Here is a 134,529-nt window from a genome sequence, read left to right as displayed (position 1 = left end):
AGAAAATTTAACATATGAGGTCAATATCAAAGACCAATTTCAAGGTACTCAACATGGACATATTGTTTAAACATGGATTTGTTTTTTTTTTTTTTTTTTTACATGGGAAATGTATACTATATATTTAAGATTCACATCAAAAGCTCAAAAGAAAGATTGGCAGAGTTAAAGCAAAGATATGTTATGCAAATGAGATTCAGAGGAAAAATAAACAGAGACATTAGAGGAAGAAGGAAACTTGTAATTCTGAAAACCTACTCATATCAGGAATGAGTTTAATAAGCAACATTACATAGGTATCATATATTGCACTCTTCAAAATCTATTAAAAAAAATAAGGGGAGAGGGATGGGTGGATGGGGAAGCAAAAGAAGAGGGAAGAAGACAAGGGAGGGATCCATGAGGGGGAGGATTAAGTAATAACAAGGCTAGTTATGAAGCAGAATTAAAGCAAAGAGTCAGCAGGGATAGGAAACATGACTGTGTTTGTAAGATTGTGTATCATATGTATAAATAAATATATTTTTTCTTAACTATAGCTTACTTGATGGTAATGGGGGGGTGAAAAGGGAGAAAAGAATAAAGAAAATAAGGTACACAGAAGAAAACTAAAGAACAATTTACAAGGAAATAAAGAAAAATTGACATTCATGAATATAATTTCTTCTACTTATATACATGTATGAGTATATACATATACATATATTTTTTTTCTTGATCTGGTAATTTGTTGTTATATATTTTGAATCCTCCTTGATGTTCTGCTGGGCACATGACAATATTCTCTTTTGTTTTGTTTTATTTTGTTTTGTTTTGTTTTTCTTTTTTTATGCTTTTTTTTTTTCAAATAAAATAAATTTTTAAGAATAGATTGGAAGGACTTCAAGGTCATTCTTAGAGTAAAAGAGATGTTCAACCCAGCTCAGATGATGCTCAGGAAAATAAGTAAAAGGGTTTTAATCACAGCAGATAAGCAACTGAGACTCTCAGTCCTCGCTCAGTAGCAGAGCAAATCAGGGGGCAGCCTCCAGTCTCAGCTCAGCAAATTGCCAGCCTAGGAAACTAGACTGTTGACTGGAAAGACCAGATAGAGCTACCTTTGTGTGAGAAAAATACCAAACATAAGGGGCCTCTATGCTCAAAGTCAAGGGTCAAAGTTGCACAAGAAGCTTGGGACAGGACCCCCTGTGTCCAGGAGCAGAGCTCAACCTTAAAAATCACAAACTAGGAAAAAGAAAGAAAATGATCAAAAAATAGAAAAGAATTCTAAGCAGAGAAAGCTACTATGGTGATCAGAGAAGACCAAAACATCAATTTAGAAAAGGACAAAATGCCCACATGGAAAATCTCAAAGAGTATATGAATTGGTCTCAAGCCCAAAAATGCTCCTTGGAAGTGTTTCTAAAGGATTTCAAAAAAGGATAGAAGGAAAATTGGGCAAAGAATCAAAAGACATGCATGAGAGAATCAACAGCTTGGAAAAGGAACCAAAAAAACGAAGAAAATAATTCCATACAAAATATAATTGGTCAAATGCAAAAAAAAAAAAAATTCACTGAAAAAAATACAACCTTAAAAAGTAGAATTAATCAATTGGAAAAAGAGATATAAAACTACCAAGAAAAGCATAAAAACTATTGAGCAAATAGAAGCTAATGTCTCCATAAGGCATCAAGAATCAGTCAAACAAACTAAAAAGAGTGAAAAAAAATAAAAGAAAATGTACAATATCTTATTGAAAATGACTTCCTAAGAGAGTCCAAGAGAGACAATTTAAAAATTATTGATCTACCTGAAAGCCATGACCAAAAAAAGAGCCTGGATAGCATTCTCTTCAGAGATCATCAAAGAAAACTACCCTTATATACAAGAACCAGAGGGCAAAATAATCATTTAAAGAATCAATTGATCATCTCTAAAAAGAGATTCCACAAGGAAAATCCCAAGAAACACTGTTACAAAACTCTAGAACTATAATCTCAAGGGAAAAAAAATGCTGCAAGCTGCCAGAAAAACAAAAACAAACAATTCAAGTATCAAGGAGCCACAGGATTTGGCAGTTTCTACAATAAAGGATAAGAGGGCCTGGAATATCATATTCTGAAAGGCAAAGGACCTGGAATTACAAGTCAAGAATCAAGTACATAGTGAGACTGAGCATCATCTTTCAGGGGAGGAATTGGATCTTTAGTGAAGTAAGGGAATTTCAATCATTTCCATTGAAAACCCCAGAATTAAACAGATAATTTGATCTTCAAACACAGGACTCAAGAAAAGCATAAAAAGATGAACATTACTTAAAATTCTAAACTGTTTACGTTCCTAGACGGGAAAATTATACTTGTAACTCTTGAGAACTTTATCTTTTATTAGGGCAGTTAGAGGGCATAGACAGAGGGTATAGTTCTAAACTGACTCTGCTAAGATGATATAAAGAAAAAAAGGAAAGGGAAGGTAAAATGGTATAAATGAGATCACATGAAGACCTATTACAATAGAGGGAAAGAAGAGAGAGAATGAGGACTGTTTGAAACTTAATCACTTTTGGCTCAAAGAGAGAATAGCATATTCACTCAGTTGGGTACAGAAATTTATCTTAGCTTATAAAAAAGTAGGAGGAAAAAGGGGGGAAAAAAGAGAAGAAATGGATAGAAGGAAGAACAGGAACACTAGAAGAAAGGGGTAAGAGAAGAGAGAAGAGGTGATAGAAGGGAGGGCAGATTGAGGACAGGGCCAGAAACAAAACACTATTAAGGAGGGACAGAGTGCAAAGAGACAAAGCTATATACAAGGGAAAAAAATAGCATAGAGGGAGGTGGTAGACATAATTGTGAATGTGAATGGGATGAACTCCCCCATAAAATGAAAACAGATAGCAGAGTGAATTAAAAACAGAATCCTACAATATGTTGTTTACAAAAAACACTTTTGAAACACAGAGATAGATACAGAGTAATTTATTATGCTTTAGCTGAAGCAAAAAAAAAAAAAAAAAGTAGGAATAGCAATTCTGATCTCAGACAAAACTAAAGTAAAAACAGATCTTATTAAAAGAAATAAGGAGGTAAAGGCAAGGAAAGATAGACTAAAAACCAATTGGAAATTAAATAATCTAATTCTAAAGAAAGAGTGGCTCAAACAACAAATCACAGAAACAATCCAAGAAAATGACAATAGTGAGACAACATATTAAAACCTATGGGATGCAGCGAAAGAGATTCTTAGGAATAATTTCATATCTCTAAATAGTTACATGAATAAGATAAAGAGATCAATGAATTGGGCATGCAACTAAAAAAGCTAGAAAAAAACAACAAATTAAAAATCCCCAGATGGATAGCAAATCTGAAATTCTGAAAATCAAAGGAGAGATATAAAAAATTGAAACTAAAAAAACTCTTAACTAATTATTAAAACTGAGTTAGTTTTATGAAAAAAATCAATAAAATAGATAAACATCTGATTAATTTTATTAGAAAAGAAAAAGTATATCAACATCAAAAATTAAAAGGATCAACTTATCAACAATGAAGAAGAAATTAAAACAATAATTAGGAAATTTTGCCCAACTATATGCCAACAAATCTGAGAATCTAATTGAAATGGATGAATATTTACAAAAATATAACTTGCCCAGATTAACAAAAGAGGAAATAAATTACTTAAATACCCTCATTTTAGAAAAAGAAATTGAACAAGCCTTTAAAGAACTAAAGAAAAAAATTCTTGGATTTACAAGTGAATTCTACCAAACATTTAAAGAACAATTAATACCAATACTATAGAAACTATTTAGAAAAATAGGGGAAGGAGTCTACCAAATTTCTTTTATGACACAGATATTGTGATAATATATAAACCAGAAAGGGCCAAAACATAAAGAAAATTATAGACCAATTTCCCTAATGAATATTGATGCATATATCTTTTTTTTTTTATATGCATGGGTAATTTTATAGCATTGACAATTGCCAAACCTTTTGTTCCAATTTTTCCCCTTCTTCCCCCCACTCCCTCCCGCAGATGGCAGGTTGACCAATACATGTTAAATATGTTAAAGTATAAATTAAATACAAAATAAGTATACATGTCCAAACAATTATTTTGCTGTACAAAAAGAATCAGACTCTGAAATAGTATATAATTAGCCTGTGAAGGAAATCAAAAATGCAGGCAGACAAAAATAGAGGGATTGGGAAGTCTATGTAATGGTTCTTAGTCATCTCCCAGAGTTCTTTCACTGGGTGTAGCTGGTTCATTTCATTCCTGCTCCATTGGAACTGATTTAGTTCATTTCATTGCTGAAGATGGCCAGGTCCATTAGAATTAATCATCATATAGTATTGTTGTTGAAGTGTTGAAGTGTTGTTGAATGATCTGCTGGTCCTGCTCTTGATGCATATATCTTGAATAAAATATTAATAAAGAGATTACAGCAATTTATGATCAAGATAATATACTATGACCTATGACCAGGAATACAGGGCTTTTTAAATATCAGCAAAACTTTAATTGGCCATATCAATAAGATCAGGGGTCAAATAAGTTGCTGTTATCACCACTATTATTCAAAATTACATTAGAAATGTTGGCTTTGGCAATAAGAAAAAAAAAAGAAATTAAAGGAATTCGAGTAGGCAATAAGGAGATAAAATTATCACTCTTTGCAGATGATATAATGGTATATACTTCAAGAATCCCAGACAATCATCCAAAAATCTCATTGAAACAATTAAAAGCTTAAAAAGTTGCAAGATATAAAATAAACCCACACAAATCATCAACATTTCTATATGTTACCAGTGAAGCCCAGCAGCAAGAGATAGAAAGAGAAATTCCATTTAAAATAATTGTAGACAAAATAAACTATTTGGGTGTCTATCTACCAAGACAAATCCAAGAACTATATGAATACAATTACAAAACACTTTTCACACAAATAGTCAGATATAAACAATGGAGAAAAAATTAATTGCTCATGGGTAGGCAGAGCATATAATAAAAATGACAATTCTACTTAAATTAATCTACTTATTCAGTGCCATGTCAATAAAACTGCCAAATACATTTTAAAGAGTTAGAAAAAAAAATAACAAAATTCATCTGGAAGAATAAAAAGGCAAGAATATCAAGGTAATTAATGGGAAAAATACAAAATTTGTTGACCTAGCATTATCAGATAGATCTGGTACTCTATTATAGTACTCTATAATACTCTATTATAAAGCAGCAGTCATCAAAATCATATGGTAACTATTTAAGGAATAGAATGGTAAATCAGTGGAATAGGTTAGCTATACATGACAAAAATCAATGACTACAGTAAACCCCAAAACTCCAGCTTCTGGAAAAAGAACTCACTATTTGAAAAAAAAATTGTGAGAAAACTAGAAAATAATATGTCAGAAACTCAGTATAGACCTACATCTTACATCCCATACCAAAATAAGGTCAAAATGGGTACATGAATAAGGTATAAAGGGTGATACTATAAGGAAATTAGGAGAGCAAGGAATATTTTACTATCAGATCTTTGGAGAAGGGAAGAATTTATGGCCAAAGAAGAACTAGTGAACATTATGAAATGCAAAATCAAAAACTTTGATTATATTAAATTAAAAAGGTTTTGTAAACAAAATCAATGCAGCTAAGAGTAGAAAGGAAGCAGAAAACCAGGAAACAATTTTTACAGCCAATGTTTCTGCTAAAGGCTTAAATTTTAAAATATATACAGAATTGAGTCTCCGTGTTTTTCTCTGGGGAGCCAGAAGGGCCCTGCCATAGGCTAGGATCGAGGAGGTAGGACTCAGGAAGAAAAGTGAAAGCAGGAGTCCTAGTCTACTTTATTGATCAACTCCAAGCCCTTATATACCAGAGGGTTACATAAGCAGAAGTATACACAGAGCATGTGTTAACTTTCAGGAATTTCTTTGTTCTAGGGAATGCAACATGTGGTAATCTATACCTTAAGTCTCTGGTTTATGTCAGGATTTTGTCATATTTATGATTCCATGTAAGGGTCAGGGGAGGAGCCATGCACAGTGCAATCAGGAAGTACTAAGGTCTTGAAGCCTGAGATCCCTAGATGTGGTTTTCTGTCATCAGCACAGATTGCCTTGTGGGTGAGAACTCTGGTTGCTCCCATCATCTATGGGATATGTCTCCTTCTCTAATTGGCTGTGCATGTGACCTCACAGATCCAATATAAGCATGGGGACCAAGAAGTGGAAGGAGTTTTAAATAGAAGTTCTACCAGAAGTTTTACTAGAAGTTGACTAAGAGTGAGCAGGAGGTCAGAAGGGTAGGATGTGAACCCATGAAATAAAATGCGCTCTTTTTTTATGTGGCTTGCATGTGGCTGTTCTCAGGTGCTCTGTCGTACATAAAACCACCACTTGATGAAGTGGTGGCCAGAGATCTCTGAAGATCCCTGATTGAAGTAAGATTGATAGAACCACTGTACTAGACAGTGACCAGAGATTTTTCTGAGGGCCTGGGAATTAGGAGTGACTGGTAATAGTGGTTTCTGGGTGGGGAACCACAATTCCAAGGATATCCTGTAACTGCAGATGGTCAGACATCATGGTGCCAACTTTCAAGCTTATTCTGTCATTCTATATGCCTATACTGACCTTAGGAGTTATCTAATACTATAGAAAAGCATTTTCTCTTTTCCAAGGCACTACTGGTACTTATATGTGGTATTTCTTGTTCTTCTTTAAAATAATAAGATAATGATTTTCTCTGGGAGAAGGTAGGTTTCTCGGAGAGGTTTTGTGGAGGCAGCTTTAGTTTCAGTTAAGAGTAAATAATCACCCAAAATGCAGCCAGGTGATAAATGTTCAGATCTTTTATTGTCTCCAACATATCCTGGTTAGCTTAGAGGCCTATCTCTCTACTTGGTTCCAAGAGCTCCCTCCGAATGTCTCCAAATCCAAAGGTTTTGTCCTTCAGCCTCTGCCTCTGCTTTCTTCAGCCTCCAGCCAGCACAAAGATGGAATGAATCTCTTGTCTCCTTCACTTGGGGCTCGGCAGCTTTCTGGCAGGTCTTTCAGACCAGTTGGTCTCAGTGGGGGAAGTGCAGGAGCCCAGCCACCACAGTGGTGTGAGATGAAGATGAATCTGGTTGTGCCTCTGAGAGAGCCTTCTCAATCTTCCACTGAACTCTTGACTCGTAGCTTCTTCCTTCGAAAACTCTTCTCTCCATGTAATTTGGCTGAATTCTGTCTGAGAGCCTCTGTCTGTATCTTATATATGAGAGAGAGGAATTGTGGGATGCCAGAGAGAGGGATTATCGGTTTTCTCCCATAGTGCTCTCTGTCCCTAAGAGCTTCAAGGGAGGTGTGAATTCACAAAGTTACAAAGTTTACTTTGTGAATGTCCCATACTTGTGAATTCCAATGAGTAAAAGTGTAAACACAAGCATTGTATCAATTAGTTCTACTTAGTACCTTGTTTCAGGTTCTGGCCTAAAACATCTTCTTGTAAGATCAGATCAATAATCTATCAACTCTCATGAGTTAGCAGTTTGTAAAGATTCCAACACTTATAAATACAGGAGATAGCAAAGCCTGTCATGCCCCCTAACTTCTTAGGAAACTGCCAGCCCGCAGTGGGGATGGAGAGCAAGCCCATACATAATTAGCAGGAATTCTAGCAGCCAAAAGGATTTTATACCCTCTGTTTGCAGTACCCCTCAACACTGGGACCTCAACACTGAATCAAATTTATAAGAATACAAATCATTCTCCAACTGATAAATGGTCAAAGGTTATGAACAGACAATTTTCAGATGAAGAAATCAAAACCACTTCTAGTCATATAAAAAAATGTTCTAAATCAAATTGATTAAAGAAATCAAATTAAAACCATCTCACACCTCTCAGATTGGCTAAGATAAGGGGAAAGAATAAATGTTGGAGAGGATGTGAGAAAACTGGGACATTAATGCATTGTTGGTGAAGTTGTGAAATGATCCAGCCATTATGGAAAGCAATTTGGAATTATGTCTAAAGGTCTATAAAATTATGCAAAATCCAGCAATGCCACTACTGGGACTGTATCACAAAGAGATCATAAAAGAAGGAAAAGGACTTACATGTGCAAAAATATTTGTAGCAGTTCTTTTTGTGAGTAGCAAAGAATCAAAAAATGAGTAGATGCCCATCAATTAGGAAATGGCTGAATAAATTATGGTATATGAAAGGAATGGAATTCTATCCTATAAACAAATGATGAACAGGCTGATTTTAACAAGCCCTGAAAAGATTCACATGAACTGATGCTGAGTGAAACAAGTAGAACCAGGAAGACAAGCCCTGAAAAGATTCACATAAACTGATGCTGAGTGAAACAAGTAGAACCAGGAAAACATTGAACATAGCAATAAGATTTTACCATGATCAACTATGACAGACTTAATAGTTCTTAGCAGTTCTAAGGCAATCCTAATAAACTTTGAATAGAAAATGCCATCTGCATCTAGGGAGAGAACTATGAAGACTGAATATAAATCAATGCATGCTGTGTTAATTTTTTTCTATGTCTTCTGGGTTTTTAGTTCAATAGTCACATGAAAAAATTCTCTAAATCACTATTGATTAGATAAATGCAAATTAAAACAATTCTGAGACACCATCTCACATATATCACATTGACTAATATGACAGAAAAGATAAATAACAAATATTGCAAGGAAAGTGGGAAAAATGACACTAATGCATTGTTGATGGAAAGGTAAACAAATTCAAACATTCTGGAGAATAATTTGGAACCATGCCGAAAAAGCCATAAAATAGTCAATTCCCTTTGATCCAATAAAACCACTTTTACGTCTACATCTCAAATCACTCAAAGAAAAGGAAAAAGGATCTATGTCTAAAAATATTCATATCAACTATGGTTGTGGTGACAAAGAATTGAAAATTGAGGGGTTGTCCATCAATTGGAAAATGGCTGAATAAGCTGTGGTATATCATTGTTAAGAAATCTATAAGAAATGCTGAATCTATTTTTAAAAGTTTGATAAGAAATGATGAGCATAATGATTTCAGAAAAACCTGGGAAGACTTAAATGTACTCATTCAAAGTGAACAGAACCAAGAAAATATTGTACGTGGTAATATTAATATTGTAAGGATAGTCAAGTATGAAAGATTTAGCTACTCTGATCAAGACAATGAGCCAAGATAATTCCAAAAAACACATGATGAAATACATTATTCACCTCCAGGGAGAGAACTAATTATGAATGTAGATTGAAGAATATTTTTAAACATTATTTTTAATTTTAAATTTTTGTTTCTATTTTCTTTTGCAACATGGATATGTTTTGCATGACTTCACATGTAGATCGAAATAAAATTACTTGCCTTTTCAAGGATAGGGGAAGGATAAACAGGAGGAAGAGAATTTGGAACTCAATATTTCAAAAAGTGATTGTTTAAAAAAATTACATATAATTGGGAAATATTTAATGAAATAAAAATGTTATTTTAAGAAAAAGTAAAAAAGTTAGTTTTCATATCCTTTTAATTTACTCATCTATTGAGGATTGCTTTTGGTTGTATACTTCTTTCTTAGTAAATACATATATTTTTCCCTTAATACATTATATGTAATATTTTTAATTGAATGTGTATGTATATAAAAAAATCTGAAATCCTCATCAAGGATATTTAATACAAATATTTTTTCCAGTTAATTGTGTTAAAAGAAACTTAGGTTAGGGCTTCTCACCCTGAGCAAACTCAGGAATACAAAAGGAATTTATTTATATACTAAGGCAACATGTCTTGGTAAAAAAAAATAATCCTGATTGACATGCAATTCAGATGAGAAGATGAGAATAAGTGCCACCTCAGCTCTTGTTTGGTCCACATTTTAAATTGAGGAGATAAGGTCATCTCAGTTCCTCCATCATATTACTTAATGACTACTATCATCTTATGCAGGCTACTTGCCACATATTCAAAGTTAAAAATAAGATTTTGAAATGAGTCCCTGAGAGAGACTTTGCATAATAGCTGACTTCCACACAATTTGTTTCCCTTCTTAGCTTTGTCACATTAGTTTTCTTTATACAAAAACTTCAATTTTCTATGGAACAATCTTTCCTATTCTGATTACATCTCTGTTTTGAGTTTAGTGTTGCATATTGGAGGATGCTATGGAATTTTTTCATTTTCTTTTATTGATTTTCATTATTCAAAATTGAGGGCCATCTTCTGTCAATTTTTGGTTAATTAAAGTCTGTTAACATTAAACTAACCTAACCAAAATCTGACTTATGAAATAATGTTAAGGGAAGATAAAACAAATACAGGGAAGAAAGAAATACAGTATTTTTTAAATCTCGAAAAGTATTTTATTTGTGAAAAAAATTTCACTGATACCAAGTCTTCATGCTATATAAATTCATTCTTCTCAAATTACTCTATTGTGACTTCTTTAAAATATAACTTCATTATTTTGTAAGTGTATGATTTTGCAATTTCAAGGTTCAACCTCAATTAGTTTGACTATAGAGTCTGTTTAACTAGTTTTGTTTCTCCAGGGACTTCATGAAATTATGATTTTAATAACTAAATTTGTTGAACTTTTATGACATTGGAATTATGGATCTATCTTTTATAAATTTTTATAATCTAAATAAATATACAAGATTGCAATATGTAAAAGACTTATTTCTTTGTCACTTTGATATAATTTTAACTATTAAAAATCTCACAAGAATTCTAATTGTGGGTCAAGTATTACTTTTCTACCTCTCTGAACCTATGCTAATACATAATAAATCCTATGTTATTTTGGCTTTATGATGTCTGTCTTATGATATCTTTATTTCTAAAAGCTGTAGCATGCACAGCAGCTATACTCTGGCAAAAAAAATCTTAGCAAATGAGCTATAAACCAGATTGAGAGAACTGACAGGCCTCAATACCATTGGTGAGTTAGGGGAATATCTACTCCAAGTATATAAAGACTTTTGCCAGCAAAATGGGCAGCTGAGAACAATTTGATACAATGGGCATAAAGGTGGCTAAAACAGACACTGGACTGCTTAGAACTTGATCAGACATCAAAGATGTCAAGGTCATTCACTACATAGCAGTCATTTTGACTTTTGTCTTACCATGGAATTTCAGTGACTGGAAGAGTGAAGCTGAAGACTTTGTGCATATCTACTTTATTTAAATCCAATACACACACAAAATGTCAAAATATCATCTAGTGATGTCATTGGTCTTCTTCAAAATGAAAAAACAATAACAACATGCATTTTAAACAGCAGTCACCTGCTTCATAAACTGCTTCTCTCATAACACTGGACTAGTTCTGAGATTTAAAATATAATTAGCATAGTAAATCACAAAATATGACTAAAGTTTCTTTATTTTCTGTGAGGTAAAGGAATTAATTTTAAAAGATACCAAGCTAAAATAACTATTTTTCAGTTTCTCCTCAAAATCATAACAGCAGACAGTCATGTAGATCATAAAGGAAACAAGAACCTAGGCTATTCCAAATGATTAGTTTAGCATTCCCTCACCACTCTCTGCAATGCAGTATGGACTTCAGCAGATACTACAAAAAGCAGTCAGCTTGGCATTATAGATAAGCTATATGTCCCCATTACAACAGTTTACTTGGCTTTTTCCTGAAAACAATAAAAACCTCAATTGCATTCTTCTGACACAATTACCCCTCAACTAACCTTTTAAAATATATTAGCATAATATTCTTCCATAATAAATGTTAGATTAATTAAAAAGAAAATGAAGGTTTAGGAATAAAGAGGAAGGAAGAGGAAAGGAGCCATAAACAGATCATCTCATGAGAGATACCTCATCAGAGAGTAGGCATTCTTATGAATCCTTCTCTCCCTTCTCCTCCTCTGGTTTGCAAAATTCCACTCACCAACACAGGTCCTACCACATATACCACATATAGTGTGAACTATTATCACATTTAGTGTAAACTTGTTCTAAACCTAACTTTTGATAAAATCCTTTTTTAGTTTTGCTAGCAGTTTTTGTAAAATTAGTGTTCCTTCCTATGTAGTTTATGTCTCTGGGTATATTGAGCAGTGCTTTTTAAAAATTTCAATTATTTCCAATTTCTTATTTGTTCTTTTGATACAGCTTTAATAATTGGACAAAACAGTTGTGGCCATTACTATTTTATAATAGTTTGACATCTGAAAGCTGTTTCCCATTTATTCCTACTTTTTTATTATTTTTCTTGGATATAGATTCATTGTTCCTCCAAATGACATTTATTATTAATTTGTCTGAATTCATAAATTATCCCCTTGGATGGAGAGAAGCCAGGAAATTGCCTGAGCTATCCTCAGTTTTGTAAGGGTGGGAGGAGTCAGGCAAGTACAAACAGGAAGTAAACAGAGGCATTATAGCCCTGAGACTCCCAGAAGTGGGCTTCTGTGAAATAGTAGGGACCGCCTCATAGGCATTTTGAGTTTAGTATTGCATATTGGAGGATGCTATGGGAATTTTTCATTTTCTTTTATGCAAATCTGGTCACATTGAGATCTGCATCATTAAAGGCAGGCATTTCTTCTGATTGGCTGTGTGTATGACCTCATAGACCTTATTTAAGCTGTGGGGATGAGGAAGTTGATTCTTTTTACCAGGAGTTCTGATTGGAGTAGTAACCAAGAGTGTGCAGGAGATCAGAAGGTAGGATGTAAACATGTGAATAAAGGTCCTGAGCTTGCATACAACTACTCTTGAGGACTCTATTGTGTATTTAAACCACCGTTCCTGTGAAATGATGGCCAGAGATCTCTGAAGACCTCAGACAGAGGTAAGCTGTAAAAGACAGTGAGTGGACATTTCTCTGAGGGCCTAGGAATTAGGAGAGCCTGGTTGTAGTGAATGTCTTGAGAGCATTTACACATTTTCCTATAGAGGGCTGAAACTTCAAAAAGATATGCTTGAATCAGACAACCAAGCACTTAAAGTTAATTACCTATTTGATGTGAGATATATTTGGATAATGGCACTTCTCACTGCTGATGCTTGCTGAATGTTTGGTGTTATGATAATCATAGGCAAGGATTGGAGGGAGAGTGGGGGAGAGAGGCCAAAGCCACTTGATGGCAGGACAAGGAGGAGAGAGGTTAGAGGCCCCAGACTCCAGAATCCAGGAAACATCTTTGGCAAGCTGTGTCACAGTTTGCCTGCCTCCTTCATTTCAACCCGCTAAAGACCAAGGACGTTGATTTATCCTGACTCTGGCTGACCTTGAGGCCCTCTAGAGAGCTAGCCTGTACTTACATTTGACACCCAATGTGGACCAAGGACCCTAATTTCACTGAAGAAGTCCCTATGACCAAGAAATAGGGTATTTTAATAGACAAACAGGGAACTTACTTTGTTAAGAACTAAACTTGTAACTTGTTTTCTAGCTGAAATGGGACAGATATTAGGAAAAGATTCTCCCCCATGCCCACTCTCATCCCCACCCCATGAGAGCTCTCCAGAAAGCATACTTAGGTTGGTAAAAAGACACGGTTTGCTTGTAACTTGGGAGCAGATTGGTGGACTCTTGGATACATTAGAATACACATCCCCTTGGTTCTTCAAAGAAGAAATAATAATTGGAATGATTGGAATAATAAATAATTGGAAACTAGTAGGAGATCAGATATGTGAATATTATAATAATAAAGGTCCTGATTCAATTTCTAAGGAAATATTCTATATAGACAACATAATACAATTGGCCTTAAAGAATCCAGCAAGTTATAAGAAAAAAAAAGTTTTAAGAATAGCCAGTTAAGGAAGCTTGAGGAGAAAGAAGAAGAGAATGGAGAGATTAATGGAAATATTGCCAGAGAGCATGAGGAGTTAAGTGAACTTGAAGGGCCTAGTGATTCTCACTCTCACAGCCCAGCTTCAACTCTGCCTACATCCAAGCAGAATCTTGACCCTCCCCCATCAGCTTCACAGTTCTGGATGGAGGGAGGAGGAGTAGTAGGAGGGGCAGTGATATCACCAGCACCTCTCTCCCTCCCCCTCCAGCAATCACCCCTTCCTATGATTAGATTGCAAAAGGCACTACTTAAAGCCAAAAAGGAAGGGCAGAATATAGCTGATATGAGAACAAAAATGTATCCTGTGATTGATCAACTTACCTCTTCAGGTCAAAAAAGAAGAAGATACACTCCTTTTAATATAGAAATTATCAAAGATCTGAAAAAGGCTTGTACTCTTTATGGAGCTACATCATTTTATGTTAAGATGTTATTACAGAATTGGGCTTTTGAAATTTTAACCTCCTAGTGACTGGAAATCTATAGCAAGGATATACTTAGAACCTGTACAAAACTTGTGGTTTTCTGAATATAGTGAGCTCTGTAGGATACAAGCCCAATGAAATAGGCAAACTGGAGTTAATACTCCAATCACCTGTGACCAACTAATAGGTATAGGTTCTTATGCAGACACTTCAGCACAGATTAATTATCCCATAGCAGCATATGAACAAATTGCTTCTGCTGCTATCAAAGCATGGGGTTTTCTCCCAGGTAAACAAGACAGAGGAAAAGTCTGCATGAAAATAGCAAAAGGTCCAAATGAACCCTTTACTGATTTCGTGGGACATCTGCAGACAGCTGTCATATGAACTATTAGTGAAAATGAAGCAACAGAAATTATGATAAGGCAACTTGCTAAAGAAAATGCTAATGAGATTTGTAGAAGAATTATACTAGGACTACACAAGGATGGTCCTTTAGAAGAGATCATAAGACCCTGTGCCACAGGGGCAGAAATACCTTTTATACCCAGGATATGATGCAGACTTCCCAAGATCCAAACATAGGAAGGCAGGGTCTCTTTTGGCAAGGGACTTCCAGGGAGACTCATCAATGCTTTCAATGTGGTAAAGTAGGGTATCTGAAAGTTCAATGTTGGCATAGAGACCAAGTGAGAAAACAGAGTGGGAAAACAAGACCCAAAACCCCATGTCCAAAATGCAACAGAGGCTTCCATTAGGCACCAGAAAGTAGACTGATTCAGGGAAATAGGATGAAGGGCCCATCCCCAGACCCAAAACAAAAAAATACTTGGGGCATGATGGCAGCCGATGCTATACCCAGAGAGACTTTAGAAGTTCAGTACTAAGACATGACAATTCAGCCAAGAAGCAATCTGAGAAAGGGATTTACATTATCAAACAGTCAGGAAGCAACCTGATGGGAGAAAGGGATTACAATTGGAGAGAATAGAGTTGTATGCTGTTGGGACTAATGAGATACCCTCTGGAGAGGTGAAATCTTTTCCTCTCCAGCCTATGGATCCCTTGCCTCCAGGCACAGTAGGCTTGGCCATTTCACCTTCTGAAAGTACTTACAAAACAGTGTTCATCCATACATTGATGTGAGAAACTGGGAATGTGTAGATAATATCCCAGTCACTAATACAGGTAGACAATGTGTGACTTATCAACCAGGAGAAGTAGTAGCATCGGGTTTACTCATACAGACTCCTAATAGACAATCTGGTGATAGTTGTCAAGCAGCAGAATCCAGGAATATTCTAGACTGCAGCAATTACAGCTGGCCAACCTATGCTCACTATCTATATAAATGGCATACTATTAGAAGGATTGGTAGAGACAGGTGCATATTGTACAGTCATTAGAGATGCCAATTGGCCAAAGATTAAGGCTGACACCTATAGGTCTGGCATAGGAGGATCAATAATAGCTGAAGTTAGTGCTACCCCTTTGAGATAGACATTTGAAGGCAAAACAGGAGTTGTTACTCCTTGTATAGTTGAAAAATCCCATCAATTTGTAGGGAAGAGACATCTTACAACAGTAAGGATTACAAATGAGTACTTCAGTTTTTTAGGCAGGGCTGCTGTTGAAGGCCTGCTAACACTTTTATCTGTTCTGTTCAATGGAAAACTAATACAAAATGTGGATAGAACAGTAGCCCTTAGCTAGTGATAAAATTCAGGCCTTATAGTACAGGAGCAACTTGACCAAGGAAACTTACAAACTACTCCAAGTCTTTGGAATTTTCCAGTATTTGTTGTAAGAAAGAAATCTGGAAAATGGAGGATGTTGGCTGATTTAAGAAAAGGAAATGAACAGATGGAAACTATGGGAACTCTTCAGCCTGGACATCCATCTCCTACTCAGTTGCCTAGAAAATGGCCTCTTTGGGTTACAGACATTAAGTATTGTTTCCATTCTATCCCTCTAGGTAAGGAGGATATGAAAAGGTTTGCTTTTTCAGTTTAACTTTACTGAGCCTTATAAAAGATATGAATGGACAGTTTTGCCACAGGGAATGAAAAATAGCCCTACTATGTATCAAATGTATATTGTTGTTGCTCTTATTCCATTAAGAAAAGCATTTCCAAAAGTAATGATATTACATTACATGGATGATACATTGGGATGTGCACCTGAGGAACAAATGTTAGAAGCATGTCTACAAAAGACCATAGAAACACTAAGGAACTACAAATTGCATATAACTCCAGAAAAAATTCAAAAACATACTCCTCTTCAATATTTAGGATATGACGTATACCCTAAAGTGCCTACAGTACAAAAACTTTCCTTAAGAACAGAGAAGTTGAACACCTTAAATGACTTTAAGAAATTGATAGGAGATATCCAATAGATGCATCCAGTGTTAGGCTTGACTACCTATCAATTGCAACCATTGTATGGCATTTTAAGGGGAGACAGTGCTTTAAACTCACCACACCAGCTTACAAAAGAAGCTCAAGAAGCTTTGAGAGAAATTGAACTGTCTTTATCCAATGTGGTTGAAAGAGTCACTCAAAAACCTTTGGAAATATAAGTTTTTGCTACCAAAGAGGCACCCACAGCAGTCCTTCATCACAGAGACAGTGTGACAGAGTGAAACTCCCAGCACAACCAGAACAAAGCCTTACACCTTACCCAGTGCTTGTGGCTAGAATTTTTTTAAAGGCTATTGAGACCCAATGAAATTTGGCAAATGGATGCAACCCATTACAAATCTTTTGGTCATCTGTCTTTTATCCATGTGGTAGTAGACAACTTTTCAGGATTCACTTTTGCAATATCAACAGAAAAAGAGACATTCCGAGTGGTCACTGAATTCCTTATACAAGCATTTGCAATCATGGGTGTGCCACAAGCAATAAAAACAGATGGACAAGCATGTACTTCTAAACATTTTGCACACTTTTGTACACAGTATAATATTTTACACCCCCCTGGCATACTCTTTAATCCTCAAGGACAGGCAATAGTAGAGAGGAGAAACAGATATTAAGACACTCCTCCAAAAACAAAAGAAGGGGGGAGCCTCAGGTAACCCTAGAGAACTTCTAAATTTAGCTCTTTATACAATTAACATCTTGATTTTTGACAAAGATGCACTGGCTCTGGCAGACAGTGTCTGGAAGGGCACCAAAAGGGCAGTGTCCAGTTCAAGCAGCTCCATTATCTTTAGATAATAGTCAGATGATGTGGAGAGATCCAGAAAGTGGTAAATAGGTTAACTGTTTGGGGGAGAGAGTTTGCTTGTATCTCTACAGATGGATGCCAACAAGCCATCGGAGAGAGAGCAGACCCTTGAAATGAAGAAGATATCAGGTAGTTCCATCGCTGATTGTGCCCACCACTGAAAGAGCATGGCAGTTATGGCAATTGACTCATGGACATCAAAAATTGTTAATGAGAGCAGGACTTGAAAACCCTCAGGAATCATTGGATTCCCTGAGACATGATTAAGACTGTTGCAAGACTTCAAAACCTGCAGAAATCATTGGATGCCCTGACACATGATGAGACTGTTGCAGGACTTCAAAATCTGCAAGAATCATTGGATTCCCTAACACATAAAAAGACTTTGGACTCCTTGAAACATGAAGTAAAGGGCAATAGATTGATTATGGACTATCTCTTAGTTACTGAAGGAGGCATATGTATGATTGTTATTTACATACCCTCCTTCTAGGTCTTCTGGAAATCTTTTACAACACCATATTGAGTCATATTATTTGTTATATCACTATTTGCATGTACAATTCATGTTTGTTACACCACATTGAGCCTGCACCACCTGTGGGGAGAGTCATTACTAGCCTGTGCTATATTGCTATGTGCTTGTGTAAAACTTCCCATGCTGATGGATTTGTGTATACCTGTTTCTAGTAAGAAACTTCAGCCCAGAAACCCGCTAATAATATCTGGCTTGAATCCTCACTTCCCTTTGGTGTTTTTCATCTCTCTTCCTGACAAGTGAGGGAGGATATGATCATCTCCTTTAAGTTAAATTTATTAAAATATATGTGAAATCACCTGTCAGATTGGCTAAGATGACAGGAAAAAATAATGATGAATGTTGGAGGGGATGCGGGAAAACTGGGACACTAATGCATTGTTGGTGGAGTTGTGAACGAATCCAACCATTCTGGAGAGCAATCTGGAATTATGCCCAAAAAATTATCAAATTGTGCATACCCTTTGATCCAGCAGTGTTTCTATTGGGCTTATATCCCAAAGAAATACTAAAGAAGGGAAAGAGACCTGTATGTGCCAAAATGTTTGTAGCAGCCCTATTTGTAGTGGCTAGAAACTGGAAAATGAATGGATGCCCATCAATTGGAGAATGGCTGGGTAAATTGTGGTATATGAATGTTATGGAATATTATTGTTCTGTAAGAAATGACCAGCAGGATGAATACAGAGAGGACTGGCGAGACTTACATGAACTGATGCTAAGTGAAATGAGCAGAACCAGGAGATCATTATACACTTCGACAACGATACTGTATGAGGACATATTTTGATGGAAGTGGATTTCTTTGACAAAGAGACCTAACTAAGTTTCAATTGATCAATGATGGACAAAAGCAGCTACACCCAAAGAACGAACACTGGGAAATGAATGTGAACTATCTGCATTTTTGTTTTTCTTCCCGGGTTATTTATACCTTCTGAATCCAATTCTCCCTATGCAACAAGAGAACTGTTTGGTTCTGCAAACATATATTGTATCTAGGATATACTGCAACATATCCAACATATAAAGGACGGCTTGCCATCTAGGGGAGGGGGTGGAGAGAGGGAGGGGAAAAAAAAATTCGGAAAAGAAACGAGTGCAAGGGATAATGTTGTCAATATAAAGTAATCATTAAATAAAAATTAAAAAAAGAAGAAGAAGAAAGTTAAGATCATGAACAGAATTTTAGAAAAATTACATATGACAAAAGGTCCCAATATAAGGTTAGAAAAAATGAGCAAATAGAAGAAAATAACAAAATCAATATTGGGGTCAGAAACTCCCAAAATACAAAGCTAAAAAGGGAGAATAATTCTATTAACAAATCCTTAAGGAAAATCACATATCCTAAGTCATAAATTTTAATGGATTAATAGAAAAAGTAAGAAGTTTAAAATTATAATAAAAATTAAATGATTGGGCTTAGGATGAAATAATGGGAAAGTAAATTAGAGCTCTGAAGGAAAGAACATAAAATAGAATTAGAGCTATAAAGAACAAGAAAAAAATAAAAGGCTTAGTAGGTAATGTTCAAAATTTTAACCAAGATTTTTATTATTGCTTAAAAATTAAGTTGAACAATCCAGAGGTCACTGCCCCATAGGACTTCAAGGGGGGGGGGGAAGCAAATAAAATGAAAAATATGAGAAAATCTAAAATATCTCTTACTGAAAATCTTGACCTGAAAAAATAAGTTATAAAAAATTATATAGATGGAAGATTCTGGGAAGATGGTAGAGTAGATCAGAAAATTCCAAGCTCTCCACAGTTCCCCCCCCAAAAAAAGAAAAAAGAAAATTGTGCCTTAGTTTGAACATAGACTGGTGAAAAACAAACAAGACTTGGAGAAAGGGTCATCCTGGGACCTGATAAGATACTAAGAAAGACTGCAGAACAGAGATTTAACCAGTGTGAAGTATAAATACCTTTAGGCTAGCTTTGCAGAAATAGCCAGGGGAGCCCTGCGACAAGTTGAATATGGAGGTAACTTCAACCTGAACCACAGGAACTTTCACCTCCTAGTCAATGAAGAGGGTCTGATTCACATAGGACTGAGAGAACCTCTGCTTATTAAAAACAGCAGGCCTAACTGTGTTGCTGAGATTCTGCCCTTTGTGAGAAGGAACTAGCATACTGGGTGAGTGCAGAAGCAGTGAGTCAGGCACACTGCTGGCTGCAGGACTTGCAGAAGGGGTACTTTTGGTTTGCAATTCCATGTCAGAGGGGAGAGCTGAAATGAAACAAAAGGCACTATTCCCCACACATACACCAGAATTAAAGGTCTTTACACTAATAATTCTCATTTTAAAAAATGAACAGGCAAAGAAGAAAGAATCCAGACATAGAAACTTTACTAGAAGAATAGGGAAGACCAGGTTCTTCTTCAGAAAAGGACAGTAAAATAAAAATAAAGCCTATTTTGCCCCAAAGAATAACTTTATTTATTTTTTTAAATAACTTTTTATTGATAGAACCCATGCCAGGGTAATTTTTTTTTTGTTTAATTCTTTTTTTTTTTAATTTTTATTTAATAATTATATTGACACTCGTTTCTGTTCCGATTTTTTTTCCCTCCCTCCCTCCACCCCCTCCCCTAGATGGCAAGCAGTCCTTTATATGTTGGATATGTTGCAGTATATCCTAGATACAATATATGTTTGCAGAACCGAACAGTTCTCTTGTTGCATAGGGAGAATTGGCTTCAGAAGGTATAAATAACCCAGGAAGAAAAACAAAAATGCAGATAGTTCACATTCGTTTCCCAGTGTTCTTTCTTTGGGTGTAGCTGCTTTTGTCCGTCATTTATCAATTGAAACTCAGGTCTCTTTGTCAAAGAAATCCACTTCCATCAAAATATGTCCTCATACAATATCGTTGTCGAAGTGTATAATGATCTCCTGGTTCTGCTCATTTCACTTAGCATCAGTTCATGTAAGTCTCGCCAGTCCTCTCTGTATTCATCCTGCTGGTCATTTCTTACAGAACAATAATATTCCATAACATTCATATACCACAATTTACCCAGCCATTCTCCAATTGATGGGCATCCATTCATTTTCCAGTTTCTAGCCACTACAAACAGGGCTGCTACAAATATTTTGGCACATACAGGTCCCTTTCAGGGTAATTTTTTACAGCATTATCCCTTGCACTCACTTCTGTTCCCAAAGAATAACTTTAAATGGTCACCTGCCAAGGGAGAATTTATTAGAACTCAAAAAAGACTTCAAAATTTAAAAAATATATAATGAAGGAAAAAAAAACAAGAAAAACAAGAAGATTGTGAGGGGAAAAGTTAACCAATTAGAAAAGGAGATAACAGAGTCTTCAAGAAGAAAAAAGTCTTTAAAAATTAGAATTGGGGAACTTCCGGCCAAGATGGAGGAGAGGAGGCGCACAGCTGTGTAAGCTCCACGTTTTCTCTCAGAACTCATTTCATGACAAGCCTCTGAATTAATGCTTGACTAAAAAAAAAAAAAAAAAAAAAAAAAAACACAAATAGTTACCAAGAGAAGACATCCTTGAAATTCGCCAGGAAAGATCTGTTTTTGCTCGAGAGCGGGGAAGGTTTTAGATCAGGCGCGGGCTGAGGGCAGGCAGTGACAGCAAGAGCAAAGCCGAGTAGACCGGAGTGGGGTAAGGTGTGATCTCAGCCGTCTCTGCGGGGAGAGCTTTGCTACAGGATTGGATACTTTGCTCTGGCAGCAAGTCAGCAGTCAAGCAGAGAAGCTAAAAACACAGCGGGTGAAGAATACAACCCCGAACAGGTGGAGTCTCTCGAGACCTGGCCACCCCTCCCCCACAGTGTCTCAGCACACTCTAAGAGTCTCAGAGCGCAGGTGCAGCAGAGCCATCGCTGTCCTGTTAGTGCCTTGCTGCTGCCCCGCCTTCCTTCCCCTGTCTGTAGAGGAAGCTCGGTAACACCACCCAGCTCTCCTCCCCAAAAAAAGGGCAGATTTTATGTGGGTTTTTTTTCTTTTTTTCTTTGCTTGTTTGTCTTTGATTCTTCTCTGACAAAATGAGCAAAAAATTTAAGTGGACTTTAACCATTGACAGTTTCTATACGGATAGAGAGCAGACTCTAAACCCTGAGGAGACTAAAAACAGACAGTCTCCAGGTGAATCCCCAAAGGCGGAGATCATCTGTTCCTCAGCACAGATGAATCTCATAGAAGAAATTAAAAAGCTCACAAGAAGGCTAGAAGAAAAATGGGAAAAAGAGAGGGAGGCTTGGCAAGAGAGTCTGGAGAAATCATCCCCCTCATTTAAAGACAGAGTGGATAAAGAAATCAAATCATTGAAAAATGGAATTAGTGAACTGGAAATAGAAAATAGCTCTCTAAAAAATAAAATTGGCTAAATGGAAAAAAATTCCATAGAACAAAACACCTCACTTAAAAACTCAATTGAACAATTAGAAAAAAGATATTTTAAAAGTGAGTGAAGAAAACACTTCATTGAAAATCAGAATTGAACAAATGGAATTGAATGACTCGAGAAGAAAACAAGAATCAGTCAAGCAAAACCAAAAAAATGAAACAATGGAGAAAAATGTGAAATACCTTCTTGGGAAAACAACAGACCTGGAAAATTGATCTAGGAGAGACAATCTGAGAATTTCTGGACTCCCAGAAAAATATGATGAAAAAAAGAGCCTGGACACTATTTTCCAGGAAATTATCAAAGAGAACTGCCCACAAGTCATAAAAACAGAGGGTAAACTAGACATTGAAAGAATTCATCGATCACCTACTGAAGGGGATCCTAAAATCAAAACACTAAGGAATATAGTGGCCAAATGCCAGAATACTCAGACAAGGGAAAAAATACTGCAAGTAGCTAGAAAAACCCAATTCCTCTGTTTTTTAGAGGAGCCACAATAACGATCACCCAGGATCTAGCAGTGTCCACATTAAAGGATCAAAGGGTCTGGAATATGATATTCCAAAAGGATAAGGAACTTGGTATGCAACCAAAAATAACTTACCCAAACAGAATTAGCATCTTTTTCCAGGGAAGAAGATGGACATTCAACAAAATAAGCGAATTTCATCTATTTTTGATGAAAAAACCAGAACTTAACAAAAAGTTTGATCTACAAATATAGAACTCAAGAGAAACCTGAAAAGGTAAAAAGAAATCTTGGGAACTATATTTCTGTTATAAAGATGTATAAAGAATACATGTATACCTTGTTCTAGAATAAAGTGAGGATATTACATCTCATGAAGAGGCAAAGGAAACCTATTATATCTGAGAGAAAGAATGGGGGGGGATGAATATAGTGGGTATCTTACTGCCATCAGAATTGGCTTTAAGAGAAAAATTTTAGGCATATTCAATATGAAACTTCTCCCACCTCATTGAAAAGTGGGAGGGGAAAGTGAAAAGGGAAGGAATAAGCTAAGTGGAAGAGAATACAGAAACTGTGAGGAAAAGGAGTAAGATAGGGGGAGAAACTCTTAGGCGGGGGGAGGGTTACTAAACAGGGAGGGCTGTGAGAAGCAAGTGGTGCTCATAAGTTTAATACTGGGGAGGGGGATAAAGGGGAAAGAAGGGAGAAAAGCATAAACAGGAGTTAACAAGATGGCAAGTAATACAGAATTGGTCATTTTAACCATAAATGTGAACGGGGTAAACTCCCCCATAAAGAGGAAGCAGTTAGCAAAATGGATTAAAAGCCAGAATCCTACAATATGTTGTTTACAGGAAACACACCTGAAGCAGGGAGATACATGCAGAGTAAAGGTAAAAGCAGAATCTATTATGCTTCAGGGGAAATCAAAAAAGCAGGGGTAGCCATCCTGATCTCAGATCAAGCTAAAGCAAAAATTGATCTAATTAAAAGAGATAAAGAAGGGCACTACATCTTGCTAAAGGGTAGCATAGATAATGAAGCAATATCAATATTAAACATATATGCACCAAGTGGTGTAGCATCTAAATTCTTAAAAGAGAAATTAAGAGAGCTGCAAGAAGAAATAGACAGCAAAACTATAATAGTGGGAGATCTCAACCTCGCACTCTCAGAATTAGATAAATCAAACCACAAAATAAATAAGACAGAAGACAAAGAGGTAAATAGAATATATGATAGATCTCCGGAGAAAACTAAATGGAGACAGAAAGGAGTACACTTTCTTTTCAACAATTCATGGAACCTGTACAAAAATTGACCATATATTAGGACATAAAAACCTCAAACTCAAATGCAGTAAAGCAGAAATAGTAAATGCATCCTTTTCAGACCACAATGCAATGAAAATTATATTCAACAAAAAGCCAGGGGAAAATAGACTAAAAAATAATTGGAAGCTAAACAATCTCATACTAAAGAATGATTGGGTGAAACAGCAAATCATAGACATAATTAATAACTTCACCCAAGAAAATGACAATAATGAGACGTCATACCAAAATGTGTGGGATGCATATGTACTTAACAATTTCTAAAAGTTCAGTGATCTGCTCCAAAATTATAATTAAACCTTGGCTTTCCATAATTTTGACAATGCTCTCTAAACACTTTCCTTGAATGGAAACAGAAGGCTATTTTCTAAACATCTGTCCCATCTTAGATGAAATTCTACTTTAACTCTTTTAATAAAATTTCTTTTGTTGCACTCACCCTAATTTCTGGGTTGAAGAGTCTTTTTCACTGGATCAGGATCAGAGGCTTTTCCACTGGATCAGCATCTGAATCAGCCCCACGTTCAGGGCGCCAAAATGTGGTGATCTTTTTCTTCTCAAAACGCAGCCAGGTGATAAAAGTTCAGATTTTTTATTATCTCCAATATAGCCCAGTTAGCTTCGAGGTCTATCTCTCTGCTTGCAGTTTTGTCCTTTGCTTCTGCTCTGCTTTCTTCAGCCTTCAATCCAGCTCCAAATTGAATCTGCCTTGCCTCCGAGAGAGAAATTTCAGATCTCTAGAGGCCTACTTGCATAAAATAGAGAAAGAGAAGGTCAACATTGGACTTACAACTAAAAATGCTAGAAAAGGAACAAATTAAAAACTCCCAGTCAAACACTAAACTTGAAATTCTAAAAATAAAAGGAGAGATCAATAAAATTGAAAGTAAAAAAACTATTGAATTAATTAATAAAACTAAGAGTTGGTTCTATGAAAAAACCAACAAAATAAACAAACCCTTAGTAAATCTGATTTAAAAAAAGGAAAGAGGAAAATCAAATTGGTAGTCTTAAAAAGGAAAAGGGAGAACTCGCTACTAACGAAGAGGAAATTAGAGCAATAATTAGGAGTTACTTTGCCCAACTTTATGCCAACAAATTCGACAACTTAAATGAAATAGAAGAATACCTCCAAAAATATAGCTTGCCCAAACTAACAGAGGAAGAAGTAAATATCCTAAACAGTCCCATCTCAGAAAAAGAAATAGAACAAACTATCAATCAACTCCCTAAGAAAAAATCCCCAGCACCAGATGGATTTACATGTGAATTCTACCAAACATTTAAAGAACAATTAACTCCAATGCTAAATAAACTATTTGAAAAAATAGGGATTGAAGGAGTCCTACCAAACTCCTTTTATGACACAGACGTGGTACTGATACCTAAACCAGGTAGGCTGAAAACAGAGAAAGAAAATTATAGACCAATCTCCCTAATGAATATTGATGCTAAAATCTTAAATAAAATATTAGCAAAAAGATTACAGAAAATCATCCCCAGGATAATACACTATGACCAAGTAGGATTTATACCAGGAATGCAGGGCTGGTTCAATATTAGGAAAACTATTAGCATAATTGACTATATCAATAACCAAACAAACAAAAACCATATGATCATCTCAATAGATGCAGAAAAAGCATTTGATAAAATCCAACATCCATTCCTAATAAAAACACTTGAGAGCATAGGAATAAATGGACTTTTCCTTAAAATAGTCAGGAGCATATGTTTATAACCATCAGTAAGCATCATATGCAATGGGGAAAAACTGGAACCTTTCCCAGTAAGATCTGGAGTGAAGCAAGGTTGCCCACTATCACCATTATTATTTAATATCGTATTAGAAACACTAGCCTCGGCAATAAGAGTCGAGAAAGATATTAAAGGAATTAGAGTAGGCAATGAGGAAACCAAACTATCACTCTTTGCAGATGATATGATGGTATACCTAGAGAACCCCAGAGATTCTACTAAAAAACTATTAGACATAATTCATAATTTTAGCAAAGTAGCTGGCTACAAAATAAATCCCCATAAATTCTCAGCATTTTTATACATCACCAACAAAACCCAACAGCAAGAGATACAAAGAGAAATTCCATTCAGAATAACTGTTGATACCATAAAATATTTGGGAATCTATCTACCAAAGGAAAGTCAGGAATTATATGACCAAAATTATAAAAAAGTCTCCACACAAATAAGGTCAGACTTAAATAATTGGAAAAATATTAAGTGCTCTTGGATCGGCTGAGCGAACATAATAAAGATGACAATACTCCCTAAACTAATCTATTTATTTAGTGCTATACCAATCAGACTTCCAAGAAAATATTTTAATGATCTAGAAAAAATAACAACAAAATTCATATGGAACAATAAAAAGTCAAGAATCTCAAGGGAATTAATGAAAAAAAAAAATCAAATGAAGGTGGCCTAGCTGTACCTGATCTAAAATTACATTATAAAGCAGCAGTCACCAAAACCATTTGGTATTGGCTAAGAAATAGATTAGTGGATCAGTGGAAAAGGTTAGGTTCACAAGACAGAATAATCAACTATAGCAATCTAGTGTTTGACAAACCCAAAGACCCTAACTTCTGGGATAAGAATTCATTATTTGATAAAAACTGCTGGGATAATTGGAAATTAGTATGGCAGAAATTAGGCATGGACCCACACTTAACACCATATACCAAGATAAGATCAAAATGGGTCCATGACCTAGGCATAAAGAACGAGATTATAAATAAATTAGAGGAACATAGGATAGTTTATCTCTCAGACTTGTAGAGGAGAAAGAAATTTGTGACCAAAGATGAACTAGAGACCATTACTGATCACAAAATAGAAAATTTTGATGACATCAAATTAAAAAGCCTTTGTACAAATAAAACTAATGCAAACAAGATTAGAAGGGAAGTAACAAACTGGGAAAACATCTTCACAGTTCAAGGTTCTGATAAAGGCCTCATTTCCAAAATATATAGAGAACTGACTCAAATTTATAAGAAATCAAGCCATTCTCCAATTGATAAATGGTCAAAGGATATGAACAGACAATTTTCAGAGGATGAAATTGAAACTATTACCACTCATATGAAAGAGTGTTCCAAATCATTATTGATCAGAGAAATGCAAATTAAGACAACTCTGAGATACCACTACACACCTGTCCGATTGGCTAAGATGACAGGAAAAAATAATGATGAATGTTGGAGGGGATGCGGGAAAACTGGGACACTAATGCATTGTTGGTGGAGTTGTGAACGAATCCAACCATTCTGGAGAGCAATCTGGAATTATGCCCAAAAAGTTATCAAATTGTGCATACCCTTTGATCCTGCAGTGTTTCTATTGGGCTTATATCCCAAAGAAATACTAAAGAAGGGAAAGAGACCTGTATGTGCCAAAATGTTTGTAGCAGCCCTGTTTGTAGTGGCTAGAAACTGGAAAATGAATGGATGCCCATCAATTGGAGAATGGCTGGGTAAATTGTGGTATATGAATGTTATGGAATATCATTGTTCTGTAAGAAATGACCAGCAGTGTTATGAGTTCAAATGTTGGAGTTCTTGTTCTTCTCAAAACACAGCCGGTTTAGCTTAGGGCCCTCCGAATATCTCCAAATCCAAAGGTTCTGTCCGTTAGCCTCTGCCTCTGCTTTCTTCAGCCTCCAACCAGCACAGAGATGGAATGCATCTCTTGTTTCCTTCTCTTGGAGCTTGGCTAGCTTTCTGGTGAGTCTTTCAGACCAGCTTGGTCTCAGAGGGGGGCGTGCAGGAGCCCAGCCACCAACTACAGTGGGTGAGATGAAGATGAATCTGGTTGTCCACTGAACTCTCCACTCGTAGCTTTATCCTCTGAAAACTCTTCGTCTGCCACCAGCCAGCCAAGTGGAATATATTCTGCCTTGCCTCGGAAAGAGGGCTTCTGGCGTAATTCCTCTGAAATCTGTCAAAGTGCTCTCTGTCTGCACCAGAGTTGCTCCTCTCCAGTCCAGCTGAACTCTCCTTTGCAACCAGCCAGCCAAGTGGAAAGTATATTCTGGAATAGCTCTCTCTTCATTGGCCTTATATGTGAATCTTCTGAGAGAATGGGATTATGGATTTTCTCCCATAGTGCTCTCTGGCCCAAAGAGCTTTAAGGGAGGTGTGAACACAAAGGTGTAAACACAAGCATTGTACTAATTAATTCTACTTAGTATCTTGTTTCAGGTTCTGGCCAAAATCTTCTTGTAAGATTAGATCAACTCTAATTAGTTAGCAGTTTGTAAGGATTCCAACATCCTTTCAAGTAGAATTTCATGAGAACTTAGCAAGAGGTCATTTGGAAGTTGAAATTTTATTTTCTAGGGTGCTAGCTATTGTGTAGCTTCAATAGTTTCCCTGGGCTTATAGAAATCAATGGAATTGCTTAAATAAAAACGCTTGTCAACAAATGTGTTGTTATTCTCTTCTACATGTTACTACTTTTGGATTTATTTTAACTCTTAATCCCATTTCTTAAGTATACATACAACACAGAATTACACTTATTGGGGACAAATTTTCATACCACCATAGCTGAGAATCATGGATTCTGAGATCACTGTTTATACTGAACAAAAGTTTGAACAATTCCCGGATAAGTGTGTATATTTAGATCTATCTCCATATACTATGGATGTCTATTTAATAAAATTCTTTGAAAAGTTAGGGAAATGTTTCACTGATGAGATGCAATTATTTATAGATTTTGATTGGCCTTCCTTCACTAATATGATAGACATAAGTTTTCATTTAAGATATCATTTTACAGTAGCCTCCAATGCCCTTTTTGCTAGTTCTATTGCTTCCCTACTTTGAAATTTCTGGACAAAATGGTGAAGCAAAAGGAATAAGATGCACAGAAAAGGCAGTGAAGTCCCAGTACAAAGACCCAAGCATTTATTATATTTATTTCAGATTGCATGACCCTCTTCATTAAAACTCTTTACAGAGTTGAAATGCTAAGGAACCATCGCCAGCAAAAACTACATGGTTTGTTTCATGTACCCAAATAATTGATATTTCTTTGGGTGGGAATAGACATTATTTCCTTAAACAATGGAATATTTATTTGAATGTCTGGTCTGGCATATCAGGAAAATATGACATCAGGAACTGGTCAAAAAAAATATATATATATATAGATTAACAGAGTGCATTTAGAGTTCTGTAAGAAGACTGAATGAAAGTAGTCAAGGTACCCCTGGCCCTTAAAGGTTGTCTCTCCTCCATATTATTTGATATCAGAATACCTTAATAGTCCAAAATGAGAATTTCAGCACAAGGTCAATTACAAGTGTGAAACTGATTTTTCTGAGATTCCAGATATCATGATAAGAGCTTTAAGTGTTCCCTAGGCATATCATATACAATAAGAATTCTTAGATAAGAGCCCTTATTGAAATTTTTTTCAACATGTCACCATTTCTACATGTTTACCCTCTTCTACATGTCACCACTTTCTTAATTATTCTGACTCTTACTTGTATTCCTAAAGTATACACCCAATGCAGAATTACAGTTAAAGGGGAAAATTTTTCACAGTGGTGTATGTAACAATCCCAAGGATCATGAATTCTGAGAACATTGCTCATACCCAACAAGAATTTGAATTGGAAATTGTAGAAACATGACATTGGGAAATGCCAAAAAAAAAAAAAAAATTTGCATAGTCCAGAGTTCCTTTACAGCTCCTTAAGAAGACTGAGTGAAAATTTCCATGGTAGAGGAAAAATTCCATATGGAAAAAAAATTTGATTTGGTATCCCTAGCCATTTTGGATTGCCTCCACTCAGTATCATTGGATAGAATGCCCTATCAAACAGATCATCATGTGAACTTAGCACAAGGTTAATTAAAAGTTTAAAGTTGACTTTTTCAGTCTCTCTAGGTCTATAGCATGCAATGAGAATTGCATTAACAGGATAACAGCAACATATGTGACAGTTCCAAAAATCATGGATTGTGAGAACACTATTCATATCCAACAAAAACTTGAATAAAGCTCAACAAGAATATTCCTTCTGATACATTTCAGATCTATCTCCATGAGTATATTAATGATATCTACTCTAAATGATTCTTTAAAGAGTCAGGAAAATGTTCCACTTCTGTTCAGATGATATCTGATTATGCTGAGATTTTGACTGGCCTTCTACATTTCTACAATACAACTTTTGCTAGTTCTACTCATGTCTTACTGGACCAATTGAGGAAACAAGATAGAGGAGGGTCTGTAGAGCCAGAACTCTAGAGAAGTATACTTGAAACAATGTGTTAACTCAGAGGAATCCATGAGACAATGGTTATCTAGTTTACATATATACTTAGTACTTAGCATGGTGATGTAATGGTTCTCTAAATTCACACATAGTCAGTATGCTGTAATGATTCAATAAGGTATATAAGAGCCAATAAGGACTGGAAAAGAGATATTCCATTTCCCAACATCCTGGTGGCTCTCCTGACTCCTGCATTCCTCCACTAAGATCAAGGCCCATGTGAAGGTCCCCCAGAAAGCTAGCCCAGCTCTAGGAGAAAGGAGACAGATTGGGTAGAAAATAATAAAGATTTTGTACTTTATTCTTGACTATTCTTGTGGTGATCATTCTGCTGAAACCAAGGCCAGTTCGGAGGACCTCCAGAGAGCTAGCCTGGACATTACAAGGTTCCAGAAAAGGCAATGAGCTTGTTTGTCTAAAATTCTAAGTGTTTATCATCTTTCAGAGTGCATAGCTCTCTTCATTAAGGTTTTTTTTTTTTTTTTAATGTTGAGGAAATCTTTCCAAACAAAACTACATGGTTTGCTAAAGGAATGTGTCCATTTACATAAATGATTGAGATTTCTTTTTTAAATAGTATTTTATTTTTCCAAATACATGCAAAGTTTTCAACGATTTAACTTTACAAAATCTTATTTCAAATTTATCTCCTCTTCCTCCACCCCCTATCTAAGACAGCAAGCAATCAAATATAAGTTAAACATTGCAATTCTTCTAAACATATTTCCATATTTCTCCTGCTGTGCAAAAATATTAGATCAAAAGAGGAAAAAACATGATAAAAAAAAAACAATTGACATCAATAAAAAGGTGAAAATACTCTGTTTTGATCTTCGTTCCATTTCCATAATTTTCTCTCTGGATGCAGATGGCACTTTCTATCCCAAGTCTATTGGAATTGTCTTGAATTATCGCATTGTTGAAAAGAGTGAAGTCCATCACAGATGAGCATCACATGGCCTTTTCTTACCTGTACAATGTTCTCTTGGTTCTGCTTACTTCACTCAGCATCAGTTCATATAAGTTTTTACTGGCTTTTCTGATATCAGCCTCCTCCTTCCTTATAGAATAATATTTTCTATTATATTTGTATACCATAATTTATTCAGTCATTCCCCAACTGATAGTTCCTTGTCACTACAAAAAGCATTGCTACAAACATTTTTGTGCCTGTAGGTTCTTTTCCCTCTCTTATGCTCTATTTGGGATATAGACCTAATAGAAATATGTCTGGATCAAAATGTGCACACAGTTACAAACCTTTGAGCATAGTTTCCAAATACTGAGATTTCTTGATGTGCATCTTGACTTTGTTTCCATAAAAGCAAATAAAAATTCTTTTCATCATCTGTCCTAATAAATCAAAGAAATATGGCATTAGGAACTTGCAAAGAATCCCAAGGTAAAAAGTCCCTTTGAAGCCACAAGAAGACTGGTAAAAGTTTCTGTGGGAAAGGAACTACCCCATACAGGAAAATGTTGATTGGATATCTACTGTTCTTTTTAGATTTCTTCCTCTCACTAGATCAATTAGAAGTTTAAAGTTAACTTTTCTGTAGTTTCAGCTATTATGTTTATAGCTTCAATAGGGCTTACAATAACAATTTCTTAGATAAAAGCATGTGTCAACAAAATTGTTTCTAATCTCTTCTACATATTACCTCTTTCTTAATTATTCTAACTCTTACTTACCTTTCCTAAAGTATACATGCAATCCAATATTACACTTGCGGCTGACAAATTTTTAGAGCAGCACATGTGACAGTCTCAAGAATCATGGACTATAGATCACTGTTCAGAGCCAGCAAGTGTTTGGATAATGCTCACATAGTGTTCTCTCTGGTGTATTTGAGATCTGTCTTTGTGAACTCTAAGGATTTCTATGTAAAATAATTTTTTGAAGAATCAAAAAAAGTTTCACTTCTGCTCAGCTGAAATCTGATTGTTTTGAGACTTTGACTGATCTTACCTGACCACTATGATTCATGGAAATTCTCATTCTTTCATTTAGGATACACAAAAGCAACCTCTTTAAATTAAGCTTAAAAGGACCCAACAGTGCCTCCAATGCCCTTCTTGCTGGTTCTCTACTTTCAAGAACTCTGGACCAACTAGTGAAACAAAATAGAGGACATTCACAGAAAAGTTGGCAAGGTCCATGTTCAAAAACCCAATCATTTGTCATCTCTCATGTCAGATTACATGGCTCACCTCGTCGAGGCTATTTTCAACCTTGAAATGCTATGAGAAATTTTCCAAACAGAACTACATTGTTTACTCTAAAACTGTACCTCAATAATTTTTTAGGCACATCTATACTTTATTGAGCATAAAAAAGCAAATGAGTCATTGTTTGTTTAGGAAATCAAAGAAACATGACATCAAGGATTTGCAAAAATCCCCTGATATGGGGTGCCTTTGGAGCTCTACTAGAAACCTAAGTAAAAGTTGACATGGGAGAGGAACAACATCATATGAGAAAATGGCCACCCACTACTCTTTTGGATTTACTCTCTTCAGTACTATCTGATATTAGAATGACCTAGCGAATAGAACTTTATGAATACTTAGACTAAAGTCAACTGGAAGTTTTAAGTCGACTTTTCTGTGATTCTGTGGGGTTTTTTTTTTGTGTCTATAGCTTCTGAAGTGCCCAGGCAAGAGAAAAACAGAGCAGCCAAAATAATGAAGTTTTAAGAACGTTTATTGCTAGTTAGCGACTGAACCCCAATACCAAGACTGGAGGGATCAGTAATGAGTGGCCCTAGGGCCATATATTTATAGAAAGAAGAGAGAGACATCAAAATATTTCTTGATACATTTGTCATAATAAAGGAATTTCTATTCTAAACAGGAAGCAAAAAGTTATCACTCTAAGGGGGTCATTCTCAGGCAGCAGCAAGCAGCATTATCTTTAAGCTTTAAGCTTGTCAAGGTCTCAAGACTCTCAGGACAGTACATCTGGGTTGTTAAAAATACCATCTGCATTAGGGAGTGAAGAACTAGTAATAAACTTCTAACTACAAAGATTCAAGATTATGTTTCTCACTGTCCCATTTTGGGGTGCTTTTCTACTCACTCCCCCCTTTTCTTGAGACCGTCAGAGACTGGACTCATCAGAGGCCAGGGGAGAGTAAGTGACTCTGGCAACAAACAACAGCCTGGATCTTCTTTCTGATATACAGGGTTAAACAATCAAACGGGGGGCAATCAGTAGATCCAGCAGAAATAGGGTAAGAGGGCCTATCAAGGAGATCACAAAAGAGGTTACTCAGGGGGAGCAAGTGAAAAGTGACTAGGACCAAGACATTGATTGGCGTTGAGCCTTCTCCCGGTCCTTGATCCACCAGCTCACTGCAGAAAGGGACTCTCTTATTACCCCAAAGTTGTTAGCATAGAAACAGCAAGCTGCCCTGAGGGCCATATGTACCCCTCCTTGTTAAGATAGAAAAAATCTAGCCCCCAATGATTCTGTAGGACCACCTCTGCCAAGGAGTTTAGGGAGCTCTCCAAGAAGGATATTTAATTTCCCAGTCCTTCAATTCCTGGTCCACCTGGGAGCTGGCTGTCACCATGGATCAGGGCAGCGGTCCCCACAGCTGTGGGGCCTGCTATCCCCAATCCCACTAGGAGGGGGAACTAGAATAGGAGTAGCTCTCCTTGCCCTATCTAACAGACCAAAATGTTCTTAGGCTCTTTCCTCAGAATACAGATAGACCTGAGGAAACACGTACACAAGCAGGCAAAGCTCAGGAGATTCTTTCAATGTTAAAGTGAATTCACTGATACAAAGGATCAATCCCATAGTGCATGCAAAATAGGACCCTGCGGAGGTCCGTATTAGAGAGTTTACAGTATCTTTGTGTGGGGAAAGTACAACAATTTCCACACAGTGCTTTTTGTAGTGCTCCAGATCGTAGCCCTCTGACTTGATGCAACATGCCTCACCCCTCCGAAAGTTAACCTGGGAACGTGGCGGTGCACTCTGGGGGCAGGTTCTTGGCTGAGAGTGAAAGATTCGGGATGGAGTGGGCCTCTGTCCCCCAGGTGGCATTTAAGTCTATGCCCACAAAGCAGGGGGGGCCAGGTTCAGGCAGAGCCAACAGCTTATGGAGAGGGTGGGGCTGGTCAGATTTATCAGCTGGTATATTCCATCAAGGGCTGATATAAAGGTCCCATAGGGAGACAATGGTCCTCTGGGCAGTGGAGGCCAAGGAGGTATATTAGGGCCTATAGGGATGTTTTCCCTCGGGAGGCTCCTTCTTTGGGTTGTGAGCAGGACTCCCAAATCTCTTCCTGCCGCATAAAACCTGATACCCCAGGTCCTTCCCAAGAGCTGGCATAGGTACAGATAGAACCACGGCTGCCCATAAGTCTCATTTTGGGCCTCCACCTCCCCCAAGTAGTTCTCATTAAGGTCCACACATATCTATGGGGAGAATAGTGGCCGGGCTTCCCCAATGCGGGGTGGGGTTGGGGGGGGAAGGGGGAAGCAAGAGAGAGGATCAGGCCCATAAAAGGGGATAAGATATGAAAACACCATCTTCCTGAGTTGAGTCCTGCAGGTGCCTCGGGAGCAGGGCAAGGCTTCACATGTGAATGATGGCTCCGAGCCTTACGGTGGGCCACCTTCACTGCTGAGGGATTGGAGAGGATGGCCTAGTGTGGGCCGGTCCAGCAGGGTTCCAATGCTGAGCCACGAGTAAATTTTCTGGTCAGGATCCAATTACCCAGTTGGAGGTCCGGTCCAGCAGCTGGGGCAGGGGAGGCCAGGCAGAGGCTCAATAGAGAGTCCTGACCACTGCCCGGGTGTCCTGGAGAGCCTGTAGGGACTTAAAAAGGGAACCATTAGCAACATCATAAGAACCGTCCTGCCCCAAGCAGGGAAGGATGGGGGGGTGGAGCACCAAACAGGACTTCAAAGGGTGAGAGAGAAAGAACAGAAAGATTAGGAGTATACCTGGCCCTAAAGAGGGCAAAGGAAAGGAACCCTACCCAGTGTCAAACTAGAGCTTAGAAATGTGCTCCTTAAATGTCCTATTCATCCTTTCTACCTGACTCTAATTCTGTGGATGATAAACACAGTGAAGGCACCACTTGAACCGGAGGGCTTTAGCCAGAGACTGAACAACCTTAGAAATGAAGGCTGGTCCACTGTCAGACCTGAGGGAGAAGAGGAGCCCAAACCTGGGAATAATCTCAGTCACAAGTTTCTTGGCCACGACCAAATCAGATTCAGATTTTACAGGAAAGGCTTCAGGCCATCCTGACAAGGTATCAACAAATACCAGTTGGAGGGGATGTGGGAAAACAGGGACACTGATACATTGTTGGTGGAATTGTGAACATATCCAGCCATTCTAGAGAGCAATTTAGAACTATGCTCAAAAAATTATCAAACTGTGCATACCCTTTGATCCAGCAGTGTTTCTACTGGGCTTATACCCCAAAGAGATACTAAAGAAAGGACCATTTCTTATAGAACAATAATATTCCATACATTCATATACTATAACAGTCATTTTCCAAATGGGCATCCACTCAGTTTCCATTTCTTACCACTATAAAAAGGGCTGCCACAAACATTTTTGCACATTTGGGTTCCTTTCCTTCTTTTAAGATCTCTTTGGGATATAAAGTAGAAGCACTGCTGGATCAAAAAGTATGAACAGTTTGATAACCTTTTGAGCACAGTTCCAAATTGCTCTCCAGAATGGCTGGATCCATTCACAATTTCACCAACAATGTATCAGTGTCCTAATTTTCCCACATCCCTTCCAACATTCGTCATTATCTTTTCCTGTCATCTTAGTCAATCTAAGAGGTTTTTTACATCATACCTTTTTCCAATTATTTTGTCTAATAATTTTATCTATTAAGAGCAATACACATCTTTTTTTTTTTTTTTTTCTCTTCACTTTGGGATTACTTTCAAACTAGCTGCCTTCCTTTATTGCTCTAGAACAATGAGTCCATTCATCTGTAGAAGACCTTTAATTTTTCATTTTTATTAATCTAATTTTTATTTTTTAAAAACAAATTCTACAGAATGATATTCCAACACTCACTAAAATATCCCAGATGGGAGTGAGTTCCTGGAATTACCCAAAATCCCAAGCGTTCTCCCTTGCAATCTTAAATATGATTGGTCTTCAAACTCCTTAATGGTTAATCTCCAAAATCTACTGTGATTATTATTATTAAGTTACTTTTTTCTTTTTCTCTTTTCTTATAACCTAATCTCCTGTAGAAATGTTGATCTCCTGTTGAAATAAGAATTAATCCCAAAGCCACAATCTGACACTAATTAATAATTGGAAATTTGAAGAGTTGAGTCACATCTTCCAACTGAATAAAGGGAATTTAGGCACAGTTCAAGGGTAAAAGAAGAAGCATTTATTAAGAAGTACAGTACATTCATAGGCAGAGAACAGTAGAATCTAGTCTGCTATTCTAAAGATAAGGAATTTAAAAAATGATTTATATGGTTGTATGGAATAGAGAGAGATAAGGTGAAGAACTTATAGGAATGTATGAATTCTTTTTCTGTATTTTATTTTCATTATTTCTGTGTTTCCCCTATGACCTATATATGTACAGGCTCATATTTACTTGAGCCTTGGACAGCTATAAACATATTTACTTAACCTGAGCTGATGACATTTATTGGTATTTGACATTTACCGATATATAGTCTATTAGCTGGACCACTATCAGCTTGATTAAGCCTGAAGGCCTGATTTTCTGTTTCCTAGAAATCAGGAGATTTCAGGGAAACAGAGACCTATCATTCCAATCTCTCCAAACAGCAACAACCAATTAGTGCCTTCCCCTCCTTCTCAATGCTCTCTTACTTGTGATGTAATCTCTTGTATAAAAGCTATGTATTTTTACTACTTCTTTAGCTCTCCTACTTCAAGTTTTCTCTTTCTTATTTCACAATGGGACGGCTCATCCTCCGAGGTCTTTAATAAACAACTTTTCTGCCTTCTACTGGGTGATCTCTGAGGAGTCGTTTTGGGTAAGGATCTTCTACATCCCTCACATGGTTTTATAAATAAGACAAGTAGGAGAATAAGAGTACCTAGAACCAACATATTTGTACAAGCTCTGTCCAATTAGGGCTGATATGATCCAGTTTGCTGTATGCCAGTAGTTGCTGGCAATAGCAGAAGTGATCTGGATTCACTCACTAGACAACCCAAAGGATCACTAATATGTTAAATTCAAGCAATCACTCATTTCTGATTGGCTGATTTTGATTCCTAAGTTATTTCAGCCTCTCCTAGATGATAAGGGAGCTCAAATATATCAAGTAAACTCATTATTCATTCTACTTTTGCACTAGTGATGTGTCTTCACATGGTAGGCTAGACCCTCAATTTGGTTTAGCTCTTCTGCTGAGATAGCTTTATTGGGATAAAACTGTACTACAGCCCTCTTAATATTAATACCTTTTCCTTTACCTTTATTTCCTATTTAGTGCTTTGTGTAGTATATTCATTTTCATATTGTTTCCCCATCAGATTGTAAACTCTTTGGAAGGGATTCTCTTTTGTTTCTTTTTGTATCCCCAATGCTTAGCATAGTCCCTCACACATAAAGGTGTTTAATAAATTTTGATCTATTGATTACAGTTAATTGGTCTGAGTATTGACTCTGGAATCAAAGTACTTGGATTCAAATCACAGTTCTACCTCTTCAGTGTTATTCTGAACATATCACTTAACTTCCCTGTTTCTTGAATTGTAAAATTAAGAGATTAAACTAAAGGGTCTTTTTTATACCTTACAGTTTGAGTCTTCCAACTGAACTGAATTCAGATAAGTTTTTTTGTTTCATTTCAAAATGATAATATTCAAATGGAATATTATGCTTGACTTCTGATGAAGCCTAGTTCCTGAAGTATTATTCAAGGATAAAGATAAATTCCCTGTTTCAAAGGGCTATATTGTACATAAGTTTTCCTTTCTTTTTTGGGGGGTTAAATGACTCATCCAGGGACACATAGCTAGAAATTATCTAAGGCAGTACTGGAGGTGAAATTGCCACTTAGCTATCCCCTGTTTTTAATGATTATAATAGATTCTTTGTTTTTCTTTTCCAAGGCTGGCTGAAAGTATAGAGGCTCTATTTATAGGCCTATCCCTCTACTAATCTACATGTGAAATTTTACTTGTTTCTTTTAAATTTGGCTCTCTTCAGTCAAATCCTGCTATTCTGGAGGTTCAGCATTTTGAATTTAGTGAAGATACCTGATCACAATAGCCCACTTGTACTGCCAAACTCAAAATATCTACTAGCCTCAACTTTGATCCTGCCTCCCCTCTTCCCACTGCTCACTAACTGGGTTACAAGTATGAACTATCCCAGATGATGGTTAAAGAAACTTGAAACCTGGTTGTCTTTCTTAAATCATTTGATAAAACAACTTTGAAGAGTGTCTCCAAATATAATAATAGATACTGAAGGAGGCTTCTAAATCTGATTCTTAAGCACTAATTGTTGACATATTGGGGGGGAGAAGAGAAGGGGGACAGGGAGTTTAAGGAATGTACATACAATTCTATAATGAGGAGACTTCCAAATTCTGCCTTTCAGAGAAATTGGCATTATAGACAGACTCACAAGACCTGTTAAAATGTTTTCTTAAAACAAACTGAAAACTGCTTAATTTATAACTTTTATATAGAACCTAATCTTTTGACTACCTTAGAACATAATCAATTAAGGAAATGAGCTTGTAGCAATTGAAGTGATGAAGAATTTGACATTTACTACTATTAAATTTCAGCAGTAAATCAGCACTTCAGCACTGGAGTCAGTAAGACATATGTTCAAATTCAGCCTCAGGTATTAGTTGAGTGACCATGGGCAAAGGTAAAACTCTATTCATACCAGTTTCCTGTTGTAAAATGAGTTGGAGAAGAAAACCCCAAATAGTCATAAGACATAAAAATCGGACACAAGTGATCAAGAGGAAAACAACCTAAGAGAATTATCCAGTTTTCTAAGTTTTTAATATCTTTTTGGATCCTGTCATCCAGAATGATGGCCATCTCTCCTAGCTTTGTGTCATTTATAGATCTGATAAGAATTTCATCTATGTTAAACTCTATAGAACATATTTATGGAACTCTCCAATGGAGACTCCCAGACAAGCACTTGAACCATTAACAGCTATACTTTTGTCATGCCATTCAATGAATTTTGAATCTACATTTTGCTATCTTTTCTATAAAAATATGACATGTGCTAAAAGTTAATACCAGTTACAATAACCAGCTAGTTTTAATGGGGAGGGGGGAAGAAAAGGTCCTTTTCTTTTACTTAGGGACTATATTCTAAAATGAAAGGTTCTATATAATCACTGAATCCTCAATTAGAAATAATCCCTAATTTCTTGGAAGAGGTTGAGTTTTCTATCTAACCTAGCATTTAACTCTCTGCTTAAGTCTTGGCCTCTTTGTGGAGGTAAAATCACCTTTACTAGGAACAGGGAGTTGAGGAAAGAGCTAATCTTTTCTTGGAACTTCATTAGGCTGAATTCTCCTCTTCCCCCTGCCTGTAAATAGTCTTTTCTGCATTATAAGTCCTTCAGATCAGTCTGCTTTAATTTCTTATTTCCAATTTTGAGATAGATTCTTCATTTTTATATGAAATACTCTTAGACCCAGTCTATTACATAATGGCTCTGATTGATTAAAGGAGGTGAATGTACTGTTTACCTTCAGTTTTTATGGTTTGATTTTTAAAAAAAAATTTAAGCATCCTCATCTAATTAAGGCATTAGAGATAGAATAGTTTTTGACCTCACAGTATACTAATATCTAGATAAACTGCATCTACAGCATTTCCCAGATTTACAAATCTAGAAATTCCCCCCAAAATAATTTTTTAATGAATTAAAAGTTAATATGAAATAACTTGCTTTTCACCAAGCATGTCCTTAAAGATGAATTCCTTCTACAATTTCCACAGGAAACCAAGCCCATCTCAATGACTTACAGATTGCAGACTTTTTCTTCCCATCGGGGAAAACTAGATCATTTGTAAAAGGTGGTCAGAACCTCGTAAAATTTAAATTGGAAATTGTTGGTTAAATTCCTTTCCACTCCTATACGTATGGGCGTGTGCATTGTTTGGGAAGAACTTAAGACAAACTGAGAACACCCGCCTGCTGCAGAGGAAGAGACGAGTAGAGAAGAAGCTCTCAGAGTATGGGCTGCAATATGCACGTACTGTTTCCCCTCTGGGAAATAAGCTGCTCCACAACTCAGAGAGCCGGTATTTAGAATCCATAAGACCGGATGTGTCTTGTGCCCCGCCTGCCTCCTGCCGACTTCCACTGACCTCCGTTTCCTGTGCGCCTGCGCTAGCTCTTGCCTTGGAGCAGCCATGATGGTGGGTGTTTTCTGCTCCTTGGAGCGTCCGGGCGCGCGGCCTGGGCCATGGGAACAGAGGGGACTGCAAGCGGGGAAGGGTGGGGGGCTGCGCCCGCTTCGCACTAACTTCTCTCCTTTGTATTTCCCCTTTCCCACCTTCTTCCTGGGTGCCTCCGGCGCCAACCCTGCAGGAAGGCCTGGACGACGGCCCTGACTTCCTCTCTGAGGAGGACCGAGGAGTAAGTTTTGATTCGTTTACTTCTGGCGCCCCCTCCTCCTTTCTTTGGGCTCGGGAGGGCACCTCCTTTGTCTGGTGTTACACTAATGCCCCACAACAGCTTTGCACTTTACTTCTGCCAGCCGCTGTGCTTCGCCCCGCCCTTCTGCTATTCGCCTTCCTTAGGGGACGCCCCTATTTCTGTGTCCCTGGGAGTTTTAACCCGTTCTTCAGCTTTTCATAGTTAAGAATATTTGGCATTTTGAAAACTTATTTTCTTTTACCCTAGTATAAGAACATCCTACTCTTGAGAGTAATTTTTTTTAAATTGGATTTTGGAAATTAATAAACTTTTTCTTACCCCATTTTCCTTTTACCATTGCTGAAGAGTAAGTTGTCAAGTGTACTTTGCAAATGTGATCTTTATACTTATTAATGAAAATCACTATAGCCTAAAAAGTTTCTACTCATTTGCTACCATTACAGTCAGTACCTAGGTTTCAATTATTTTCCAAAAGTGTTTGTATTTTGCTACCATACATTTATCTTAGATTGTATAGGAAGTGTGAAATTGGTGAATGGTTGATATTAAACATAAAGGACAATGTATTGATCAAATAGGAAGACATCAAAAGAAGGGCATGCTTTTTGTTAAGCTATATTGATGCAAAAAAAAAAAAAAGTACAAAAATCAGATTTCTAAACTTGGTCAAACTACAGAAATGCATAATCTCTACTCAAATGTGAGAAAAATTTTTAAATTTGTTATTGTGGAGTACTCCCCACCAATATACCTAAGACATTTATGTCTTATCAGATAAGTCTTGAGTTTTTTTGGTTTGGGGTTTTGTTTTGTTTTGTTTTTGAGGATTGTTGGACAATCATGTCCAGCATTTTGTAGCCCCATTTTGGGGTTTTCTTGGGAAAGATACTGGAATAGTTGGCTACTTTCTTCAGTTCATTTTTGCACATGAGGAACTGAAGCCAAGAGGATTAAGTGATCCTTGCTGAGGATCCCATAGCTAGTTAAGTCAGATTTGAACTCAGGAAGATGAGTTTTCCTGACCACAGGCCTTGCTCTCTATCCCCTACACCACTTGGTTAAAATCTACTTCCTCTGTGTTGATTTAAAAAATGAGATTTTTTTTTTTAATGTTTTATAACATTATTATTTTTGTTTGCATTGCAAAGGACAAGTTATTTGATTAGATATCCAGTTAAAATATGGGAAAATAAAGTCAAACTCTTCAAATACTCCTCTGTGAAGATCTTATCTTTTGACAATTTCCTCTCCCAGTTTATGATGATTTGACTGACCCTCTACCACTTGCACCATCCATGGTGATAGGCACATAGGTTATTTCGTAAGATCAAGTAAACTTTCATTAGGCATCTAAATTGATTTTTTTCCCTCTTAGTGCTACTACTTGCTTGCCTTTGAATCCCTGTTAACTATATCTGTAGACCAAATATACATCTTTGCTTTTTTATGCTGTTAACAGTTGCTTAAATAAGTTAAATGCATAAAATAAAATTCATAAGATTAAAAATGAAGCCAAAAGATGCAGTTTTTTCCTCCCCCTGAAATCATTAACTACCCAAAATCTATCCATAATCCTTTGGGGAAGCAATAGAACTAGGCTATTATATTATTATTTTATAGGATTAGAAAATAATGTGTTTGAATATAATATTTTCTTAATGATAAAACTTTAAATTGAGAATAGCTAAATATGGATTTGGAGAGTAATTATATTTTTATCAATTAATATTTATAATTTTTAATTAACAAAAATCTATTCTCTTTCCTACCTCCTTGTTCCAGATTGAAATTGATAAGGGGATCCTTGTAATAAATATGTACAGTCAAGTAAAACAAATTCTTGCATTGGCCATTTCTCAAAAATATCATATTCTGCATTGTGTGTGGAGATAAGTAGCATACTTTACTGTCAGTCCTCTGAAAACGTGGTCATTGCATCAGTTTGAAGGCCTTTGTTTTAATTGTGTTGTTACTGTATAAATTGTTCTGTTCTCTTTATCTTGCATTAGTTTTCACAGTTCTACTCATTTTCCTCTGAGATTATCTCTTTTGACATACCATAATTTGTTCAGCTATTCCCAAACAAGGGCACTCCTTAGTTTTTAGGTTTTTTTACCACTACAAAAAGAATTGATTAAATCTTTTGCTCCATATGAGTTCTTTCCCTCTATTAGGGAGTATCATTTTGTCAAAGAATACAATTTAGTGACTTTTTGGACATAGTTGTAAATAATTTTCCAGTGACTGGACCAGTTCATTAATGGGCCCCTCCAACATAACATTTTCGTTTCTTAGCAACTTTTCTTATCTGATGGGTATGGTGTGTTGCCTCTAAAATGCTTTAATTTGCATTTCTCTTATTTTTGATTTAGAACATTTTTTAATAAGGCTTTTGATATCTTGAATAATTTCTTAGAAATTTCCTTTTTGTATCCTTTGACCATTTGTTGGAGAATGGTTTTACTAAAATTTGAATCATGAAACCTTTGACAAGGAATCTTGGTGCAAAATTTCTTCCCTGGTTAATTGCTTATTTTTTTTTTTTGAGTTTTACCTGCATTGGCTTTTTTGGGGGGAAACTTCAATTTTTTTACTCAAAATTGTCCTGTAATATTCTCTTACTTGATTATGAATACTCCCCTTCCCTAAATTTAAAGTCTGTTTCTTTCTCACACCTTTAATCTGTTTATGATTCTTTTTAAGTCATAGGTATCAAAGAGTATTAAGTAATTTTAAAATGTTTAGCAGAGTAAAAGTTTTTGAAATCAGTATGCAGCCAACTTCTGTGCTGTAAGTGATAGGCACATTTGGAGATTACCTTGCTGTAATGGGTTAGATGTTTGTTTAGACTTAGTTTCTGCCAAACTGCAGTCCATTTTTCCTGTTGAGTTTTGTAGAATGGCAAGTTCATTCCCCAGTAACTGAGGTCTTATTTTTTATCCAGTGTTAACTATCCTTTCAGCTAGGTACTTGACATTCCATAATGATAATTGATTAAATTTAATTCAATCATTTCGAGTTTAAATTTGAGGAAAATAATAGAGACATTTATCAAACAGATCTTTACTTAGCACCTATAACTAAGTTTTTGGATTTTTTTCCAAATGTTGGCTCGAATCCCACTTTCTGTGAAGGTCTTCTCTCTAAAATTACTGTCCATTTATAATATATTTTTACATTCTGCATATCTTTTATGTACATTGTTATTTACATATTGTCTCCCCCATTAAAAATAGGAATATTGGTTTTTGCCTTTCTTTGTATCAGGACTGCTTAATATAGTATTTGGCACATAACAAGCTCTAAATAAATGCTTGTTGCTTGCCTAATGAAGCAGTATGTATACTTCCTTCCTGAGGCCTGTAAAGTTAGATGAGTGTAGAAATGAGATTAATTTAGTCAAATATAATACTTTTCTTAAGATGTGTTTCAGAGTTTGGGTTAATATACTTGTGGGTATGGCTTTAATTTTTTGTTGTTGTAACTTATAAGCAAAACCAAATATACAGAATAAAAATAAAACAATGCAAAGCCTTTAATATTTAACAGAATGTAATAAGTTAACAAACACATATATCTGTCTGAAGTTCCTTTGCCTTTAACATTGTTAAAAGTCAAAATGGTATTAAAATTTTTAAAGGTCAAAATCGTACTAAAATTTTTGGGATTCCATGTGTATATGTATATCTTTATATAGTTGTACTTAACATGCTGATTAAATCTTTTCTAAGCTATAAAAATCTTGACAGGAAAAAAAAAACTAAGAATATTCTTTTTTTAAATGGAACATTTAACATTAAAAAAGAATAAACTTCATAGCACAATATAAAATGTAGAGTCATGAGATTTGGGTTTGAATCCCAACCCTCTCACTAGCTCCCTATCTGATCTTGGCAAGTCTCTTAACTTTTCAGTGTCTCACTTTTCCTGTCATGTAAATCTCTTGAGGTTCATTCCACCTCCAAATCTGTGACTCTATGCAATATAATATAGATTGTTATACAAACAGAGCTTCTGTGTGTGTATGTATACTCCCCCAAATCATCTAACTTATACTTGGACAAGAATTTTTTCTTAAAAATCTAAAACAACTGTTTAAAGATCTAATACCTTATTATCCTGATTCCTAATGCATAGTCTTTTAAACTTTTGAACAACTTTAACTACTAGGAAGTTTTCTTTAATATCAAGCTTACTTTTTTGGCATTCAGCAACTCCTTAGTGTTCCTAATTTTTTGCCCCACCCAGGGACAAACAACTATTTTCATTCTTGCCATATGTTGTACCTTTCTTAAGTCTTAAGTTAGTTCAGGTACTTTTAATATGGCATGATTTCCACAGTATATAAAATGATTTCTAAATTGTGGCAATTGGAACTGAACACAATAACTTGTTTGTGGTCTGACCAGGGCAAAGTATAGTAGGACTCTGATTTCTTTAATCCTAGATACTCTATTATGCCTTTCTTAAAACAGTCTAAGAATGCATTTAATTTTTTGGTTGCCATATCACACTTTAGACTCTCTGACTTTGCAATTCAACAGAACCTCCATAGCCATGCTTCCCTCAAAATGTATTTGTCTTCTTGGACCTAGTCTATTATTATAGCCTGCTAGTTGGCATCTCTACCACAAGTCTTTCCCCACTCCGCTCAGTTCATATTTCATTCAACTGTCAAAATGATATTTCTAAAGCACAGGTTTGACCATGTTACCTCCTACTCAGTAAACTCCAGTGTCGTCATATGCAGGATGAAATATGAAAAATTCAATTTGGCTTTCAGAATCCATTATAACCTTTCTTGTGCTCTCTTCACCTTTCTGGTCTTATATCTCATTTCTTAACTGGACATTTTCACTAACTGTCTATTCCCCATGCTGGGAATGTTCTCCCTCCTCATCTCTGCATCCTAGCTTTCATCAAGTCCTAGGTAAAATCTATAGGAAGATTTTCCAAAGCCCTTTTAAATCTAATTTGAGTCTTCTGAGATTATCACTGACTTATCCTGCTCTGGCATAATTGTTTGCATATTATCTCCCCAATTAGGTTGCATTCTTGAGAGCAGGAACTATATTCCTTCTTTACCAGGCATAATGTCTGAAATGTAATAAGTGCTTAATAAAATGTTTATTGATTGATTGTCTTAGAATTCAAGTATAAAACTGAATTCTTACTATACTTATCTCTTACATTAGAGTGAAAGCTTAAGGGCAGAACCTTTTTATATCTCCTGTACTTGTAACAATCCTTGAAATGTAGATGTAGTAAGCTTTGCATTTTATAAATGCTTGTTGATTGATTTTCTGCTTATGAAATAATTTTCTTAATTTGTAGAATCTTTTGGGATTGGGTATGGTGTTTTACTCTCCTGTAATTCCTATTACTGGTGAGGCTGAGGCTGGCAAATCTCTTTAGCTTTAGAATAGAGTCTCAATTGGCTAAACTGAGTATGTGTCTGCACTAATTCTAGCATCAGTATAATTGGTCCCTCAAATTGGGGGGGGGGGCCTCTGGGTTCCTCAAGAGGAACAAGGTTGAAATCAACAGGTTTCCAGCTAACAGCTGATTAAATTTGCCATGCTGATTAATAGAGGGAGCAGACTCTTGAGGAACTATTGTACCTCCAATCTGGGTGAGATGTGAGATAAGAAGAGCCTCCCTCTTTTTTTTCCATTCCCTTAAGATATCTTTGGGAACCTATTTATCCTTTGTTGTACTTATTCACTATTGTCACTATTTATGGCTTTGTCCAAGTCATTGATAAAACTAAAACAATGCAGATCCAAGAACAGATTCCCAACAATCTTAGAGACCTCTTTCAAAGTTGCAATTAAAGTTTTAATGTCTAATGTTTGGGTTTGACTATTAAAATATTCCTAAATTCAACTAACTTTTACAGTTTAACCCATATCCTATGCATGCAGATAATCTAAGAGACATTGCTAAAAAATGTTTGGCTAAAATCTAAGGAAACTTTGTTTTTCACAAGTGAATTTTATGAAATGTTCAAAGAGCAATTCCAATACAATAAATTGTTTCTTTTTTTTTTTAATTAAAACTTTTTAGTTTTTGAAACATATGCATGGTAACTTTTCAACATTAATCCTTGCAAAATCTTGTGTTCCAGTTTCCCCCCACATTCCCCTTGCCCTCTCCCCTACTTGGCAAGTAATTCAATGTATGTTTAACATGGTAAAAATAAATGTTAAATCCAATATATATTTATACAGTTATCTTGCTGCACAAGAAAAATCAGATCAAGAAGGAAGGGGGGGAAAATGAGAAAGAAAACAAAATGCAAGCAAACCGACAGAAAGAGTGAAAATCCTATGTTGTGGTACACACCCAATTCCCACGGTTCTCTCTCTAGGTGTAAATGGCTCTCTTCATCACTGAACAGGTGGCACTGGTATAAATCATCTCATTATTGAAGAAAGCCACGTCCATCAGAATTGATTGTCTTATAGTCTTGTTGCCGTATATAATGATCTCCTGGTTCTACTTATTTCACCTAGCAGCCGTTCATGTAAGTCTCCAGGCCTCTCTGAAATTACCTTGTGGTCGTTTCTTATAGAACAATAATGTACCATAACATTCATGTATCATAATTTATTCATCCATTCTCCAGTTGATGGACATCTTCTCAGTTTCCAATTTCTTGCCAATACAAAAAGGACTGCCACAAACATTTTTGCACATGTGGGTCCCTTTTTCTCCTTTAAGATATCTTTGGAATATAATCCCAGTAGAAACACTGCTGGATCAAAGGGTATGCACAATTTGATAATTTTTTGAGCATAGTTCCAAACTGCTTTCCAGAATGGCTGGATCCTTTCACAGGTCTACCAACAATGTATCAATGTCCCAGTTTTCTCACATCTCCTCTAACATTGATCATTATCATTTCCTGTCATTTTAGCCAAGTATGTAGTCTATCTCAGAGTTGTCTTAATTTGCATTTCTCTGATCAGTTGTGATTTGGAGTACCTTTTCATATGACGAGAAATAATTTTAATTTCTTCATCTGAAAATTGTTCATATCCTTTGACCATTTATCAATTGGAGAATGACTTGATTTCTTATAAATTTGAGTCAATTCTCTATATATTTTAGAAATGAGGCCTTTATTAGAACCTTTGAATGTAAAAATGTTTTCCCAGTTTATTGCTTCCCTTATAATCTTGTCTGCATTCGTTTTGTTTGTACAAAAACTTTTTAACTTAATATAATCAAAATGATCTATTTTGTGATCAATAGTGATCCCTAGTTCTTCTTTGGTCACAAATTCCTTCCTCCACAGATCTGAGAGATAAAGTATCCTATGTTCTTCTAATTTATTTATAATATCATACTTTATGTCTAGATCATGAATCCATTTTGACCTTATCTTGGTATATGATGTTAGGTGTGGGTCAATGCCTAGTTTCTGCCATATTAGTTTCCAATTTTCCCAGCAGTTTTTGTCAAACATTGAATTCTTATCTTATAAGCTGGGGTCTTTGGGTTTGTCAAACACTAGATTATTATAGTTATTGACTATTTTGTTCTGTGAACCTAGCCTATTCCACTGATGAAATAATCTGTTTCTTAGCCAGTACCAAATGGTTTTGATGACTGTTTTAGGTCTGGTACAGCTAGGCCACCTTCATTTGATTTTTTTTTTTTCATTAACTCTTTTGAAATTCTTGATCTTTTGTTGTTATTTTTTTCTAGGTCAACAAAATAACTCTTGAGAGTTATATTGGCATAGCACTAAATAAATAGATTTGTTTAGGGAGTATTGTCATCTTTATTATATTCGCTCAACCTATCCAAGAGCACTTGATATTTTTCCAGTTGCTTAGATCTGACTTTATTTGTGTGGAAAGTGGTTTGTAGTTTTGCTTATATAGTTCCTGACTTTCCCTTGGCAGATAGATTCCCAAATATGTTATCCTGTCGACAGTTATATTAAGTGGAATTTCTCTTTGTAACTCTTGCTATTGAGTTTTGTTAGTGATGTATAAAAATGCTGATGAGTTTTGTGGGTTTATTTTGTATCCTGCAACTTTACTAAAGTTGTGGATTATTTCTAATAGTTTGTTAGTTGATTCTCTAGGGTTCTCTAAGTATACCATCATATCATCTGCAAAGAGTGTTAATTTGGTTTCCTCATTACCTACTCTTAATTCCTTTAATTTCTTTTTCTTCTCTTATTGCCAAAGCTAGCATTTCTAATACATTATTGAATAGTAATGGTGATAGTGGGCAACCTCCTGATCTTATTGGAAATTATCCCCATTACATATGATGGTTGCTGATGGTTTTAAATAAATGTTACTGATTATTTTAAGGAAAAGTCCATTATTCCTATTCTCTCTAGTGTTTTTAATAGGAATAGGTGTTGGATTTTATCAAATGCTTTTTCTGCATCAATTGAGATAATCATGGTTTTTGTGAATTTGGTTATTGATATAGCCAATTATCCAAATAGTTTTCTTAATATTGAATCAGCCCTGCCTTCCTGGCATAAATGCTATTTGGTTGTGGTGTATTACCCTAGGGGTGATTTTTTTTTTTGTAATCTCTTTGCTAATATTTTATTTAATATTTTCACATCAATATTCATTAGCAAGGGTCTATAATTTTCTTTCTCTATTTTTGTCCTGCTTGGGTTAGGTATCAGTACCATGTCTGTGTCATAAAAGGAATTAGGTAGGAGTCCTTCATTCCCTATTTTTTCAAATAGTTTGTAGTATTGGAGTTAATTGTTCTTTAAATGTTTGGTAGAATTCACATGTAAATCCATCTGGTCCTGGGGATTTTTTCTTAGAGAGTTGATTAATAGCTTATTATATTTCTTTTTCTAAAATGGCACTGTTTAAGTAATTGATTTCCTCTTTTGTTAATCTGGGCAATCTATATTTTTGTAAATATTCCTCCATTTCACTTAGGTTGTCAAATTATTGGAATAAAGTTGGGCAAAGTAACTCCTAATTATTGCTCTTAATTTCCTTTTCATTGGTGGAACGTTCTCCTTTTTCATTTTTAAGACTAACAATTTGATTTTCCTCTTTGCTTTTTCTAATCAGATTTACCAAAGCTTTATCTATTTTATTGTTGTTTTTTTTTTTCATAAAACCAAATCTTAGTTTTATTTATTAATTCAATAGTATTTTTACTTTTAATTTTAGAATTTCAAGTTTAGAATTTGATTGGAGGGTTTAATTTGGTCTTTTTCTAGCTTTTTTAAGTTGCAAGCCCAATTGATCTTCTCTTTCTCTATTTTATTCAAGTAAACCTCTAAAGATATAAAATTTTCCCTTATTAGCACTTTGGCTGCATCCCACACATTTTGGTATGCTGTCTCATTGTTGTCATTCTCTTGGATGAAATTATTAATTGTATCTATGATTTGCTGTTTCAATCATTCTTGAGGAGGATATTATTTAGTTTCCAATTACTTTTTGGTCTATTTACCCCTCGCTTTTTGTTGAATGTAGTTTTCATTGCATTGTTATCTGAAAAGAATGCATTTACTATTTCTGCCTTTAATTTTGAAGTCTTTATGTCCTAATATATGGTCAGTTTTTGTATAGGTTCCATGAACTGCTGAGAAGAAAGTGTACTCCTTTCTGTCTCCATTCAGTTTTCTCCAAAGATCTATCATACTTAATTTTTCTTAGTATTTTATTTACCTCTTTAGCTTCTTTCTTATTTATTTTGTGTTTTGATTTATCTAGTTCTGAGAGTGCAAGGTTGAAATCTCCCACTATTGCAGTTTTGCTTTCTATTTTTTCTTGCAACTCTCTTACTGCTGATTGTTTCTTACAGAACAATAATATCCCATAACGTTCATATATCATAACTTAATCAGCCATTCTCCAACTGATGGGCATCCATTCAGTTTCCAGTTTCTTTCCACTACCAAAAGGGCTGCCACAAACATTTTTACACATGTGGGTCCCTTTCCCTCTTTTATGTTCTCTTTGGGATATAAGTCCAGTAGAAACACTGCTGGATCAAAGGATATACACCTTTTGATACTCTTTGGACATAGTTCCAAATTGCTCTCTAGGATGGTTGGATCAGTTCATAATTCCACCAACAGTGTATTAGTGTCGCAGTTTTTTCCACATCGCCTTGAACGTTCATCATAATGTTTTCCTGTCATTTTAGCCAATCTGAGAGGTGTGTGGTAGTACCTCAGAGTTGTCTTAATTTGCATTTCTCTGATCAATAAGGACTTAGAGCACCTTTTCATGTGACTAGAAATGATTTCAATTTCTTCATCTGAAAATTGTTCATATCCTTTGACCATTTATCAGTTGGAGAATAGCTTGAATTCTTATAAATTTGAGTCAATTCTCTATATATTTTAGAAATATTTTATCAGAACCCTTGAATATAAAAATCTTTTCCCAGTTGCTTGTCTTCTAATCTTGTCTGCCTTGGTTTTATTTGTACAAAACCTTTTTAACTTAATGTAATCAAAATTATCCATTTTATCTTCAATTATGAGTTCCAGTTCTTCCTTGGACACAAATTCCTTCCTTCTCCACAAATCTGAGAGGTAATCTATCCTTTGTTCTTCTAATTTGCTTATGATATCATTCTTCGTCTAAATCATGAACCCATTTCAATTCTTTCTTTCATAATGCATATTTCCATATATACACCCACCCCTCTCTTCCTATGCTCTTTTTCTTTTTAAAAAGTTCATTTTCTTCTTTTTGTTTTACTTTAAAGCCTTTTTAATATTCTGAGTTTAGTGCCATCTCATCAGAAAGCAAAGGACAGGCTTTAAATATACACAAGGTAGTTTATTCTGCATGCATCTTTTAAAAAAAAAAAAAAACTCCCTTTTTTATTGAACTGAATACAAATAAGAAAAAAAAATAGAAAAAGAAAGAAAAGGAAAATTAAACTAATTTTATTATATCTGCTGATAAATCCTGTACAATTCTATTTGTAACTCCAGTGTATTTGAATTGAGCTTTTTATTTCTTCCAAAATTTTCTCTTTGATCTGGGGATTTTGAAATTTGGCGGTAATATTGCTATGTTTTCCACAAAGGATCTCTTTGAGGTAATAATTGGCCAATTTTTTAATGTCTACTTTCTCCTCATGTTCCATCACTCTGGGATAATTTTCTTAAAATATTTCTTTCATTATTATGGTTCTTTTGTTGGTTATAGCTTTCATGTAGTTCAATTTTTCTTACATTTTCTCTTCTTGATCTTCTCTTCTCCAGATCAGTCTTAATTAAATCTTACTAGATTTTTCTGTTTCTTTTAGTTTTCCTCAATCTCTTAACATTTGATTTTCAAAGTCTTTTTTGAAGTCTTTAAATTCTTTCTGATCAGGTAGCTCTTTAAGGTTACTCTTTTATTTAGCATTACTCTTTGGGGTAGAAAAGGCCTTTTTTACTTTACTGTTCTCTTCTGAAGATGAACTCCGGTCTTTCCTATTCCCATAGTGATTTATATTGTTGGGTTTTTTCTTTGCCTTTTCATTATTACTATTATTATTATTATTAATGAAAACTATTAACATAAACACCTCTAGTCCTGAAATGGTGGGGAATGGTTCCTCTAACTTCACTTCAGCCCTTTTCCTCTGACCTGGAACCCCAAAACAAAAGCTCCTTCTGCAATTACCCACAGTCCAGCGTGTTCCTGCCCCACTATTTTTGCACTCATCAGATGTGCTGGTGTCTCAGCAATACAACTGGGCCTTATCTCAATTGGGATTCCCTCAAGTCTTCCTGCTTTCAGATCCCTATTCCCCTTACTGCTGAAGAGGGAAAGGTCCCCATGATTCTTCTAGCTGAGGCTCCAGCCAACCCCAGCTAGCCCAGGGTTTCCCCTTTGCTGTTTCTGTGGAACTAGCATTTACACTTCACATTGGTTAAATCCTGTCCTGGGATCTTTCTTCTGTTCTAGGATTGTCACGAGAGAACTCTTTCTTGTTCTACCCCAATTAGAGTTTGTTTTTCACCAGGCTGTGTTCACTCTGAGGGACAATTTTGTTCTGTTGATGGGGAAAGAGCTTGAAATTTTCTGACCTACTCTTCCATATTCTAGAATCCTCCTTCTCCATGCATGCATCTTTTTAGCCACAACTGCACATATCTGTATGAAGGACAGAACTTAGTGTCAGCTTTGGTTTACTCCCCAATAATCTTAAGGTCACTCTCTCTTTGTTCCTGCTTACTTCCTGTTGAACACAGATGGGAAAAATAATGAAATTGTGTTAAATAGACCTAACATAAATTTGTTAGCTATTCTCAACTGGATTCTAACCACAGCAAGGTAATCTTTTTACACCTCCCTAATTGTTGCACTATCTTACCTTACTACAGCAGCTTTTTCAAAATTTTTCATCCCTCATCAAATAAATCAATTAAAAGTGCCCATTTTATCTCCTGAAATCATCGCTTGTTTGGTTTAAGAACTCTTCTACATCCATAGCTGTAAATTCTCCTTCCTATCCTGTTCCTCTAATTTGTTTATGATAGATTTTTTTTGTCTAGACTCTATCTTCATTTGGAACTTACTGTGCAAGGTGGCATATAAGGTATTTATCTAACCCTAGATTGCTTAACCATTTACCTGGCTTTTTTTTTTTTGAATAATAAATCCTTATCCCTTAAAAAATGTCCCAAGAAATATCAAACACTTTTTTTTTCTGGAAACATAATTTATTTCATTGATCAACATTTCTATTTTTTAACCACTACCAAATTGTTATGAAAATTACTGTTTTATGGTATCATTTCTTCCAGGTTAATTTTTTTTCTACATAGTGACATTTAGTATTTTATTATGGCACTGGATTTGTTTATTTAGTTTGGTAGTATTGTCATTTTTGTTATATTAGCATGACCTACTAAGGAGCAATTTTTTTGGTCATTTCATTGTATACAAAGGGATTTATAATTTAATCTCTGAATGTTTTGTTAGATATCTTATATTCTGGTTATTTTTAATGTACTTACACTTTCTAGCTCTTTCTGCTGGATTATCCTTAATATTTCAAAAACTAACAATTTTTTGTAGGTTTATTTTATATCCTGTTACATAAGTTAGCTATTGTTTTCATTAATTTTCAATTGAATCTCTTAAGATTCTCTAAATGTATCATATAATCTGAAAAAAAGTAATGATTTTGTTAATTCTTTTACATATCCCCTCATTTTTTTTTCTTTATGATATCAAGTAATAGTGGTGACAGTGAATATTCTTACTGTCCCTCTACTTTTATTTTAAAGGCATCTAGAGTTTCATCTTCTCCATTAATGATAGCTCTAAGTTTTAGACAGAAAAATAAATGCCAGTTTTTGTTTTTCTTCCCAGGTTATTTTTACTTTCTTCCTAAATCTGATTTTTCTTGTGTAACAAGACAACTGTATAAATATGTATACATGGAGGATGCTCACTGATTTAAGAAAAGTGAACGAACAGATGGAAACTATGGGAACTCTTCAGCCTGGACTTCCATCTCCTACTCAGCTTCCTAGAGAATGGGATTATGGGTTTTCTCCCATAGTGCTCTCTGGCCCAAAGAGCTTTAAGGTGTGGACTTTGAGTAAAGGTGGGAACACAAGCCTTGTCTTGATTAGTTCTACTTAGTACCTTGTTTCAGGTTCTGGCCAAAACAACTTCTTGTAAGATTAGATCAACTCTAATTACTTAGCAGTTAGTAAGGATTCCAACATCTCCCCCTTTCTTTTGTTTTAAAACATAGGGGGTTTCTGAGGGGGTACACATAAATCCATCAATATGGGCCAGAATACCAGATATACATGGTATACATAAATCCATCAATATGGGAGGCATTATACATAATTTACATGAGCACATAGCAATATAACACAGGCTAGTAGTAATGTAACAAATAACAAGAATCAATCTGAAAATTTACACATGTCCATAAGTCCTAGAAACAGTCCAATAGGATTCCATTGTCCATTAGTTCATGTGCCAGGAATCTAATAATTCTTATGAGCACAATCAGCAACAGAACCACCCGATATTTCTTGGGTCTTCTCCTTTGTTTCAAGGGTCTGCTCCATCTTTCTGCAATGGACAAGGCGAATGCGGCTCGTAGGCACCCATCTGATTCCTTCTCCACCTGTAGAGATGCAAGCAAATCCTCTCCCCCAAGCAGTTAGTCTATCTGGTCCCTTCCATTCACCACTTTCTGGGTCTCTCCACATCACCTGGCGATTATCTAAAGATAGTGGAGCTGCTCGCACTGGACACTGCTCTTCTGGTGGGTTATAAAACCTGTCTGCTGGAGCCAGTGCATCTTTATCAAAGATTAAAAAATTAATGGTATAGAGAACTAAATTTAGAAGTTCTCTAGGGTTACCCGTGGCTCCTCCTTTCTTTTGTTTTTGGAGGAGTGTCTTAATGTCTCTGTTTCTTCTTTCTACTATTGCTTGACCTTGAGGATTGAAGGGTATGCCAGTAGTGTGTAAAATCTTATACTGTGCACAAAAGTGTTCAAAATGTTTGGAGGTATATGCCGGTCCATTATCTGTTTTTATTTCTTGTGGCACACCCATAATTGCGAATGCTTGAATGAGGAATTCAGTGACCACTCGGGCTGTCTCTTTTGCTGCTGGTATGGCAAAAGTGAATCCTGAAAAGGTGTCTACCACAACGTGGATAAAAGACAGACGACCGAAAGATTTATAATGGGTCACATCCATTTGCCAGATTTCATTGGGTCTCAAACCACGAGGGTTCTTCCCTGGAGGCAGTGTAGGAGCGTGGAAGGGAAGGCAAGCTGTACAGCTTTTTACTATGCTCCTAGCTTCTTCTCTTGTAATCCCAAACTGTAAACGCAAAGCTCGAGCAGCCTGATGGTATTTAGAATGGGATTCCTGGGCCTCCTGAAATAAAGGCGTACTGGCCAACATAGTTAAAAGGCTATCTGCCTTTGAATTTCCATCAAAAATAGGACCTGGAAGTCCACTATGTGAGTGGACATGCAGGATATAAATCTTTTCTGGATGCTTTCTCACTTGCTCTTGAAGTTCCTTAAAGAGCTGATATATATTAGAAGCTGCAAATTTTATTTGGGCTGTGGCAATTCTTTGTACCACACCTACTGAATAGGCTGAATCAGATATTATATTTATGTCGCCTGGGTAATAAGTGAGAGCTAGCATGATCGCATATAGTTCGTTCTGCTGAGTGGACTGAAAAGGAGTTCTGACTACTCTTTTTACGGTTAGATCATGAGAGTATACAGCACAAATATTTTGTTTGGCTGCGTCTGTAAAAATGGTTGGTCCTTCAAGAGGAACCTTAGAAACCTTCTCCTCAAAATTCCATTGCCAATTATGCAGTAGTCTGGTTATCTTTAATGGAGATCCATGTGCAAAATTTGGAGCCATGGCCAATAAAATCTGCCACTCTGGGATGGTTTCACAGCATACATTAATTTGTGCATTTGTATAGAAGGTATATATCTTGTCAGGTCTTGTCCCAGATAATTGTACTGCTCGCTTAATGGCCTTTAATAGAATCCTAGCCACAAGCACTGGGTAAGGCGTAAGGCTTTGTTCTGGTTGTGCTGGGAGGTTCACCCACTCTATCACATTGTCTCCTTGATGAAGGACTGCTGTGGGTGCTTCTTTCGTAGCAAAAACCGATATTTCCAAGGGTTTTTGAGTTACTCTCTCAACTACATTGGATAAAGCCAGTTCAACTTCTCTCAAGGTCTCTTGAGCTTCTTTTGTAAGCCGGCGTGGTGAATTTAAAGCAGTGTCTCCCCTTAAAATGTCATATAGGGGTTGCAATTGATTGGTAGTTAAACCTAATACTGGACGCATCCATTGGATATCTCCTATTAATTTTTGGAAATCATTTAAGGTGTTCAACCTCTCTGTTCTTAAAGACAGTTTTTGTAGTGTAAGTGCCTTAGGATATATTTCATATCCTAAATATTGAAAAGGAGCATGTCTTTGAATTTTTTCTGTAGTGATATGAAGTTTGTAGTATCTTAGTGTTTCTATGGTTTTTTGTAGACATGCTTCTAGAATTTGTTCCTCCGGTGCACATCCCAATATATCATCCATATAATGTAATAGCATAACTTTTGGAAATGCTTTTCTTATTGGAGCAAGAGCAGCAGCAACATACATTTGACACATAGTGGGGCTGTTCTTCATACCCTGTGGCAAAACCATCCATTCATATCTTTTATAAGGCTCAGCTAAATTGACACTGGGCACCGAAAAGGTAAATCTCTTCATATCCTCCTTATCCAGAGGAATGGAATAGAAACAATCCTTGATGTCATACAGAATCCTAATAAGCAGCCTCGTGATAGTCACCCAGGTTCTGACTCCAGACCACAAAAACCAGGAATATACTGGACAGCAGCAGTAACGGCTGACCGACCTATGCTCACTATCTATATAAATGGCCTACCATTGGAAGGATTGGTAGACACAGGTGCGGATCGTACAGTTATTAGAGGTGCCAGTTGGCCCAGTCACTGGCCAAAGATTAAAGAAGATACCTATATGTCTGGAGTAGGAGGATCAATAGCAGCTGAAGTTAGTGCTGCCCCTATGAGATGGACTTTTGAAGGCAAAACAGGAGTTTTTACTCCTTTTATAGTTGAAAAAATCCCCATCAATCTGTGGGGAAGAGACGTTTTACAACAATTGGGGTTAAAAATGAGTACTTCGGTTTTTTAAGCAGGGCTGCTGTTGAAGGCCTGCCAACACTTTCACCTATTCCTATCCAATGGAAAACTGATACACCAGTGTGGATAGAACAGTGGCCCTTAAGTAGCGATAAAATTCAGGCCTTATTAGATATAGTACAGGAGCAGCTTGAACAAGGGCATTTACAACCTTCTCTAAGTCCTTGGAATTCACCAGTGTTAGTTGTAAAAAAGAAATCGGGAAAATGGAGGATGCTCACTGATTTAAGAAAAGTGAACGAACAGATGGAAACTATGGGAACTCTTCAGCCTGGACTTCCATCTCCTACTCAGCTTCCTAGAGAATGGGATTATGGGTTTTCTCCCATAGTGCTCTCTGGCCCAAAGAGCTTTAAGGTGTGGACTTTGAGTAAAGGTGGGAACACAAGCCTTGTCTTGATTAGTTCTACTTAGTACCTTGTTTCAGGTTCTGGCCAAAACAACTTCTTGTAAGATTAGATCAACTCTAATTACTTAGCAGTTAGTAAGGATTCCAACATCTACATACATTGCATTTAACATATACTTTAACATAATTAACATGTATTGGACTACCTGCCATCTGGAGGATTTTTTTAATTCCAAAAATACTGCTTTAATATTTTTAGTTTTGCAAACAAGGAATTTTAATATGCTTCTCTACCATAGTAAGGAAAAGTTCATTGTGATTTGTGAATTTCTATGTTTTTGAGTTTGGAGTATTTTCTTTGTTTTACATAAAAGGGTACTTTTCCTCCTACTCCTTGTTTTTTTTTAAATTTTATTTTTATTTTCAGTTCCAAATTCATTCCCTTTTTTCACCTATGCTTCCACCTTTTGAACAGACTACTATGTTTTTACATTAGCTGTTTCCTGTCAAGGTTGGGGGACAAGAAAAATAAGAGGAAAAAGTATGCTTCAAGCTATACTCTTGAGTTTATCAGTTTGACATCTTCAGGTTGATGATATTTTTGATCATAAGTCCTTTGACATTGTCATCAATCATTGTATTGATCAGTTGCTAAGTTTTTTACAGTTGTCTTTACAGTGTTGGCTATGACCATATACATCAGTTTTGTTGTTGTTCTGCCCACATCACTTTGTATCAGTTCATACAAGTATTTCCAGGTTTTTCGGAAACCATTCCATTTATCATTTTAACTCATTTTAATTTGAATTTAATCATTTATCATTTATCATATTAACAACATAAGTTTCTGTCACATTATTATTTCAAAACTTGTGTAACTATTGCCCAATTGAGTGGCATTCTGTTTCTAATTCTTTGCCAACCCATAAAAAGCCACTATAAATATTTTATTTTTTTGTGTCTTTTTTACTTTTCTTTGACTTCTTTGGGCTATAAACCTAGTAGCAGTATTAATGGAACAAAGGATATGTAATTTCATATTCCTTTGGGTATAATTACAGATTTTTATTCAGCATGGTAAATATTTCAAATTAGTTCAAAATTGGACTAGTTCACAACTCCATCAGCATTGCATTAATTTCCCTATATTCCCTCTAGCATTTGTCATTTTTCTTTTCTGTCATTTTAACCAATTTATTAGGTGTGAGTTAGTACTTGGAGTTGTTTTAATAAGCATTTCTCTAATTATTAGTGCTTTGGACAATTTTTCATGTGTCTGTTGATAGCTTTGGTGTCTTCTTCTGATAACTGCATGTTTATATTCTTTGACACCTTTATCAGGCACACTTCTGTAAATTCTCCCCCCTTTCCCTTCCTACTTCTCATTTTGGTTGCCTTGGCTTTGTTTGTGCAAAAAATTTTCTGATTTTATGTAATCAAAATTACCCATTTTATCTTATGTGAACGTCTTTATTTCTTGTTTGGTTACTAACTCTTTCTCCTGTCCATAGATCTGACAGGTTTAATTTCTTCTGTGTTCCTCTAATTTGGTTATGACATACTTGTATATCTAAATCACTTTCTCATTTTGACCTTACCTTAATATATGAGTTGTTGGACTATACCTACATTCTGCCATACTATTTAAGAGTTTTCCCAGTCTTTTGTTATATAGTGAATTCTTGACACAGGAACTTGAGACTTTGGGTTGATCAAAGATGAGGTTGCTATGCTAAATTTTTTCTGTATATTATGTACTAATCTATTCCATTGATCAACTACTCTATTTCCAGCCCATTCCAAACTGTTTAAATAATTTCTACTTTGTAGTATAGTTGGGTATTTCTAGGTTCCCCCCCTCCTTTTTTTTCCCCCATTTATTCCCTTGATATTCTTTGATAATATGATTGGTAGGACAATGAATAAGTAAAATAGTTTAGGTAGCATTGTAATTTTTATTGTATTGTTCAGCTTGTCCACAAACAATTAATATTTCTGCAGTTGTTTAGATCTATCTTTCTATGAAGAGTGTTTTGTTATTATGTTCATATAAATCTTATGTGTTTTGGCAGATAGATTCCCAAGTACTCCATACTGTCTGCAGTTACTTTAAGTGAAATTTCTTTATCTCTTCCTATTGAGTTTTATTGGTAATGTGGAAAAGTTGATGATTTATATAAATTTATTTATGTTGCAATTTTGTTGAAATATTTCATCAGTTTTTCAATTATTTCTCTGGAGTTCTCTAAGTATATGATCATGTCATTTGCAAATGAGTAATATTTTCCTAATATGGATTATTTAATTAATATTAAAAATAAAATACTAACTAAAATATTACAATAATATATTATAAAGATTATACATTATAATCAAATGAAATTTATATCAAGAATACAGTGATTTTGACATAAGGAAAACAAAACAATTGGTTATATCAATAATAAAAATTTTATTTAAAAATCATATTGGACAACACTCATTTCTGTTTAAAAAATTACTTGAAAATACAGATATACATGGATTTTTCTTTAAATGGATTTTTTAAATGTTTTAAAGAAACATTTATCTACATTAACAAGCATTGTTTGTAAATAGGGATAAGCTAGAAGCCTTTCCAGTAGGATTAGATGGGAAACTAAGATAGATCAATGAAGCGAACATACAATACAATTTACAGCAATAAAGGAATATAGTAAAATTGTATTTGTCAAGTATCAGGATTTGAGATTTGGGGATAACAGTATTTGGTTTAAAAAAATTGAGGGGAAAACTGGAAAGCAGTATGGCAGAAATTGGGCATAGACCAATATCTTATGCTATTTACTAAGATAAGAGTCAAAATGGATATATGACTTAGATATAAAGATAAATATTACAAGAAAAATTGAAGAACATATTATCTATCAGACTTACAGATAAGAGAACACTTTATGATTAGACAAGGTAATAGAGAGCTGAGTGAGATGTAAAAGGGAGAATTTTGGTTACAGTTATCCCTTCCACATTGCAGGGTACCACATCTGGAAAATTTTGTAAAATTTTTTGGCTCTCTTTCTTAACAGAGAAGTCTCCATTTTTTCTCTTTGAGGGTGTTAACAGTACCTTATTTATTATGTTGACCTGCAATATATCTAAACCATGATGGAGAAAGTCATGATGTAGAAAGGATAATTATATGTTGAATTTAAAAAGTTTTGTACAGATTTTTAAAATGTAAATTTTTTTAAACGTATTTAAAATGATGTGTGTGTGTGTGTGTGTGTGTGTGTGTGTGTGTGTGTGTGTGTAATTTTTCAGATAAAGGTCTTATGTCTCAAATATATAAAAAACATTGTCAAATTCATTGAAATGTAAGTCATTTCCCAAGTGATAAATGATCAAAGAATATGAACAGGCAGTTTTCTAATGAAGAAATCAAAACAATTTGTAGTTATTATGGGACAGGTCAATTTTCTGAGAGCCTCCACAGCTATATTTACATCTGAAGGAGTTGCAGAGCAGCTTTGCTGACACAGGTGTTGTTCACTGAGAATGAAATAAATTGGAAGTCGAGGGAAGAGGTCAGACAATGCAATGACCTCTCAGTCAGAGAGCTCCATTCTGGGTTGGATCTCCAGCAGCCACTGTCAGGTAGCTCCCGTGTATTCCAGCATACAGTCACACAAAAAGCCTTGGAGGTATCATTTTACATGTATCAGATTGGCTAAAATGATTGAAGAGGAAAGCAAAAAATATTGGACAGGATGTTGAAAAATTGGGACTCCAGTTCACTGTTGGTAGAATTCTGAACTGATAGAACCATTTTGGAGAACAATCTAGAATTATCCCCAGTGCCTTTACCCTTTAACCTAGTAATGCCACTACTAGGTCATTGTTTCCAAAGATGATTAGAGAAAGAGGGAAAAAACTGATAACTTCTAAAATATTTATAGCAGTTTTCTTTCATGGCAAAAACTGGAAGTTGTAGGGATGCCCTTTAATTGGGGAATGGCTGACAAATTATGGTATAGGAATGAAATGATCAACAGGCAGATTTCAGAAAAACCTGAAAAACTTAAATGAACTGAGGTTGAGTAAAGTAAGCAGAACCAGAAGAACATTAAACAGTAACAGCAACATTGGGTCATGATCAACTTTGATATTCTTAGCTCTTCTCAGCAGTAGTGATTTATGATAGTTCCGAAAATCTTATGATAGAAAATGCTATCCACATTCAGAAAAAGAATTGTGAGGTCTGAATGCATATTGAAACATACTATTTTCATTTTTTTTTCTTTCTTATAGTTTTTCCCTTTTGTTCTGATTCTTTCACAATGTGACTACTACAGAAATATGTTTAATAGGATCATACTTATATGAGCTAACAAAAAATTCTCATGGCTAGAATAAAATTGTCCAAAGGCTTGTAAATCCTTTCCAGAGACTGAACCAGTAGAACTTGGACAAGAGACAGAATCTTCTGGGAAACTACTGATGTAAAAAAAAAAAAAAAAAAAAACTTTAGGGACCTTTAATGTTAATAAAAAAGGGTCTTCATAAGTTTTTTTTGTCGTTTTCTAATTGTCCTTTGGATGTCACTGAATTTCTGCTTTGTATTTTATTCTTCTCCCAAAAATGATGATTTTAGAAAAAACATAGGTAGACTTGCAAGAAGTAATGAAGAGTGAAATGAACAGAATCAAGAGAATGTTGTCTCTAGTAATGCCAATTTTTTTTTTAAACAACTTTGAGCAACTGAGTCATTTTGACTTATAAGTAGCCAAGCTAATTATAAAGGCCCTATGAAGGAAGATACTAGCTACCTCCAGAAAAAGAACTGGTAAGTAGAATAGAAGGATTTTTCATTTACCTCTGTCTAATGGTAGCTGTGGGAATGGGGAAGTAATAAAAAAAATATAAAAAGAAAGAAAAACAATTTATATATTTTGCTGTGTTTTGGAAATGCTTGTTTTATTTCATTAAATTTTTTTAAACAAGAGGAATAGTTTTGTTTCTTTTTTTCTAGAACAATAAAATTTGATTACTTTAATATACCATAACTTACTCAACTGTTTCCCAATTGATGGGCATCTACTCATTTTCCAATTCTTTGCCACCACAAAAAGAGTTGCTACATTTTTGCACATGTTAGGTCCTTTTCCCTCCTTTCTGATAATTCTTGGCATCTTATTTTCAAAAAAACATTTAACTACATTTGAAGATAACAATTCTTTAAATACTTGATAGAATTCACTTGTTAATATATTCTGTCCATTTCTTCCTTAGCTCTTTCTGGCTTCTTAATTTTTTCCCCTAAGATCAGGTTATTAAATTATTTTTGAATAAGTACTTAGATACTAATCTATTAGGTACACTTTAAAGTGTTTCCCTATATCTAATTCTTTTAAGCATAATGTAGTTTCTTCCCTTCTTATATATTTTTAACGTTTTCTATGATATCATGATTACCATTCCTGCTTTTCAAAAATTCCCTTGAACCATAATTTTTATCAGACTCCTAATTTTAACTGGGGAACATGGTATTGGTTTATCCTATCCCATTTCTTCCTACTCTGTTTCACAGCTGAGTTTATATGTAGTTAATAATTGTGATTTTCCTTTTACTACATCCTCTAATACTTGGCTCTTTTGAAGCTTTTTTCCCTTTTGCAACAAAGGAAAGTCACTTAACCTCTGCCAATTTATTTTCTCATCATGGGGATTGTAATAGCATTTACTTGGTGGTATTATGAGGATGAAATGAAATAATATTTGAATAGTGATTTGAAAACCTTAAAACACTATAAAAATCCTTTCTTATCATGATCAGAGTGAGGAAGGAAAAGGAGTGAGTTCAATACTGGTCATCTATAATTAAAAGTAATCCCATTTCTTTGCCTCTTTCCCTTTACTTGTTCCAGATATGCTGATCTCTGGTTTTATACTTTTATTTATAACTTTTGGTTCTCCCTTTATAAACTACCATCTGAAATTAGTTTGTTTTAACACTTTTGACTATTCTCTTCCTAACTTTACCTTCTTAACTCTATTACATTTCTATACCAGATTTCTTGTGCTTCTCTATTTAACCCTCTTTACTCAGTTCCAATAAGGAGATATGTGAGGTACCCAATTCCTTCAACTCGGTTTGCATGATCTCAGGAGACTCAGTTATGACAGTTTTATTTTGTTTTTATTCCCTTTTCTTTTCTCTTAAAAGCAATAATATGGGACTAAAAAGTCTGCAGACCATTTGCAGATTATCTATGATCCTTGATGTCAGTGAAATTTTTAAGGAACTTATTTGTCGTTCTCTTATTCATGTCTCTACCTAATCATCATTTAGCACTTTCCCATTTCTTTGATATATTTAATTTTCTAGATTTTGCTTGTTTTTTCAAAGATTTTGCCCATCTTTGGTCTTTTTTTTACAAGAATGCTTTAAAAATGTATTTATGTTATTTTTAAATGTTTATGGATCCCTGTTGTGTCTAGGTGTTTAGGAGTAACAGCTTTATCTGGGAATATACTCTGGTTCCCAGTGCAGTTTTTGAATTTTCAACCACATGTTGAGGTCTGTATTTATAGTAAAGAGAGATTTGTTTATGAAAGACAAAAATGTTTTAATTTATAATTACAAACATAGATTACATGTTAGTGATAAATTTTTGCAAGCAACAAATGGTGTTATGTAATTTTTCTTTGCATAATTTTCATGATTAATAAGTCTAGACTCATAATATATCTGTAATTTCTGGTAGCAATGATCTTAAATCTCATAATCTCCATTTCTGCCAACAAATCCTGTGACTTGGACATTTGTTTGAAATTTCTTTGTTGCTACATTATTATATTTGAGTTCTTTTGGTTATCAGGACCTCTTGTTCACTAATTTTTTGTCTCATTAGTTCTTTCATTGTATTACTAGTCTTTGCCTGCTTGTTTCAACTGTCTGCTAGGGATTGTTTTGGGTGCTTAATTCTTGGAATTCTATTTACTGAGGCATGGAAGATTTTGATTGTCTTCTTTCACTGAGATGTTGAGTAATATTTTCCTTTCATGATTTTTCCCTTTTGTTCTGATTTTTCTCACTCAATTTTGCATATTTCTTTCTGTTTTGAGTTGTTAAAGAGTAGCTGCAATTAGATAAAATCTCTGACTTAGCCATCCTAGTTAAGCCAGCCTTTTTAAAACCCTTTATTATATTCCTTTTTCTACAGACTTTTAAACTCGGTAACTTTAGATAACTTTTAATAAAATAGATTATTTATTTGCTAAAATAAAATCTCTCCCTTTTTCAGGGCTCTAGAGAATTGTTTGCTTTGATGTGAATTGCTCAGTCTTAACTGAAAAGTTTAGTTGGACAGAATAAAAGATAGTTTAGAATGTCTATTTACTTAAGATATGTCCCAAATATTCATCTTTTCTTTTCCCTCCCCTCATCCAGCCTCCTACCTTGCTCTCAAAAGTTTTTTCTCTTAAAAGTTGTCTTGTTGAGTGGGGGTGGAAGAGGAAAAGAATATGAAATGCTATTTAAAAGCACAAATTCAGTCTTTTTATTAAGGTTGTATTGATTTTCTTTGTCTAGCTTAGAGCAGTAAATGTAGATCTTCAAAGTGATGCTGCCCTGCAAGTGGATATTTCTGATGCTCTTAGTGAGAGGGATAAAGTGAAATTCACTGTTCACACGAAGGTAATTTTGTTTCTCACCCCTCCTCTGCCCCATACCTTTTTGGACTAATTCAGAGCTTTTTCTTGTTAGTACTACTAGGCAATTAATATATTTGTCTGGAATATAGTTTTGCAACAAGGGCAATAAACCACAAAAGGAATGTTTTAGTTTGTAATTAATTTTTATATTATCCTAACAGAATAAATATTAAGGAAAATTTTTTTAAACTATGATTTAAGAATTTTTTTAATATGGAGACTCCAGTTATTAGAATTTTAATACTCTAAATCAGTAATGTTAAACTCTTAATACAATTAAGGATGTCTGTGGGCCCCGTGTTGACTTAGAAAGCCACATATTAACATTGTTTTACAGTATTTGTATTTATTTTATTAATATTTCACAATTCTATTTTAATCTTGTTGGCTGCATTCATGAGTGTTATAAGCCACATGTTTGATGTGTTATAAGAGACATGTTTGACATTTCTCTAGACTATTGCATTGGATTATTAGATAATATTTTTGTTTCAGAGATCTGTTAAAACTTGATATCTTGATTACTTTCAAAATTTTTCATTTTAAAGTTAAACTGATTCCTAGGCATCTCTATTAATTTTGAACTCACTTTCCCTTTGAATAATTGAGCTCAGTATTTGACAATGACTCTTAAATCATATAATAATCCAACAAAATAGACCATGTCAGTTTATTTTTGAAAATACTTTTGTAATATTTGTATCTTTTTTCTCTTTTGTATTTTTCCTAATAAAATAGAAGTCTTAAATACTTTTTTTTGAAAAATAATCTTCATTTGAAAATAAGTTGTGATCATGTCTGTAAAAATCTTGAACATTTTTTCACTCAAAAGGATCTCTATCTTTGCAGAGTTCATTACCAAATTTTAAACAAAATGAATTTTCTGTTGTTCGACAACATGAGGAGTTTATATGGCTTCATGATTCCTTTGTTGAAAATGAAGATTATGCAGGTTACATTGTAAGTACTTTGATTAGTTTCCCCCCCACCCCCAAGTCCTGATTTGTATAATCAAAGGTCCATATTATGAGCAAAAAAATTTTTGTGCTTTCAATGAAATGTTCCAGTTTCTAATGCTGCCTTTTGTGCTTGAAGTTGTCCTTTTGTATGGGTAGCAAGGAGATACTGTCTTCCCTGTGCTTTTTCATCATTTATCTATGCTCTATACATTGCACCATCTAGCTGTCTCAGGGACCCATTCCTTCTACCAATGTAGTTCTGCCCCTGCTGTGCAACTTGTAATTTCAACTATTGCCTGAGTAACATAACATAACCAGTAAGTGGCAGAGATGGCACTGGAACCCAGGTCTTCCTGACTCTTAAGATTGTCTTTATTTACTTTGTTACACTGCCTCTTTACTTAAATTATTAATAATTTATTTAATTATTTAATTATTAATAAAATACTATTTATTTCAATAAACCATTTTAAAAGTTACAGTTCTTAAAAAGCAGAGTTTTGTACAACTGGTTCTATAAATTTAGTTTCTCATCACTTTGAAAAAACTGAGTTCAACTGTAAAGTAACATGGTACCAGTTTTTTAATCATCTTAATTTCTAACTTACTTAAATTTGTTAGATTATATTTTAGGCACTGAATATCTCAATATCTCAATAGTCATCATTCACATAATAGAACAAAGCACTTTACAAATAATATCTCATGTTATTCTCACAACAATCCTGTGGAATAGATGCTATTAATAACTCCACTTTCTAGAGGAGGAAAGTGAAGTATATAGGTTAAATGACTTGCCCAAAGTCACACAACCAGTATCTGAAGCTTTATTTGAACTTTTATCTTCTTGTCTCCAAGTTCAACATTATCTGCTGTATCACTTAGCTTATGTGGTGTTGAAAGGAAATGTCTGTTACAGTGGTTGTCTTTATTCCAATTTGATTTGATTTTTTATTCTGTAGAATTAGTCTATTCAAGATGTCATATAGCTCCACTCCAAAAAAGTTCTTCTATTGTATTCCTGATGGATGACCATCTATTCTCTGAAGATTTCTTTGATGAGGAGTTTATAATGTATTTCAGAAAGCCAATCAGCATATATTGCCAATTGTTAAAAAGTTTTCTCAATTGCCACCTTTAAATCCTAATTCTGTTGTTAGTTACTATACACAACACACTATTCCACATCGCTGTAACTTAAATATTTGAATACAGCTGATCTATTTTTTCTAGCTAAATTTGTCTGGCTTCTTAAAGTGCCAGTCTATAATTGACTTCTTAAAATATGGGAGTCAGCACATACTACTCCAAGACCAAAATATGGACAAGTATTATCTTTACTTATCATAAATACTGTGCTTTTAGTAATATAGTCTAGCTTTTTTGGTGATCATGTCATTTAATTTTTTCATATTAATCTTACAGTGATTCTAAAACATTTCTTTCAACTTTTCTTGTCTGTTTCTTATAGTATATTTGCATATGGAATGTTACAAGTAAATTGACTTAATTGTTTTTGGTTTTGCTATTATAATCAACTTAAGGTAATCACTTTTAAGGTTCCATAGTATTTAATTGGAATTGAATTTTCTTTATGATATAATTAATGAGCTAATCAGGAGCAGTTCCTTTGTTACTAGGGGTTCTGAATTTATTTCCACCTTTCTTCACATTCCCTTTCTGAGCCATTCTCTTATATAAGTAATATGTTTTTTAATCAGTCAGCAAGCATTTGTTGAATGCCTTTATGAGCCGGGTCTTATGCTTGATCCTCAGATAAGAAAATCAAAATTAAATAGTCCCTGCCTTGAAAAACCATTTTTGAAGCATTATCCCTACTTCATCTTACAGGATTAATTGTAATACCTACACTTATAGAAATTAGAACTGGAGGGATTATCTCTTGGAAACCTTAATTTTACAAATGAAAAAACTGAGAAAATGATTCACTTAAGATTACAAGGATAGTAAGCGAAGCTAAGATTTTTAACTTACATTCTCGGATTTTGTTGCTTCATCTTAGAGGCCATTTCTCCCCTCTTTTTATTAGATCATTTAATCCTTATCTATCTCAAGACATTTCTTCCCTTTTAAGCTCAACCTTGTTTTACTACTCTCCAAGTCTTTGTCTAATACCTAGTCTCATTCCTATACTCACCTTCGATTAAATCTTCTTTTTCCCTGAAAAATGCAATCTTTTTTTCCCCATTTAGAATTACCCACCCCTATCCAATTTTTTAGAGTTCATTCCCAACATATATTCTCTCCTTTTTGCTCAGTTGTTTCTTGGCTTTCCTCTTAAGTCATCTTGGTCATCCAGAACACTATAGATTTTTAGCAGCCCAAAAAAACAAACCCACAGTTCTCTAATCAGTTAAACAAACTAAATAAGCTAGTTAGTGTATATGTATATATGTATTTGTGTGTTATGCATATATTATATAAATATTATATATATATATCGATTTCTCCCTAATATCTATATAGATACTAGTATGTAAAATAATTAGCTAATGCCTAGTCCAGTTGGAAGATTTTCTTTTGTATGGAAAGTTTCTTCCCTTCCCATTGTAGATATTAAGAAGTTAAGTAAATTTACTCTGTCATATAGCTAGTATGAAAGATTTGAATCTAGTTTTTCCTTGATTCTAAGACCAATTATATTTACTCACAAGATAGTTTAATAATTGTAAAATATTAATGTGGACAAAACACATACATTTCTAATCGTGTAGCCCTCTGAAAAACAGGCAGGAAATTTGCCATGAGAATTTCCTCAATTTTTAGTCACTCTCAAATTCTTTTTTTTTTTTCTCCTCACATAATGAATCAGTGTTTCTTAGATCCTACTGTTTTCTTGGTGGCTGAAGACTACTAACAGAATAAAATAGTTAATTTAATTAAAGGATTGATTTTATTTTTTATTGTACAAAAAAGCTTAAAAATCAAAATTTGATGCATGTGGCCTAGGTCAGTCAGATTTTTAGAATGTTCTTGGGAAATTTTGAGGACCCAGTTTAATTCAATGCAACTAACATTCCTTTAGATTTGCAGTGCATCCAAACTGCTAGACTGATTCCAGAATTGAATCTAAGCCTATATCAGAATAAACCTAGCTATATGAAATGAAACAACTTAAAACTGAGTAGCTATCCATTCCTGAATGACACCATTCCAGATCCCACCAGCACCACCAAGACCGGATTTCGATGCTTCAAGAGAAAAACTACAGAAACTTGGTGAAGGAGAAGGGTCAATGACTAAGGAGGAATTCACAAAGATGAAACAAGAACTGGAAGCGTATGTACACATTTTTCCCATCATTTTTAGTAAATATGCTGTCACTATGATGTCTTTTTGAATGTTCTGTGTTCTGTCATCCTTTTGATCATACAGTAATACATACAGTACCGTAATCATTTCTGGAAGATTCAGGTTTGCACATTCACCACTACTACATACAAATGTTAATAACTATCATGATCAGAGCCAGCAGGAAAATTTTAGAGAATTATTGCTTCCACAGTGAAAATTATTTAAATGGTTATTTTAAATCCATTCTGTAAAAATACTTTTTTTAGTAAGCTTTAAAAAATAATTATTAAACATGACTGAACACAAAACAAGCTTATTAACTCATAAAACTTCAACTGATATCAACCTGATTCTTTTTCCAGCATGAAACTTCTATTTTCTCATAATTATGGACTAGGTTATTTACTACAAGTATCCTGATATCCAAAATACATGTCTTATTTTGTCTCTCTTTTTTTTTTCCAAAGTTATAAAATGCTTCTGGATATAAAAGCAAATAAGCATTAATGTGTAATAAGCAAAATAGCCATGGCATAGTGACATTTCCCCTTTTCCCCCCATTTTTGTGAAGGAATTCTAAACATATCATATTTATTACCAAAAAATGTTAAATGTGACATTTTATATTTATGCTTTGTCTAAGACATAGAGGCTTTCCCTTTTTTCTGAGAAAAATACATTTTAAGAGAATTTTATATATATATATATATATATATATATATATATATATATATATATATATATATATATTAATTGAGGTTTTGCTCTGTGCTGGTTTTCTGCATTTTGAGTGTGACAGAGAATACTTATTTTCCTTTAATCATTTCCATCTTTCTCTCTTTTTGGTCATTTCTACCCGTCCTATGCCCTTTTTCCCCTTGATTTATATTTCCAACTATATATTCACATTGTTAGTAGGCACTTCTTTGGCATTTCAAAATATCAAAAAAAATCTGGTTTCAGAAAACTAGATTCTTTTGTATTGAAACTTAGTTTTTTAGAAATGTATCAGTTCTGTGTATAAGAAGTAGTCTATTAGCAGATGGTAATATATACTTACATATTGTAAGTTTAAAAAACTGGAAATTAACAGAGCACACTTATATTAAAGAATCTGTGATTTTCCAGCAGCCCTGATCATGATTCTTTTGTGGTCTGGTTAGGGGTTGGATAACACAGAAACCTTGGGTTTCTTCTACTGCCACCTCCATCCTCTGCATCTTCCTTTTTTATCTTCACTGAATGACAACCCTCACAGAGATCAAACTTCTCCCAACATTGATCCTGCTGGTTTCCTGGTATGTAAAACTTATATGATCCTTCTTGCACGTAGTTGAAGCAAGAGTATCAATTAGGTCTTTAAAAAACACACCTTTTTTTCCTTGAAAACCACCTTTTTTTTTTCCCTGTGTGGCTATTGACAGTTTTGGTTTAAAAAAAAAAAGCTTAAAACAAAAAATGTTCATCAAATACTAAAAAGAAAAAATTCTCCAAAATGATTTTGGGAATTGATGAAAACAGTCTCTGTTGCAAAAATCTGCTTCCCTCTAAATTTTAGAGAGTTATATGCCAGTGTTGAAAGACAGTTATTGTATAGCAGCTGAATTTTCATTAATGGTGTATTGTTTGTGGTACCAAAAACTTTGACACCCTCGTAATAATGATGTGATTGGAAAATTCTTAAATATCACCTTTGTAATAAAAATCTAAGGAACCATTAAGTATCAAAATTTATTTATTATTGCTTCAGAGGCAGGGTTTTGCATTTTTAATAAAAAAAATCAACTTAACATTTTTGTTTGAGTATAATACTTTTGTCTCTTCTGTTAGCAAATTTGCTTAATTATTTGAGTTTGTTGCAATTGATTGATTTAACCTTTAATTCTGTTCATTATTTCCAGTGAGTATTTGGCAATATTCAAGAAGACAGTTGCAATGCATGAAGTCTTCTTGTGTCGGGTTGCAGCGCATCCTATTTTGAGAAAAGATTTAAATTTTCATGTCTTCTTGGAATATAATCAGGATGTGAGTATTGATTGATTTGATTGAAGCAATAATTAAGGCATATTTCTAGGATATTTTGGGAAAGGGTAGGAATTTTAGAAAATTCTTGTTTGAAAATCAGTTTGAAATATAGTACCCCAGAGTAAGGCACTATTTCAGAAATTTGGAAACTAAGTCGAAAGAATGAGATTTTATACTTCTATTTTATGTGGTACTGGGTTTTATTTTCTTGAGGTATTAGGTATTCAGATTTTCTAATAGATTTGTTGAAGAAATCTAAGAAGTCTTAGAATTAAAGTTAAATTAACTAAATAAAAGTCAAAGCTTATGTCCGTCAATAAATATGCATTTACCTCCTGCTATGAGTCAGGCATTCCAGTGGGGAAACAAAATGAAGTAAGAGAGTCTCCGCCTTCAAGGAGCTCATAGTCTAGTGAGGGAAACAACATGCAAACAACTGCATACAAATAAAGATATACACAGAATAAATTGGACAGACGGAAGGCAATAGCATTAAGGAGAATGAGGAAAGAAGATTTTTAGAAAGTGTACTCTTAGTTGGGACCACAAGTTAGGATAGATAGATGAATGGGGATAAGAAGAGAGAATTCCAGGCATGAATGACAGCCAGTGAAAAATCATGAAGTAAAGAAGAAATGAAGTATTTTATTTAAGGGCAATGCTTCTGGATTGTTGAAGGTTATGGAAGGTATAAGAAAACTGTAAAAATAGGAAAGATCTAGGTTGTGACGGACTTTAAAAGCCAAACAGAATTTTTATCTTTGATCTTGAGAGAGCTAGAGATAGGGAGAAACTGTACCATTAAAGATGAGAGGACTGATGTGGTGATGTTAAATAATAAGAAGAAAAATAAAATTAGTGTTCTTTTGTTATTTTGCCTGTATATTACTACTTGTATCCAGTACAAGTTGTATCCTACACACACACACACACACACACACACACACACACACAAATGGGAATTTCTCTGATGAAACTACTTCTATAAATCCATCTCAACATCCTTTCTGCAACCTAAGCATCTTGGATAGTTTCCTATAGCACTAACTATATATAACTAAACAATGTCCTCTTTCTAAGGCCATATACAGAATATACATATATATACAGAAAATATAATTAAGTAATCTAACAACCAAACTATTGTTATTTGAAAAGTAAAATAATTATAATAATAACTTACATACTTTCAGAGCAAGGATGGCTGTCTCACTGAGCATTAATTCTAACCCATCAAATCTGTGTGGTTTTGGACAAGTCATTTAACCTCTCAATTATCCTAGTAACTCTTTAAAACTGTAAGTTACATGTGACTTGTTAGTCTATCATTAGAAGATATTTTTATAAAGTGTTTAGATATGTTAATTAAAATTACAAATCCAGGACTCTTTTCCCTTACTCCCCTCCAAGTCCCCCTGTGGGGGATGGGAGGAAAACACATTCATTATTGAATATTGTCAAGAATGTTAACTAACAGAAAAGTCATCGATGTGTATGTCAAATTGACTAAGGATTTATATTAAGAAAATCATTGCATAAAATGACTTTGTAGACAGAATGCTACATTTGGAATCCAGATGACTTAAATTCAAATCTTGTTTCAAATATCTATCTATATCCCTGAACAAGTCACTTACCCTCTGTCTGCCTCAAATTTCATCATCTCTGAAATTAGGCTGGAGAAGGAAATGGCAAAGCACTCTAGTATCTGTTCCAAATGGGTCACAAATAGACAGATACAACTTGAAACAACTTGAATGACTGAACAACAGCTACCAAGAAGCGTCATTTTATTTTTCAGGTGATAGGAGTATTTGAAGTGGAAGAAGTATTTTCATTTAGATGGATCAGCAAAAACAGTATATAGAGTTAACACTTTAGCTAAGTCTTTGAGGATGATAAGGATTCTGAGAGATGGAGACAAGGGGAGAGCACATTCCACATTTAGCTATGGCCTATACAATGACATGGAAGAAGTTAAAAAGTAGAATTAAAGGAATACCAGTAGCCCCTTATCTATCTAGTTTATGCTTAATCAAGATGAAAATGCTGAGGTGTTATGAAGATGTTTCTTATCAGCAAAAATCTCTGGGGAAAATTTTAAAAAGGAAAAAGATAGTAAAGAGTTCATTAAAATTTATTTTTGTTTTTCTTTATTCCTTTGAGTTTCTAACTGAATTTTAAAATTCTTGAGGCATACTTACTTAAGAATTTTAGATCTGGAAGACAAATTAAGATAATATAATCAATCTCATTTCCTTCTATAAGGTTTAAAAATAGTTTCAGAGAAATGTAGTGACTTGACCATAGTTACATAAATGACAGAACAGCAACACCTTTTCTGCTTATTTAGAAGTCTAGCTTAAAATACATGTAATATTGTGCTCATAAAATCATTTCCCACTTGTTCTTTGACTAATAGTCCAGATTTTACTCTCTTCCTTTTTGAAAATCAGGACATAGGGGCAGCTAGGTGATGCAGTGGATACAGCACCAGCCTGAAGTCAGGAGGACCTGTGTTCAAATCTGGCCTCAGACACTTAATACTTCCTAGTTGTGTGACCCTGGGCAAGTTTTTAACTCCAGTTGCCTCAGCAATAACAACAACAAAAAGTCAGGGCATATTTTCTTTTTCAGTTCTTAACTCAATGGCCTTGCAAATATTATTAACAGCTCAGCAGCTAAACTCTCTAATCCTTCTAGTATTCTTGGAACCATCAATTACAGCAAATGGAAAAATTCTGAATGCTGTAGATAGGAGCTATAGATATTATCTTGGTCTTGCATTAAAGATGCTCTACTCTGTGAACAAAATAGATTTGTATAGCTCAAAAGAAATGTGAGATTCACAAATTTAAAGACATCTCCATAAAGACTATTTGTGTCTAACCAGTAGTTGAGCTCATACTGGTATAATCAGCCACAGTTGGACCCAACATTGAACCCAACACAATGATATTTTGGTTCTTATTATTTGAAAAGTAAAATGATAATAATAACAACTTGCATTTCAGATCAAGGATGGTTGAGTACAAAGGACAACCACCAATTAAACCCCTAACCTTTAACATGGAAGAACCAAATGAATGATAAACATACAAGTGAAGACTAAAATATTCTCTGTCTTCTTTCCCATTCTCATTTCTTCTCCAGATACAAGGAAGTATTCAATACAAATGTAGAGGTAGGCTTACTCAGACCCATATCTGGAGTAGTGTCTTAACTTCTGGGTGCCATGTATTAGGAAAACTTTGATAAACTGGAAAATGTCCAGAGGAAAGTGTAGGACCTTATAATCAACCTGCTATAAAAGAAGTGTAGTGAAGAAAAGAGAAGATTTAGGAAGATTATAGTAGCGGTCTTTGAAATATTTAAAAGATTACTCATTTTAAGGACTAGTTTTTTTTCTTCTTGACCTCAGAAATTCAGAATTAGAAAATGAAAAATTCTAATTCTGAATTCAAACTCTTTTTAAAGACCTTTAGTAAGGAGGGATACCCACTGATGCCTAAGGCACCCCATTCCATTTTTGGTTAGCTCTAATTGTCAGCCAGTTGTTACTATTTTTAAAATCTATGTAGTCTACATTTACCTCTTTGTCATTTTCAGGCCTGAAAATTTCCGTAGTATTTATGTATTTCCTATACACTTCCTATAGCACACTTACTGTAATATGCATTTTCCCAGTGATGTTTACATATTAGTAAAAATGAGAGGAGTGGAACAAATCTCCTAAATAATACATAGTATACCAATTCTCCAAACATCAGGAAATTTAGAGAACAGATGATTGATAGCAAATGGTGGGTGAGCCATAGAAGAGTTTATTGATGTGCTCTTTTTAATGAAAATGGCTTCTTCATTTTATTTTGTTTCTAAAAAGTTGGAGAATAGCTAGCCAATTTCAGGAAAGGAGTATTCTAAAGAGGGGGGAAGGAACAGACAGACGTGTCTAAGAAAACAGTAGTTTCCATTTTGATGCTTCAAGCATCAGAGACACTGCTTCCTATTTTTACTGAAAATGCCTTTTTAAAATTTCTTTATCTTTCAGTTGAGTGTACGTGGAAAAAATAAGAAAGAGAAACTTGAAGATTTCTTTAAAAATATGGTTAAGTCGGCAGATGGTGTCATTGTTTCAGGGGTAAAGGTAAGATTTGGTTTCCAATAATAATAGTTTGAGAATTTGTTCTTTTCAATTCATTCAACATTATATGCAATGCATGGTGATAGGTGCTGGGGTACTAAAGTCAAAAATGAGACATGAAACCTGGGCTCATGAATATTAGTTCATATTCTGTGGGAGTCCTCGTCACAGATACTACACTCCTAGAAGCTGATGAAATCACTAAGGAATAAAGTATAAGAAAAGAAGACTGAATGTAAAATTGATAGCACTTTGGGATCAGGTAAATTATGATTGAGCAAAAAAATTATGACAGACCAGTGCCAGTGAAGGTAAGTAAAGAAAATATCTAAGAGGAAAGGATGGTAGACTGTTTCAGAAGCTGCAGAAGGGTCAAATAAGATGAGGGCTAACTACTGGATTTAAGAAGTATTTAGAATCTTAGAAAGGAAGTTGAGTGATGTGATTGGAAGATAGGTTGTTGCTAGAATGAAATGAGAAAATGGTTTCATTGAGTACAGGTTACTCCTGCTAACAAGTTTGAAAGTTAGTGAAAAAGGAAAAGAATATAGTAGTTTAAGGAGGTGTCATTTAAAGATTTTTTGAATTGAAGGAAACACAGATCCCTTGAAGCATACTAATGCATTTCTCTTCAAAATTATTTTGTAAATACTTAGATTATGTATATGTTTCCTTTAATAAAATGTAAAGTCTTTTTCTTTTGTGTCCATATCCCCAGCACCTAGAACAGTGCCTAATATAAAATAGGTAATTAATGCTTGATTATTTGATTATTGATGGCAACCAAGGATCCAGGGGAGAAATAGATGTTGAAAATCAAAGAAAAATAGGGAATAATTAAGCAACATGGAAGACAGATTTGGGACTAAATTTTGAAAGTCACACAGTGTCATGATGTCAAAAATGTTAAACACTTACTATGTGCTCAGACATTGTGATAAGTGTTGGGAAGCTGACAATCTAATGAGGGAAGATAACATATTAAAAGAGAAATTTAAGAAGATGTGTGAAGAGAGGGGGAAAAGTACCTAGCCTGTGGACATAATGAAGTCCAGGAGGGTAGAAAATAGATAGTTACCCTGAGTATTCTTCTTAAACAAGATTTGAAAATATTCTTTAAAAAAATCTAAGGAAAAAAGAAAGAAAATAGACTAAATTAAATAATTCAAATATATAATTTCAAAATAAGTTTCTTTCAGACAGGACCAGGATAGACTCTTACTTTCCAGTGATCTTTCAGTATTTTGCAAGATAATTTTTTTTTTAAATTTCTCCCTCAGTGTTCTATTTGAAGAAGAAAAAATTCTTACCCATTCACTAATTGTCTTTTTTCAGGATCATATAAAATTCATTATTTGTTGGAATCCAACAATGTTGCTTTTTCTTCTTCACTTGTTATATATTATCCTTCTCTAAATATGAATCTATTTTTTCTTAATGATAGATATGAACCAACATAAATGGAGACAGAATTTAAATACCTTCAATAAATCTTGAAACATAAGTGATAAGCTGTTCTTTGGGAGAAAGCGTATAGACACATAGATTTACACGTATCTGTGTACCTCAAGGATTGAAGTGGGGATTATGTCTCATAGCATTGCACATAATAAATCCTCAAAAAATATTTACTGATTTGAATACATATATAAAGTACATAAATATTGATTTTATTAAACTCAGCAGGATGTTATATTCTTATAACTGTAATTAACGCATAGTTCAGGGAACTCTGAAAAGTAAATAGAGACAGCCTCAGAATTAGGAAGACCTAGATTTTGCTTTACAACACTTACTGGCAATGTGTGATCCTGGGTTAGCAAGTCACTTAATTTTTTACGCCCCAATTTTTAAAGATTCTATAAGATGCAATTAACAGGTGTCAGTCTCCTTTGATAGTTTCCTATACCTGTTTTACGTACAGATTTAGTTTTTAAAAGACCATAATGCCAGTGACTCAATTGAATGCTTATTTGATTATTCATAGATTACTTTATTGGTTTGTAAATAATCCATACCTTCTCTCTTTTTGGGGTAAGAGGAACAGTTTTATATGTAGGCCAAGCCTCTATGTTGACCCTTATCTTGATGGGTGAGATACTGGTTTATGCCCAATTTCTGCCATACTATTCTTTAGTTTTCCTTACAGTTTTTACCAAATATCAAATTCTTATCCTAAAATCTAGTCTTTCCACTTGTCAAATCCAGGGTTATTATATTCGTTTTCTATAAATTGTATTTCTGCTTTGCTCCACTGATATATCTTTTTTAGTACCAGCTAGTTTTGAAAATTACTGCCTTATAGTAATAGTTTAAGATTTGGTAATGCCAAACTTCTTTTACATTTTTTTCTTGATATTTTTGACTTTTTGTTCTTCCAAATAAATGTTGTTATTAGATTTTCTAATTCAGTAAAATAAGTTTTTGTTAATTTAATTGGGATGGGATTCAACATATAAATTAGGTTAGGTAAAATTCTCATTTTTTGTTTTATTGCCCCTGCCTACTCATGAACAATTGCTATTTCTCCATTACTTAAATCTGATTTGAGTTGTATAAAAAGTTTTTTTTATAATTTTGTTTATCTAGTTCCTGAGGTTTGTTTTGGCAAATGTACTATTAGGTATTTTATATTGTCAAGAGGTATTTTAAATAGGGTACCTTTTGCTATCTTTTCTTTTAGAGTCCATGAATATGGAATGTTCATGATTTATGTAGATTTATTTTTTATCCTGCTACTTTCCTAAAATTGTCATTTCAATTAATTTTTTAGTTGAGTTTTCTGGAATTTCCTCAGTATATCATCACATTATATCATAACATATATCATATGCTAAAAGAGATAATTCATTCCCTAATTAGATTCCTTTTACTTCTGTTTCTTTTCTTATTGCTACTGTTAGGATTTCCAACATTTCAATATTGAATAATATTGATGATAGTAGAAATCCTTCTTTTATATCTAATACTACAGGGGAAGCTTCTAACTTATCCCCTATTACATATGATGCCTGCTGGTGATTTTAAATAATTTTTTTTTCAATTTAAGGAAAAATCCATTTATACCTATACATTCAAGTGTGTGTGTGTTTGTTTTTTTAATAGAAATGAGTGATGTCATTTATCTAAAGCTTTTTCTGCATCTGTTGATATAATCAATATTTTTTACTTTTATTGATACAATAGATTATGTTAGTAGTTTTCTTTTTGTGAAAGTAGTTTCCTTATGTCCATCCCTGCGTACCTGGTATAAATCACATTTAAGCATAATGTATAATTTTTGTAATATAATATTAGACTCTTTTGGCTAGTTTTTTATTTAGGATATTTGCATTCATATTCATTAATGAATTCGTTTTATTTCTCTTTACTCGTCCTAGTTCAAGCATCGGTGTCATTTTTGTTTTATAACAGGAATTTGGTAGAATTCCATCTTTACTATTATTCCAAAGAATTTATTTTGGAATTAGTTAATCTTTTAAAAGTTCAGTAGAATTCATTTGTAAATCCAGCTGGTCCTGGAGCTTTTTTCTTAGAAAGTTCATGTATGGCTTATTTAGTTGTTTTTTTGTTTTTTACAATAGGCCTATTTAGATATTCTATTTCCTCTTTTGTTAATCTAGACAATTTATATTTTTGTAAATATTCTTCCATTTCACTTAAATTGTATTGTCGTAGACTTGGACAAAATAACTCCAGTTGCTTTAATTTCATCTTTGTTAGTGATATCCTTTCTTAATACTAGAAATTTAGTTTTTTTCTCTTTTTTATCAAATTAACCAATGGTTTATCTGTTATATTGTGGAGTGTGTTATTTTATTTTTTTTTTCATAAAACCAATTCCTGGTTTTATTTATTAATTCAGTGGTTTTCTTATACTCTGATCTTTATTTTTTAGGATTTCCAATTTGGTATGGATTTTTAATTTTTCTTCTGGGTTTTTTTAAAATAACATACCCAATTCATTGGTTTACTTGCTCTCTTTTTTTGTTATTCCTCTAATCACTGCTTTTGCTATATTCAGTAGGTTTTAATATGTTCTCTAATTATTGTCATTCTCTTCAATGAAGTTACTGATTGTTTTTAAAATTAGGTTGTTTGGTCTTAAATTAATTTTTGATCTGCAATTCTCTTTTCGCTTTAAAAAAAATTTTAATAATAGCTTTTTATTTTCAGAATACATGCAAAGATATCTTTCAACACTCACCCCTGCAAAACCTTGGGTTCCGAATTTTTCTCCCTCCTTTCTCCCCACCGGCCTCCCCCAGACAGCAAGTAATCCAATATAGATTAAACGTGTGCAATTCTTCCAATTCTTCTTATTTCCACATTTATCATGCTGCACAAGAAAAATCAGGTCAAAAAGGAGAGGAAAAACAAGCAAACAACAAAAAAAAAAGGTGAAAATACTATGTTGTGATCCATATTGAGTTCCTGTTTCTGGATTCAGATGGCTCTTGTCATCACAAGTTTATTGGAATTGGCCTGAATCATCTCATTGTTAATCCATCACAATTGATCATCACATAATTTTGTTATTGCTGTGTATGATGTTTTTTTGATTCTACTCACTTAAAACTCACCATCAGTTTGTGTAAGTCTCTCCAGGCCTTTCTGAAATGATTCTACTGGTTGTTTCTTGTAGAACAATAATATTCCATTACATTCATATACCATAACTTATTTAGATGTTCCCCAACTGATGGGCATTCACTCTAATTTTAAAATTCTTATACACTAATATATGATTTTTTAAAAAAGTTATCATGCATTGCTTAGAAAAAAAGATGTGTTACTTGCTACTTTCATTCAATATTCTTCAGATATCAATTATATCTACCTTATCTAAAATTCTGTTCACTTTCTTGACTTATTTCTTCTTTTGGAGGAAGAAGGGGATTGGATTTCTCTATTTCTGAAAAGAGAAGATTAAAAGCCTTCACAATTATAGTACTATTCTCTATCTCAATCTATAATTCATTTAACTTTTCTTTTTAAAATTTGGTTCCTAATTGACGTTTTTTTAATATATATATTTTATGGTTTTGAGATTATTTGTAGAAATGAACTAGTTATTTCAGCTCTTCTCAATAACTAATATTTTATGGATGTGTGAAATTCCACTAATAATTGAGTTGTTTTGGTGTTAGCCAAATTGGTTGGGGATAATTTTATGGTTATTTTTGTTGTTATTCAACCATTTAAGTCATGTGTGACTTCATGAATCTCTTGGTTTTTTGTTGTTTGGGATTTTTTTGTTTTTGTCTTTTTTCCCAAAACTAAAATAGAGTGGTCTGCTGGACCTTCTGTAGCTCATTTTGAAGATGAGAAAACAAAGGTAAACAGGTGAAATGACTTACCCAAGGGCACATAGCTATTCTGTGACCATATTTGAACTCAGAGTCATTTTGACTCCAGACGCAGGAATCTATCCATTCTACCACTTGGCTCCTTCTGCTTGGTAGAATTTACCTACAGAAATAGGGGTTGATATATATAATGGATCATTTTTTTTAATAGATTTTTTTTTTCTTTCTCCCAAATTCCTTTTCTTTCCTATATGCTTATTCAAGTGAATTTGTGATCTCGTAGATTTAGGAATTAATTCCCTATATATTACACTTCAACTAACCTGCTTTTCCTATGCCAGTCTTGTCTCTGTCTTCCCCAAAGTTCATTACAGTAGATCCACTCAATGTGCCTTCCTTACTTGGTATGTGCATGTCAAAGGAACTAGTGAAAGACTGATTATATCTTCCTGTTTTTTAATCCCCCTGCTAATCTCAAGTCTTATCTTTTTTTCCTGTTACATAGTTCTTTGAAGTTGTCTCTTTTATTTCTTATAGTTCCTTATTGGTTACATGTTGTAGTCTGCTCATATTGACTATTTATACTTCTTTATTTCTTTATTGTCCTCTGTGTGATCTTTATCTTAGTTCTTTGGAAGTATTGGTGTTAGGGACTTCTAGATGGTGTAATGGATAGAGCACCAGCCCTAAAATCAGGAGGACCTGAATTTAAATCTGACCTCAGACACTTAATACTTCCTAGCTGTGTAACCCTAAGCAAGTCACTTAACCCCAATTGCCCCAGCTACCCTGCCCCCCCCCCCCAAAAAAAGGAAGTATTGGTGTTCAAGTTTTACTACCATATAGTAACATCTATAAAATGTTAAGAGCAACTAGTTAACACAATGGATAGAGCACTGGACCTGGAGTCAAGAAGACCTGCAGGTCTGGCCTTATACACAAGTTGTGGGACCTTAGAAAAATCGCTTAATCTCCAGTTGCCTCAGTTTCTTTATCTGTAAAATGGAGGTACTGTTAGTATCTACCTTCCAGCATTCTTGTGAGTATCAAATGAGATAATATTTATTTATTTTTAATTTTTTTTATTATAACTTTTTTATTTACAAGTTATATGCATGGGTAATTTTACAGCATTGACAATTGCCAAACCTTTTATTCCAGTTTTTCCCCTCCTTCCCCCTACCTCCTCCCCTAGATGGTAGGATGACCAGTACGTGTTAAGTATAAATTAAATATAAAATAAGTTTACATGTCCAAACCGTTATTTTGCTGTACAAAAGTATTGGATTCTGAAATATTGTACAATTAGCCTTTGAAGGAAATTAAAATATATATATGTGCAGGCAGGCAAAAATATAGGGATTGGGAATTCAATGTAATGGTCCTTAGTCATCTCCCAGAGTTCTTTTGCTGGATGTATCTGGTTCAGTTCATTAATGCTCCCTTGGAACTGATTTGGTTCATCTCATTGCTGAAGATGGCCAAGTCCATCAGAATTGATCATCATATAGTATTGTTGAAGTATATAATGATCTCCTGACCCTGCTCGTTTCACTCAGCATCAATTCATGTAAGTCTCTCCAGACCTTTCTGAAATCATCCTGTTGGTCATTTCTTACCAAACAACAATATTCCATAACATTCATATACCACAATTTATTCAGCCATTCTCCAATTGATGGGCATCCACTCAGTTTCCAGTTTTTGGCCACTACAAAGAGAGCTGCCACAAACATTCTTGCACATAATTGTCCTTTTCCCTTCTTTAAGATCTCTTTGGGATATAAGCCCAGTAGTAACACTGCTGGATCAAAGCGTATGCACAGTTTGATAACTTTTTGAGCATAGTTCCAAAATGGCTGGATGTATTCACAATTTTACCAATAATGTATTACTGTCCCTGTTTTCCTACATTCCCTCCAACATTCTGCATTATCTTTCCCTGTCATTCTAGCCAATCTGACAGGTGTGTAGTGGTAGCTCAGGGTTGTCTTAATTTGCATTTCTCTGATTAATAATGACTTGGAGCATCTTTTCATATGGCTAGAAATAGTTTCAATTTCTTCATGTGAGAATTGTCTGTTCATATCCTTTGTCCATTTATCAATTGGAGAATGGCTTGATTTCTTATAAATTAGACTCAATTCTCTTTATATTTTGGAGATGAGGCCTTTATCAGAACCTTTGACTGTAAAAATGTTTTCCCAGTGTATTGTTTCCCTTCTAATCTTGTCTGCATTAGTTTTGTTTGTACAAAAACTTTTCAATTTGATATAATCAAAATTTTCTATTTTGTGATCAGTAATGATCTCTAGTTCTTCTTTGGTCATAAATTCCTAATTGTATCAATACTGTAAAATTACCCATTCCTTCTCAGGTCTGAGAGGTAAACTATCCTGTGTTCCTCTAATTTATTTATAATCTCATTCTTTATGCCTAGGTCATGAACCTATTTTGTCCTTATCTTGGTGTACGGTATTAAATGTGGGTCAATGCCTCATTTCTGCCATCCTAGTTTCCAATTTTCCCAGCAGTTTTTATCAGTGAATTCTTATCCCAAAAAGCTGGAGGAAATAATATTTATAAAGTGCTTAGTATAATTCCTGTAAGATAGTAAGTTGGCTATTAATAGTAGTCTTGAAAAAATGAAGTTTGAAATCATTAAAAGACATTTTTAGTTTTCTGAAAGCGATCTAATTCTCACCTCCTCAGTAACTATGGTCCTAGCACATTGTTCCAAATATACATATTATTGAACAAGTTTTATAGGATGTACATTTAAAATTCATGTTGAAATCTTGGAATTTAACCTTTACTATATGGATAAGTAGACCAAATTCCTTTAAATTGTTACAGATCTATTCCAGGGTTTTCTGATTGATATGGTCATTACAGTATCAACCACAAACAGGAGGATCTCATTACCATTCACAGGGAATCCTTTCAGACCCTGACTCTGGATAAATGATCTCTATCTCAATGAGAAATAATTTTGGCAAGCTTAAAGTCTCTCTGTTTAATGCTTCACCTGATGTTTATTATGAGATAGTCACTGAACAAGGTTATTTATGTTATTGAAGCATACTTAAGCCTTGTAATTGTAATATGAAGACAGAAATCACTGGAAAAGATTCTAATGTTGAAAAAGATTGAAAAAGAAAAAAGGAATGAAAAATCTGCATGGCAGAGGATAAGGTAGATAGATATTATTATGGAAACAATAAACATGAACTTGGACAGACTTTGAGAGATAGTGGAGGATAAAAGGGCCTGAGGTGCTACAGTCCACAGAGTGAAAAAGAGTCAAATGACTGAATAACAATATTTATGCTATTGCATTTTCCAAGGAATCCTGAATGATCTTGATCTATATCTCCCCATATCCAGTTTGTTGCTGAAGCATTTAAATTTCACTTCGGCAATATCTTTTTTATATTCCCCCTTCTCTTTGACATTGCCACTATTCTCTTGCAAGCTATCATTACCTCATACTTTGATTATTATAATAGCTTGCTGGTGGGTCTGCCTTCCTCAAGCCTCTTTCCTTTTCTAATCCATTTTCCATTCAAGCAGTCAAGTGATTTTCCAGAAGCACAGGTCAGAACACGTCATGCCACCTTTTTCCTCCCTCTCCATCTCTCTTACACACAAACTCACACTCAATAAATTGTAGTGGCTTCATATTGCCTTTAAGAACAAATAGAAAATTCTCCATTTGGCATTCAATTTATCTTTTCTGTCTCCTTTGATCTTATTCTCTGACACATACTTTTGATCTGCTAACGTTGGCTTCTTAGTTGTTCCAAAACAAAACGCATCATCTCTCAACTCCAGGCATTCTCTCTCTCCATCAAGCCTAAAATGCTTTTTCTTTCTTCACTTTGACTAGTGACCTCCCTGGGTTCCTTTAATCCCTAAGTAAAATCTCACATTCTACAGGAAATCTTGCCTAACTTGAATTCCAGTGCCTTCCCTCTGTTTATTTCCTGTATATCCTGCATATAACTTCCCTTTATTAGATTGTAAGCTTCTTGAGGCTGGCAACTGTCTGTCTTTTGCCTCTTTTTGTGTCTCCATTGCTTAGCACAGTGCCTAGCACATAAAAGCACTTAAGAATATTGATATATTAATTGGAGATATCTAGTTGCAAAGGATTCTGTAAGATTGGATGTGAGGTGGAAGCATTTTTTGCCAAGCTCTTGCAACATTCCCCTCTACACAACTTTAAGAAAGTGTGTCAAGTCAAATTCTAAGGAACATAAGCAAAAAAAAGTCACAGTAATTCATTTTTCCAGTCCAGGATAATTTAGAAGGGTAGGAAGGAAAATTTGCAGTGGTCAGGTGTAGATTGGCCACAAGTACAGCACACTGGAAATCAACACCAACTGTGGGCCTTCAAAGTAAAAGCAAGTCTATTTGACTATGCTCCAAAAAGAGGTTATAGGAAAGTCTGTGTGAACCCTGGTCCATAATCTGGTCTCACTTGACAATTCAGTTCTAAGGCAGAGAGGCATTTGTGGTAATCAAGGAGTAAAGGTCCTGTTTCTGTATTGTTAGTTTCAGGGAAGTAAGGAATTATTGTGTGAAGGAGCAAAGGCTTATTTGATAAGGACTAGGAAAACACTGAAAACTTAGAATCTTCTCTCCCTTCTCCTCCCCTACCCCCACCCTCAACTGTGGAAACAGCTAAGACATAAAAGCTTGAAGCTCAGGACATTTAGTCCCCTACACCTCCAGCCTCTCAAGAGTTAAGATGAGCCAAATTCCAAAATAAAGTCAAAAGTCAAAAAAATCAACAAACAAAGATGAGACAAGATGGCAGCTGAGAGACAGAAACCAGGTGGACTTTTCCAGAATTCCTCTCCAAACAAATTTAAAATAAGACCTCAAATCAAATTTTGAATAGCCTTCACCAAAAATTCAAGGTGAGCTATTATTCCATGCTAAGACAGATGAGGAGGTCAGCAGGAGAGTTCTCTGACAACAGGGACCATAGTACAAAAGGTGGTAGTTCCAGTAGTTGGTCTTGGAAGCTGCTTTGACAGCATTTATGTTAGGAGCTGCAACAGCTACTTTGGGAGCTCTCATTGTAGAGACAGTAAGGGATTTGAACAATTGGTAACAGATGTCAAGGGACTCTTGGCTGGTACTGATTGGCACTTCTATTGTCAATACATGTTTCTGGGTCACACTTCTAGGATGGAGAGAAACACTTGTGGATGGTTACAAGGAAACAGACCCTGACAGCAGTTCCAAGGAAGAAAGCAGTACTAGCATTTGCATCCACAGAACTGGGGACCTGCATTTATTGTAGAATCAAGTTGTAAGAATGCTATTGATTATGGCAGCACAGGAGAAGTAGACCTTTTTCTGGGTGCCAGAGCACATACCAGGAGAGATGATCAAACTTCTCCCCAGATCATACCATCTTGGAAGCACCAAAAACTTGTAAACACCTCTCCCCCAAAAAATGGCTCTGAAAAATAGCACAAAAAAGTCTGTTGGGATACTACCTTCCCGTTTTCAGTGAGCACAGTCCTATACATAAAGTTCATAATCAAGAAATAGCCTGGAGAACCAGCTACATCCAGCGAAAGAACTTTGGGGGATAAATATGAACCACTACATAGAATTCCCAATCCCTCTATTTTTGTCTGCCTGCATTTTTTATTTCCTTCAAGGCTAATAGTACACTATTTCAAAGTCCGACTCTTTTTGTACAGCAAAATAACTGTTTGGACATGTATACATATATTGTATTTAACTTATACTTCAACATATTTAACATGTATTGGTCAACCTGCCATCTGGGGGAAAGGGTGGGGAGGAGGGGAAAAGTTGGAACAAAAGGTTTTGCAATTGTCAGTGATGAAAAGATACCCATGCAAATATTTTGTAAATAAAAAGCTATAATATAAAAAAAAAAAAAAAAGAAAAAGAAATAGCCTGGGAAAGTGAGCAAACAAGACCAAAAAAGAATGACCATAAAAAGCTACTACAGCATCAGGGGAGACTAAGATACATACACAGAAGAGAACAGCAACCTAATATGCTAGCTACAAAAGAAAGAAGAAAATACCAATTGGATTTGAGCTCAGAAAGAACTGGAAGTTAAAGAGATAAGAGTGGGGGGTGGGAAAGGGTATTGAATGATACAAGAAAAGAGGATTAGCTTAGTAAAAGGGACACCAAAAAATACTGAAGAAAATAGCATCTTAAAAAACAAATTGGCCAAATGGTAAAAGAGATATAAAAATTCACTGAAGAACTTTAAAAGGCAGAATTGGTTAAGTGGAACAAGAGGAATAAAAACTCCCTGAGGAAAAACAATCCCTTAAAAATTTTAAGTGGATAAGTGAAAGCCATGAAAGTCCATGAGGCATCAAGAAATGAAAGCAAAGTCAAGAGAATGAAAAACTAGAATATATGAAATATCCTATCAGAAAAAAACTCACCTGGAAAATAAATCAAGGAAAGGAAATTTAAGAATTAGTGGACTATCAGAAAAGGCATGACCAAAAAAAGAACTTAGTCTTAGTATTTTAAGATATTATCCAAAAAACCCACCACGCTGTCCATACATAGTAAAAACAGAGTAAAACATATGGAAAGAACTCGCCCATCTCCTAAAAGAGATCCCAAAATGGAAACTCATGAATATTAAAGCCAAATTTCAGAGCTCCCAGATCAAAGCGAACATATGAAATGAAATCGTACAACTTTTAACGATACCTTACACATTGCAGAGAGAAGAGATTTAGGAAATGACACTAGATGGCAAAGGAGCTAAAATTACAATTAAGAATCACTCAGCAAAACTATATTTCTTTAAGGGAAAAAATGGATATTTAATGAATAAGAAAGACATCTTACAAACACAAGACTTGAGAGGTATAAAAAGATAAACATGAAAGTAAGAATTATATGCATATACTCAATTGGTTATAAAAAACTAAAGAAAATAGGAGGAGAAAGGCCAAAGAAAAGGGGAGATTTGGTAAAATGGGGGGAGGGGGGTTTATGGAGGAGAGTGGTCATGAAAGAGGAATAGGATAAAACAAGAATGATAAAGAGAAGAAAAATGGTATTGGGGAGTCAGGTGGGGAATAAACAGTAACCATAACTGAGTATAATGGCTGTCAAATAAAATGGATTAGAAAACATTCCAACTTGTACAGAATATTTTTGTAATGGCAAAGAATTAGAAACTGAGGAGATGTCCATCAATTTGGAGAGCGACTCAAGTTGTTGCATATGATTGTGTTGTTATACTATAAAAAGTAAGGAAGAGGACAGTTTTCAGAAAAACTTGGAAAGATTTCGAAGAACTGTTGCAAAGTTAAATGTGTAGAACTAGGAAATTATTGTAACAACAATCATCTGAAAAACTTAGCTACTCTGATGAATATAATGAATGATCCATGATAATTGCAAAGGACTCATGATGAAAAATCCTATTCCTCTTTAAAGAAAACTTATGAATTCTTGAATATAGAATGAACCAGATTTTTTTCAATTTCTTTTTCTTGCCTTTTTTCCCCAACAGAACTTAATATGAAAATACATTTTTCACAATTTCACATTTGTAATTTATATATTGCTTGTCTTCTCAGTCAGTGGAGGAGAGACATGGAAAGAGGGAGAGAATTTGGAACTCGATAAAAACTTAAAAGAACAATGGATTCATCAGTTCTTAATTTCTTTCATTTAATGGATTCTTCTATTCTTAACATCTTTCATTTAAAGGTGATAAAGATACAATACTTTGTTGAATTAGCTTCTAAAAACCTATGTGTTCTTTACTGATGATACTTTAGAGAGATACTCTTGATTCCTCTATTGATGTTTCACAATTTTTATGTCTGTGGGAGAGTGAGAATTAAAAATAAGTAATTATTGATGTTCTCTCAATCAACTTTTTTTTAAAGTATTAAAGACATTTTTTCAATGCTTTTAGTAATTTTTCCTTCAGATATAGTATAAGTCTTTGTGTTTTCATTGTACTATTTTCTCATCTTCCTACGCAGACTTGAGATTAGTCCAGTTCAGCCACTTTTTCTTTGCTCTCTTCAGTAGCATGTCTTCCTCCAGAAAGCATACCTGAGACTTAATTGTCCAAGTGTGATTCCACTGTCATTGGTGGAAAAAGCATTTAGTTAAAATTATTTTTGTACAACTTTTTCATTTTTATTCTTTCTGAACCTTCCATTTCCACCCTTGAATGCCCTAGATATAACTGAGCTTAGTGGGATGTCTTGCAAAACTTTCTTTGTTAGTTTTACTCTCTACTACTATGTTTTTTAAGATGTTAAAGCTCATAATCTGTCCATCATTATTTTTCATATTTTACAAAGAAGTTTATATTATCATTTTAATTACATATATTTAATTTTTGAATGGCATAATTCTAGAAGTATATTGCTTATAAGGTCATGTCTTAAGAACTACCGGCAAATGTGAACCTTATAAAGGTTTCTGCTCAAATAATTAAAAGTATATGACTGCTTTTCATGCTTTTACATAAATGTATAAAGTGTACAGAATTAGTCATTCATACCACTATCTTTCATAGAAGATGCATTGTTATTAAAATACTGATTTACAAATTTGATTTTTCCCTTGTGAATGCTAAACATGACTGGTGCAGATTTTTAAAAAAGAAAAACATTTAAACAAAAAATTTGGTTAATTTTTTTCAATTGTTTATTCATGTCTCTTGACTTTGTGACCCCATAGACTACAGTATCCCCAGGCCCTTCTCTCTACCGTTTTCTCTTGAAATTTGTTCAAGTACATGTTCGTTGTTGACATAACATTATCCATATCCTCAGCTGTTCCCTTTTCCTTTTGCCTTCAGTCTTTCCCAGCATCAAGGTCTTATACAGTGATTCCTGTTTTCTCATTATGTGGCCAGTGTTTCAGCTTCAGTATCTGACTTTACATTGAATAGTCTAAATTTCTTTTAAGTATTGACTGTTTTTGAACTCCTTGTGTAAGAGATTCTCTACCACCACAATTCAAAAGGATCAGTTCTTTAGTACTCAACTTTCCTTATAGTCCATCTTTAGACTATGTGAAAATCTTTGTTTTTTTGTTTTGATCTACAGGATGTAGATGATTTCTTTGAACATGAGCGAACATTCCTTTTAGAATATCACAACCGAGTTAAGGATGCATCTGCTAAATCAGATAGGATGACAAGGTCACATAAAAGTAAGTATTAACTTTCTGAAGAGAAACCTAGAAACAACATAAAGATAACGTAGCAAAAGTTGTTTATCATTTACAATTCGCAATTTCCTTAGCATAGTAGGACTATTCTTATTTTTAATTTAATGAATGCACTTGCAAAGATCGGGTAGAACAGTAGACTTTGGATATAGCTAATAAATATTTTAATGGAAAGTTGGGAATTAGAGAAGTCTCCTGCTTGTTAACTAATAAAATTCTGTTCTTTATGACATTCCTTTAAGGTACTTGAAAGTTATATTTTAACTTTTCTCTAGGAAACTTCTGTCTATAATATGTAGTTCTTTTCAAATACAGAAACAAAAGTAGAACCTTTCATGTCTCTACAAACAAAAGGAAACATTCTTACAATCCATTCTCCAGTTGATAAATGGTCAAAGGATATGAACAATTTTCAGATGAAGAAATTAAAACCATTTCTAGTCATGAAAAAATGTTCTAAATCAGTATTGATCAGAGAAATGCAAATTAAGATAACTGATGTATCATTACACACTGCTCAGATTGGCTAAGATGACAGGAAAAGATAATGATGAATGTTGGAGGGAATGTGGGAAAACTGGGACATTAATATATTTTTGGTGGAGTTGTAAACTGGTCCAGGCATTCTGTAGAGCAATATGGAACTATTTCCATATTGCTATCAAACTGTGTATGCCCTTTGATGCTGCAGTGTCTCTACTGGGCCTATATCCCAAAGAAATCATAAAAGAGGAAAAAGGACTGGATGTTTATCAGTTAGAAAGTGTCTGAATAAGTTATGGTATATGAATGTTATGAAATATTATGGTTCTGTAGAAACGATCCTCAGGATGATTTCAGAAAGGTCTGGAGAGATTTGCATGAACTGATGCTAAGTGAAGTGTATAGAACTAAGAGAAATTGTACACAATAGCAAGATTATGTGATGATCAATTCTTATGGACACGGCTTTTTTCAACGTGAAGTGATTCAAGCCAGTTTCAGTGGTCTTGTGATAGATTCATCTGTACCCAGAGAGAGGACCTTGGGGACTGAATGTTGATCACAACATAATGTTTGCACTTTTTTGTCCTTGTTGTTTACTTGCATTTTGTTTTCTCTCACTTTTTTCCTGATCTGATTTTTCATGCGCAGCATGATAATTGTGGAAATACATATAGAAGAATTGCACATGTTTAACATATGTTGGATTGCTTGACATCTAGGGGAGAAGTTGGGGGAAAGGGAGGAAGAAAAAAAATTTGGAGCACAGGATTTTGCAGGGTGAATGTTGGAAACTGTATATGTTTTGAAAATAAGTTTTAAATTAAAAAAAAAGTAACATTATAAATGTAAAGTTAGAAGATTTGAATATTTTTCCCATATTTTGAACTTATGATAAAGAAGACATTTCTTACCAGAGAAGGTGCTGTGCCCTATGAATGAAGTAAAATCCCAGTAGCACAAAGGAAACATAAGATGCCCAAATCTAAAGACATTAGCATACCAAATATTCAGATATTTTTGTCCGACCTGTGGCAGAGCTTCAGAGGTCATATTGAATTTCACCCACAATCTAATACACTATTCTTGAATCCCAATGTTGTGATGTCATTGGTCCTCTTCAAGTACAAAGAACAAACAACATAAAATCAGAAAACTCAGTAAACTTCATATGATCTCTGGATCTATACCTGGATAGATACTAATCAAGTATTTAAAGCAGTGAATTCTGTTAGATCCAGATATCCAAGAAAATCCTAGACTTTTTCACAAGGAAAATATAATTTTTATGGTCTATGGAGTCATGAAGAATCAAAATATTGTGAGTGACTCAACAATAAGTATACACACAAACACTTAAAACAGTCTTAATGTTTAATGACTTAAACAGTCAAAATTAACTAACTAGCAAAATGGAAATATCTGTTGAGTTTTCAGTTCCTATTTAGCTAGCAAACTATAAGATTTTTAAACTTATTTCTTTATGAAAATTCAGAATTCATAGTTACAAAAATGGTTAATTTAGGTTTGCTCAAAATGATATGTCTGTAAAAAATTTTGAAATGTTTAAAATGAGTTTCCAAATCCAGAGCTTGTAGTAGAGAATGCATATTTAGAAAGGATTTTCTTTGGAACAAGTACTTTTATCTATAAAGTTGTATTGATGGTATAGTCTTGGAAGACTAATGTTATGTTAGTCTTCAACATCTTTATTCTCTTAACACTTAATTTTCATTCTGTTAGAATGATATGTGTGGTGTTCTTCTTTTCTCTTCTATAACATATTGGTTCTCCGGGAGCAGGTTTCTTGGGGAGGTTTTCTGGAGGCAGTCTTAGTTTCAGTTCCGATCAATAATCACCTCAAATACAGCGAGCTGTTAAAGTAGTTCTTTATTGTCTCTTCCACAATAGCTCAGTTAGCTTTTTTTGGTTTCGAGCACTCCTCTAGCTCAACTCCAACTTCTGGCTTCTCAATTCCCTCAACTGACTGACTTCTGGCTTTCAGTCTCTTCAACTGACTCACTTCTGACTCCTCCACTGAGTCAGCTCCTTTTATGCTCTTTTAGAGGTGTAAACTCAAAGGTTGACTCCTCCTCCAAGAGTGGAATTGTGGGAGGTGTAAACTTTATGAATCTCCTGACTTGTGAACTCTAACGTGGAAACTCTCTTAAAAGTGTGAGCTCTTAATGTATGAACCAATTACATAAGCATTGTTTCTATCAACTCTAGTGAGTTAACACCTTGTTTCAAGTTCTGGCTCATAACAGATTTGTTGAATCTTTGTTCAAAATTTTCTTTAGGTGCTGCAGATGATTACAATAGAATTGGATCTTCACTTTATGCATTAGGAACACAAGATTCTACAGATGTATGCAAGTAAGCACTTTGTTTAATAGCATTTAAGATAAAAAAGCATAGGAAAATTGCTGAATGATACACTTAACCTATATACCTGCAACTTATGAAATTCATTTTTTCTGATTCAATTAGAATTTATATCAAGAAATTTGCTGAATGTGTTCTATTAGCATTCTGTCCTTATTTTTCTTCTGTTCACTTATCCCAAATATGAAACATTTATTATTTTCTACCCACTCCTCTTTTACCTGGTAAAAATTGGCTGAAATTTTTTCTTGACTTCTTGTTAAGTCTTGTAAATCATTTTTGTACCTTTGAGAAATTGTATTAAGTAATAACAGTTTCAAATTCATAATCAGAAAGATTTTTGCAGTTCAGATGTTGTTTTCTTAAAGAAGCCTTTTTTTAAAACATGATTTATTCCACATTTTATAATTTAGTAAATATTAATCTGGCAACAAAGAGTTTACTTATAACACAAAATGAACCTAATGTAGTAAACTACTCAGAAAGTTTGATTGTATAACTATCCTGTGAATTGTGGGGCAGGAGTTTGTTTTGATTTTAAGTTATATCTAGAGTACATTTTAATCCCTACTTTTAATTGAAGAACATTTCAATTTTTCATTCTTAGGTTTAATTTTTTTCAATTATTGAAAAATATGATTGAAATAGTCCATATTTTTCACTAAAATCTTTTCTTTGAACTATGACATAAGAGTTTTCAGGAGAAATTCAAGATGCGGAATTCTACACAGGCCAGAAGATACCAACTATTTCACTTTTATTTATATTACTTCATATGAAAGAAAAACAATTGATATGATATGATAAAATATGGGTTAATAGTTGCTAACAAAATATGGTTTAGTCCTTTTAAAAATTGGGAAATTACTTGTTTTGTTAACCTTGTGGAATTATTATAGATACTAAACAAGAAGTAGTGTTTGCCAGTTTCCTGGAGGTATCGCTTATAAGAGCTAAAAAATAAAAGATTTTATATTGATTGCTTTATTCAACAAATATTTATTGAGCATATCTTGTACAGAGAGCATTGTTCCAGACATTAAGGGAAGATAAAAAATTTATTTCTGGAAATTTAGTATAAATGGAAAAGACAAACTGTAACATAAATATCACATGAGAAATGTATCATCGAGTATAAAGAAGTACTTCATGAGAGTTAAGAAAGAGGGTTATCCCTCTATTAGATTACTTATTGTCTATGGAAGGGATTCGGGAGAAGGGAAGGAGTAAAAAGGATTATTTCTGGTGATGGAAAGAAGGAATTAAATTCAAGCTTTCACAGAATAGGTGACTTTTCACTTGGGCTTTAAAGAACTCAGTAGTCAAAGAGGAATCAGGAGAGGCCATTCCAGGTATACAAAGGAGAGCTTGTTTTTAAAAATTATCCTATATGTAATGATGTACTGATTTTATCTTTCAATCCTTGAAAAATACTTTTCAGTGAAATACAAAGTGATGAGGGGAAAGATTCACATGTTCTTCCATATTGGAAAAGTAAAGGGAGAAGAATATGTTTGTTGTCCAAATGATGACAGGCTTTCTTTTCAATTAGTGTATTAAGTGGTTCATCTGGAGTTAGAATGACCTGAATTCAACTTTGGCCTCAAATGCAAACTATATACTAGTTGTGTGTCCAGGGCAAATCATTTAACTTTTGTTTGCCTCAATTCATTGGTGAAGGAAATGGCAAGCCTCTCCAATATTTTTGCCAAGAAAACCCAGTCTACAGGGTTACAAAGAATAGGACATGAATGAATAACAACAATTCATTTATGCTGCTGGAATAAGGATTTGGATCTTGATTTGAATTAAAGGTCAGACTAGAGTTGCATTTGGGAAAATTCATCAGCTATTATTTTTACCAAAAGTTCATCTCAGTGATTTTTTTATGGTTGCAAATTATGAAAGTTCTCTCAGAAGAATTAAAATGACAAATAACTCCAAAGACAGTGGAAAGAGTTATCATGGCCATAGGTAGCATGCCATGTATTACTAACAAGATTAGTTTGTGAAAAGTAAAGTGTAGAATGTTCTGAATGTCATTAAAGTTGAATGTGACCAAAAACTTTTAAGTGGAAAGGTTAATAACATATCAAGATAGACCACCCAAGTAGCTTATTGTAACTCTTTACATAGTGTGAGAAAGAGCAAAAGAAGTTTCCAGAACGTTGGATAGCTTATATATGGAGAGAGAGAGAGAGAGAGAGAGAGAAAGAGAAAGAAATTGAAAATAAGTAGAGGGGCAGTTACTTGGTGCAGTGGATAGAGTACCAGCCCTAAAGTCAGGAGGACCTGAGTTCTTCTACATTAATATTTCTTTGGTTGAAAGCAGTACCTTTGTACTCTAAAATTTCTGTTACCAGCTTTACATTTTATTTTTAGTATGTGTTAGCATTACCACCTAGAAATATAGAAAGATTCTTTGATAAGAAGTGAATTAATTCCATAGTGGAAATTTATATATCTTTATAGGAACAAATCAGTCTTAGGAAGTGCTTATGGCATCATTTTTAATCATCAGATATCTTAAGCATTTCTATACTTTCTTTGTTCTGCCTTTAATTGGATGAAAAAAAAATGAGGTATCTGTTTCACCTCTACCTCTTAGTATTTTATTTGCACATTAGAGCAGTTGAATAATTTTGATAAAATGTGGCCCATTACAAAAGGAATTGGTTTGGGTGGTGTCTTCTTGACACAAAAGGCTTTCAAGTGAAAATTTTGAAATATAGCTATTTTTCTGGAATCTTTAACAAATTTCAATTTGTATCTGGATCAAAGTAGGAACTAGATCCTTGTATCTACTAATAACCAACAAATCGCTTACTCTAATGATTACTATCATTTAAATTTTTAAAAAATGCTAATTTCTTCCCAAACATTATTTCAAACCTCAAAACAACCTTATGAAATATAGATACTTAGAGATATTTTCATCTCTATATAGTTAAGAAAACTAAGACCCACAGAGAATATGTAACTTGCCCATTGTCACAGCTCTAGTAAGTGTTAGAAACAGGATTTTAGACCTAGACCTTTCTGACCCCAGCCCTAGCTCTCAATAAAATACTCAGAATTAATTTGGATGTTTGATCAATTCTGTGAAAACTTGAAATGGAAGATTAACAATGTCCAAGAAAGCAACTGATAAAAGTTTTTTTTCTTTCCAGATTTTTTCTTAAAGTTTCAGAATTGTTTGATAAGACAAGGGTAAGTCCCATTAATTAATTTGAGAATCTTAACTTTGCATGCTGTAAGACTTTTGAGTTTCCCGTTGTATTTTAGCAAGAAAAGTTGGTTATAGTTTAAGAGCATAGATTTTACCAAAAGGTATTTAGTATTCAGGAGTTAATTTTGAATATAATACATTTTATTCTTTGCCAACTATTTGTGCTTGAAATAAAAAAATGTATTTTTGTTGTTATTATTTAAATACTTTTTTAAGCTTTGCCTCAGTTGTCTGAAAGTATCCTTAAGTTCTTAAAAATTATTAAATGGAAGTTTTATTTTTAAAGATAGCTCTTGCTATCTTGCAGCTTAGGCCTGCAAGAGGCATAAGGACTAGGATTAGGAGGAAGTAGAGTATGGAGGCTAGCTGGCCGATAATAATAAAGGGTTGTTCTATGGGTTGCCCTCCAATTCATGTGAGTGTGATTAAGTTGGCGGCGAGAATTCAGAATAAGGTTTGAGAGACTGGTCGGAATATCATGCTTCGTTGGTTGGCTATATGGAGTAGTGGGATAATTAGGAGAATTAGGATGGAGGCTAAGTCTTACTGAACTGGAAGAGATTCAAGTGTGGACCTCTTGATATCTGAAAAACAATCAGAGAAACTTATTACAAGGTTGGTTAGGGTAACATGCTTACCACCTCTTTTGTATGTGAAGTAAATTTATTTATCTTAAATTTACATAGTTAAAGCTTCGAGGATGTTTATCTTTTTAAGAATGGTTAAATAAGAGTCCAGTGGTCCTCAAACTTTTGTTCTCAATATCTTTATCTTATTAAAAATGATTGGGGATCTGTCCAAAGAATTTTTGTTTATGTGGTTTATAGTTATATTGATCACATTAAAAATAAAAACTAATTATGAATTTGTAGACTCTGAAAGAATTTCAGAGATTCCCAGGATGCTCTGGACCAGACTTTGAGAACCATTGAACAAGACCTTGTTTATTACTGTTTGCCTTTTGTGATTATGTTATATTGGACACACCTTTTAGTTCTTTTTATCATATGATAATCCCCTTCTCCTGAAATGTTTTATTTGTCTTTTAATTCTTTTCCAATCATATTACATAGTTTGTGGCACATAGCAAGCACTTAATAAATTTTTGTTGACTCAACCAAAGAAAATCTCTTAAGACAGTTTACTAAATCACAGAAGAGTTGTGATTCAAGTCATTTTCTATACTGAAAAAGTCAGGTCTTTGAACTTCAGTTATAAAGACTTTTACCAGACCTATTGGTTGTTGGATTTTTTAACATAGTAGACTGTTAGGCTTTTCAAATTAAAGCTTTGTTAAAAAATCTTTACCAAGACTTGTTGTAGCATCTTATCAGTACTTAGCGATAAAAGATGATACATTTATTATGTGGTTATTAAGTTGTTTGGAAGGCCATAATCACAGTATTTATCTTAATGAAATCAAGATGATATCCTTTATGTTTCATATTCCATGATTATATGATCATAAGTGCTGTTTTGCACATAGATAACTAAACAGGGAACAGTGATTAATCCTGTGTGTTGTATGTCAGGTTTTGACTTGACAGTGTCAGGTGATTTCAATTTATTTCAGAGACAAATGAATGGCATTGTCTGTTTATAGAAGAAAGAAAATTCTTTGAGAAGAAAATACCATGCTACCTTTGGTCCATTTAAAGGTGTTAGCTCACATCAGTTGATACAGACATGAAGGCTTTAAAAAAATTTTTTTAAGAAATATTTCAGAACCTTAGTTTTTCTTAAAAATCATTATGAATTTATTATCCATTAATGGAGCTTAACTGTTTTCAATATATTTATAATTTTAGTCTCTAGGACCTCTTAGGATAACATCCTTATGACCCCTTTGTGTGTAAAGCAAATTTATTTGTTCTAAATTTACGTATTTCAAGCTTCAAGGACACTCCTCTTTTCAGGGACTATTTGTCGTTTGTAATTGTATTATTTTGTGCTATATCACATTTTATTTCTTTTCAAATGATCATATGATATTCCCTCTCTTGACATGTTTATTTGTCCCTTAAGTCTTTTCCAAGCTGTAATATATAATATGTAATGTGAATATGATATATTCACAAATTAATAACAATTACTCATAAGCACTTGAGGCAATCACAGCATCAAAAATAAAAAATAATGATTTTTTAAAGTTGAGTGTGATACAGAAACAATAAATATAAGGCAACAAGATCATATCCATTTTTAAGCTTTATTTGAGAAATGAAATTAAAAAACCACAATGTTGATTCAAGGATTAACAAGTAAAACATAAAAAGAAAAGTTAAAAATAATATTACTCATGTATACACACACGGGTAATGGTGAATAAAAAAAACCCAAAGGTCTATTTCTACTGAGGTGAGGACAGGTGGTTTAAATGGGGACAGAAATATTTTAAGTTAGTCAAAAGAAGAAATTCCTGGCAGTGAAGTTTTAAGTTCTAGTAAAGGTACTAAGAATCCCTTTCAGCAAAGTCTTTTAAAAAAGAAAGGGGAGGGGGGGGAGGGAGGGACAAACACTGTCTTAAAGGAAGAGTTTCAATTTGTTTTCTGACAATGATATCTTAATCATTATCTCTACCCCCATTCCCAAAATGTAATCATACCAAAACTATTTTATTAGTATTTGGTACAACATTTCCAATGAAATGGAATTCTCTTACTTTATAAGGAACTTATTCGGTTTTTAACAGCTGCAATAATTACATTCTTCATATTGATCTGAAATTCAGTTAATTTATTGATACTAATTTGGAAAAAAACAAAATCTATCTAATCCCTTTCATAATAACTCCTTTAACTAGTTAAAGAAAGCTATTGTTTTTCCACCTCAGTTCCTGTCTTTTATAGGCCAAACACATTATACCTTACTTCACCCAGTTCAGTGTCTTTTATTACATTAAGCATGACATAATAAACTTTCATCCACCTTAATGTTTTGTACTGACATTCATATAACTGAAAGAAGGTACTCTACAACAGTTAAAAATAGTGCATTCTATGAGATACTTAAAAAGATTTTCTTTCTCTGGATAAGGAGTCAGAGCAGAATGTTTTGAAGTATATTTATGACATATATATTCCAGTTCTGAGCATTTTGGTTAACTAGAAATTCTGGATCATGAGTATCTAGATATGAGAGACCTTACTACTTCTAGATGCATGTAGAGTCTTACTAATTTAATTTTGTAGCAGTTTGGAAAGAGGACAATATGAAGTTTGTCTTTGCATGAAACAGTCTAAACTCTTAAAATGAGGAAGGTGATAGGGGAATCATAGATGTTACCTGATTCAATTCCCCCCTCCCTTTTTTTTTAACAGATGAATAATCCTTTTTCAAGCATTTTAGTCTAGACTATTAATATACTCAGTACACTAATTACAGTTCATAATTAAATAAGCAGGTAGCCCAGGAAACTTTAATAATAAAGTACTATTTGTTCACTATACTTATATTACATAAAATCTCTAATCTGAATTTCTTAGTAATTTCAATTGTTTTACCCACTTAATCAAAAACAAGTAAGGCTTTATTAAATAAACAATCTCTAACAAATTTATCAATTCATAAGTAAATAAAATTTTATGATGAAAGCCTAATATTTAATGTTAGAATAGAATTTTAATTAAAACTGTAATAGAGTCGAACTTCGAAATTATAGGTAATAGAAAGTTCTCTTGAGCATCCTCTGCCTTAGATGAGTTTTTATTAAGTGCTAAATGGTTCATTTCATAATTTCTAAATGCAGCAAAATAATCATTCCTAAAATAGTTTATTGAAAGAACTATATGTACTAAGCTTACATTTTCACTAAGGCTAAATATGATTATAATTTATACATATGTGTTTTCTTAAATTATAAAACTACTGAATCTTCATACTGAATGATAAAACTTTGCTTTGGAATAACTTACACGTAGGAATTCTATGTAGGTTATGTATGTTTTTTGTATGCATATAAGAATAAAAGGGATGCTTTAATTTATCCAGGTATTAAATACCAAAATATATATTTTTCTAAATAATGTATAAACTTCTGGCACAACTTTTAATTTATATCTTATAGAAGACCTTATTTCTAACTTGAGAAACTTAGAAACAGTGTGTTTTTGTGGCATTCTGTGCCATTAATTGAAAATGTAATATGTTTTGAACTTTAGAAGCTCAAAAGGCAGCGTATTCTTTGTAGTATCACTGCAATGTTAGTTGAAAGTATAATTTCCTAGAATAAAAGACTGAAACAAATCTGAGAGGCAATGCAGTTACAGAGAGTGGGCCTCAAAACCACATTTCTCAAGACCTGTTTTCGACATGTATTGGCTTTGAAATCATGGGCAAATGATCCCTGTGTCCTAGACAACCTAAAAAGGATAGACGTTGCAGAACAAGTGCTGACCTCCACTGGCAGTGTAAGTTACACTGTAGCAATAATGTCACTATATACATACATACATATATATATATACACACACACACATACATATGCATAATGAAATGTTAAGTGGATACATGTTATGCATTGATTTAAAAAGCCAGTTTCATAAGAATAAGTTATAATAAGTTATAAAATTCTTGACTAAGCAAAATAAAATTAAAGACATTAGTAGACCATAAGTTTAACAGTATGGTATAGCAATCAACAAAAAAAACCAAACTAATATAACATGAAACTGAATTAAGAAAAGTGTGGTATCTGTGACTAGAACAATGGTCCTATTACACTCTGCTCTGGTCACAGCACTTTTAGGACCAATGTTATAAACTAGAGAAAGGAGGCAGGATTATAAAGGATCATGACATTTTATGATGAGAACTAGCTAAAGCAGGGTTCCTCATACTACGGCCCGCAGGCCAGATGCAGCAGCTAAGAACGTTTAAAACCCTCACCGAGGGCTACGAAGTTTCTTTATTTAAAGGCCCACAAAACAGAGTTTTTGTTTTTACTATAGTCCGGCCCTCCAACAGTCTGAGGGACAGTGAACTGGCCCCCTATTTAAAAAGTTTGAGGACCCTTGAAAGGAACTAGAAAACTTAGGGAGGCATCATTGTTATTGCCACACATCTGAAGGGCTGTTTGTGGAAGCAGTAGTTGGCCCAAGGCAAAAATTACTAACATTTTTCTTGATCAACAGAAGAACTTCTTTTAAGATAATGGATTCTTTCTTTCTAAATTCAAATCTTCAGAGAAGGATTGAAGAATCACTTGTCAAGTAAGGTTTAAGTGTGGGTTTGGCTAGATAGCTTCTGAAGTCCCTTCCAACTCTGAGGTTATATGATTCTATGAAAGTTATCTGCCTGAATTAAATTATTTTAGTTTCTTCTACTAGCAAAGAGAAGATATGAAAAGGAAAGAGTATTTTGAAAAATATTTTTTTTAAAAAATGTCTACAGGTATTTAAATTTCTTACAAGTAGCTTAGAAGTTCTTAACCTTGTTGTGTCATGGATACCTTTGGTAGTCTGGTAAAGCCTATGCATTTCTTCTTAGGCTGTTTTTAAGCACATAAAGTAAAATACATGGGATTACAAGGAAAATCAATTATATTGAGAAATAATTATCACCCTATTTAAAAAACAAAGTTTATGCACTCCACATTAAAAATGCTTAAAGGAGAGGAAGCTAAAAGATGAGTATTTGTTCATAACAATACAATACTTTTACTCTTTTTTTCAGAAGATAGAAGCACGGGTATCTGCTGATGAAGATCTTAAACTTTCTGACCTTCTAAAATATTATTTAAGGGAATCTCAAGCTGCTAAGGTGAATTTATTATTCAGTGTTCTTTGAAATATTTTATGAGAGGGGGCATTTAGTTGGTATAATGGGATAGAGCAGTAGTCCTGAAGTCAGGAAGACCCAAGTTCAAATCTGGCCTCAGATACTTAACACTTCCTGGCTGTGTGACCCTGAGCAAATCACTTAACCCCAATTGTTCTCAGCAAATAAAAAAGGAAAGAAGGAAAGAAATATTTTATGAGAGAGTATAAACATCAGTAGTCATGCCTCATGTCCTATTCACTGCCTCTTTAAAACTTCTATAACTATAGCCAAGAATGATTCCAGTAAATTCTATAAAATTCCATTAAGAGCCAGAAATGTCTCTAAACAAAAACATTTTCAGTCTCTTAGAAATTTCCAATTTGCTGTAACTCCACTAAGGAAAAGAAAGTCTTTGAAAAAGGTTCCTAGTATTTAAGCTTCAGGACATTTATTTACACTTTTAGTAATGAGAATGAAAGTGATTTGTGGGAATGTTTTAAAAATTGCTTTGCTTACATAAATCAGAGTCACATGGTCTGCTTTAATGTTAATTTATGAAGCAAGTAAGAAAGAGTACCAATACATGTTTTTCATTTCATACCAAATTCTCAGAAAAAACTATACAGAAGTATATATCCAATTATATATATTTGATATTTCATTTTACAAAAAGAATTTCTATAAGTGGTTTTTATTCTTGTCTTGTTAGCTACTTATATAGAAAAATGCAATAGGAAAATATATAGGAGAACTGAAAAAAGTCATTCAAACCAAATTCAAATCTGAATTTTTAGTAACCATAGGGGGGAAAAAAGTCATCTTAGCTATGTTTATTTTGTGAAATGCACTGTAATTTTAAAGTGTTTACTTTATTCATGACTAAAGAACTGATTTTTATTCTTAAGAATGTTGAATTTCTTCATCTCATTTACATGACTGAATTTAATTCGGAAAATATTAAGCATCTGTTTTATTCAAATCACTATACTAAGTGAAATGCTGTATTCTTTATTATTTTGAGAGACAAAATTTATAGAATATTGGCCTCAGAAAAACAGATTTCAAATCCTGCCACAGATTCTTATTAACTATGTAATCTTAAAACATGCTGGCAAGTCATGTATAGGTAGAAAAGTAGCACCTTACTTCACAAGTTTCCAGAAAGGATCAAATGAAATAATATGGAAAATGCTTTGGAAACCTTGAAGCACTATATAAATGTAAGCTATTAGAACTTGTGGGAAAAAAAAACCTTATTTCATGTTGAATACAAGAAGGAAGGAACATGTAAAAACAAGTAAAAATGAAGTGTACTAGTGAGGCTATATTTTCAAGCTCAATATTATGCAATATAGTTTCTTATCTTTCAAATTTACAAAGTATATATTTTTATATTGCTTCATTTTCACATTATCTGTGAAATGTGACAAGCATTAATTTTTCCTATTTTAGGCATGAAACTGAGTGAAACTTATTCATGCTGTATGACTGCCCAGAGTCATAGATATCAAAGAAGGGCAGGATTTAAATGTATAATTTCTGACTTTTAGTTCACTGTTAAGAAAGATACTATTCTCCTTTATAACACATGTATATATTTTTCTAAAAGATCTTCACTTGGTACTTTAATTCTTTTAGTTCACTGTTAAGAAAGATACTACTCTCCTTTATAACACATGTATATATTTATCTAAAAGATCTTCACTTGGTACTTTAATTTTATAAACTATTAAATTTACTACTTTCTGATGAAATTAATATTTGAAATTATCTATTTTTTCTACCATTAGGATAGGCATGTTCCATTTTTCATAATTTTAATGATTTTCTTAGTATTGATAGCACAATATTTACTTGCACATACACACAGCATAGCATATACATTGTTTGTTCCCAGACTTTTTTATGAGAAAGATCTAAACTCTTTGACAAAGTGTGCTTCTCTCCTTTGTGTTTATATTGTAAAAAAATTAAATTTTTATTTTCATCAGACTTCATTACTATGAACTGTTACTATTAACTATGTGATTGAAAATAATAACAAATATTTTAGTATATAACATATATTACTTTGGAGCATACTATTTTACAGGATCTCCTGTACAGAAGATCTAGGTCACTAGTGGATTATGAAAATGCTAATAAGGCATTGGATAAAGCAAGAGCCAAAAATAAAGATGTTCTGCAGGCTGAAACTTCTCAGCAAGTATGTTGTCAGAAATTTGAAAAAATATCAGAATCTGCAAAGCAAGGTACTGTCTTTGTAATCTTTGTTTATAAGGAATGTACCAAATTAATAAGTAAATTAAATTTTAAATCTTAAATTTCCTTCTTTTGTAGAACTTATTGACTTTAAGACAAGAAGAGTTGCTGCATTCAGAAAAAATTTAGTGGAACTGGCAGAACTGGAACTAAAGCATGCAAAGGTATTAAGACATTTTAATATCAATCAAACTGTTTGTAAATATCAGCTAAATTATGAAAGAGGACAATGATAGAAGCTTGAGTTAGGATTTCATTGATATAGAGAGCTCCTAATCATGAAATTGTTTACCAGTTCAGAATAGCAGCCCCTCTGATGAACTGTCTCTTCTTGCCCACTACTCCGATTTATTTATTTTAAGAATTTTTTTTAAATCTTAGTCCCAAATTTTCTCCCTTTAGTTCTTTTTAACCCACTAAAAAGGCAAGGAGTATGATAATCAATTACACATATGAAAACATGCACAACGTATTTCCATATTGACCATGGTTGCAAAAAACAAGTGAGAAAATCATACTTCAAGGTCAACAATTATGCTCATGTTTATCATTTATCTCTGACAGTGAATGGCTTTTTTTTTTTTTTTTTTTTGCTGAGGCAATTGGGCTTAAGTGACTTGCCCAGAGTCACACAGCTAGTAAGTGTTAAGTATCTGAGACCAGATCTGAACTTGGGTTCTCCTGACTTCAGGGTTGGTGCTCTATCTACTGCGCCACCTAGCTGCCCCTTCATCATTTTTCATCAAACATTTTTCATAATTGTCTTTGATCATTACATTAATCAGAGTAATGTATTAAAATGATTTTTTTGTTAAAATGATTTCCTAGTTTAATCATTTAAGTAAGTCCTAGTAGACATTGCCTAATATAACACTGATGTATCATATTCTACATCCTTAATCACCCAACTATGCTGGGATGAAGTAAAATCTGTATATCATGTCCATACATGGATGCAAAATTTGTAAATAAAGCACAGTTGTACCTTGGCACTTATTTGCTTGGCAAGAGCCAAGTTGTTGTCTTTGTTGAACAGTGTGATTGTGAGGTTGGCCAGGCTTACTGCCCAGCCCCTTGCTCTTGCTGTCAATTGTGGGTGGTTTCTCCCTAGCAAAAGCAGCAGTATGCAAGATTTCAGATTGAAGCTGTAAAATTAATCTAAGTTCAGAATTCACATTCAGCAGGCACAGACTTCAAGAGAATAGTGGGTACAAATTTGTTACTGCTCAGAGCCTTGATTCTAACAAGACATATAGCATAAAAGTAATACGCAATCAACAAAGACAGTGATTATTATAACAATAAAGACAATATAAGAAACAAACAACATACATCATCACCACTTCAAGGAAACACCAACACCTGAGTTTCTTGGCTGGGAGAATCCTTATTCACAGACATTCAGAGTCTAGAAATGGGAAAAGATCTTAGGAAAGGTGTACATTTCCTCCTGGATGGCATTCTCAAAATCCCTCCCATTAAGGGGTTTTTATAGGCTGAGAACAAAGAAGGCACTATGCTAAGAATTCTCATTTGATATGTAACTCTTGAAACAAAGCAGTCTTACAGGTGCTGGATGCTTCATATCAAGGAACCCACCAAGGAGAATATTTGTTCATTCCTTTAAGATGTAAGAGTGATGTGTGGCACGTGATGTTGAACCAATCATAGGCTTTATGGATGAGTAAATTGAAGAAGCCATGACTGCATTTACTCAGGGAACTAGCCAGGTTTCTGTAACAAAAACAGGTTAGCAATTAATCAATGCACAGGGAAAGTGGTCTTCCCTTCCTATGCTTCCTGGAATTCTATTAAATAATTGTAAGTATCTTCTCAGCAAAAAGTTACACACCACTCAGGGCTACTCACTAGGATTCCTTAGAGGAGCCCATAATGTTGAGATTGTATGTACTGGTAGTCAGATTGTGGGGGCAATTCATATAGAACAGTGTACCTGTAGCATATAGTCTCCCTGCTCCCAAAATAGTAGTACTAGAAGGGGCAGAGAGCTGCTAGCAAGAAGAGAAGTAGCAAGATCAGGGGTGGTGGTGGGAGTAGTGGTGGGTGTAGTAGCGGAAGACCAGGTGTAGGCAGCAGTGGCAACAAAAAAGGATCCAGGACTCTTAGCAGCCCCAAGCCCTGGGTAGTAGAGGGAATAGGACTATACCTTCTGTCTCCAAATATATCCAGGCTCCCCCACCTTTGGATGGTGTGGAGTGGAGGAAGAGTATAAAACTCATCTCACAAAGTAAGCGGGGTCAAAAAGTGACCTTAGCTGAACTGGCTTGTTTCTCCATAGCTGGAAGCACCACTTGCGCCTTTTGGAAATTAGGTGGGGAGGGATGGTTGGGCTGTAGGCTAGAGATAAGTTGTAAGATGTAAAGATGATAAGTAAATCATTAGTATTTCTATTTATTATCCATTAAATCTAGTGGGAAGAAAAAGAAATTTCATTAAAAATAACTGCAGACAATATAAAAATACTTGAAAATCTATCTGTTAAGAAAAATCAGATCTAAATAATTGCAGAAACATTCATTGCTAGTGGGAAGGGCTGAACCAGTATAATGAAAACTAAATCTTTTTTTCCTAAATGAATTTATTTATTCAATACCATGCCAATCAGTTCACCAAAAGTTATTTCAAAGAACTATTAACAAAATTCAATTGGAAAGTTTAGGAATATCAAGGGAACTCATGGAAGTAATTTAATCTTTAGGAAGGTGACCTAGCAGTATTGGATCTCAGATTGTTTTACAAAACAGTAATCATCACAACAGTCTGGTTGTGTCTAAGAAATAGAGTGGAATAGGGTAGGTACACAATAAACAGTAGTAATCAAGTAGTAATCATAGCAATCTCGTGTTCAGTAATTGCTTGGCCAAGCTTTTGGGACTGAGTTCTTGTTTGACAAAAACTGTTAAGAAAATTGGAAAACAGGCAGCAACTAGGTATAAACTAAATCTTACCAAAATAAAGTCAAAATGAGTACATGGTTTACACATAAAGTTGTCTCATAAGCAAATTAAGGAAGCATGAAAAATTTTATGTCAGGTCTGTTGATAAGGGAAGATTTATAACCAAGAGATAGAGAAGATTACAGGAAGTAAAATAGATAATTTTTATTACTGTAAATTAAAAGGGTTTTGCCCAAACAAAACCAATGTAGTAGCCAAGATTAGAAGGAAAGCAAAAAACTGGAGGAAAATTTATAGCAAATTTCTCAGTCATATAGAGAATTTAGTCAAATTTTTAACAATACAAATCACTTTCCAACTGATAAATGGTCAAGGGATATGAACAGGCATTTTTCAGAAGAAATCAAAGCTTTTGATAGTCAAGAAAAATGGTCTAATTCTCTACTGATTAGGAAATGCAGATTAAAACAACTCTGAAGTACATAGTACAGCCTATCAAATTGGCTAATATGACAGAAAAGAGAGAAGACTTTGTTGGAGGTGGTGTAGGAAAATCGGAACACTAATTTACTGTTGGTGGAAATGTGAACAGATGTAAGCATTCTTGAGAGCACGTTCAAGCTATGCCCAAAGGGCTACAAACTTCACTATATACCAAAAGATTGAAATTAGGGTACACTGAAGCACAATGTTCCAATCTTGTTCAATTTATTGGTAAGGCTGGCAATTTTCCAATAACATTATTTTCTTGGATCCTTAATTGTGAGGTAGGACTTACTAACCTTCATGTAGTTTTGGGAAATATAAGAGAATAAGGAACAGGAAGCATCATGGGATGGAAAATCTGAACTATGGTAGCTGATAGAAAACAGTAGATGGAAATCTAGAATATCAGACTAGCAACATCTTCTTCTTTTTGTTGCTGTGAGAAGTTCCTTAGTGATATCTTCCACTTGCATCTTGCAAAGTTTGTTAGGGCAGTAAGAAATCTCTCTTAATTGTGGGCAGATATATGTATATATATATCAGATATATCTCTATATGTAGAGATAATATATTTCTTTTAATTACAGTGATTTATGGGATAACTTTGCTCAGAAAGGAGAGCCAAACTTCTGAACTCATGATCTGGCAGTTACCAAATAGAATCATTTACAGAATAGGATTATATATGAAATCATTATTTTGTTTTCTCAGTACAAAAATGTTGGTAGCAATGAAAATTGAGGGCATATCCATCAATAAGGGAATGGCTAAACAAGTTGTGAGTATATGATTATGATAGAATAAAATTATGGAATAAAAAAACAGAAAGGGAGATGTCTTCAAAAAAACTTGGATAGATTTATATAAACTTTTATGCAAAGTGAAGTGAACAGGACCAGAACATTGTTCACTGTAATAGCAGTATTGTAAAGTAATCAATTGTGAATGACTTAGCTGTTGTGATCCAAGACAGTTCGAAAAGATTTAGGATAAAAAATACTATACATCTCCACAAAAAGGACTGAATGCACGTGTGTGTGTGTGTGTGTGTGTGTGTGTGTGATTATGATAGATTAAAATTATGGAATAAAAAAACAGAAAGGGAGATGTCTTCAAAAAAACTTGGATAGATTTATATAAACTTTTATGCAAAGTGAAGTGAACAGGACCAGAACATTGTTCACTGTAATAGCAGTATTGTAAAGTAATCAATTGTGAGTGACTTAGCTGTTGTAATCCAAGACAGTTCGAAAAGATTTAGGATAAAAAATACTATACATCTCCACAAAAAGGACTGAATGCACGTGTGTGTGTGTGTGATGATTTCATATCACATTTCTTGCCTTCATAAAGGGTCAGAGGAAGCCTGAGAGGGAGAAAATTTGGAACTTAAATTATATTTATTTACTGCCTTGGGGTTAAACACAGCTAGGCAGTGTTAAGTGTCTGAGATCATATTTGAACTTGGGTCCTCCTGACTTCAGGGCACCACCTAGCTGCCCCAATTTTAAAAATTTTTAAAGGATGTTTAAACAAAGTTTTGCAAAGATGAATGTTGAAGATTACTTATGCATATGTTTTGAAAACAAACAGCTTTAAAAAGGAAAAAAATAGTAATATTAAAAAAGGATATCTTATTAAATTTTAAGGAAAAATGGTTAGACCACTCGTTCAATATTATGTTCACCTTTTGTTGTCTTTACCATTTTGCTGAGCCTTGACTTGTTTTAATTTGCTTCTATTATTAATGATTTGAATTGTATTGGTAGTTAAATGTTTTTTCTTTTGAAAACTTAGCATATTTTTGACCATTACCTATTGGGGAATAACTTTTATCCTTATTTATGATGCTAATTTATTGTTAATCTTGGATTTCAAATTTTTTATGCTAGATTTTAAGTGAAAATATTTTTTCATTCAATAGCTTCTCATTCTGGCTACATTATCATGTTCATACAAAACTTTTCATTTTACATATTAGAATTGTCTTATCTTTTGTTTATCACCTTTCTTCCCATTTTGGCTAAGTATTTCTTCCCTTCTCCCCCCACCTTTTCTGGTCTCCAGACACAGTTTCAAAAAGTGTACCATCCTCCAAGTAGCTTTTGGATTTTCTTTTAATAGTATATCCTTTTACATTTTTAATGATATAACCTTTTGCCTTTTCTTCACTTTCATTTGAAGTTTATTGCTATTAATGCTGGTCAGCCTATTTCTCATCAAACTGCTTTCCATTTTTCCAGCAGCTCTTGTCAAAAAAGAAACTCAATTTCTACCCACCTCTCTTCAAACCTCTCCCCTCCACCAGCACCATATTTAACTCTATTGGGTATTGTTTCTCTAGTTTCTTACTTTTCTTATGATTAATTGCCAAGAAGTAGCAGGTAGTTTGATGATAATACCTTTATAATATACTTTGAGATCTAACAGTACTATATCCATACCATATGACTCCTGGTGCAAAGGCACACAATAAATACTTCTTGGTTAATCAATTCAGTCCTGTTTTAAAAATTATTTCCTTTAAGTTTCCATACTTTTTTCTTTAATAAAATTATTTTCCCCTAAAGACTGCTTTCAGGGACAGCTAGGTGGTGCAGTGGATAGAGCATCAGCCCTGAAGTCAGTTTGATCAGACTCTTAACACTTCCTAGCTGTGTGACCCTGAGCACTTAACCCCAATTGCCTCAGCTTTAAAAAAAAAAAAAAAGACAATTGAAAATAGCCTTTTAAAATAGGGGGAGGAGGGGAATGAAAATAGTTGAAGGATTGGGGAAGCTAGGATGTTGAGGGAGTATGAGACTAGGTTATTTGAAGGAATATCCACAAGTCCTCATTCCCACTTGGCTGGTGTCCTCTGTACTTAATCAAATCTCATTTTCCTGCAAAATTGCAACTATGAAATACATCTTCTCAGTATCCCTCATTCCTAAATCCCCTCCCTCCTTCTGATTGGAAAGAATGGAGAATTGACAGGAGAAATCTCCCTCTGGATCCTCTATTTAAGGAAGCTTCTAGTTCCATCTATTTTCCATCTAGTTGCACTCTTAGCTTCATCATGCCCTGGAGCAGGGAACTCCACTTTTCTTTTTCTTTTCATGTATTATCTTTTCCTATAAGACTATGAGCTTCTTGACTATCTTGCCTTTATTTGTATCTCCAGCCTTAGTCACAGTGCCTGTCTATCAAATAGTCGGTGCTCAGTGAATGCTTTTAACTGACATGTATGTTGAAATCCTTTAGTAGAAGAACATGAGTGAGGATTTATAGAACAACACACTACTGTGCACTCCAGAGATGTACTAAAGTCCTGAATTCCTTGAGGAAATTCAGAAACTGATTCTTTGTCTCTCTACATGTCCTACTAGTATACAGTAGTAAAAGGGTACTTAAGGCTTAGAAGCTGAGGTTGAATCTCATATTTTGTTATAGTGTGACCATGGGGTCCCACTTGACCTCTCTGTGCCTTAATTCCCTTACCTGTAAAACACTAAGGTTGAAGGGGTGTTTTTTTGCCATAAAATTTTATGATTTAGTGTTTTTTTCAATTTAATTAAATTCTAAATCTAATATGAATACATAATTCAGAATTCATTAAGTTATTTTATTGAACAATTTCCTTTGGATTGAATTTTTTAAATTTAATGATACCTGCTTTCAAGATTTTAAGTATTTTTAATATTGTTTATAATTTTCAAATACAGTGTGTGAATTCATTAACTTTTTGTTTTATTTTCTAGGGTAATTTACAGTTGCTGCAAAGCTGTCTGGCAGTACTAAATGGAGATACATAAATTACACTCCATGTTCCTATTATCAAGGGCTGCCTTCCTTTGTATTTTGTTGTTGCTGTTGATGGCCTCCAAGCATTTACTGGGCATTGGAGGGAAACAATCAACTGACAAAATGCACTTGATCGTCTGATTTTAAACAATGGATTAATACTACTCTCAAATGGTTCCTAAGTATGTAATGCAACTTTGCTCAGAAATACATATATTCACATGTACATTTATTTAATCACGGTATACTTTTCTTGTTCAGAAACCCAAAGTTGTTTTTTTGTGAAAGTAGGCAATATAATTATGTTCATGTTATAAATACACTTACATGTAGCTGCCAATCTTATTTTTTAAGTTAATCCATTTGATTAAATGGGATCATATTTCCATTGGTTATTTTTGAGTACTGTTACTATAAAGCATTGTTTACTCACATATACTTGCAAAGCATCTTGATTTGGCTTATTTTTAGTTAATGAACATTTCTTAGAAGTTTTAAAACAATTGTTATGTAATCTGACTATGATTTTCGAAGAAACGCAAATGCATTAGTATGTTTGCCTTAACTTGTAGACTAATCCTTATTGTAAAATAAACAGTGATAACAGTGATATTTTTAAACTATGTATTCATTGTATCACTATAAAATTTGCAATTGGTCTAGTAAACCTACTTATTTGTTAGGCTTTAAAATACAGGTTCAGTTTTAAATATCTTTATATCACTTTAAAGTGATGTATTGCACCAAGCACACCAGTTCCTTTGCAAAAATAAATAAATAAGGTACACCTCTGCTCTTCTAACACATAGATGGAATTTGGATAAATTGATTTAAATATGTAAGCACAAAATTGACATTGGGAATTACAGGGCCTAGATTTGGATTTACTCATTGAGCTAGCTATATGGTTTATGTTATCCAACTGCCTGGTGCTTGATTCCCCAACTTTAATAAGAAAATATTTGGTAGATTTTGGTTGAAAATCAGTATATAGAAACCATATTAGTTTGTCACAAATTAAAATTGGTTTTGATCTTTATAATGTGAATGACTATTAGTATGTTTACTGGTTTGAAATTACATTGAGTTAAGTTTGATTTTTTTTTTTTTTTTAACTTTTTCTAACCATTCTTTCCTTTAAAAGCATAGTCATTTGGGATTAGGAATAAACCTTTAATGAGTTGGCTAGTTTACTTTCCCTGCATTTGTAGCAGGTTTGTTTACATTTTCCTAAATCATTCCTGATGAATGACTAATCTGTCTCATATTTCCAGTGCTAGTGATTCCACAATCTATTTCTATATGTTCTGTTGCCTAACTATTGTTTCTAGTAAAATGTTTTCTAACTTTCTTAAATATCCCTGATAGCATTTAAGCTGTTCCTTTGTTGTTACTGTTGTCATCATTGTCTTATTTGTTGGGGGCTAAGAGTACCTGGTTTTGGTCCTTTATGTAACCTCTCTGATGAAATGCATTATTGGGGGAGAAGGACCATAGCTTCTGGATTTTAAATACAACTTCACTTACTGCCTTGGTGGCCTTGGGCATGTTACTTAACTCTGCCTCAATTTCTCCAGCTATAAGATAAATTTGCCTACCTCACAGGGGTGTTGTGAGGATTAATAAATGTTTTAAACTATTTTGAAAATAAAAAGTACCATGTGAAAGCTAAATGCAACTATGGAACTAAAAATGCAAAATCTGGCACATTAGTTATGTTTTTTATACTAAGATTGACCTTTGTTTTGGTTAGGTGAGTTACTGTAATTTTCACTTTGCCCTTCTTGGCATGATGAAAATTCCTTGTGTTTAGCAGTGCTTAATAAATAAAAGTATTCGGTATTTCACAGGGCCGTCTCCTTCCATTTAAAATAGAATTCACATTTCACTGAAAGGATTTGTATGTTCCTTTTTCTTTTCAGTATTTAAACTGGAAAGACTTTTTTTATCTTTTGTATATAGAATACCATAATAAGGGTGGCTAACATTAGTTACTTAGTTATGAAAGTTTATTTTTGTCAAAAAGGAGCTATTAATTTTCCTTTCAAAATGACCAAATATTTATTGCTAGTTCTCTAAAATCAGATTCATGAAATGGTAAAAATCAATCTTAGACTAGTCAGCAATGTGGAGAGCAATATTATTCATCTAGACTTCAATTCAGATCTTTGATCCATAAATCTTTCAATCATAGGAAGGGCTTCAACACCAGCACCCTCTTAGTTGTGTTTCACTCTTTGGATAAAATAAGGTACTCACCAATCACTAAACATTTAACATCACCCAAAGGGAATTTACCTTGCCCTAATAATAGAAGAATATTCAAGGATACAATGGCATTTAGTAGACACTGACTCATCATCTTCACCTGGAAATTCATCAGTAAATCATCAGGATATGGCTACTCACCTGGAATTGGGAATCCACTGATTGTGGGAGATTTAAATTCATAGACTTAACTGGGACTGCTTATGTTAATGCTTTTTGACCAGGAAGGTCTCAGAGAAGTTGAGACCAATCAGGTGTGATGGGAAAAGAAATTGCATCAAGGAAGCAAGTGGCATCAGGAAAATTATCTTTTCATACTTCTTGAAGAAAATGTGAGTATTGGAGCATTGGATTTGCAAAGTAATCCACCTTTTTTGTTCTGTAAATTATTCTGTGCCTAGATTTAAGGAAGCTTAAATTAGAATTTAGCATAAATAGCACAGGTCTTCAATTATTTGACTTCTTTGGGTCTAAGTTTCCTCTATAAAATGAGGTAGTTGCAGTAAATGATCTAGAATGAGTTTTCTGGTTCTGACACTTAATTTTATAAGACAGTAGGTATCTTCCTTATGAATAACCATTATGCTATAGATAGTAAAAATTAATCTTCAAGTATCCAAAGTTCCATGATCTAATTGAAGAGGGCTCTAAAATTTACAGGTTAAAAAAAAAATCTCTGTGCTTATTACTGGTGTGCCAAATAACCTCTAGAAATTGAGTTTTTTCCAATTTATTGTCATTAATTACATACTTTTGTAATTTATCCTAGACTTTTTTTCCCTTGGACTTTTCATTTTGTTCTATGAGATACCTGGATCTCTTGGGAAAATATGACTGTAGACTCACTAGTACTCTCAGGCCCTTGAGTGGAACCAACAAGAATAATAAAAATCCTTTCTATTCTCAGATCTTGACCTTATCTTTCCAATCATCTTTCAACATCCTTTCCTTCGTGGTTGACTTCATTGGTCTCAACCAATTTAGATCTTTGTGTCTATTGCCTATCTCTAGGTCATTTTCTTTCAAGGAACTCAGGACCTGGTTCACAACAGTAGTCCTCTTCACTTTGTTCTCTTCCCTTATATGCAGGGAGTTCAATTTGCACATTGATAGATAGCCCTTCAAACCCCTTAGACTCCCAATTGATCAGCCTCAACTTGTTTTCTAATTCATCCACTTCACCTCAGCTACTCATAGAAAGTCATACTGTAATGCTGGAGAAACTGGGACAAGATAGAGATTAGAGGATTTTTAATATTTTATTTGGATTCCTAAGAGGGAGAGATTATCGGGGACCAAAAAAGGATCCATTTTGGCCCCAGGGCTGAATTGGACTCTCATCTCAAAGAATCTATCAATGAATATGTAATTCCAATGAAATATATATGTTTCCATAGGTCAGCCTAGGCAAGGGGTACAGTCAGAATACAGAGCAGGGATTTCAGAGAAGGGACTATCAATCTGGTTCTGAAAGGTTGGGGGAATAGGACCATAAATTCTTTTTTTCTTTTTTTAATTTTTATTTAATAATAATTATATTGACAGAATCCATGCCAGGGTAATTTTTTTTACAACATTATCCCTTGCACTCATTTCTGTTCCGATTTTTCCCCTCCCTTCCTCCATCCCCTCCCCTAGATGGCAAGAGTCCTATATATGTTGGATATGTTGCAGTATATCCTAGATACAATATATGTTTGCAGAACTGAACAGTTCTCTTGTTGCACAGGGAGAATTGGATTCAGAAGGTATAAATAACCCGGGAAGAAAAACAAAAATGCAGATAGTTCACATTCGTTTCCCAGTGTTCTTTCTTTGGGTGTAGCTGCTTCTGTCTGTCATTTATCAATTGAAACTCAGTTAGGTCTCTTTGTCAAAGAAATCCACTTCCATCAAAATATGTAGGACCATAAATTCTTAATAAGTTAGGAGGACTTAGGAGCCAGTATTGACAAGGGGAGACTGAAACTGAAGGGGAACCCCAAAACTCTCTGAAACTTGTTCAAAGAGAAGGTCTCCTTGATTTCTGGCCTCTGTAAAAGACACCCGTCTGAGGGAAACAGGATAAACAGCTTCATTCTGTTATCCTGAGAGAAGGGAACCACCCCCATTCATAACACTCACACTGATTAAACTCCCTATTGAGGTGAAGGTTAGCCCAGAGACACTCTTGGAATTGAATATTCCAAGATTCTCTATTCTGATTCCAGCTCAAACTGTACCTCAGCCCCCATCAAAAGCTGCTAGCCTAAGCTTCTATTTAAAATGAACCAATTTGGGGTTTGCTTCTTGCAGAGGACCTAACATGCCATGCTATGCCAAAGAACCTCTCTCCCCTTGGCATAGCAGTAACCGCTGCCCATTGAAATGAAATTCTCCAGCGTTACCCCCTCTTTATCTCTTTCTCACTTATTTCCCTAACAAGACTTTATACCTCTCTGTCAGAATTTCTCTGCAAGGTCAGAACCTTGCCACCAAGGAATTTGGTCTTTCTATTCATGCATAGCAAAGGCTGACTTCCCAATGCTAACAATAAACGTTTTAGTAGTCTGCTTTTCAGGTTTGTAAATTCCTTTACAAAGGACCCCCAGTGCCGCCAGAAGGGGTTCCCGCAGCTCCCTGTACTGCTCCACCAAATCCTAGGGGAATTTAGGGGAGCCAAACCTCTTAATTTGGTTTTCTGAACCCTGAACCTGCCACTAACCTCATCAGTACGAATAAACTCCCATTATCTTGAGAAACTGAGCAGGACAATAAAAGGGAACTGTGGCACAACAATACCTTAAATCTTGCCATTTTCCATGTCACCTGAATTAGTGAAGAACCCTCCAATTCTTTGGTCACAAACTCATGTCCTTCCATCTTTGCATTTCACCTCAAATCTGTTCTTTTCTTTTTTTCTCTAAGTAGTTCCTCTACTTCTCAGTCTCACTTTTCTTGCCTCATCTTCCTTCATATCTGTAGCTTAAACTCTATCCCGAATTTTTTCTCCATTAATCTTTTGCAGCTCCCCAAATTCCAACCTGAATTCCTTATCTGTTATTCTTTTGCTGCTCCCCAAACTCCAACATGAATCTTTTAGTCTCCACCTCTACTTCTGCTCCAGTACTTCCAAATAGCACTTCCTTATAAATATGCTTACTATCCATGGCAAATTGGTTAACTAATCTCAGCTAGGTCCTATCTTTGTTAACTACTGACACTTCTGAGTTCTCAATTGTGTGCAGTCTGGCTTCTATTTGCATTACTTAAGTGAATCTACTATCTCCAAGAGTACTAAATCTGGTACATATTTACATAACTAAAGGGATTAGTATGAGATGAAGGAATATCTCATGTGTTCCATTTACTATAGCCACTTATTATTGTGTTAACAGAGATACTGATAAAGTTAGTAGCAGGTTCAGGGTTCAGGGAACCAAATGAAGAGGTTTGGCTTCTCTAGGTTCCCCTAGGATTCGGTGAAGGGCAGAGAATTGCAGGAACCTCTTCTGGTGGCACAGGGGATCCTTTGTAAAGGAATTTACAAACCTGAAAAGCAGACTGATAAAAGAAGTTTATTGTTGACATTGGAAAGTCAGCCTTTGCTATGCATGAATAAAAAGACTGAATTCCTTGGTGGCAAGGTCCTGACAGAGAAGTAAAGTTTCTAGCAGAGAAATCCTGACAGAGGTATTAAGTCTTGTTAGGGAAATAGATGAGAAAGAGATAAAGAAGGGGTAATGCTGAAAGAGAATCTCATTTCAATGGACAGAGGGTTACTGCTATGCCAAGGGGGGAGAGAGGTTCCTTGGCATAGCATGGCATGGCATGTTAGGTTCTCTGCAAGGAGCAAGCCTCAAGTTAGCTCTTTTTATAATAGAAGCCTAGGCTAGCAGCTCTTGATTGGGGCTGGGTACAGTGTGAGCTGGAATCAGAATAGAGAATCTTGGGATTGAATGAGTGTCTCTGGGCTGGTCTTCACCTCAATAGTGAGCTTAATCAGTAGTGAGTGTTAAGAATGTGGGTGGTTCCCTTCTCTCAGGATAACAGAATGAAGCTGTTTATCCTGTTTCCCTTAGGCAGGTGTCTTTTACAGAGGCCAGAATTCAAGGAGACTTTCTCCTTGAAGGAATTTTAGAGAGTTTCAGGGTCTCCCTTCAGTTTCAGGCTTCGCTCGTCAATACTACAATATGTCTATGGTTCATGAATCCGTAAAATATTTCAGATGACTGTCTCCAATATTCAAATGGATAGACGGCTGAACCATATCTCAGGCAGGCTTATGTATTAAATAAAGGCCTGAACTATTTGGAGGCTTTATGTGTTCATACCAAGACATTGGGAAGTGATAGGTCAATGGAAGCAGAAATAATTAGGAACTGAAACCTAGATAGACTCCCTAAAATGAAACGAGAACCAAGAAGATTCCAGGTACAAAAAGGAATCTAGCCAGATTGACTTTAGTGTCAGAAATATGGCAGCAAGTCACAGGTGGAAATCTAAGCAGATGTTCTTGGAGATCCTGTGATAGAAAGCAAATTAGTCTCCTTACTGGTGAATAGAACATGACATCCAGATAGACAAGTGGAGAAAGAGTAGATAGGGATCCAAATAAAAGGTCAGCCAGCTAATCATTAGATTAGGAAGAAGGGAGGATAAATTATTTTGTAATTCAAACAAAAAGTATAAATAAGAGCTCGAAAATCCTTATTTAAGATAAATGTAAAAAAGCCCGTTTTCAATTGATCAATGATGGACAGAAGCAGCTACACCCAAAGAAAGAACACTGAGAAATGAATGTAAACTGTTTATGTTTTTGTTTTTCTTCCCCAGTTACTTTTACCTTCTGAATCCAATTCTTCCTGTGCAACAAGAGAACTGTTCAGTTCTGCATACATATATTGTATCAAGGATATACTGTGACATATTAACATGTATAGGACTGCTTGCCATCTGGGGCAGGGGGTGGAGGGAGGGAGGGGAAAACTCCGAACAGAAGTGAGTGCAAGGGATAATGTTGTAAAAAATTACCCTGGCATGGGTTCTGTCAATAAAAAGTTATAATTATTTAAAAAAAAAAAAAAAGCCCCTGGTGTGTTACATGAGTATAGATAGGGTAATCCTAAGTTCTTAAAAGCTATGTCAGGGAAAAATGAGGCCTGACAAGTCAGCCTAGAATTTGCCTATATAAAATGTCAAGTAATATACATAATTATGATCCTATGTCCCCAGCAATAGGTTCCATGAACTTTAATTGTAAGGAAATATATAATACGTTAGAAAAATGTGTATTCCAAATAAAGCAAACCTTTGAAGTAATTGAATTAAGGTAAGTGAAACACATTTAGATGATCCTGGAAAAATGAAATGTTATCAAACTTTTAAGTCAAGTAATAATAAACTCAGTACATATAAGTAGATATTACCTATTTGTGATTATATTTTAGTATTTTCAAGTATTTGCTCCATGGGTTTATGCAGGGAGTCCAGGAGGTTGAGTAAGAGGAATAGGGTGGGGCATCAAAAGAAGACAGGAGTCATAGGGTAGTTTGAGTGAGGAACTGATGGAAGTAATGCTTCCACTTCTCTCAGGCTCCTTCAGGCTTTATTTTTATACTATATCATGATCATATACTTTAGATCAACATAGTCTTCAGACATGTGTCTGACTTAATGACCTTTATATGTTACTACATTTGACATTTGATATTTGAGTAAGTTTTTTATGGTGAAGCCAATAATGAAAAGTAAATGTTATACAAGATTAAATATCAGTGAATTTTACTTATGTCTTCTTTGTCATTTCTATGGATTGTTTGATTCCTCTATTTCCCTATTGGAATCATGTACGATAGGCATTTAGGGCAATTCCTAGTTATACTTTAACCATCTTTTGGTTCCTAGATATACTGATCTGTTCTGAGTCTAAATTGGTAAACATCATTATTTCCTAGACCTTTGGATTCTCTCCCATAGTGACAATGCTTTCCATAGTGTTCTCTCCTTTATCATTTGTCTCAGTGAGAGATTAGTTTTATTAGGACAGAATATGCATGTGGAATCATTTCTAGTTAACTTGCCCAAATTCCCCTTGTCACCAGATTTTTTAAAGATAATGTTTTAGTACTGTAATTAAGCTAATTATAAATAATATAGGAAATGGTAGTCCACTAATGAGAATCATAGAAGGAAATGATATTCCTGCATGAGTGCTGTGCATATTTGATCTAAGGGCTGGGCTTTGCCAATCAGCTTAGAGATTGAGGCTCCCAACATTTCCCCCTTTATTTTTTTTAATGCATGAAGCTATTACTGGAGATAAAGGAGGATATATTGACAAAAAAACTTTTCAGTAACTGCTGAAGTGGAAAGCAGTGCAGAAGGTGAGTTCTTAAGGATTTATATTTCATCATGGAGTTTGGTAATACCTAAAGAGAGATCTGAATGATCATACCTAGGAGGTGGTTTCTAACATTATCCCAAGGTGAGTAAGAGGAGTTATAAAGTAGGGGTGTAACACAAATGGATTTTAATTGGTAATGACAGTGAGAGGATGATGAACTTTTAATTCCTGCAATTGTTCTCCTAAATAAAGTTTTTTCAAGAGCATTAACCTTAGCTTCTAGTTTCCTATCTATGATTTCCTGAGACATAGTGCAAGTGAAACATTTTTTGTCAATTAGTCTACAATGTAAAATGTATGCACTTCCTGAATTAGCAGTGTGAAGAACTTCAAGCTTTTGCCTAGGAGTATCCCAGTTCCAGAGAGGATCCAATAGGCTTTGCTGAACATTCTGACTCAACCCTATATTCATATACACGTGAGTATCCAAATCTGTACCAACTCATGGGTGCCTTGAACAAGGAAGAGGAGACAAAGAACTAGTGCCAAAAAGCTGGTTGGAAATATCCAGAGGAGGATCTTAAAATAGACTGGGACTCAGAAGGTGGAGGTAAGGAACATTATCAATCTGTCCAAGTTACAGGTAGAAAACTTCTTGATACCATACCATATCCTTGCTTTCCCTTGATCCACTGATTTAACAGAGATCCAAGATACCAAATAGGACCCTGAGGAATCTTTATGAAGACTTGCCCAAGCTTTTGATATCAACTCTGGTCTCAAACTTAGTGCAGTGGGGCAAATTCAGCTTCTTTCCTACTTTGTTAATGATCTTTACTCACTTATGTCTAAACAAAGTAAACTGACAACTTCTGATTGGCAACATAACTGACGTTGTGTTCCTCCTTAAGACTGCAGCACAGCTGGCAGTTACTCTGGCAAAGGAAAATCAAAACAATAAAAAGGAATTTAGCAGTCCATTCCTTACAATCTCTACCCTTACTGTTCCCAACAGTCCATTCCTTATTGTTCCCCTCCTATTTTATCAAAATCAGCCAGGCCAGAAGTTTGTTTTAGTTGTGGAAAACCTAGCCACCAGAGAAAAGACTGTAAAAGGGGGTCTGGAGTAGATGCGGGGGGAAAAAAAAAAAAAAAGTGAAAGCATCCTAGAAAACATTGAATGGGCTCTGAAGAAGGTTGGCAGGAAGGGGGTGGCACAAGGACATTCAGACAATGCCTGTTATCCCCATGACTCCTTTTGGAGATATCTCCTTTCTACAGTGGTAAGAGGTGTCTGTTCTAGTTGACACTGGTGCCACATTCTCAGTTTGAAATCCTCTGCCTTCCTCACTTCTCCTACTTTAGTCAAGAGTCTATGTAGAGGTTGTTAATAAGACTATTATAATCCATATCTCAGGACTGCTCTCCCTTTTTATTGAAGGGATCAGTGCCTTTCACCTTTTTGTGAGATTCCTAGCCATGTACAAGGACATGATCTGCTCCATAAATTGCAGGTCCCAGAAAGGTATCTTATTCCCTGATACCCTCCATGTTTGAAAGTGTCCTGTATGGCAATGCATTGCCATACATTGTCATGGAAAACCACTCAGGTCCTGAAAACGATTTTATTGTAATCCACCTTCCTCCTCCCTTCTCACTTATGATTTCTATATAAAATTTTCACCTTTCTCACATGTGAGGTCTCCTTGCCCAGGTGAACTTAACAGTATGCAAACTGTATTCCTGTGAGAACTGGATGGGGGTTTAGTTTCCAAAGAGTTATGAAAATTGAATTTGAGAAATGAAATTTAAACGAGAAAAATAAAATGAAATCCAAGAAATGGAAATTAAGACAAGAAACAATCAAAGTGGAGGTTTTAGAATAAGAAATATTTATGAGACTTAATTAGAGGTGGAGAATCACTTACACATGGGATGGGGGGGCAGATGTAATGCTGTGATTAGAGAAGGAGACAGATTCACGAGGGGGGAATTAGACTTTTCAGTTGGGATAGTACTCAGCCAATGGGGAATCAGGAGCAGGATTGAACTACTTCCGAATAAGGTGAATGCAAAGGGAGGAGTAATGATTTATTTAGGGATGGAGATTCACACTCATATGGGGGGATTACACACTCCTGATAAGTTGTAACCTCTGGTGTTCACTCAGTGGGGCAACACGGGAGAGATATGGTGAGTCAGATATGAAAAAGAGGACAAAGTATTGATTCCAGCATTCCTATTTGATAGAATATCTATTTTGCAGTTTGCTGATTAAAGATTAAAGACTTTTAACTTCACCTCTACCAAGACCAATAAAGTTATTTCTTGTTGGAGTCGAGCTCCAATGAATACCAGAAGTGTGAATCTGAACTGAATATCCACAAGGTCAGGCAGAAAGATTTGCTTTGCAATTTTTGTTTATTTATCTGAAGGCCAGAGTTTATATACTCTTTAAGCCAGTGTTACATTACAGTTTACCTCCAGGTGGCATTATATACATTTCAGGGTTAATATATAGACCATACTTAGACATTTCAGTTTGTAAATAGCACAGTTGTGCTGCCTTGTTCCTGTCACATGCATTCTCCATCAAGATTATCCTAAATTTATCTGGAGTATTTCTCATGAGTAAATCATGAGAATTGGGAATCTCAGTACCAGTCTGTATGATCTGGCAGTGAAGAGAGGCAAGGTACAGAAAGCAGACAAAGATTATATACTAGATTATATACAATAGGCTGGACTTTGTCCTGATCAGTCAGCACACATGACCTCACATTCTAAGTATAAATGAGGGAATATTTTTAACCCAACCACATCTTTAGAATTTCTAAATCACCTTATATGGAAGTTTATATGGCCAAGATGGCCATAACTTAGTTTCACAAAATAAAGGATTATATTATCCCATTCTTTTTTAACTATGTGATTTATGGAAGATCAAAACTTGGGCCTGGGGCACAGCCAACCTTCACTCAATTTTTACAACACTGTCTCCCCATATTGTGAGATTACTTTCACAGTTCACTTCATTCATCACTTAACCCCAATAATCTCTCATACACAAAAAAGAAAGAAAAAAGAAAAAAACTGTCAAAATTACAAAATCAGAATTTTCAAATAAGGATGTCAAAATTAGGACATCAAAATTAAAGAATCAAATTACCTAAATTAATTTAGGGAATCAATATTACAAAATCAACTCTAAGAGCTAAAATTAAGGAGTAAAATTGTCAAAATTGAAATTCAAAATTTACTGCACAAATGTTAAAAATTAGGCAAATTGTTAAAATTAAGAACAATATTATGGAATCAAATTGTCAAAATTTGGGAATAAAAACTTGCATAAAATTGTCAAAATTAGGGAGCAATTTTAAGGAGTCAAATTGTCTTAAATTAGGAAGTCAAAATTAGAGATTCAGTAGAGAAAGTGGAGAAAGTAATTGTCATTATTAGAGGACCAAAATTAAAGAGACAAACTGTCAAAATTTTAAAGTCAAAATTAGGGTATTAAAATTAGAGATAGTTTTAAGAATTACTTATAATATAGTTTAAGATCTGGTACTGCTAAATTTTCTTCTGTTATATTTTTCATTTTATTCCTAAAATATCTTTGACCTTTTGTTTTTCCAAATGAATTTTGGTTTGTTTGTTATTGTAGCTCAATAAAAGATTTTTTGGTAGTTTAATTGGAATGTCAATGAATAAATAAATTAGCTTGGGGAAAATTGTAATTTTTGTTATATTGGCTCTTTCTATCCATGAACAATTTAATTTTCCAATTATTAAATCTGATCTTAATTGTATAAAAATATTATAATTATGTTCATGTAATTCCTGGATTGTGACATGTATTTTATTCTACCTACATTTATTTTAAATGGGCTATTTCTTAATATATCTTCTTGAAACAGAAGGGACCCTAGAAGTCTGATTCTTTCTTGTCATTGTTTAATCTTTCAGACTCAAGGAGTTTTTTGGGCAAAGATATTAGAGTGGTTTCTTCCTTTCCTACTCTCCAGCCCATTTTAAAAGATGAGGAAACTGAGGCAAACAAGATTAAGTGACTTGCCAAATATAAACTCAAGTTTTCCTGACTCCTGACTTAACAGTGTATGCACAATGCCACAAAGCATTTCTGATTTGGCTCTTTGAGTTAAAAAAAAAAAAAAAAAAAAAAAAAAAAAAGGAAAAAATTGCCACCACAAAAATTTTGAATGTGAACTAATTAAAAACTATGGGCTTTTGGGAAAATTGGGTTACAATTAATTTAGATGTAAGACTTAAATGTTATATTAAATCCAGATTAAATTTGGTTGAGATTTTGTTCTGATCCTAAATTATAATTGTGATAAATCAGAACTTAATACAAAATATATTTATTTGCTATTAAAAGATTTGACCAGTATGTCAAAAGAATAGTTGTAAAATAAATCTGTATAGCTTTGACTATAGTTTCCTTTTCAATATTCAGAAAGGAAGGAGGAAGGCAATTGTAATTTTTCAATGACTAATACAATTTTACTCTAAATCACAGATTATTCTTGTCAATCACTACTTATTAGTGGCAAGAAATCTACTGCATTTTAAACAGGATGATAGTAGATAGGGTAACTCAGTCTTGTTACAGAAATCTCTTGCTTGCTATTTGATTTAAGCTAAATTAGCCACTGCATGGCTCTAGAGTATCAAAATTTTGTTGCCTTTGTTTATCTACATTTGTCAACCTCTTTGGGTTTAGAAAGATTGGTAGAGGTTAAAAACTGGTCATCTTTCTTACTGTAAGTTAGCTACTACTCCTACCCTAAAGCTATAGTTCAGCTATTTAAGTGAGATGACTAGCTTAATATAAGTATCTTAAATTTTTGAATGTTTTATATATAAAAAAAGGAAAGGAACCTAAAATGTAATGAACTGGGTCTCAGACATGTCTACCAATGTGGGTACTATTTTTATACCAATGTATTTTCACATTTAATAAAGATATATATTTGTTATTAAGTCAATAATGCTGGAAATAAATGAATTGTTAGCTGTATAATCTTGAGCAAATTCTTTCTCTCAGTTTTACAACTTCCCAGGATTGTTGTAAGAATTACATATATATAGTAAGCATTATGTAAATGTTAATTATTGTCATTCTTCTTCTTCTTCAATAATGCAATCTTAAAATGCAATAGTCCCTATTGCATTGTTCTCTGAGTTTTAGATGTAATTAGTACAAAATTCCAAAACTGGTGCATGATTTGCTATAAAAGATAATGTGTTACCTGATTGATACGTTATTATATTTTTAAATTTTCTTACATTGTTAAATTTGGTATACCATTGAAATGCTATTAGAAAAGGAACTCTATTAATCTGGATGCTATTAAATTATGAATTAAGCTATTAAAAGAATGTGGTCATGACTACTCAGAGATCATTCAGTAAAAGGCAGAAAAGTTGTTTATTGAAAATCTCCGGAGGATGAACCGTCCTATCACGAGATAAGAAAAAGAAAGCTCACGGTAGGAGGGCTAAAGAAGTAGTAAAGATACATAGCTGTTATACAAGAGATTACATCACAAGTAAGAGAGCATTAAGAAGGGGGGGGGGAGGGCATCTAATTGGTTGTTGCTATTTGGAGAGATTGGAATGGAAGGTTTCTGTTTCTCCCAAATCTCCTGATTTCTAAGAAACAGAAAATCAGACCTTCAGGCTTAATCAAACGGATAGTGGTCCAGCTAATAGACGAAATATCAATAAATGTCAAATATTGATAAATGTCATCAGCTCAGGTTAAGTAAATATGTTTATGGCTGGCCAAGGCTCAAGTAAATATGACCCTACACGTATTATACAGGTCATAGGAGAAACACAGAAATAATGAAAATAGAATACAGAAAAAGAATTCATACATTCCTGTAAGTTCTTCACCTTATCTCTCTCTATTCCATATAGTCAGAATGTTTGAAATCTGTTAAATATTTAATATAGTTGCTTTAAAGTAGATAATAATTTACTTTTTGTACTATTGGGGTTCAGATGTGTTGGACCCCCAAAGTATATTGGGCTACAGGATGGTATCATGAAGTTTCTCAAAAGAATTTGTAGAGCTACAGGATGGTGTCATGAAGTTTCTCAAAAGAATTTGTAGACTTAGACTTTCTCCAGCTCAAAAGGCAAAAATGTTATTATGCTGCTAAGAGCAGGCTAAATCCTTATGGGGTTTTTAGCAAGAAAAAGGGAGGACAGATAGGTTTTTATATGGGAGAATAACCTCAGGAATTGGTATCATCACTTGACTTTCATCACTTTGTACTCTAGAGTACAAAAAATTTAGCTAAGAATTTAACCACAGGTCTCCACCTAGGATAGGGTTGTAATAAAAGTCCATATAAAGAACAAAAGGCCCAATTAAGATTAAAAGGTCAAGATAATCAGTGCTCCTTCCTGCTTGCCTCAGGGAGTAGCTTGGGCTAAAAATCCAGCCTTTCTTTAGATAATGCCATTCCCTGAAAAGTAAGAGTTTTCTTCTCCAACCTCATCAGTACCACAGACCCCTTAAAGTTATCCTTATCTCTGAGGATTATCTGAGGATTATCTACTTAGGCTATGTTATTAGATATTATCATTCCTCTTGATCATGTGTTGTAAAAATCTTGAAGTATTGTAGTTGGAAACCTAAGACTATTCCCAACCAAGGCAACATTAATTTAAAAGTTTGCTTATAATAAAAACTGAGTTCATTTTGGATTATTTCACCATTATTTATGGGAATTTGTATCAATAAATAGTATATATTAAAGTTACATCTTTGAACCAACTCAATAATAGTTTTATATTCAAAATTTTTATTTTGTAAATTAGTGCTTACTGAATTTGTTTATTTTATTAATTACTGATTGTTAAGTGTTTTAGTGAATTGCTTAAGCTAATATCTATGGTCCAGTGTTAAGGGACAGATCAATTCTCTGAGAGCCTCCACAGCTGTAGATCATAACATCTGAAGGATTTGCAAGGCAGCCTTTGCTGACACAGGTGTTGCAGACTGGGAATAAAATAAATTAGAGGCCAAGGGAAGAGGAGAGAGGTCAGAAAACAGAACAGCCTCTCAGTCAGAGAGATCAGAGAACAGCAACTGCCTCTCAGTCTCCTTTTATTATCCTCTCACACAAGGAGATCCATTCTTCAGGTTTGGATTGGATCTCCAACTCTAAAGGGCTGAAACTCTGAATAGGTGCACTTGAATCAAACAACTGAGCATGCAAGGCTAATTATCTATTGGACAATAATTCTATTAACATGTTTGGAATTTCTCTTCTCACAGTTAATGCTAGCTCAATGCTTGGGGTTAGGAGAATTGTAGGAGGGATCAGGGGGTGGAGTGAGACAAGCCAGAGTCACTTTGAAGGACGTCAAGAAGGGAGGTTGGTGAAGAGTTTGTGGCAGTTTTGTCCATCCCCTTCACTTCTCCCCCTAATGACCAAGGACTTTTGCTTATCCCGACTCCAGCTGATTCTGAGGCCTCCAGGGAGCCAGCCTGGAACTTATATTCAGCAGCCATTGTCAGATGGCTCCCATGTAGTTCAACAACTCCTGTGTATCCCAATATATGGTGCCCAACATGGGGCATAAGAAGCATTAGAATTTCTAGAAGAACCAGAGCTATTCATGAGAAGGATCCTTCCAGAGTTAAGGAAGAAGAGAGCCTTGACTTTTTAAGTCAAGGTAATTAAATGGGCCTACATATCAAAGGGCTGAGCCAGGAGTCTGATGAGAGACTTACATTCCTATTCTGACTACAATCCTCTTCTGCATTTGAAAGCCATAGTGAGGCTAGATTCAAACAATGCAATAAAGTTTTCTCCCAATTCTCTAAATAATAACCAAAAAAATTTAAAAATAATAATAACATTTCTCATAGGACAGAAGATGGACTAAACCCATAACTAAATAAATACTAAGCTACTTCCAGGGCTGAGTCACAAGATGGATTTAGTGTATTTCATTAAATTCCCACTATTAACTACTTGCTGTTCTAATTCTTTCAGTTCATTCAGTTTTTCTTTTTTACTTTATGGGGAAGTGGGCAACCCACTCCCTTCATGGATCACTTATTTATAAGCCAAATCTATAAGATTTTTTCATAAAGACTTAATAATAACTACATTAAGAGGTTACTACTTAGGAGGCTCATAATAACTCACTTTTGAGAACGGAGCTTAACATGTCACCAAGATAACCAAGAAAGCTTAAACATAAAAATCATGAAGCAAAACACCAAAGCAATCCAATTAAGTATCACCAATATTAACCAACATTATATCTCCTTGTATCTTAGTAACCCATTCTCAATATCCATTAAATCAGACTAGTTTTGAGTCCCAGATGTCTCATATAGTCATTTGGTCCCTAAATATTTTCTTTTGGACAACTAGCTTTATTCTCAGCTTTTATCTTTTTAGTTGAATCTTTAGCATTTTTCAAGCATATTTTCATATTGTCTGCAAAAAAGAGAGCTTTATTACCTGATGGCCTAATCTGTTTCCTTCAATTTTTTTTCTTCTCATTGCTATTTTATTTCTAGTATGATACTGATATGATAGGGTTTGGGGAACCTTTTTCTCATTTATTTGTCCAGCATTTGAGGGGAATCAAATTCTTTATATCTCTAATTGTCCCGGCCCACAGCCTGATCTATATGCCCACCCATCAGTAGTTGCGACTAGTCCAGCTCACCTGCCTTTGGGTTCCAACCTGGATCACACAGAGGCAGACCAACTAGGAGGTATAAACTTTATTTAGTCAGTCATCCTCTCAGTGGGGATAGTAGGAAGCAAGAGTACAAGAGCGCAGGAGCATACTAGCACAAGAGAGTGAGTTCTGCTCATGGCTATCTATTTATGCTGCTTCTCTTCCAGGATTGCCCTGCCCAGCCCACTCAGAACTGTGTAGGCAGAGTCCCCAGAAGGGAGGCTTCTGGTGCATCCCTGGAGGAGATCTAGCAAGAGGACGCACTCCTTGCCATCTTAAGAAACCTTAGCAGTTCCTTTAACTCCTGTAAGATACAACCTCCTATCTCAGAGGCCAAGCCCTTTTTTACCTCCTAGGCCCGCCCTACCAGCTGACCTGGCATACAGGCTCCATGGCACATCACAAAGAGAAAGCAGTGCCTCATTGCCCCTAACAACTCCCCCTTTTTTATTAATAAGACTAAATGTTCTCATGTTGATAAATGAGAAGCTCTTTCATAAGCACCTCTCTGGAATTTTTTTAAGAATATGTATAAAGCATCCTAGCAAAGTAGGCAAAAGCAAACAGCAAAAGAAAACAGCAACAAAGCAAAAGAAGCAATAATACAAAAATGGCTACATAGAACCCATGGCTACAATAGAAAGGGATGGGAAAGGAAGTATGTTGGTCCAAACACTAAGCCAGTCCAGCAAGAGTAGTCATTTCTCCACTATGGTGCTGTGTCTGGCATTTCTTGGGTTATCTCCTCTTCTTCTTCAGCCCTGTTTTAATAGGGACAACTTTCCCTGTTCTTCTCTCTGGCATTCAGCGGTCTTCCTCAATAGGATCTGCAAGACATAAATATCCTCTCCTCTCCAAAGTACTAAGGATGGACCTTGTCAATGTCCTTTCTTGTCCTTCCAAAGGACCTTTTGTATGTTCTCTGTGCTTGAAGTACTGTTTTCATGGGGCCTAGTTTTCTGTCCTGAATATAAGATTGTGACAAATATATCATTCCTGGAAAGGTGCCTGTATCCCTGTCTAGGCACAAAAAATTTATAACTATATAAGGTCTTATCCACGTCTACCTGTGTGGGTCATTGGGGGTTCTGTCTATTTCCTCCCCCTTTCTGTTTAACAAGGCTGGCCTTCAAAGTACAATGGGCCCGGTCCACAAGGGCCTGACCCTGTGGATTATAGGGAATCCCTCTAACATGTTTAAGGACAAACATGTCAAAGAAGATGGCCATTTGCTAGACCATTGTTGGTCTTTATGGTATTAGGAACTCCGTGAGAAAAGAAGCAACTATATAAATGTTTAATGACCAAAGGAGTGTTCTCACAAGAGGCCACTGTGGCCCAAAGGAATTTAGAAAAGTAGTCAATACAAAAGTGGATGGCCACATGGTCCACATGTATCACATCCATTTGCTACAAATCATTGGGGAATAACCCCCTACCCTCCCCCCCCCCCCCCCCGGGATTAACTCCTTTACTAGGTGGAGGAGGGAGAAACAGAATATACTGAACACACAGCTTCATTATCTGTTGGACTTGTTCCCAGATGAGGCCATAAAGGCCACATAGAGAATTAGTGGGTAAGTAGAGAAATTCGTGGGCACATTCAGGGGGTGTGGCAACTATGAGACGGGAACATTGTAAAGCATGATCCGCCATCTCATTGACATTAAATATACCTCTTACACAGCATTAGTGAGAATATACATGCAGGATGTAAATGGGATGTTTCCTCGTCTGTAAAATCAGCTGCAATTCAGCAAGAATGTTAGCAATTGAAACATTCTGAGGTTGTAGAATAGCATCCTCAATGCCTCTGAGCACTTGGATAGCATATAAGCTATCTGATATGATGTTAATGGGCTCAGGATTTCTTTTACAGGTCTGGAGAAGACCGAAAAGCTCATTTTTCTGGGTGGAAACATAAGGAATCTCTAACACTAGAATTTCTTTTGAGCTCTCATAATAAATTGAGGCCTTGCAGTTCATAGTGGTGTCAGTAAACACGTTTGCACCTTGCACAGGCTCATCAACAGTTGTCTTACGAGAGGGCTGAACCAGAATGTGGGACAGCAAGGGAAGGGAGTAAGCATGTAGAATGGGTCTTAATGTAACCACTGAGCACAATACGCCCATGGCCAATAAGTTTGCATCATGACTTCTCTAGCTCCGGTTCAAAGGGTAAGTACAGTAAGGGTCTTTTCCCTGTTAGATGAAAAATTCTTTTTACTGCCTCAAGGGCGAGTTCTCCCAGCATTTCAATATAGTTTGGTAATAATTTTTGTGGTCTTTTCATGTACACATATTCCAAAATTTTACAACCTTAATGTAGTACTGCAAAAGGACTTTTTTGGTCTACTAAAGAGACCTCTATGGGATACATGGGATCCCACCTTGCTGTTTCAGATTTAGAAGCGAGAGCAATGATCTTATAAATTATGTTCTTCGTGGAGTAGGTCCATCTACAAGGAGAGTTTAGATCAGACTCTCCCGTTAAGATGTCATATAAAGGCTGCATCAAGAAATAGGAATAGAGGCACAAGCCCTTAACTATTAAGTTTGTCCAACCAGTTTCTGAAATAGGTTCAGAATATTCACCTTGTCTGATTGTAAGTTAGGTATCTGATTAGTAAGTGCAGAAGTCCCCATGCGGACTCCTAGGTAAATGATGGGATAATTATGTTGGATCTTTTCTGGGGCTACCACCAGTCCATGTTGAGTGAGAATACTTATGGTCTCTTTAAGCAGGTCAGAGAGATCTTTCCCACTGCTCATTGATAACAGTATATCATCCATATAATGCAGTGTCATGGCATGAAGTCATGCCTTCCTAATTGGTTCTAGCACTTGTACTATGTATGCCTGATACAAGGTGGGAGCTACAACACATCCCTTGGGGGAGAACTTTCCATTGGTAGCACAGATCCTGCATTGTTTATAGAAGGGAATGGTAAAAGCAAATCTTTTCTTATCCTCTGGGGCCAAAGGGATGGAGAAGAAACAATCTTGTATGTCTATTACTGTAACTGGCCAGCCAGTGGGTACTAGATTAGGAGATGGCATGCCAGGCTGTAGGGCTCCCATAGGTTCAATAGTAGCATTAAAGGCCCTAAGATCCACTAGCATTCTGAATTTCCCAGATTTTTTTTTTAATGAAAAATATAGGGCTATTCCATGGGCTGGATGTTGGTTCTATATGTCTGGTCTTTAACTTTTATTGCATAATTTCACATAAGGCTTGGGCTTCCCCTTTACATATGGACCTCTCAACAGTTGCCTGTAGGCGGGCCACAAAATCAGGAAAAGATTCATCTGAGACCTATTTATTTTTGATCATTGAGGGCCTCTGCTTTCCAGAAGCTTGAATTTTGCTGAATGTTCATTGGGCACATTGGGACACAGCTGCATATATTGCATCATATTGCATTTGATCCTCACTTCTTTCATACCTTCCTACTATTTTTTGGAAATCATCTTGAGAAGTGCAGCTCTGAATATCCCTCACAAAGTTGTTTGTCAAGTCTGCAGAGTCATCCATTGCAGAGACTCCCCAGGTTTAAAGTAGACTTTAGCAAGTCTTCCAATTATTCAGGGTTAATATATTGCTAGAGGTTAAGAGAACCGACAGCTCCTTAACATATGGAGTGTCAATCCCCTAGTATTTACTGCCTCTTTCTGTTCCTTAAATTTCTTCCACTCTAAAAGGGCCCAAATCCTTCCTTGCGGGCCTTCAAACACAGGACAAGTTCCTTCACTGCTTTCTGTATCATTTATCCTAAACTTGTCTGGGAATCTCCAAAGCCTCCACAAGGGGCACAGAGGGAGTGGACAGGAGATATATCTACTCAGGGAGAGTGTGGAATGGGGGAGAAGGCCATGCCTCTGAGATGGAGGTGACCTTCCCTCTGTTCAATTTCTCATCTTCTTATCACTGTCTTTTTTTTCAAGGTCATATGTCCCTCTATTTACTTTCTCATTCCTCATCTCTGCTTTCTCCTGTTTCGTCACATTTCGTCACATCTACCTCCTTCATCTTCTTGTTTACTTCCTGATTCTTTCCCACAGCTAAATTGCACCTACTCCATTTTATGGGAACATCTGATCCCCTTACGTGCCAGTTTATGACCCTCATTTGTTTTATGACTCTCCCTTTGCTCTTCATTATCTACTTTTAATGGATTGTGGCTTGCAACTCTCAAAGTGTTTCTAATCCCTTGATAAATGAGATGATGCCAAAACCATCTGATTACCTACTACTTCTCACTTACATTGCCCGTTATATTGCACCCTCAGTGTATATTGTCCCAAATGCTTGGGTTCTTTTAAAATCAATTTCCAATCCTGCTTGCTGTACTGTTCTCTAAACTTCTTTCCCTAGCACCTCCCGATCTGGGAACAAAAACTTGTCCTATCTCTCTTCCTGGACTGTCAGTCTTGAGATTTCTTCTCCCTTCCTATGGTTGGTCCAGCTAGCTCATGAGGTCCTGGACTCTATCCCAGCCCCATGCTTGGATGCTACTTGTGCTAGACTGTCCAGCACACTCTGCCAGGGTCTTACATAAGAGTCTTCAGGATTATCCTGGATAAGCACAGGAGACAAGTCAATCAGGATTGTAAACATTCTGTCTTTATTCAATCATCCTCTCAGTGGAAGTATCAGGCAGCAGGAGAGCAAGAGCACAAGCGAGTGAGTTCTGCTCAAGGCTGTGTATTTATGCTGCCTCTCTTCCAGTATTGTCTATGACCAGCTCACTCAGAACTGTTTAGGCAGAGCCTCTAGAAGGGAGGCTTCTAGTGCATCCCGGGAGGAGATCTAGCAAGAGGACACACCCCTTGACATCTTAAGGAATCTTAGCAGTTTTTTTAACTCCTGCAAGACACAAGCTCCTGCCTCAGAGGCCCGCCTTACCAGAAAATTTAAAGTTCATTTTAAAAAATAATGGGCTTGCCCCACAAAGGGACCAGTCTGA

The 134,529-nt window shown here is 34.7% G+C and overlaps 1 protein-coding gene and 1 long non-coding RNA gene across 6 annotated transcripts; one reads left to right on the top strand and one right to left on the bottom strand.

The window, feature by feature from the left end:
* Positions 1 to 33,231: 33,231 nt before the first annotated feature.
* Positions 33,232 to 40,989, bottom strand: LOC127549744 (uncharacterized). The gene is made up of 2 exons (XR_007950702.1): positions 40,899 to 40,989; positions 33,232 to 35,377 (listed from the first exon to the last, which is right to left on the bottom strand). It is a non-coding gene; the product is annotated as an uncharacterized LOC127549744 (long non-coding RNA).
* SNX6 (sorting nexin 6) lies at positions 40,906 to 114,074 on the top strand. 5 transcript variants are annotated; one of them, XM_051978015.1, is made up of 15 exons: positions 40,933 to 40,949; positions 41,122 to 41,169; positions 47,561 to 47,716; positions 65,817 to 65,921; positions 66,788 to 66,898; positions 70,076 to 70,197; positions 72,114 to 72,237; positions 76,289 to 76,384; positions 90,798 to 90,903; positions 93,705 to 93,780; positions 96,960 to 96,999; positions 102,692 to 102,778; positions 104,871 to 105,030; positions 105,119 to 105,204; positions 112,185 to 114,074. In XM_051978015.1, the coding sequence occupies exons 3-15, from the start codon at positions 47,675 to 47,677 to the stop codon at positions 112,236 to 112,238; spliced, it is 1,209 nt and encodes a 402-aa protein (XP_051833975.1). In that variant the 5' UTR covers positions 40,933 to 40,949; positions 41,122 to 41,169; positions 47,561 to 47,674; the 3' UTR covers positions 112,239 to 114,074. The 5 variants fall into 5 exon arrangements, with proteins under 5 accessions (XP_051833974.1, XP_051833975.1, XP_051833978.1 ...); XM_051978014.1 differs by lacking the exon at positions 47,561 to 47,716 and having other exon boundaries at positions 40,906 to 40,949; XM_051978016.1 differs by lacking the exon at positions 40,933 to 40,949 and having other exon boundaries at positions 41,100 to 41,169.
* The last annotated feature ends 20,455 nt before the right edge of the window (positions 114,075 to 134,529 follow it).

This window comes from Antechinus flavipes, chromosome 2 (genome assembly GCF_016432865.1).
Source record: "Antechinus flavipes isolate AdamAnt ecotype Samford, QLD, Australia chromosome 2, AdamAnt_v2, whole genome shotgun sequence".
NCBI classification, from domain to species: domain Eukaryota; kingdom Metazoa; phylum Chordata; class Mammalia; order Dasyuromorphia; family Dasyuridae; genus Antechinus; species Antechinus flavipes.
This window is presented reverse-complemented; position numbering and strand designations above follow the sequence as displayed.

What these genes read in the sequence shown, in the direction of transcription:
- SNX6 (XM_051978014.1), top strand. An exon ending in TCTTGGAATATAATCAGGAT is followed by an intron (nt 72,238 to 76,288) that starts GTGAGTATTGAT and finishes TTTATCTTTCAG; the next exon opens with TTGAGTGTACGTGGAAAAAA. An exon ending in GGGAATCTCAAGCTGCTAAG is followed by an intron (nt 102,779 to 104,870) that starts GTGAATTTATTA and finishes ACTATTTTACAG; the next exon opens with GATCTCCTGTACAGAAGATC.